A 121,896-nucleotide genomic window follows, 5' to 3' on the forward strand; every position below is an offset into this window, starting at 1 on the left:
GCCCCTCTCCTTGTTCTCCGCATCGCCCCCTATAACCGTCATTTGATCTTAAGCACTGTATGTTTATCTCCGAGTAAATTGTTACTATAAATGGATGCGAGAACACAAGTTGGACATCGTTCCAGAGGAAAAGTGAAATCATATGACTAGTATTAAACTTGACTCTATATTTAGTTCATGTGGCATGAATACCTGTACTTGAATAAAATATATTATTACAGTTAAATGGGTTTCAACTACTACAGTAATACTTCGTCAACTAACAAATCATTTGTGTTGTAATCAACTCTTAATTCCACTACCAACGCAAGCCAGGGTGAACGCGTTCGAACAAAAATATGGGTTTTATCTATGTAACGTCAACTCACGTCTACGTCATTGGTCCTGCGATGCTCGGGTTAAAAACGCTCCAAAGCCCCTTTACTTACCCGATATTTCTTAAATTATGCTTGCAGAGGTGTAATTAAGTTATTCCCTAATATAGTTCTTCGTGACGTAAGGGTTTTGTCAGTACATATACATATATTTTGGCTATTAGCGAGATGGCTCCTTAAGTCGGTCGTATTTTCCTAAACTGAACAAAGACAAGTAATGAGGAATAACATCTAAATAGTACCGTCAACATTAAAGGGACATGGACCAACTTCGGAAATAATTTTTTGGTCTAATTTAAAAATACTTGATATGATACACTCAAATATTCGAACCAGGCCTATATCCCTTTAACATGCTCGGGTTGTGATATTCATAGGCAATCGCTAAATGACTACATACTTACCGATTCCATTGACAGGACAGTCCGTTTTCACACCTACTTTACCATCAGCCACTGGACCAATTTCCAGACAGTAATCGTTGTTTGTGGAATCATGGTCATCATAAGAAGTGGATCCACTGATAATCTCAATACAGACATGGGTTACAGCGTTACAGATATCACTAGCCAGCGGTATGGTAATACTAACTTCAAACGGCGGGGACAGATGGATGTTTTGCCCCTCCGCGACGGTGTCAGTGTATTCATGATTTACCTCCCCTTGTTCTTCCTTAACACCTGCACTTGCCGATTCAAGTTCACCGCTGTCTGTTAAATACACCTTGGGCTTCAACGGAGTTGTTAAAGGTTTGCCGCCGTTGTTTTTGATGGTGACGTTAAATGTAACTGTTTGAGCAACGCCAACCTGATAGGTGATGTCACTAGATGCTGTAACCATGGCAGCGGACGTAGCTTCAATATCTAAAAGAATTCAAACAGAACGAAAGTAGGTTAAAGTCTAACTAACTAAACTGCATTCTTCAAGTTCAATTACGATTGAAAAACGAAGTTGTCACTTTTCTGTCATTACCAATTCCTAATCCAATCTAAACCAAATCATTTCCGAGATACAAAGGATTATGGGATTATTTGTAATTCCAGTCATGATAATATGGGTTGAATTGATCGCAAGGATCGCCCTTCCTGCAGTAGTCTGGGTAACCCAAACTAAACTATATGCAGTCAATACGACAAATTGTTTACAACAGTAAGTTTGTAATGCCTGTAGGCAGAGCCCAATATCAGGCGAATGCGAATGTGCAGGAGTCCCCGGGGGGGGGGGGGGGTCGTCTTTAGCTTTATTTGGTTTAGTCAAACTGAACGATACTCTTGAAGTTTTTATTTACAGCAGTGATGGCAAATGTAATCAAACCCATGCCAGAGTGGGCTCGAATACCGTCTGCAGTGGTAAAGTGCAAGTGGTTTAACTATTTTACCACCGATGGCCCCATGTTGATTCACGGATTCATCCTAATGATTGTATGGAATGATGCCAAAATTAATACACATTTAAGATCATTCAATGTCATAGGTTCTCACGTTCCTTATTAGTCTGTATATCTACTGCAATTAGTTTCATATATTCTAATGAAATAACTCACCTATGTGACATTTGTATATACCAATTCTCTCATCGTGCGTAATAGGTATTCCAAACTCCTTGCAGGCGAAGTTATTTAATGGATCAACGTCGGTGAAACCAGTAGTGTTATCGTGTAGAACTTCAACACAGAAGTACGCCAATTGTTTACACGTAGTGGAATCTATAGTGATGGCTGTGTTATCGAAAGTAAGAGCACGGAAGTGGCTCACGTTGACCGCCTGTTTAAGAAGATCAGACGACTGCGTCAAATCAACAAGGGATACAGTAGTTGCGGTGGTATTTGAAAAGCTGGCAATAGCGTCTGATAAGTAGGCACGCACGGCGAAGTTGTTGTCGGTGGTTCCCGCAGCAATGTCAGTTGGCCCATTATTTCTTATAACGATCACTGCTTCGAGTCCACTGTTAAAATCCAGGGGGATGATGTCATGGATAGAATTAACAGCTGAGTATACTATTTCAATATCTGTGAAAGTAAAGATGAAAAGTCTGATGAACTCTTAGACTAAATCTATGTTTTAGGCAAAATCGAACCTATGCTAAAAACAATGCATATGTACGCCACTGAGGGCGTTATCTTAAATTTTTGGAAGTAAAGTTGAAAGTAGTGTTGGTGATTGAATACTTGATAATATTCGAATAATTTCAAACATTTCTAAGACTTTGAAGTTTAAATGCATAAATTTATTTCTACGAATTAGTCGAATGCGATACAGGTAATACGCAGTATTAGCAATGTCTGAGAGTGCGAGGTTGGTAACTGACGGATGGGGGCGCGGTTTATTTATGTGACGTTCGCGCTAGAATTTCAAGATGGTTGTCGTCTGCAAGGCATACCTGACCGCGTAAATTTTTCGTGGTAAGCGATTTTTTTGGCCAAATAATTGTTACCTACCTCAGTCGAAAAAGTTGCTAAGATGACTGCGATGCAACAGGGTGTAATTCAGCGATAGCAAAGCTTGCAGACGTAGTTTATGAGTCGCTAATCTGACCCATTCTCGCAAACCAAAGCTGACACAGTGAAATAACTTTTGGATGGTGCCGTAAAAGAGGGTGTGGTTTACGATGATGATCTGACCATCTGTATACACTTTGTAGGTAAGCACTAATTCGAATTAAATCAATATCTAGAAGACCTTGTAATTTGGCATCCGAATTTCTCGCCAAACGTACATCTGCTACTTTTTTTGGTCCACTCTCAGAGTCGTCTGGTTCCACTAACGTTCTCAAATTTAGACTAATCGCATTTTCAGCCAACCTAAGAAAATCTGCCTTGGACGCACTTGTTTGGCCTTACTCTTTAGAGCAGCTCGTCTCCCGCGTAGCGACTTTTGAAACCACTGTCTGCGAAATTGTAGCCCTACTAACAGCGCCCCACTCGTCGGTTACCATGGGAAACGTTGTACTTCAAGACATTGCAAATATTGCATATTGAATCCCACGGTTATTGCGTCATAAAATAATTAATACAAACCCGTGTTCTGGCTTAAACACGGTTCTCCTACTTGTGATAACATAGCATCTAGTCTATCAAGTATTCTCAACTCATTTCAAAAGTCATGGTCAAAATTACCCCTTCTTGTCGAATTCTGAGAGTACACTTTTTTTCGCATTGGAAGACGAGTTATGACATTGTAAGTAATTACCTGCCGAGTCTGTGGCGTTAGATGGCGGAATAACGTAAAGTAGGACTATTGATAACACCAGGAGTGTCAGCCTTGAAGAGTATCTCGCCATTCTGTAAGGTAAATTGAACATTATCTATCTATCTCAGTGTCTGTCTATCTATCTATCTATCTATCTATCTATCTATCTATCTATCTATCTATCTATCTATCTATCTATCTATCTATCTATCTATCTATCTATCTATCTATCTATCTATCTGTCTGTCTGTCTGTCTGTCTGTCTGTCTGTCTGTCTGTCTGTCTGTCTGTCTGTCTGTCTGTCTGTCTGTCTGTCTGTCTGTCTGTCTGTCTGTCTGTCTGTCTGTCTGTCTGTCTGTCTGTCTGTCTGTCTGTGATCGATCGATCAATCCACCCATATATATATATATATATATTTATATATATATATATATATATATATATATATATATATATATATATATATATATATATATATATATATATATATATATATATATATATTTATATATATATACACACAGCACAATGCACACCATGGCACAATAAAATTCTTACGTTCATATACATGATGACGGATTATCCACATTCCTATGGTAGAAACAGGGCAGGGTATAAAGACAAAAGTAAGAAGATCATCTTTTATTGTACCGTTGATGGCGTCAGCAAGACCCTACGACGTACTCCTGGTAATTCCCGGGCCTTCATGTGATAGATATTAGATATAACATTAATTTAATTTTTAAATCGCATTATCGTATGTAACTCCGCTTATAGAATTTCAATAGAAGTGTTATGGCAGCACGACACCCATTTTTGAAGTTCGCCATCAAATAAACTATTCTCGACGTATTTTAACGTTTACAACTGCAACTGCCCGTACGCCATTTGGAATGTTTCCATCCTATATATTTACAGCCATCAAGTCCACATATATGATGTTGGTAGATAAAAAATGTACATCATTTTTAAATTCTATTGTCTTTTTTTCGTTATTCAAAGTTTTGCAATAATTATGATATTCATAAATGTTTTAAAATATCATAGCAATGCAAAGGACAAAACATCCCCCAACCAATCAGTGACGAGATATGTGCAAATTAGGGAGATGTTGTGTATTCCCTATGCTGAGAGGATGGACCCAATGTGTACATCCACATTAAAGGGAGAACAAATGGGAAGCAGATTTGGATGAGAAGTGGCAAACCGTACACATGGGCGAGGCATTGTGGGAAATAAACTGAGGCATTATGGGAAATCAAGAATGCTAGGAGCTTCAAACTTCTTGAAACAATGTTCAGACAATCGAGGTCAGCTGTGAGAACAAAAACAAACAAACAGGTCCTTATTGTTTGTTGCTCTTTAATATATATATACACGTATATATATATATATATATATATATATATATATATATATATATATATATATATATATATCGACTTTTCGTATTCTAAAGTTTGAAATACTAATATTTACAGAGTTTCCATTAACTTTAGGTTAGTTACAGTTGTGTGACCATAGGTCATGTGACAATTCTATGCAAATCATGCTGAGGTTAATCGTGCCTTCACTTGTGACGAAACCATGATGCATTCCAATCATAGCCTATGTTTGTGAGGACAGGGTCAAAGGTCACGCCAACATTGTATAGCCTCTCGAATGACTGATGTTGCCGTAACTACTTCTGAAGTGTGTCTTACGTATTCAGCATTGTAAAAGTATCGGCAACTTTGTATGACCCTATTCAGTAAATAGACCATTGAAATATCGGTTCTAGGGAACAATAGTTAGTCTGTGATTCTATAAAAAGCATCAAGCCGCATTCCCGGCAAGCATTGTTCTTGAGATACGACGCTGTTTCTTAGTTCCTGGTTTAATGTTTTCAAAATTTTGAAATAACACGTTTTGCGTATTTTTTTCCCGGTAGAATTACATTTTTTTGTAGGTTTCTGCATTTATAACTTAAAGACTGTAAAATGTATAATGACAGCCATATCACGTGAAACACAACTTCGTCTGACTTGACGAAAAGCTTACTAAATTTGCAAGTAACATTTCATCGCCTACGTCAACAAAAATCTTTACTCGATCATCATGAAAAGAGGCATTGTACCTACTGGCAAAGATTATTCCTAATATTTATAATTTTGCTACATTTCACTTTCAACTTAAATCTTACTAACATCGTAAAATTTAATAGTCTGGCTTGACAAACATTTTCCAAACTAAGCTACATTTCCTCGTCTGCGTCTCCAAAAATCTCACTAACATTGCCGAATTTCTTACAAAGATTGCTATATTTTGTCTGCCTAGCCGCGACAAAATCTCCTTCAGACATAACAATGATACTGTTATCCTATCAGACAATCTACAGTAACAAAATGTGAGCATTGCGAAGTGCCAGACGACAAAATTGCTAGCGATAAAATAGGGAGATTTTTCGCGCCAAGTGACTCTCTTTCAGATTACATGGTTTCCACTGTATCTGTCTGATGGTTTTATTTTAACCGCTGTAAGCAATCCGTCATCCGTAGTTGAAAGGATTCGTTTCAAATTGCACACACTGTACTGTTCCAAACACGAGAGATCATCATTGCGAGACAAATTTGTAAACTCTCTCGTTGACGTTTCAAGTTTGATGGCAGATTACGCTAAATTCGATTTTGCGAAAACCACCAAAAAATTATCAGTAACTTAGTAATAGCCATGAAAATATAATACTGGAGATAAAACGAGGTGTCACGGATGAATGGCTCGAACACACCCGGGATGCATACCTGGCCGATTTAACATTATCTTTTCAGACTAGCTTGTCAAAGTGCCCGGAGTTCAATACCTCTCACAAATTATCAGGTATCATAATCATTGTTACTATATGACGTAGTCGCCATTACTATAAATGCCCCAGACTTTTCTGTGCTTTCATCGCATATGCATCTACTTCATGTATTTACGAGGTCCACTCTTAACGTCGGCCCTAACCACACTAAGCAGTAAACACCACATCTAGGATAAGGAAATGTTAGGCCTTCCACTTCAAAATAAACATAATACTTTACATTACAATAACTGAATCTCTGAACACAACTTACTCTACGGATGAACATGAAGTCTTACAATAGACAGTGCATACAAAACTTACAATATATATTTCTACCAGGCCGAGAGGCCGTTAAAGAAAATCATACATATGATTTTCGATGAGAAAAGTTAATCCTGCAATTCTTGATGGAGTGATAGTATCACGAACTAATTGTCTTGAGGTCGATCGCTAAATTACTGTTTTATTCGCATACCCATCTTACTTCACTTGGTATTTTGGGAGTATATAGTGTGAGGCAAACATGGTGTAACTATACCTCTGGTCTAAAGTTTTTGGGATTCAGTGACCCCTATTATAAGTTTGAAAAGACGGGACATGAACAGGAACGATACATGATATGCGATATACACACGCGTTTCTCTGAGGTGTTTGCACTTCGTTCAACGATCTATGGACTAGGGAGAGGGAATTCTAGTAAGTCTGCAGACTTTCTTTCATAGTTGTTATCATATTTATAGGAATGGAAATCGTAACATACCTCGGGAATTCAAATAGCGCCTCTTAACACTCCATTATTGTACCTGAAATTCTTTATAAACACGTCGTTATTGATTCTTTTCCTGACCGCCCATCATTTCCTCATGAAGACTAGTCCTAGGCTAATAATTTGTCTTCACATTCCAAGTTGTACTTAGTTAGGATTTAAGACATGTATATAAGAAAAAATACTGACCTGGATAATACCTGATTCCCAACGTAGATTAGTCGGAGCTGTAACTGTTGTGTTTAATTTGTGAAGGCGTCGCCAACGATCTCAGGTCGTCTTCACCCTCGCAACTTGAAGGGGTGTTTATTATTCATATATTCAGATACATTGTACATTCGCCGTCACTGGAGGCGCTCCAAGAGTCTCCCTCGCCACAATTCGTGTGATTGTAGAAGCACATGTAATCTAACATCGATCAATGGTATCATTCTGAGAGTTGAGTGAGTCTCAGTTGCATTATCTCACGCGAAAGCCGTCCATTGAATTATAAACATTCAATTGTTTTACCTATCCCAACTTCAAAAGTACAACTGTTGATGAAAGAGTGGGATTTGAACCTGGGACTAAGTCAAGCTGAAAAATGGTTTTATGAAAACACAACACCAATCACATGATTCAATAATCAACACGTGGCTAGATCTCTTGCATTGATTGGTTGACTCAACAGTCAACAGGTGGTTAGATCTCTTGATTTGATTGGTTGACTCAACAATTAACAAAATATGGTCAGGACTGTTATAACTGATTGATTCAACAATCAATGGTTGGTTGGTTGACTATCTCGCACCCATCAAACACGTATTCAAATATCTTGGCTGATTGGTGCAATGCTGAACAGCTGATTAGATCTCGTTATTGATTGATTGATTGATTCATGGCAAGATGCCTTGATAGGTTGATTAAATGTCGACAGGTGGTCAACTCTTAAGGATCATGATTGGTCGATTCATGAATCAACAGGTGGTTAGGTTAGATCTATCTATATGCCTATCAAGTTCAACAATCAAATGGTGAATGACCTTTGTCGGAGAGGAGAAGAGTAACAACGCATTGCAGCAATTGGACAGCTGAGAGATTCCTAAGATCGTGTCAGAGGTATAAAGCTGAAGTGACTTGACTTTCAAATAAAACAATGTTATTATACTAAATAAATAAATATATAAATAAATAAATAAATAAATAAATAAATAAATAAATAAATAACGAATTCATTGTCATATGTGACATACAAGTACATTATTTAAAATTGCCATTCCATGTCTTGCTGAAGCCTAATAAAAAAAGGTTCCGTTCCGGTTACCCGACCCCATCTAGTTTTTCACACCGTCGGACCCTAAACGTGTTTTAACGTATTCGAGAAATACAATAATACAATCGCGGAAATTGTGAAGTCTCATAAGGAATAGTGGATAAAGTAACTGACATCAACTTAAAAAGACAGTATAGAACTGCTCTTCCAATCTGTAATGGCTGTACATCTGATGAGAAGAAACCAATAACACAGAGACCATATAAACGAAAAACATAACTACCTGAACTAGATCGACACTCACATATGAAAATACATATATAGATTTAAAAAAAAAAGATAACTACCCACTTACTCTAAACACATTTTTTAATGCCCGAGGCCATTATTTTTAAATATAAAATGAAAATATCCCCTGCAGCAAGATATGGAATTCTATTTGGCAAATAACACACATATATATGAAAGCAAAAAATAATTTCACACCACTTCTATTTTTCAAATCAGAATGAATATCTGTTGACAATTCTTTATTTTGTTACTCTAGATACAACTTCCGCATAATGCTGCTTCAATCTATAAAACACATGAGGGTAAATATGGTCTTTTCTCAATATATATATAGTTGTTGTGCGTTAAACGTGTAAATACAATTTCGATAATTGGATGATAACTGTTGAGAATGCAAACATTCTTTTACAATGTGCGTTATTTCGAAAAAGCTTTTGTACATAATTTTTATAATACAAATCAATGATTTAGCCTCATATAACAGTTGTTCTTGTTGTGAGGCATCGTCATAAAATCCGTTTGAAAAAAATGACACAAACTTGTCAAAAGAAGAGAAATTATGAATGAAATTCAACCAGTCTTTGAGGTGACAGCTTACACCCAGCAATCATAATACATACGCCTTTTCTCAAGTAGCTCTAGTGCTAGGACACCAATTTCAGCTACGTGAGTTGAGTTAGGTTAGGTTAGGTTAGGCCTGATCTATGGTTGGTTTTGATCAGTCATAGAACTTGGTGATCGTTGGTCTATCGTTTTGTTAGGTTAAGTGAAGTTGAGTTGGCTTTGGTTAGGTTAGATTCAGTAATTTTAGGTTATATTAGATTATGTTTGGTAAGTTTAGATTAGTTTCGATTGGGTGCTGTTGGGTAATGTTGAGTTGATTGGGTTTGGTTTGGTTAGATCACGTTAGGTTAGGTTAGGTAGGTAGGGTTGGGTTAAGCACTATAGGGCAGAGTAAAGGTTGAGTTGTGCTATGTGTTAGGTAGTAGTCTTTGGTTTGTTTGATTTGGTTAAAATTGAATAGGTTTGACTTGATTATGTATCATTAGGTTAGCAAGAATTTCTTGGGTCAGATTGGGTTAGGTTAGGTTAGGTTAGTTTAGGTTAAGTTAGGTCAGGTCAGGTCAGGTCAGGTTAGTTTAGTTTAGGTCAGGTCAGGTCAGGTTAGGTCAGATTAGGTTAGGTTAGGTTAGGTTAGGTTAGAGCTAGGAACACCTAAAGCTCCCGTTGCTGACGTAAAAGATATTTGACATGTCTACAGTCTTTGCTTGATGCACACTTTGTATGGTGTCGGGGAAAGAGATATTCCGATGTGTGGATCTTCAGTTGGTCGACGTTCTCCTGGTGGAATTTTGAAGTGAAACCGATGCATCAATGTACAAAAGAATATGAAGAGTTCTGACTTTGCTAGGTGTTCACCGAGACACGCCCTTGGACCTGGAAGAAAGCAGAAGGAAAGCAAATAAGGTTAAACTTTTTAAGTACAAATATGTGTCATGTACTATAATAAAGTAATGTGTCAGGCGGAGGCTAAGTTGATAATTTGAAATAAATATTTGGGGTACTCTAGATCAAATACTAACAATTCACAGTTCCTAGAATTAATTTAGCTACAGTTTAGGTATTGTGTCATATTGGCAGCCTCGTTTTGAAAGAAAACAAATTTAACAAAATTTAACAAAATCTGTATATCGACAATTGAACCCTGGAGCTCTCTTTCGACAACCCTTTCTATGAATAAACTTATGGGGGCTTACACGCAATGCTGAGAATACCCTAAATTCATACAGCAACTGTAATCACATGACTGATTAAGAGAGAAAGAGAAGGATTATCAGAGACCAAACGTTGATGAGTGAGATTTGTGAATGGTGACACAGTTTTTCTTGCTTGTCCCTAGTCGCGTAGTCTGTGAGGTACAGCGTGCTGGGGTGGTAGGTGTCAATCGAGCGATAGGGCGCCACGACATGGCATGCCCCATCGCCACCTTTTTTGTTATCCAAATTAGCGATGATCAAATGACATTCATACCGTCTTCGGGTTGTGGGTATCTACACCCCATAGAGCCAAGATTGCATTGCCTTTAATGAAATCGTACCTGTAGAAAATGGTAGAAAAGATTCAGGTCTAATGACGTCTCCATTTTCATCTATCATTCTGTTTGGATCAAATTTACTAGGTTCGGGCCAGAACTTCTCATCCATGTGAACAGACCATATATCGTTTATGACAACGGAGTCCTTTGGTACTATGTAGTCGCCGAGAGATGACGTCATCAAAGCACTGTGAGGCGAACCAATAGGTGCCACTGGTCTTATCCGTTGAATTTCAAGCAGCGTTGCTGACGTGTATGGTAACATTGCTCTATCGTTTAGCGATATAACTGCACTGGGATCTGTTGGTAGAATAAAACATGACAGAAAATTATAGTTATCTGAAATATTTAGAGATATGAATTAACAAAAGTTTATTGACCACTTTTCACGTAGTATGTGGAAGTGAGGGGTTCAAAGCAAAGTAAGCAAGTGCAACTTTAAAAAAGAGTCAAGAATTATTAGCTCTCCCAAGTCAGGGCTTGCTTCCATCGTCTAACCTTGGTCTATAAAACCTGATATCCGGGCCTCATATACACTATATCATAGTATGAATGGTGAAATATATTTGAAATAAATACTATGGTGAAATACATTTGAAATACATACTATACAAACTTTTGGTGATAATGTTGCGCGTGATATTTATTAGGGGATCTTCAGTAACTGCAAATTACAGGTGGGGAGGAGTTTTGGCATGGGGAGGGGTCACATTTTACAAATCCAGGTTCTCGGTGGAAGGGACACATTTTGGAAAACGGAATTAGGGGCGGGTAACATTCTGACTTATTTTGATATATAATTTCGCATAACTTTGTGATTGTTGGCATCCCACCACTGTCACATCCCACCCCTGTTTCACCCCCACCACTGCCACCGTTGTTACATAATATCAGAACATAACATTAAGTCAGATCGCTGCTTACAATCATGCAATTAATCAGTTGTGAGTTTTTTGTGTGAGGAGATGAGAGCGGTGGGTCTCACAGGAGTGAAGAGAAAACAGTGTGGTAAGATAAAGGGGTATGTGGTGAGGTGAGGATGTTGACCTTGGTCAAGACAATGTCAATAGTGTGCCGAGCTTGGGGGGTTTGGTTCTTCAATTCTGCCAAACAAGGGAATTAATTAATGCAGTGTTTCCGCACAATAACAGACTAATGTGTGGCATGCACAATTTACTATATGTTAGTACTAGTGTGAAGCAACAATGACTTTAAAATCATCACCATAGCGGCATGCAGCGGTGGGATCTAGTCCTTTTTGCCATTGATTCTGGGAGCCGTGTCTGACAGCATATGCTTAACCCATAATGGGGAGGGCCATGTCTTAGGCAACGGAATCGGTGGAGGGCCATATTTTATGCAACAAACCGGGGTTTTATATCCACCAGCAGCCCTCTCCCTTGTAATTTAAAATATAAGATAAATGCGTGTCCTAAGTATTTGAGTAAAGTGTTCTAGGCCATGATACAGAAAATTATTACAGGTGTAGGCACGGCAAAGCTCGTGATTTCTCCATAGAACATGTTTTTGGGTATATGATAACTTTAACGCTGACAAGTACCTTTTCCAAGACAGTCATCCAATTCTTGCTGCACTTTGTCTTGTACATGTGGATATAGCACCATATAAAGAACCGCCCAGTTTAGGGTCGTTGCCGTAGTTTCAGTTCCCGCCAAGAAGAAGTCGAGTAGAAGATATTTGAGCTGCTCATCGGTGAAGGACTCGTATGTTTCTTTGTTGTTCACGTAGATACCAGAATTCAGTTTCTCCTGTTTTTCCAAGAAAGCGTCGATGATATCAGTAAGTTGTTGCGGATCAAAATTGTTCTTATGTTCGTTAATTATTTTCTCCAAATAGGCAACTATCTTCTCGGTTGGATTTGCTAGATCTATAAACGACAGTCTCTTGCGTATTGGTCGGGGCAACACACTTGCAATTTGAAACAGAAACTTAAACGGATTTGTGTTGAATTGTTCGTTCAGTTGATCCAGGAGATATTTTAAAGTGATGTCATCATATTGGTAGCGTTTACCGAATGTTATTGAGAAGATGACATTAGCTGTACCCAGCTGAAGGTATCGACCAACGCTAATAGCCGTCCCCTCTGTGATTTTCATGAGTTCGTGTAAACCTACCGCTTCGTTTTGAATACGTCTTTCCAGGGAGTCTCCTTGTAAGCCAAAACATCGCACGCACCTTAAGGCAAACTTCTTCTGTTCTACTAACCCTTTGTCAAAATGCCTGGTAATTATTCCTAATTAAAATATAAAACAAACAAACATACACCCATGTTAAAGTTATTAGAGCACGACAACAGTTCGATTCACACATGTACACCACGCATGCGTACGATAATCGGTATCTGAACACCAAACACATATTTCTTTGCTTTGCTGTACCGCGAACGATACTTTCAGATGAGCAATCTACCCTGTCAGTCAGTCAGTCAGTCAGTCAGTCAACAAACAAGTTCTAGTCGTAAATCTGAAGTAAAGCCAGTTTCATTGGCTAATTATCTGTAATTCGTAATGTCGCCGGCGAATCCAAATACCTTACGATTCGTAAGGGATTACAGGACGCCACCACAGGGGAGATTTCGCGATCGGTCTTTCGTTTTCAAGAAGACAACTTGATGGCGCTTTATTCCATACGTTTATGGTTTGAAGTAATGACCAGAAAACGTTGAACCACAGAACACCAAGGAACCGTGTTAAACAAATAAAACAAAAACAAACAAAAAACAAGCAAAATAATTAAACAAATAAATAAATAAAAATAACAAAAAACAAACAACATATGTATTAGTACTGTTTCTATATACGAATCCATAAGGCCCGTTTATAATTGATTGTATTTATTTATTTATTTATTTATTTATTTATTTATTAGTTATGCATGACTGTGTTAAAATAGTATTTTCATTTATTCATGCATATTTGTACGTTTTATTTGTTTTAAAAAGATTCATGAGATCCCTGTTAGGAAACGGGCGCAAATTCTTGTTGGATAATCATCCGAAATGTACCCTGTGTATAAAGAGATGGCGTAATTAGCGTTCCCACACGATGTCATTAATAATGAATTGGTAAACTAGTAGACAGGACAAGCTAATCACTGAGACAACATTTTCTGATCAATGCAGTTTTTTTTTTTTTGCAAAACGATTTAGTAGAGCAGTATTTAATTTGGTTGAACCGTTCATACGTACGTACGTGAAAGAGTAATCTAAGTTTATATGTTTGAATGCTGAACCATTTGTTGTTTTTGCTAAGCGTGTGTGTTGAGAGAACTAAGTTCAAACTATCAACGAAGGTTCTAAACCATGATAACACAGACAGACAGACAGACAGACAGACAGACAAATACTGACAGACAAATGCACGCAACCGCACACAGACAGACAGACAGACAGACAGACAGACACAGACAGAGACACACGCAGACGCACGCACGCATGCACGCACACACAGAAACATATAATACACTCAACACCAAAACAATATCACCCTGATGCCTAATCACTTATAGTTAAATTTTAAAATGGAAGATACATCTAATTATGTATCACTTGAATTGATGCAGTATTTTTTTTTCAGATCGCCTCCACACAGACTTGGCAGACAGTCAAACAGATGAAGATATAACATCAAAAGAAATTCATGACAGGTAAACACTCCAAAAGGACATTGATAATCTCTGACACCTTTATCAGTCACGGTGCGGTAACTAGTCGGCACATGACGACATTTAATTTGGCAGAGTTTAGAGCGAAACAGTATCATGTAATTTATGCTCTCCCATCGCTATTGTCACTTAAAAATATCTTACCTTTCCCACCAGCCCCAAAAGATTTAATGAAGATCTCAGGACGACCGGCGAAATCGTTTCCTTTATTCACAAGAACCTCTCGATTTGCTTCTATTTTGTGACATACAACCATGTACTTTGGACCAATCTGTTATGATAGATAATGAGATTGATTGATAAATTTACTGATTACGATCGTGATCGGTAGTAATATGACTCAGCACTATTATAGGTAGTCTCGCTACCAGACTCGTGACTATCGTCCCTAAGCTCTGTAAGGCGCATGATGCCGTGAGAAGTGGGGAACTTTAGTCCCGAGTCAGGCTAGAAGCGTTTGGAAAGGAATGTGGTATCGTCATTATCTGGGTTGGCAAAAGTATGCAAATAACATGTCAATGCAGGTCACAGTCCTACGATCATAACAAATGCACGTGGTGGTAATATTTGTTTTCCTGAAGGCTATGGTATCTAAGGTTATGGTTAAAGTATATGGTGACCACAAAAATAATTATTGACCGACTATTATCCCCATAGCCTGGGACACTGTGCCCTCTGGTTGTCCTTTGTGTCACACTGCGCGCGCATGCCTTTCAGAGACTTTGAATCAGAAATTAATATCCTGACTGGTATGCGCAGAAATCAATACAATATTCATCAATAATGTTGATTATTATTCTTATTTGGAAAGGTTGAAAAGTGCCAAACAAGTTTAAGATAGATTAATGGTAAAAAGGAACCAATGGCCAGTGAGTGAAGCGTTGTGAAAATGACGTGTATGAGATGAGATGAGGTCGAGGTGGGGGTACAGTCGTATCTGTGTGACGTGCATATGAGATGAGGTGGGGTACAATCGTATCTGTGTTATTTATGTACTAAGTTAATCGCACAGAAACAGTTCTGTACACCCACTCTGAAACCTTTAACCTCGATTTGGTGCATGCATCAGCCCTTGCCTGGCAACATGGCAAAACTGAACTGTATCATGCTAAAGTCTGTATAATACCATTAGGCGCCATTTAATTAAATTCCTTGTTTGCCGTCCGCGTGCGGCAAGGTTTTTTGGTAGATTTAGAAAAAATACACACATTTCTTTTTGCTCAAAATATTCTCACATAGCAATATTTTGTACCATTGTAAATGGAAAGACCATTCAAATATCTTGTCAGAATACCCTCACATATTTCTAAATAGTTATTTAACTTTAAGACAATCAAACTTTGAACTTCGACATTTACATTTAACAAGTGTAGTAAATTTAGGTACAGACAGAAAATGGATTAACAGGAAAGTGAATTTTACATGACATTTTCTGTGATGTTTTTTTCTGTCTGCCTGGTAGTTTTTTTGGGGGAAATTCAAGGACGGTAAACAAATTATTTAATTGAGCGTGTGGCAATATACGGCCAGAATATTGTACGCAAAGTGGTAAACTCTATTGTTTATATCCGGTGGCTTAGTATTTTGTTTTTCAAATGCTATCCTGGACATTAAGTTGTGACCCTCATAAAAAAGAATCAGTTTTGGCCAGAGCATTTCCAAATGAATGCACGCACGGTACATTAACACATATCGCACATTGATAAACACTACGTTTACAACAAAATGTAGCATGCATTTCTACAATTTATTTCAACGATGAGATAGCACCAACAGGGGGCAAGGTTGTTTTTTAAAGGCCAGGGTGTCAGTCCCAGGTTCTCTATCATGTATCGCTATGTTATCTTACCAGTGGAACCAATATAATTATATGGATTATTCTTTTGTTCTGGACCAACTTTTTCTAATAAAGCTCTACCAAACCACATTTCAGCCAAGTTTGTCGCTTAACGTACCAGTAAATTCGATGCCATTCTGATTGAGGAGGGACGCTGATGACGCTGGGGATGGTGGTCGTGTTTTGGATGGGGTGGGGTGGGGTGGGGGGTGGGGGTGGATGGAGTGGATGATCGTTTCGTTTGAAAGTTGTTTTGGAGCAAACTAATTAGTGAATGAGTCGAGTACAACGCATGGGTATTGGGAATAAAAGTTTTGACAAAAATACGACTGACTTTTGACAATATTGCCGCCTTACCTTAATGCTAAAGACGTTGCCATACTGCGTCGCGTACTGCTTGAACGCTGAGATTGGATTCCTCAGGATGGGTATTAAGCAGCCAATGATAGGCAATCCGTCAGGTCCTGGGGGGAAATACTTTGGACGAGGTTTATAGATAAATTTATACCCAAGATAAAGACACAGCAAGACTATTAAAATTGTTGCCATGGTTTTTGGTTTCGCCAATGAGTTGTAAAGCTGCACTCACTGAGAGATCGGAACCTCTGGTCGAATATATTAGTGTGTCAGACTTTGACGTAAATTAGCGGAGACTGGGTAGTATCCGAGGGTTTATAAAGCGAAGCCATGTAATGAAGGTAGGGCACACCCACACGGATCACGTGGTATGGTATCCTTATATACATTGACCCACTTGAACATATGTAGGGCAAGTTATTATAAACTGGCTGGGGGGGGGGTATGAAGAATTTGACGGTAGTGGTCAGAGGTGTGGGTCCACATCTTGGCCCAGAGCACGTGGTTTTGGGTTATTCGTCATTTTGGTAATGTTAAATGAATCCCGAGTAATTGTAATTTGTGAACATGTCACAACGATGTACACATTATAAATATACGGTCAGCTCACAGAGAAAAGTAAAATCGTACCGATGCAAAAGTAAGTAATGTTTATAAAAAAAATAATTACATTTAGATGCTGATGCAGAAATGTACATCAGAATTAAACTGAATGTCTTCCGTAAGGGCAAACCATAGGTTTTGCTCCTACAAACATTGGTTGAATGCATTTTTATTAAGTTATAGCCTAGTTAGTTAGGAAATAATTAATTATGCACATTAATTATGCACATTAATTATTAGATTAAGTAATTAATCATTACAAATGAAAACTATGCCAACAAGCTTTACAGGATATGTGTACTTCGTTATGGTTGATGTGTGTGCCAAATTATATTAAATTTGAAATTTGCATCCTAATATATATAGCCTAATTACCAAATCCATTAATTATTCAAATTACCCATTAAAACTAAATACTATAACAAGAGACTTTATATGACATGCGTGCTTACTATGGTTGATGTATGTAACAAATTTTGCCGAATTTGACATATGCATTCTTTAGGTATAGCTGAAAATCATTACTTATGCAAATTTCTAATTTAAACTATAAGCTACATCAATAAGTATTATACACATATGCTTCGTTATATTTAATGGATATACTAAATTAAATTGAATTTGAAGTATGCATTCCTATGGTATAGCCTAATTACAAAAAATAGTTAATTATGCAAATTAATCATTAAAACTAAAAACTATACCAACATGCTTTAAAGGATATATGTGCTTTGTTATGGTTGATGCATGTGCCAACTTATATGGAATTTACAAATTGCATTTTTAAGATATAACCTAATTACCAAAGCTCATTAATTGAACAAATTATTCATGAAAACTATATAAGCTACATCAAAAAGCTTTACAGTAGACCTAATTACGAAATACCATTAATTATTTGTTTTAGATATTATTTCCATGGCCACAGACCGACAGACAGACAGACAGACAGACAGACAGACAGACAAACAGACAGACAAAAGCATAACATAACTCTCTTATGGAAGGTAAAAATGTACATTTTAAAGAGACGAGGAATACCCAGTAAAATTGATAGTGAATTACCTATGGAGGAATGGGGTGTCATTTTAGAATAAAACCGGTCGAGGTGGGTCGCTGTGGCTTGGCCATCAAACATTAGGGGCTAGGTCCTTTGAAAACAACCTCAAGACACTGACGCCCCCCCTCAAGTTAAAAATGACCGACCCTTCGCAGGCGTGAATAGCAATAGTTCACACTAACACAGTTCTAGAAGTATTAAACAAACCCTGTTGAAACGATAGGTTATCCGTCAAGCAGCTGTACCGCCCCCATGGTATGTTGTTTAACAAAGAATGAATGGGGAAAAAAAATGATATTCATCACAAAACGAGCTTGGACATTGAGAAACATTGTTCAACAATGCTGACAATATATACAGTGGTATCCATGGCAACGACATTCTATTTTAATACCACAACAAAGTACTAATGTGTAAGGAGTTAGCAACAGTTGACAATAGCAGGATTGGCGATAACACAAACATATGAAAGTACAGCGACCTTGTTACGCGAGGTTCACCGGTCACAGCTTGCTTGGTATGAAGACGAGGATGGTCGACAGCATCTGACATTTCATTGACGACTATCATATAGGACATTGTTTCCAAAGCAGCCAACAACCAAGCAATGTAAACTGAGATATTCGAAACAATTTAATTTAAAACTTAAAAACTTGGTAAATTTAAAAGAGATTTGTTGAAATGTGACCAAGGTGAAGGACGAGTTAGCCGAGCAATCCAGTGAGCGCATGCGCAGTATCAATTCAAACTTGCACAAGGTTGTTTTTCTCGATATTCACTGTCGTATAGCCAAGAAGTGTCAAATGTGCTGCCAGATAAAAATATTATGGCCGGGAACTATTTGATTTTAATGAAACTGCACAGTGTCTTGTAGTTTATCATTGAAATGTGAGAGTCTTTTGCTTGGCAGAGCTTCCAACCGATTCTAGTTCATTAATTTTTGTAAAAGCTTCGCATTTCATTTGTAATCATGTCAATGTCCACTAACATAGGCTGGTATATGGTAGTTATATATTATGCCCAACTATTTGTCTTTTAGGTCCAGCCGGAAAAAATATGAATGGCATTCACTTGCTGTTCATCAAAACTTATTCATCCACCAGTATTTTCTTGAAAAAATATCGTTTGGGAAAATAATTAAGTTGTAACTGTTCAAATCTTCGACTAGTTTCGCGCCTCAGTGGTCTTTTTTCAAGATTAAATTGAAAACGCTCCCGCAAATTTATGGCAATTTCCTCATTTCGCTCATCACATAACCAGTGACGAAGACGCGCGTTTTAGTGACGTAGAACGACCAGAAAACGACGACGATTTGGCTCACGTGTGTATGATTTGTAATATTGTTCTACATTTAGAAAAATTGGGATCAAGGAGTGCCCGAAAATTCGTCCTTCACCCATGCGCAGAGTTTTGAAGCGACCTTTTTACCTACAAGGTATGTAATCATGATCAGGTCACTAGAGTGTATTCACTGCAAAAAGTACGACTTAGTTCTTACCCTAGGCAGGTCAGTGCGATAACAGATACATGGTTGATTGCCCTTTTCTTTGCATTAATTGGTGCATTGCAAATATCTGACTCACATAACCGGTCGATGGCAATCACATGTTAAATTAGTAGGTCGGGTCACTTATTCTGTGCAAAATATCTTACATTGTCAGCTATTTGACCGAGCTAGACACTGTTGGTATAATAGGCGTTACTGGAAATGACACTCATTATAATCGACAGACAAACTGCAAAATAAAACAGAGAAAACTCCTCCAAACACTTTCGAACGCCATCTTTAAATCATTGACGTCCTGGCAACATCAGTTCACGGAATTTGAGAGGCCATATTTCTCTGCATTCTATACAAAAATAACACAAATGGCATTGCAGCACAACTGCGCACTTTTGGCAATGGGTCAGCTGTAGGTTGATGTGACGTCAAAAGTGATGAGTTGCTGACATCCTGGGAATATACTGCCTTGACTATTGCTATGAGTGTGGCCACAGTTGCAATGGACATTTATTTATTTTGACCATCTTAAAGTTGTTATCTTAACAAACAAAAGTCACGGGAATGTTGTTGTTGCTTTGGATATTGTCATACTTATGCTCTTTTTTTATCTGTGCAATGAAACCTGTCAGAGATTTTCAGCTCACCAATTAAGTCACCATATCATCCCAGTATCTGGTACGCGTTCACTGACTGACATATAATCTACATCGTGAAATTCTAGATGAGTTGATCCTATTTGGTCAGACTTTGCCCTCCTGTGTGACTTCAGCTGTTTATTTCGTTAACCAGGTTATTCCTTACTACTTAATGATTTGTTTCATGTAACAGAACTCAATGTACTAGTATCGGTTTGATCAATTTGTGTTACAGATTGTCATGGTCCACTGTACTGGCTTCAGAAACTACATGTATGTCGAATGTGTATGCATTTTGATAGGGGGCTATGTATATATGCAATATGCACTGAAAAATTCTAACAGAAAAAAAACATTGTTTTAATAAATAAATATGTTTATTTGTTAACTTGTAAAATTGTGTATATATAGGTGTGTTCTATACTTCAGTGTTTACAAAATATTTGATTAGCCCCCCCCTCCCCATTTTCACTCCCCAATTTTTGAGTACCCCCTCTAGCTTAGCATTTTTTGATTTCCGATTGAATTCCGATTCCTCCAACCCTTCAAGGTCGGTTCCCTAAAACAGCTACTGGATAATTGGAGACCCTACTATGTTGTTTTCAGTTGAATCTTTGACACTCCATACATCAACCTAGATTCATAAACATGTCAATTTAGCCCTTCTATTAGTGGATACGGTTACAAGAACAGGATATCACGACCCCGACCTATATATAACACCGACAGGTGCCTGTAAACACATTTGTCAAAGAACATATGAGTAATTACATTTTGTCTTTTACTATATACCTTGTTGTGCCAAGATCAATAAATTTCATTGGTTATGATTACAATTACATATTTTAGGACATCTAATGAGCAGAGGGGGGGGGGGGGTCAGGGGGTGAAGCAGGGGGAGGGGCTTGACAACTCTCATTGTCTGAAAGGGGGGGGAGGGGGCTAGGAATATTTTGCTCTTTATATATGTGGTTCTTTGAACCTCAGGAGAAGTCATCTACGTATACCCTGTACACTTGGAAAGTTCTGATTACACTCATGGCTTCACATACTAACTTACACCAACAAGCTATTTACATTGGTTGGTTACGCTGCCACCAGGCTTTAATAACACACGTGGTTGCTCCGTGGTGACAGCGCTTAGACTGAAATTGCCCAACTACTACGTACTAGTTATTCATCTACACTGCTCCCTACAAGAGCGCCCTCAACGTGCCACACGACCATTAATTTGTCTCTTTACGCTGTAACTCTAGAAATTAATATTTCTATTGGCTTTGTCGCAATAATGTACAGTTCGTTTACCTATGTTTACTTATGAGGCAGGTGAGAGTCATGAGGATGTCTATCTACCTACTTACCTACCCAGAAGGCACCACCCAGAGGGCTATTACATTGGGCTCCATCCATCCACGCATGTGTTCACTCTAGCTCATATCACTGGCATACTGACTTTAACCAAACCTGGCATGAAGGTAACATACTGCGAGAGGCATATGCATGTCACTTTGTTTTATCAAATATGGCCGATTGGCAGCCATGTTTGTTGAAATATTTGATAATTTGCATCATAACTTTGGAGGTGTACTATATAGCGAGACATTTCAAGTCCTAATTATTTTACTTTTCTCTCTGTATGCTGTAACCATTATATTTCTTTTGCTTGTTTTTTATAAATGTGTGATTTGGGCCAGTGGCCTTTAAGAGTGATATACACATATGTAATGAGTTTCTTTGAATACTTTGACATTTGACCTTGTAAGTCTTCTTCAAGGTCGAATAGCTAATTTGGTTTGTCTTTAATGTTACCGTTTTTAGTCAAACATCTCAAGATATTTCAGTAATGACTTGGATATTTCCTATAATATGACATGTGTATGTGCTGTCAATGGTAGAGATCCCATCCATGTTTATTATGAATGATGATCGTAACTGTTGTACGTCCAGGTAGTATATACTCTCTATACTATGCTGATTTCCCATGATATCTGAACATGAGTCTCAACAACAACAACAACAACAACAACAACAACAACAACAACAACAACAACAGGTTTCATTTACATGTACATTTTATTGCTCTATTGATACTCATGATTTAATCATTACTACAAAAAAATGTCACTGCACTGAAATGATTTCTGCATTGTCACAAAGTGCTCCATGATTCATTAAAGATGCACTGACTGCACACCCTGCACAGTATTAAATCCCCTGTGGGTAAACACACAAGTGTAGCAGTACACATAATATGCTGCAATATATCCAATCAAATTGAATTTTGAATCTGTACCCAAAATATAGCACCCTCCTATGGATAATGATTTCAACTTATTATACTACTTATAGACAAAAATAGACCTCTAATTGACATGTATAATGTGTAATTATTGGTATTTTGCCAAATTTTAGTGAATATATTGTTGGTTGTCTGATTCGAAAAAGTAATACCCCAGTTAGAGCTAGTGTAGATCTAACAATTAATTACGTTTTACATGTATAGTGTACGGATGAGCTCACAGTTATGGACAGCGTCAGTGAAAATTGATGTCAAAATTGTAATTGTAAATTTGAGTGCTTTACATAAATCAGTTTCCAGAGATGCCTTCACAGGCTTGATTGTGGTGAAAACTGAATTTAGTTGGTTTAAAAAAATTGCTCAAAATAACAATTGTGTTCAAAAAGTTTTGATTGGAACCTGCTTTCTGCTATTGAGGTTAGCGTTGGTATTGTCAACGGATCTATTATTTGCACAACACTCTACAGAATGATCTGAAAAATAATTCATCTAGTGTTGTGATTGAAGTTTCTGTAAATCAAATATGCACTTTTCATATCATTAGACAATATGCTTGTGAATTTGACCACATTTGCATGTAAATCTGCATTCATACATGTCTGCGTTATGTTCAAGAATGTTTCATTAATGCCATAACTCATATATTAACACATACAATATTAAAGTGGCCATATGGATGAGGACAGGGTATTTATTTTGGATTTTTAAATTATAAAACAATGGCTTCCTACTTGAAAATTCAGTGTGAAACAACATATGCCAAGTCCTTATTTGTAACTCAATAAATTGCAAACGACTGCTTAAATGTGTAAAATCTTTGTTATTGTACGTACAATAACAAACATTTTTACTCTTTTTTAGCATTTTGCCATTTATTGAGTTACAAAACACAGACTTGTCTATATTATATTACATTCATTTTTCAAGTAGGAAGCCATTATAAAATTGTTTTACAAATTAAAAATCCGAAATAAATACCCAATCTTCATCCATATGGCCACTTCACAGGGCAAAGTTACAGTTCCTGATTTGCTACATTCGCTGCTTGGGCGACCTTATTTGTTTCTCACGTTCTCATGGGTTGGTAAGTAGGCTAAAAAATGTTTTGCATTTTAGTAAAACTTGTAATAATCTCGACACCTTACAAATAGTGACTATAAGCAGAAGAAAGCCATTTCTCTAATCAAAGTCCTTGTTGTATTTCTGCAAAAAATGATATTTTTAACCCAAATACATACTTTTGGTATTGCTATCTTACTCTCAATGATTGTGAGATTTTTTCTAATTTGGCTATAGAGGGTGTTGATTTTTTTAAGTCTTTGTGCTGGACCAAAGAACCTTAGGCTCAGTTGGGTTCCAAGAATCCCAGAAATAAAACAGACTGCCCTTAAAGATGTAATTCAGGTGCTCTTTTACTGACATGTTACTGCAAACCTAACTTCAATGTTGTAAATTTTTTATATGACATTTTACAGAGACCTCCAATTGTAACTGGAGTCCCTGGATGATTTTAATATTCATGAGCTATTTAATATTCATTAAAGTACAATAGCAATTGTTAACATGATTGAAGGTAACTGCCTCTAAATATAGGCATCTTTTCTTACTTTATATAAACTTTTATTTTATATCAAGGGGGCACAAGCTGAGTTTACACCGTTTTGGGGTATAATTTTTGGTGTGTATGAAAAGCTACCTGCTGTATTTTGATAAGTGAAGCATCTTTGACCATCATTTGTTATTGGCAGCACTCAAACCGGGCATTTAGGAATAATACAAAAATTATTTGGATGACAAAGTCGAGGAAATAGCTATTATGTTATTGAGTGTCCTAACAATCAATGGCAGACTATGATTTCAATACCATTGAAAGCATACTCCAGTATTATCAATATACTAGTTAGTTTAATCCTCGTTCTACTGTAGTACACAAAAAACTACAGGTTGGGGAAAACAGGATTGATTCATCATTGTAAACCCCAGCCTCTTTTACGATGCCATCCATGATGCACCTTCAAGAGGTCTTAGTTGTAAACCACAGCCTCTTTTACAGCGCTATCCATGACGCACCTTCAAGAGGACATCGGTGTAAACCACAGCCTCTTTTACAGCGCTATCCAAGACGCACCGTCAAGAGGACATTGGTGTAAACCACAGCCTCTTTCACGGCATGATCCATGACGCACCTTCAAGAGGTCTTAGTTGTAAACCACAGCCTCTTTTACGACGCCATCCAAGACACACTGTCAAGAGGACATTGGTGTAAACCACAGCCTCTTTCACGGCATGATCCATGACGCACCTTCAAGAGGTCTTAGTTGTAAACCACAGCCTCTTTTACGACGCCAGCCAAGACGCACCGTCAAGAAGTCATCCTCTTAAACAACAGCCTTTTTTACAGCATCATCCATGATGTACCGTCAAGAGGTCATCAGTGATAAACCACAGCCTCTTTTACAGCACCATCTAAGATGCACTGTCAAGAAGGATATTGATATTTCACAATGTTGCAGAAGTAATATCACGTTGGTTTGCGAGAGTGGATTAATTATGCTTTTTCATTTGAGTCGAATACATTGTGTAGCTCATAAACTCAGTTTGTGCCATTTTAACCACTGTGTTACTGCATTTGAAGTTGGTGAACTTAACTATATTGCATATAAAATAAATATTTTCACAGAATATAATTGAAAATACTTAACTGGGTAGAATATAAGACATTTGTAAGATGTTGTTTGTAACAGGTGAACTGATAATATATATTACTACCTGGAATAGAACTTTAAGGCTTAGACCTATGAATAAATAGTCCAAGAGGTCGAATTACAGAACACATAATTTACAAAGTTGTAAGGGCCGTACCATAGAAAAAACATAATTTATCTCATTTGAAGGGGGATGGAGCACCATAGACCACATACTTGACTTGACCTAGTCCTAAAAGGTTATACAATAGACACATACTTGACCTTGTCCTTGGGGCCAACACAATAGAACACAGGCTTTATATAGTCCTATTAGATCTTAATATAGAAAATTCTAGGGGATCAAACTACATTTGTATTAAACACATATGCTACCCTTTCCTAGGAGATTATACCATACAATACATAATGTACATAGTCCTTGGGGGTTAAACCATGGACCAAATACTTCCTCTTGTCCTAGGTGGTCAAGCCACAGAACATATACTTTGGCTTATCCTATAGGGTTATACAACAGATCAATCACTTTACCTAGTACTAGGGCATCAAACCACTAGAACATGAGTGTGTTGCCAAAAACATAGCTCCATTCAAGCAGTATAATTTTCCTTGTTTATCATCTAGTTAGTAGTTATCATATAGTTCACCCTCTTAAACAAATGGTAAATTTAAATTTGGGCGCTTGATAAAGAAAAAAATAGATTAAAAGAGTTCTTTGTGAATTCTGTGAATTCAGAAATGCTGCTTATGCTATTATCGTACAAGTTGGGAGAAATCAAAATAATTGATTGATGAGCAAAGCAAGCCCTTCTTAGTCATTACTGATTCATTCCTAATTCTCCCTTGTTTGCTGTAATTGGTCTATGCTCTGTATTAAATTGGTAGGCCTACAATTTCAATGATTTTCTGACAATGTTTTCTGCTATTTTTCCAAACTGTTCTCTGTCTTCTCTCCACATCTTGGACGCATCAACATTGGCACCACTTTCATCATTTGGTTCTGCAGAGACACAAATAATGGCCATCAAAGTTTGAATAACACAATACCTCATCATGTCAGTGCAGTAAAGTTGTATCTGCTATGCAATTGTATAGCAGGTAACACCTTGGTGGACCGACGTAACGACTTATACACAAATCATATGTGTTGCTCAGATTACTGTAGTATCAACTAGTAACTACTAAATTAAATTTGAGCTGTGGACAGACAAAATACTGATATAGAATTTGTATGTACCACACTTTCTGTAGTTGTCACATTCATTTGTAACATTCAAGTGTAAAAGTATACTCTTTCAATCACTTTAATTATAACTTATAAGCCTACCAAGTAGTATTTGGCATTTCTAATTGAGTCATTTTGTAAACAGTGTTTTTTGCCAAGGACAGCAAACTGATTCCAGTGAATGATAGCCATCACAACCTTGATTCTATTGAGCTTTCAATGAGAGTTCATTGATGATTTACTTGCCAAAATTTTTACAGATTGATTACAATGAGTGAGACTGCATGCTAGGATAATGATTAAACTACTTGAAAAAGTATACATTTAATTTGATATAGATGCTATGAACAATTGTGACAAATCATGCCAAAATGTACAAAACTCTACATTGTTGACATTGGCAATAAAGCGAAATTTGAAATTGAAGTCATACACCATATTCTAGATTTGGAAAGACAAAGGATTTTGTGTTTTGGCCACTAGGGATGCTGTTCTAAGCATACTTTGGACTAGAAGTGACAGTTAGTTATGATAGTTGAATACTGTAGCTTTCTTTGAAAAAATTCATCATTTCCAAATGTTTTACTAAAGTTGGTTGCATTCTGATCCAGTCTCAATCATGCGGTGTTTCAAATCATGTAATTTGTACGTTTCAAATAATATAATTTTCAGGAACTCACCGAGTTTTTTTACCCACATTTTGTTGATTGCTTCATGCAATACCATGTGATTTTGACCCCCATTGTGACATTATTTTTTTGAAAATGACAGCAAGGTGAGTAGCCAGAATTGGTGTATTGAAAATCCTTAAGTTTCCTTATGAGAATAATAATGCCATAAGCAAATTACAAAGTACATTTGAGGTAATGATATTAACCTATTCTTGACAACAGGCCATTCAGGTATTCAAGTTTGTCACAGACCTCATACAAATATACAGGGATATACAGGGAGCGACCTGAATGACGCCACACAGCAGTCAAAAATAGGTAAATTAGTATACTAAATTAAGTGTCACATACCTGCCAGCATACTAACAACTGAAAGCAAAATTTTTTCAACACTTTGTACAGGGCTCCATCTCTCAGCACTTGTTTCGTATCCCATTGGATCGTCACCAGGTGCATGTAATATAGATATGCAAACCTGACCATCCTGGTAAACTATAACAGAAAGACAGACAGATTTATGCACGGATTAATGTTTAAACCTGTACTAGCTGTAACTGGGGTACATGTACATGTATTATCTTTTCCATCAGACAACCAACAATATATTTCCTGAAAATTCTTAAAATACCAGTTACTAGACACTGTATATATATATATATATATATATATATATATATATATATATATATATATATATATATATATATATATATATATATATATATATATATATATATATATATATATATATATATATATATATGTATACACATACACATCTCATGATGAACAATATTACGATTAAATCAAATATCTTACAAAGCAGTTTCAAAAATCATTCCAGTTATATATAATGTAGCTTTAAAGTTCAGTGTGGTATTACAATTAAAAACAGTTGTCTAGCAGAGTTGGTTCGGAACAAAAAAAAATGATTTTCTCTAATCCTTATGACTCCATTGATAACTACATGTAATTTGAGGACCTGAGATTTAAACACTGGCAGTGCTGACTGCGAGCAAAACAGGTAGTGACGTCCCTTGACCAGTCACTCAAAATATCTAATGGTACTGTACTCAGATCTATTTTTCCTGATATTGTTAATGCAGGGGTGAACAAATCATTTTGTGAACTGGTGGTCCCTGGACCAGTGCCTTAAAAAATCTAGTGGTCCTGCTGAAAGAATTGTGGTCCCAGGTCGTGCTAATGTGAAAAATTAAATCTTGCCTATGAATCTGTGTATTCAAAGGACTTTTTAACATAGTTATTAACAGTAAGGTACTGGTCCGATGGACCAGACAAGGTAAAATTTGTGTGGTCTGCCCAAAAAAATCGCTAGTCCTGGACCCAGGACCAGTGGATTTGTTCACCCCTGTAATGATATGGGTACAAAATGTAATTATTGAACATTTGTTTATACTTTGTAAAAGAATATAAATTTCTACTCACAGAGTCAAAAAATTTCTTGGAAGCAAATCCCAAATTTTTGTGGATGTCTCGTCAGTATCTTCAAGGGTGTACTACAATGTACTATGACCCTGATGGGATGCTACACTAATAATAGCAAGCTGGAATGAATAGCTTGTTGCGGCATTTGTTTATAGCATGCACAAGCCATTAAGACCAACAAATACGGAATATATACTCTTGTTATTCTACGTCACGATAACTTGCATCTACGTCACGAAAATGTATGTCTATGTCACTGGTTTTACTGTTTTTCAAATATGAGTCAAAATGTTCAAAACTGCCATACTTTCCCCGATATTTCTTCGATATTACTGGCGCTGGTATAATTATGTTATTCTCCAATATTTTTCTTCATTCAGCTGGAAAATACTCTTGACCTAAGGGGTTGTCACTACTCTTCTAATGATTCATAGTGACAAAGACCCCTTAGGTCACTTGTACTTTACTTGGCTGAACAAAGAAAAATATTGGGGAAGAATGTCTAATTAACTAAAGTGCCTTCAAATGCGGGTATCAAAACATTGGTACATGTACCCATGGGTCTGCATCTATTTGCAATTCATTTAAATGGTTTATTACATTTAGACAAAATGTTGCAAGAAATTGTGATCATTCTATCTTTAAAGTGTATTCTTGTAGTCTTCACTTCCAAAATTGGTCCACCAGGGACTATAACTGGAAGATTACTATACACCAGAATGAGCAGTGTCTTATTGGTTTTCTGCACAGTTGTATCAAACAAAGCTAGTGAATGCTAACTTGCAGTGGGTTGTACATGTACAATGCCTACTGCTAGCTACAAACACAAGTTTATTCACAAAAGATTCAATATACTAACAGTGGTTTCACTAAGGGCTGTAAGTAGGTAAAATCTACTGAGGCTCTTATGTCATTTTACATGGGTTCCATACAAAATTACCATAGACTCTATGGGGAAACACTGCCATTTTTACCCTATTCTCCCTTTCTGTTAACAGGGTTCCCTAACCTTAGAAAAACACTGACTAAGGCCCCTGATTTGTGCCATGGTTTTTTGCCTAAATATGGTCTCATCAATGGAGCCCTAAGGCTAGAATAAATCAAACATAATGACAATAATCTATGGATTACAACTTAAAAACATTTTACAATCATTAATATAATGCACTTACTGTTTGGGTGAAACATTTCACAAGTAAATTTCATTTTTGGAGGACTCAGAGGATAATCGGCAGGAAATGTAATTTTTGCTGGAAAAACACCATTTTCAAAGTAGGTACCTTCTGGACCCCTGTAAATGTACATAATAAAATATTACACAGCAATGGGTGGCAAGGACTGTGTTAGCATTGTGTATTGGGGAGAACACTTTAACAGTACATGTAAGTACAAGCATGTTAGAATAGACATCTTGGCATAATCATTTCACTGTCTACACATGCTCAGGAAACCAAATGCTGGTCTGAGATACACAGAAGTATGCAGTTTTTTTTGGAAATGACTTGGGAGGCCACACAAATTACACTTACAGCTTATGTACAAGTCAACACTGAGTCTCATACAGATAAAACAAATACTCACGTTATCAATGCTTCCCATTCAAAAAAGTTTTCTTCATTGGCTGGTCCAGCTACAATACCTTCTGGAGGATTCAGAGTCAATTCTGTAAAAAGATATTTAAATTTGTTAGTTACATGCACTTGTGGCCCAAAACAGCTACTCAAGTCACCTATTACAGTTCAATAGCCATTCAGAAATCATGCGTGTCAGTAATACTGTAAGTTACAAAGTTAATGTTAGATGTCAATGGTAAAGGCAATTGTTTCAAGAAGTGTGGCATTCCTAACTTTGTTTTATACGTCCATGATATATCATCCCAGTATACTATTACTATACTATACAGCTGGTCTCTTCACAGCCAGAGTTGGCTATTCATGATGCTATTTCACTTTCAGCGAGGTAACACACTGCAGACTTAACTCGAGTCAAACCTGCCCCCTCTCCCAGCTGCAATAATTGTAGCGTTCGTTGTGGTTTTGAAATGTTTCTTTTCCTTGTTTTTTTTAGTCTTTTTTTCGTTACGATGTTCGTTTCCCAGTTAAACATCGTAACGAAAAAAAGACTACGATTTACAAAACAGAAAACAACAACTCAAAACTACAACAAACGCTACTATTATCGCAGCTACGTCAGATGTACATCCAAAGAAAGTTAGAATATTTTAACAACTGTACATCATCATGTTCGAGTTGTGTATTACAATCGGCGTCTTCGTAAATTAACTTCACTTTGGTGGTGGTCTGGTTTAACATGACTTCCGTATCAAGTCATACAGAAAGCGAAACATGAAATCCTCGATAGCAAATAACCAAACTTACGTTTGTATTCGGCCATAAGCCTCTTCAGCGCCGACCCAGCCATTATTCCAACGTCAAATTATAAATAATTAGTGACTATATTTAAAACATGCTTCAAACTAAATGTGGAGTAGCGTTCATTTTGTTGACATATGTTTCACTGAGGGTCAGACGAACAATCAGGTGACCTGTACATGTAGACGCAACTCTGTTTATTAAACCGATTTTGATTGGTTCTCTGTGACCCCTTGTCTAAGTATTAGTCGTGATGTTGTCATTTTTTTCACGATCAGATTATATGTTTGGTTGTGTATGCTCTTTCTATGTAAAAGGGATACAGGATAAGTGGCTAGAAAGTGAAGAAGGAAATAAAGTGTGGAAATGTCCCTTATGTGCGTACACGACCAATAGACTGATGTGGACCAATCAAATTGAATGATTCATCAATGCAAAGTTCTTGTACGCATGCGTACTTCATTATTCCTGAAATACCAATGAATTATCGAATTATCAAGTAAACGTTTCACTTTCCAGTTTCTTTGTGATGGACGCACTGGGATATCAAGGCATGTTTTCAAACCAACCATATCGTGGCCATATGTCCAATAAACTAAATCACACACACAAGAAGCGTCTTTCCTCTCGTTTCGCATTGCTTTGTGCCATCTAACGTAATATTAAGTTAGTAATAAATTTGACCCAAATATCAATACAACTATTATAAATAACTTTATTCCAACACATAATCTTAGCAGTAGATTATTATTTTGAATAGTTTGTAGTAAGAAAAAAAGCAACTTAACACAGATCTGAATATTGCTTTGAATAAAAAAGCACGCATCTAGTTTAAAATGTTTCACAACAAATCACGTGACTGGACTACACGTGAATTAAGGTCTCAAAGAATCTAAAAAGGGGTTTAATGTATCTCGATGGGGGCTATGGGTTAGGCTCAGTGAGTAGGGTTGAAGCTTGGGTGGGCGTCGGGTGGGGTGGGTTACACGGTTTGGGTTGGAGTGATGCCAGGTTGGGCCCGGGGTGGGGTGGGGGGGGGGCACGACCGAGAACTTGAAAGCATCTACAGCAATCAAACATTTAGTGTATTGTACTATACTTGCCACTTTTTTTTTTTCTATTTTAGCGATCAGTAAAGATGGATTCAAGCTGCGGGATTGTCACAACACAGATTCTTGGTGACGTACACGGCCCAACATAATGACGTTTTATGATGATGACCCCATAACCTGAGTGTGTATAGCTCGTCATAGTGTTTATGTATCATAGTACTGACGTGCCAGGACGTGATTTAGAAGGTGAGAACACGTAGTATCCGTGTCGACGTACAACGATGCGAAATTTTGGCTATCGGATGCTATGATAGTTTTTTCAACGAACAAGACCCCCCCCCCCCAAGGCCCTCTGCTTACAAAATTTAAACAATTTCTCCCATTATGAAAACCTCCGACGTTTGGAAAACAAACCAAGGACTTTGGAGGTTATAAAACTAATTGAATATCAAAAGTATGATGTACGGCCGGTCGGCGACTGTGTAGAATGTCATAAGTTGTTCACCCTCAACGACCTTCTCGTCACAAGAGAGGGATTGGACGATGAGGGCGCCCCCGGTAAGGAACTTACGGTATACTTTCAGTTCATCGGGAAGATATGCAAGGACCATCCTATCGATTGAAATTTACTTCTGTTAATTAAAAATTTTGTCGAAACCATGACCTTAATGTTTAAAGTTACTTGTAGTTAATGACATTATATATTCATGAGTTGACCAAATGTGAAACTGCTCCCACATCCGAATCATGCAACAAGTTACGTAACTGCGAACCTAAGAAACAATTCATGTGGATGTACAAATCACTAGTGACATTAACGATGAAGAAACAACAACAACAACAACAACAACAACAACAACAACAACAACAACAACGTAACAACAACAACGACGACGACGACAGCAACAACAACAACAACTACAGCAGTAACAGCAGCAGCAGCAGCAGCAACAACAACAACAACAACAACAACAACAACAACAACAACAACAACAAATACTGCCAACAACCGGAACATATTTTACCAACGGTGAAACGGAAACATTGTTCAACAGAAAGTCTAAAGATAAGTACTACATCAGTTCTCTTAACAATATTTCTATTGCCCCTAATTTGTACAAGCAAAACTCAAACAATCAAAGCTAAAGCTGAAACTGGTAGGCCTAGAATTGCTTACAGGATTATGCAAATATATCTTGAGATTATGAGGGAAGGATGGGAGAGATTAGGAGTGGCACAGATTGAAAGATATATTAGTCAAGAGGATGGACCTAAAGGTCGTCATGGATACTCTTGGAAGACAGAGAAGACGATAATCAGAGGAGGAGAGAAGTTATTTACAACCAATAACACCAAAGTGAAGTTTTTTTGTATGTACCACAATTGTTTATAGCATCCATATCAAGTGTAAAAGTATGTTGCTTCATTTGATAATTGACCACATGGAAATACCAAATGCCAGGCTTGTAAATAAACCAATTGAAACAGTATATATACTTTTACACTTGATATGGATGCTGTAAACGATCCGAGTGTAGCACATATAGAGAAAGCGCTTTACTTCGATGTTCCTCGTTGTATTGTGTATGCAGAGGTTAAGGCAAAGGCCTACACGTGATGAGAGAGAAAAATGACAAGTGATCAAGTAGCAATACGATTCTATCTATGATATCACTTGTTCATGTGAGCGGCGATGGATACATGCCATGAAGTATGTCTGTAAGAGTGATATATTGTGTCAACGTGTTGGTCCGACATGAATGCTATCTCGATCTCCATAACGAGCGTAAATGTACTTTATGTGTGTTATATGCAGAACCTTCTCATCATCAATTCCAATGTTGGAAAATTGCACCAATGACGCAAAAATCAAAACATCCTAGTAATCGAATTCTAGATCTAACAACTACATTAACCTTCAAGGTGCATTAAAGCAAGGTTGTGGCCTTACTGTACATGTCTTTCCAATTGCCTCTGTCTGTCTGTCTGTCTGTCTGTCTGTCTGTCTGTCTGTCTGTCTGTCTGTCTGTCTGTCTGTCTGTCTGTCTGTCTGTCTGTCTGTCTGTCTGTCTGTCTGTCTGTCTGTCTGTCTGTCTGTCTGTCTGTCTGTCTGTCTGTCTGCCTGCCTGCCTGCCTGCCTGTCTGTCTGTGTCTGTCTGTCTGTCTGTCTGTCTGTCTGTCTGTCTGTCTGTCTGTCTGTCTGTCTGTCTGTCTGTCTGTCTGTCTGTCTGTCTGCCTGCCCGTCGGCCCGTCCGTCACGTCCATCAGCCCACCCACCTGCGCGTCCGTCCGTCCGTCCGTCCGTCTATCTGAGTTGTTTTTGTTTGCAGATTTTCGTTCACCCCCATTACATAATTGTGCCATCCACCATCTCTAAAGTTTCAAGTTTTCTTGACGGTGCGTTAAAACACGTTTTACGAGAAGCAAGCCCATCAGTGCAAATGGTTTAATACCAGAAACAGCTGAGATAGTACGTGACAATTAAACAAATTGCCTATATCGTCAATGAACCATGATGCTGGGCAAATGCAAATAGTTTCGCCCTTTAGATACAGACGTGGAGAATTAAACACGCAATGGTTGTACACTAGAATATTTTGTTCGATCAGACAACCATCAATTTATTCCCTCAAAACTGGTGAGTCAATAATTTTGGAGGCGTTTGATATTAGTAGTAAGTCAAAAGATCCAACAAAACCGTTCCAGTTGCATCTATTTATACACCTTTGTGTATCCATCGACATCAGAGCATTCCAGAAGACATCGACTCATCATGGCATTGGATACTATAAAGTGATGCAAATATACGTGCAGAGTATTACTCCATAATTTGATCTATTATCATCTGTTTGCTAGTTTGTACACTTGCTAGGTGTACACTTACGAGGCGAAGTCAGTACAAATTCGCTGGAGTAGCAAAACTTTTACCTGTGCTCTTTGTAAAAGAGGGAACAAGATATATATATATATATATATATAGCTTTGATAGTTCTGGAACTCTTTCTTGGTTGTAAGTCGGAGTTTCACGCATAGTGCGATCATCAGACAACTCTGTCGTTCGAAGATCGCATTCAAGCGTGAAACTCTGAGTAACGGCTCCGTACCATAACTTGTGTATTGTGTATATATATATATATATATATATATATATATATATATATATATATATATATATATATATATATATATATATATATATATATATATATATAATCAAATCACAAAAACCCACATCGCATCGCACTGCACCGCCTCACACTACACTACACTACACTATACTACACTACACTACACTACACCACACCACACCACACCACACCACACACTACATTAGACTACATCATATCATAGTAGTACATACAAGTGTATCGCATTACATCACATCACATCACATCACATCACATCATATCACATCACATCACACCACATCACATCAAGCAACTCACAGCACATTATATTACATTTAATACATCGTCATATTAAGTCTGATAACACCCAATCACGTGACATGACATCAAGTACCAACTTACACAGAACCTACACACAATAATACATTTGAAGCAATGGGTTGCCATTGTAGGTAGGCTACCGTACTTGTCATACCACGTATCAATGTGACCGAGACCTTTAGGCATCAATTCTAACAAAGATATCGGAAATGAGTCATTGGAAAGTTAACCCTGTCACATTCCTTCATTTTGTAACTACGTACATCACACAATAATGACGCGTTAGGGAGCTTATCATTAATACCGGGGTAGTGATTATTCTTTTCAACTTTTCCCCTGAGTATCCCCTGATTGTGACAGATTCATTCGAAAACGTTTAAACTTTGCCAGCTTGGAAATTAGTTGTACATGTGATTAATCTAATTAAATGGACACGAATGATGAAAAGGGCTGCACTAAATACATTTCACCGAGCTGTATTCTATCTGTGAAACATTTAATGGAATTTTATTTACAACGACGGCAATTCACGTATAAGCTAGCTAACACAAGACATAAATAAATCTATTATAAAATTGAAATATGTTGATATAAACTGTGAATGGATGGTGGTGTGAATACTAGTACACTAACACTTTCGTACAATCGAGAAAAATGTACGAGTAAGATTTGACAATTTTAACTATTTTGCCTACTACATTCACAATGGAAATGTTTGTCATTTGTAAAAAAAACATAAACAATGAAAACTGCAGAAAAATTAAGTAGTAACGATTTCGTGTCAAGAACATTTGTAAGAAAAGGGGGGGGGGTTAAGGATAGATGTGATATCTCTGTAGTAGAATGATTTTTTGAAAATTTGTTTGGTTTCGGTTACCCGACCCCGCCTAGTTTTTTTACTGCCGACCCTAAACTTTTTTGTTACGTATTCGAGAAAAAATAATAAAATCGCAAAAAATTGTGAAGTGATAGTGGATGCGGAAACTGACATCAACTTGAAAAGACAGTATAAAACAATCTGTAATAACTGTACATCTATCTGACATGAAGAAATAAATAACCAGCGACCCAATCGCGGAAATTGTGCAGTCTCGCCAGAAATAGTACTAGTAGTGGACGCGGAAACTGACATCAACGTAAAAAGACTGTTCTTCGAATTCCTGTCTGTAATGGCTGTACATCTGATGAGAAGAAACCAATAATACAGAGACCATTTGGAAACATATAACTACCTGACCTAGACACTCATACCGGAAACAAATAAAAAAAAATCTACCTACCCCACCTTTTCTAAAATTGAGCGTACATAATTTTTTTATTAGGCCTTATAATATCAACTTGATGTGTGATGTACACGTGTCAATTGCATTGTTTGGTTAGTTGACGTCAACAAATCACGTGACACAGTTAATACTTATTCGAGTCACTGTTATACGATCGTTTCACAAGTGAGTACCTCTCACAAGCTGTTAATCCCCCAAGGCTATAATTTGCTATTGGGAAAGTAAAGCGACATAGCAACAGGTGAATGTTTGTCACAAGTATTCATCATCAGAGAGGCTACTTGTAAATTATATTAAATCTCTGAGAGTCAGAAAATTCTGAAGGTTTTACAGCAGTGGATACTGGTAGTTGTAATGTTTCAGTGTGTGTGTGTGTGTGTGTGTGTGTGTGTGTGTGTGTGTGTGTGTGCGTCTGTGTGTGTGTGTGTGTGTGTGTGTGTAAGTTGAAAAAGGCGCAAAAATAGTTTTATAAGATGGATATACAGGTGGAAATGTAGATGTGGTACATCAGTGTATTATTTTTATTTTAGGTTGTTAATAAATAATACAACCTTATCATGTTTTTCTACTTGTAAACAGAATAGACCAACATAGACCCAGTCTATATCTGCAACTCAATAGCAAAACAAAACAAAACAAACACACACACACACACACACACACACACACACACACACACACACACACACACAAGAAAAACTTGGTTAAGGTACACCAAATTACAGGAAGTGAGTCATAGATAAAATAGGTAACTATAAGTAATTATTTTAGACCACAATTACCTGCAAGTAATAAAAATACTATTGATGCATGACGGCATTTCAATGTATGAACAGACACATGATGCTCGCGTTGTGACGTAGTGATTACTTGTATATGAGGTGGATGTGCTCTTGGGAGGTCAGTTTTGATAAAAGTCTGGAATATGGTAGGGCGTGCTCATAGTATTTGATGTATAATTTGGAGTATCGTACCTGTGTAGACGTTTGATACAATGAGCACAATTTTGACATCGAGAATCTGTAAACGCACTGAATTTTAGGGGAGCCAAATCTCATTTATCATTATCAGTGCTGATTGGAAAGTCATTAAAATATAATGTCTGCCCCCCCTCAATAACAAATAATATTGTACTAGTGCCTGCACGCAAGCATTTCTTGTGCAGAATATTGCCTGATTATTGAATAGTGAAGGAGTGTATACAACGCCATCTCGCGTCCTTCACTTTTGAAAAGAGTTGAAACTGTCTTGAATATTGCAAGAATATACAGTATCTATCTATCTATCTATCTATCTATCTATCTATCTATCTATCTATCTATCTATCTATCTATCTATCTATCTATCTATCTATCTATCTATCTATCTATCTATCTATCTATCTATCTAGTATCTATCTATCTATCATAATAAATGAGATACACAGTTTGGGGAAATTCTGACAAACAGTGATGGCATGTCATCTAATCAGTACATAGTAATCCTACTGTTATAGGCAAGCAACATCCATTACAATATTGTTGAAATTCGATGCATAATTTGATCGTTTAATTACATACAGCCTTCAGGGATTGGCTTAGATCGTATTACATGGTATGTAGTAGTGACCTAATGACTCCATTTGCATAGAGTGGGTATTCGTATTCTATTTTCCCTAGGGCACTATGATAATGTAGAACTGGAGTCCATCAGTGATTTGTTTTGACTTGGAAATTGATGTGTGCTTGAGAATATGACGTGTTATAAAACACTTATTGCCTGGCTTTGTTCGAGCAGTAGTAGACATCATGTTACCCCCTTTGCTGTTATGTAGTGGCAACTATTCCCTCGGATATCAACCTTGGGGAAATAGTTGCTGTCTAACAGCCCACACGGTATTAAACGTCTCAATCTAGGGCCCTCATAGCCAGGAGAAGTTAAAACAGTGTTTGTGTTTGTGTTTGTGTTTGTGTTTGTGTTTGTGTTTGTGTTTGTGTTTGTGTTTGTGTTTGTGTTTGTGTTTGTGTTTGTGTTTGTATGTATGTATGTATGTATGTATGTATGTATGTATGTATGTGTGTGTGTGTGTGTCTCTCTCTCCCTCTCTCTCTCTGTCTGTGTGTGCCCGTATTTGTGTCTGTCTGTGTCTGTGTCTGTGTCTGTGTCTGTGTCTGTGTCTGGGTGTGGGAACTGTAAATTTTTGTGTCACCTTACATAGCAATTTGGATGGATTTGTCGTATGGCAAGTTTACTAATTCAGCATATATCACTAACATGCGATCAACACTGCAATGTGATTTATCAAGGAAACCATTAATGCAGTGTAATGGAAAATATTTCAATCATGATAGCGGTGTCCTTTGAGACAGTTATTTGTCCCCTGGCAATAAGACTTGCCACAATAATCTTAAAACAAGGAGCTGAAGTGTCAGACATGTGAACCACCACGGGGAATACACAGTCATTAAGCTACGGTACTTGTAAATTACGTAAACATCACTTTATATTCAAAATCTACGTTCCCAAGAGGAGAATAAAAACAAAATTTGTAAGATTGAGAATGTAGAGTCAATGACCATACTGGTACAATACAAGTCTGAAGAGTCATGTCTTTTTAAACCACTTTTCTCCATCAAATATGTATGAAATGATGTGATCACTTTTCTCCACACTTATGAAGTTATGTTTTTATTACTTTTTTGTCCACGTTTGTTTACTCGTTTAGTGAATAATTCAATTAACTCTGTTTGAAAAGGGTCGTGAGATAAATGGAATAGCGAACATATTGAGAAATTAAATGTGATATGAAAAGGAAACTGAAAATTTTAAAATACATCACAGGTATTATTTGTATTCATTAGTCAGTAAAAATGACAAAATTAATGATATTGCAATAAGAATATATAACATTTTAGTCTCGCTTTACTAAGATGGAAACCAGTTCATTTGAAACAAAAGTTAGCATGTTTACATCGCGGATCTGTGATTTTGCTCTCAATAACCATGAGACAGAGAAGCAAAATCCAGAGATCACAATGTAATGAGGCTAAACAGGTCTTCTGGATCAACAAATATCTTTCAAATATTTGGATAAATTAACATTATTGTAAGATGTGGCCAAATTTTATACATTTTAACGCATACCCTTTTTAAGCATGAAGGTATTGTATATATTGAAATGTAGCAATTGTATTTCATTTTGGCCTGGCAGACGATCAGCTCTCACATGATTGTTAAAGATTTTTGCTGCGCCAAAAAATTTGCTTCAACTTATCTGGCCATGGCTTCTATTGTATACGAATAGCTATTGGATAAAATAGATTTAGACCCCATTAGTTTCGGTCTCACAGAAGATTTCTTCTCAGTCTGCAAATGTATCAATATCAGTGAGGCTGATCATAAGGGGCCATGTTGAGATCAATAGACACAATAAAGATATATATATTACATTTCATCTTTTGATAAGCACAGTTGTATGGTCTCTTTTATACGTGTATAACAGTTCATATTCACAAACAAATCTGAAGTATCCCCCCCCCCTTGGCATTTCATGCACACATACTAGAGGCCATAAACTATTCTTATCAAACAAACAAACAAACAAACAAACAAACAAACACACACAAATAAACAAGTAAACAAACAAATAAACCAATACATACATGAATAAACAACAAAAAACAAAAAACAAACAAACACTACCCTAGGGTCTCTCCATTGGTGACTATTTTGGGAGTAGTGTTTGTTTGTTTACTTGTTTATTTATTTATTTATTTATTTGTTTGTGTTTGTTTGTTTACTTGTTTATTTGTATCTGTAAACAAAACTAACTGAGCCTGCGCTCCCTGTGGCCAGATGGCCAACTTTGATCATATGCCATGTATCTCTTTTAACTGTATATTTTCTGTTGTGATCTTTTGTGAGTAGTATTACCGTACTCGACTGTATTAGAAAGATAAGATTACTCGATGACAGCCCGGTAGATCTTTGTGGAAATGACTGATTTTGTTAATAACATTCATCTGTTTTTATAAAAATCCTTATTGCAACTTTCTTTGCAACATGATTAAGATTACGCTCCAAATCCAAATTACTAGAAATTAAAGAAAAAACTAACTGGTTGAAAGACTCAAACACTCATAGCCTATCATTATATATATGACATGAATGACAACACCACATGTTACTGTGTCAGCATGTGTGTGTGGATATTTTTGACGTAATGGGGTATTCGTTTTCAAAACAAAATGCTGCCAGGTGTATATATATGTGCAAACTGTAGTAGAATCACAGCAGCTAAACTCGTTAGTTGGGGTTGTGGTAATGACGTATGTGTCTAGATAGGATCGACAAACAGAGATACATTCATACAATACATGTAAATATTTTTCCGACTTCATCACTGCTGTACTTTATGTTGAAACACAATATAAACACTTCATTTGACGAGTTGCTTAGATTTAGTCCATCTGGGACTTACTCTCTTGAATGTCAGTAAAACATTGTGGCAAAGTTCGAAACTAGACATTATCTTACGTACTATATGTAATGTTAATTGAAAAACAATACTGGCTTAAGAAAATTCCGAAGAATTGTAAGTAGAACAATTTCTCTCATCACACTCTTCAAATCAATTCAACGGTGTACCATTACGTCGATATACGACCTAAAGTGTCTCATCTGTCACCCGAAAGACCCAATTAAAATACTATCAGAAACGTCAAATCATCGGTTCTACAAATAACTCCTTTCATGTAGCTCTTTACAGATATTTATCCCATTTTAAAGATTATAAAACGCCTCTGACATGAGAGAGAGAGAGAGAGAGAGAGAGAGAGAGAGAGAGAGAGAGAGAGAGAGAGAGAGAGAGAGAGAGAGAGAGAGAGAGAGAGAGAGAGAGAGAGAGAGAGAGAGAGAGAGAGAGAGAGAGAGAAGGGGAGGGGGGGGGGGGACAGAGCAATACCCGCGTATCAGTGCAACTGTATTATATATGTGATCAGTTGAATTGATTACTTAACGAATTTAATTGACTTTTCTGTCAGGGGAATTTATACCCATCAGTAACTCAAGAAATGCATTGCGAATATTTACATAGCTAAGGGTGAGCATAGGAATATAAGACATTTCATTGGTTGAACAGCTTTACATGAATAATTTAAAATATTGTTCATTAGTGAATGTACGTATATAGAGAAGGACTGTGTACTCAACAAAGTCAATGTTTGACACACACACTCGAGGAAACAGACGTCAGCTGACATTGTTTTGATCTCGAAAACAGTAGTATGTTATTGTGTGAGAGGTTAGGCGTGGTATGTGGGCCTTGTCTCCAGTTTAATTTCGTTAACGACACTCTTTAGGTTGACCTACACAGAGAAGGTTATCGGATGTCAGTGTTCACTTTCAACTTTTTTTCCATTAATGCGGGATGGTATATTGTCGTATAATGCTTATCCGCGTAGTCGCGGCACAGTCAGGCAGCAACTTTGTATAGGCATTCTACGTTGCCTTCGAAAGCAGCGGTGGTGACAGTATCTATACAAGAAGCACCTAATACAGTAGTGCCACGGCCACAACAAGTGATAGAGGTCGAAGTTTCGACGGACTGTTTGTTCTTGTGACTTCAAGTTTCAAGGAAATGCGTAATGACAACGTGAGTGAAATCATTTGGAATTTTGTTCTCTGAAGACTGGAAGACGCATAATTTGAGTGGCGAACAATGACATATTTAACTGGCTGTTTTGTATGATCCCACAGACCGGATCTATGGAATATATCTAGAATCAACCGTATTTCCGGGAATAAGAACCAACATCCTGTTCTGTCAAGAACCGCTTTGAGTTTTACTGAAAGAAAAATTGCGATGCCACGATTCAGTGGAAAACGTGAACAAGCATATATATTCAAAATGTACACGTTCTGACATTTTAATGGCGTTTTATAGCGTGCTCATGATAGCGTGACTTCCAGTACTGCGATACTAAAACTGTAACCGCTGATAAATATTGTATGTTATGTATTGCCATGATTTTATGAGGCATAGAATTGTTCTAAAGCTCTCTTCTCACACGGGAATACTTGTATTATTCGTGGAGAACCGTATCTTTCAACCGGATAGTAATAGTATTGAAATAGAATAACATTGCTACTATGCACTGTTTTGTGTTGCTGTATTAAACAGTTTTACTTTTCGTTGATGTCAAGTCACAGCGGTTGTCCACAAAGAACTCTTTGGGGAAATTCATTAGACGTTCGGTCATCCTCAGTGCACTTCCCATGTGTGAAGATTACGTTCAGTGCCTTGCCACGGAGATGACGGATACATCGATCATGCAGAATTCAATTGAAGATGTTGCCATGGCAACATCTTCCATGGATGCAAGCATTACGTCTATAGCAGTTGAAGAGAAAGAACACTCTTTGCTGTTATTGCCTGGAATTATTACTTTAACAATGATAAGTATTTTCTTGGCCATTACCAACATTTTGATAACGCTTACTGTAATTGTGAACAAAAATTTGCGCACAACTTCAAATTTTTTCTACGCCAGTCTAACGACGTCAGCTATTTTTATGAGCGTTATCACGATACCGGCGATCACGTGGTCATTTTCTCCGTATGCCGTTGAGGGCAGTAATCTGCGGTGTCTAAGTATAGCCTGTCTTCAAACAACGGGACTCATCAGTTTTGTTCTCAATATGCTCGTCAGTTCGTTTGATATGTATTACAAACTGTTTTACCCGTTTAAATATAAAAAGTTCATGACGATTCGTAAAACTGTGTTCCTTTGCGCTTTGACGTGGACCGTGGCAGTTATATTTAGCTGGGGTCCACTCTTTGGATGGAACAATATCGCCGCTTCGCCGCACGCATCACTTTGTCGTATGAAGAATGTTGCACCGGTAGAGTACGTGTATATTACAATTTACATTGTATTATTACCATGCACAGTTACCATAGTTTTCTTGAACGCGCGTATCGTCCACATGGCAAAGAGAGAAGCAAGGAAAATTCGAACACAGAAAGCAGCGGTGAATAGAACTGAAACCGCTGATTTTCGGACAGGTCGAAAGAGCACCATCGCTTTGCTAATCATGCTGGTGGTTTTACTGGTCGGGTGGTTGCCGTTTCTCACTCTACTGCAAATAGCCGCTTTCTGTCCGCAATGCATCGACGATAAATTGACTATTTCATTGAGTTTACTCGCCTTAGCGAGCACGGCAACTGGACCACTAATTTATGGACTTAGACAAGACGAGTATCGAGAGACGTTAAAACAACTATGCATGCTCAAACCTCTAATCGGTCTCTGTAGGGAGCCCCCAACGGCGATTCGGAATCTACCAGAAAACGTTTAATAGGCTCTTGTTTCATGAAGATTAATTGGTTTCATGTTAGTTTTAGCTTCTTCAATCATAAAACACGCATGGATTGTAATGCTCAAACCAAATTGGTTTGGCCATCAACATAATCCAATTAGTATATATATATATATATATATATATATATATATATATATATATATATATATATATATATATATATATATATATATATATATATATATATATATATATATATATAATCATTCGATAAATACTTTATATTAGTGATCCTGAAAAGCCGGCTATCAGTTGTTTTAATTTACGTAATTTACAGTTTGAAGCGACGAGAGGCGGATTAACGAGTTTCTATGCGTCATTGAGACAGTGTAGGTTATCTAGTTACTGACCGTAATAAACAAATGTGATTACTACCTCGAAAGTCGTTATATATTATATTGCTCCCAAGTGACACCTGCACGGAATAACATCCACGGTTCAATTGCGACGTGGCTGAAGTCACTGATGTTGGGGTAATAGGGATCACAGATCATCCAACGTCGTAAACTACGTGCCTCTTTACGGCATCGTAAACTACAGGCCTCTTTACGGCATCGTAAACTACAGGCCTTTTTTTTACTGCAGAGTCCAGAACGGACCCGCAAAGCAAGTTAGTGTCAACTGCTGTCGTCGTTATTGTTGTAATGCCAACCTGGTTTAAACGTAGCCTAGATCCAAGCGATTGGGAATTTTGACTTTTGATTTCTCCATATGATGGGGAATTCAAAATCTTCAAATGGGAAAATAACGAATTCAAAATCCCCATTCGCATTGATTTCCGACTAATTGAAACACGTCTTTGTCGTAGCTTGATAGTCTATAAGCTATCCGGCTTCGATTTTCTCCAATTTTCTCTCATCAATCGATGACGTGAGTAGGATATCTGTGATGATTTTTCCCTAACATTTAATATATTTTATATCAAATTTACTTGAGTATATAAGAACTGTATAAATAATAATTTGTTAGACTAATTTTGAAAAAAATAAAGCAGCCCTGCCTTCTAAACAGCAGTTATAGGATGGTGTTCTTTTTTCTACTTGGAATGGACAGTGGCTATACTAATTAGTTTATTTCTATTTTCTGTCTTTCTGTCAAATGTTTATTTATGCTGTGATTCCATCGTTAGAGAAAATGAACATAACATAACATAACATAACATAACATAACATAACATAACATAACATGAAAAGATTCAACACAACATTCAATTTGAAACATGCCACCAAACCGACAACAGCACGGAAGAGAAGAGAAGAGAAGAGAAGAGAAGAGAAGAGAAGAGAAGAGAAGAGAAGAGAAGAGGATAGGACACGACACGACACGACACAACACAACACAACACAACACAACGCAACGCAACACAACACAACACAACACAACACAACACAACACAACGCAACACAACGCAACGCAACACAACACAACACAACACAACACAACACAACACAACGCAACGCAACGCAACGCAACGCAACGCAACACAACACAACACAACACAACACAACACAACACAACACAACGCAACGCAACGCAACACAACACAACGCAACACAACACAACACAACACAACACAACACAACGCAACACAACACAACACAACACAACACAACACAACAAAACATTGCACCGCACCACACTACAGCACAGCACAACACAACACAACACAACACAACACAACACAACACAACACAACACAACGCAACACATGACCCAACATCAACATTGCATAACGAAAGTACACCAGTAACCGGCCACTGTACTCGTACCATGACCGATTGAAATGTAATTCAAGAGAATAGATATGTATATCTGAAAGTTTGACTTGATAGTGTTCGTATTTGATCCCTCTATATATTATAATGCATGATTCTACGTCTCCCAATCCATCAATGTCAATGTCAAATGCATCCATCTCTACATTACCACCTTGACCTTCCATCTATTTAAATTGACCCCTGTACTATAAATAAGACTGGAGATATATTTTAACGAATAGGACGTACGTATAAATACTTAAAGAATCACTCAAAATCCCATTTCAGTTGTTACCAATAGCAACCAACACTCTGACAGCCACGTACACGTACTACACATCTACTTCTGTCAGTTCGCTGTTACACCACTGATCTGGTGTGTCTATTTCATTCAAATACTAAACAGTTCAGAGACTGATAATGTCACGTGGTTCCCAAAATGATCCGTAGAATTTGGTGTTATACTATACAAATATATTGTATATTAGATACCATCGCTGCTCACAACTCCTGAAATCATTTGTTCTTTACATTTGTTTCTTGAAACTCATGCTGCTGATGCTCAATGGTAAATTTAGTTACAGACAACTGACTCAGTTACAGCTGTAAGGGTTAGTATCAAGCAAGTTAGGGACTCTCAAATGGAATTAACCCACACCCACCCATGCATGGTTTGTTTTGCTCCAATGCATCCCCTTAACCTGTTACCAAAGGGCACAAGTTTGTAATTAATTTTCCCAGCTTTGTAATGCAAGTTCTCCTCTTCAGTTAGATGGAAACCCCGACAACAGTCTCTATAAAAACATTCTATAGGCCATGAGTCAAAGTTTTAGCATTTTGCATTCATGATGAGTGGGGGGACACCTGACTTTGACTGTTTCCCTGAATGCCTTGACCCAGCTTCCATCATGCCTCTTCTATGCCACATATACTGATTTCCCTAATTCTACTTCAGAGACATTGCATGAAGTAGGGTTGGTGAAAACGTCCTTTTCTGGGTCCCCTAAAGCATACAGAAATGCAACCAACATAGATCAACCTAACCTGTATATCTTGCCCTTTCAGTCAGGCATTGTTCATCGAAGTATATTTAAGACTTATGATTGGCAGGGCAAAATGCATCATACGATGATCGTGTCTGAACGTGTTTTTTGCTTGTGTAAAAGCTGCTCCATAGTAAGATGAATTTCTATTGTGCTGATTGGTTTAAGGAGCACACCTTTTGTTATCATACTGTCGTTAAAAAATAATAGACCTGTCTACTTAAAAGCACATGTATGTATGTATGTATGTATGTATGTATGTATGTATGTATGTATGTATGTATGTATGTATGTATGTATGTATGTATGTATGTATGTATAAAGAAATAATGCATATGGAACTTATAATTCAGTCCGTATAAATAGATGTAAAATCCGACGTTTCGAATAAATATTCTTCTTCAAAGGAAATATCGGCGAGATACAGAAATGTTAGATTAACACCTGAACATATCTGAATGTAATGGAACAGAACGACAACCGAGCGTGATAAACGTTATACGTGTGAAAAGTTACGTGTATGTATGTATGTATGTATGTATGTATGTATGTATGTATGTATGTATGTATGTATGTATGTATGTATGTATGTATGTATGTACCTGCCTACCCTGCTCTGCTCAGCCCTGCCCTTCCAGTCTGCCTGAATACATTCATACGTGTACATATGACTGTATACATATGTTTAAATATACGTACATACATACATACATACATACATATATACATACATACATACATACCTACATACATACATACATACATACACACGCACACATACATACATACATACATATATATATGCGGACATGAACCAATGATTACTTTATTGTGATAGGAACGAAAACATGTGAATAGGGTGAATATTAACTACACGGTGTATAATTTTGATTTATCTTAATTTGATTATTATTTGTTTTCCAAAGTTTATTTTTCATATCTAACATTAGCTAAGAAAAAATGGTATGCCATTTCATTAATTCGTCTATGATCATGTCCATCTGTTTCAGCGAGATGCATGAACTATATGTTGATGACAGGATAGGGAGCGGGGTGGGGGGTGGGGGTGGGTGTGGGTGACGAGTAATTTTTTCGGTCATATAATTTTCACAGGGCCCCAAGCGTAAGCATTGTTTGTGCTAACTACGTCAACTAAAACTTATCCATTTTTTCTTATAAAAGCAGTTTGTGATATATATTTTAAGATAATATTTTGTCTGCATGTTGAAACTTGAAACCCCAATACTATTGTTTATAAATTGAACTGTGATGTTTGTATTGGGTTGTATTTTTGAAACCTGTACCACTGTGTGATGTGTAAGCTACTGGCATTACTTCACCTACAGTGTATCTAATGGAAACATGACATAGAGATACCCTCAATATATCTCAATAACATAGTTTTATCATGGTGAAAAACGACTCGCCCAGAATTCGTTTTGGTTTTCAGATTCTTATATCCTTCTAAGTAATATTATAATGCTTGGAATAATATTTATGCGTGGAAGGGCATTTGGTATAAAATTGATACTAAATTAAAGAAATTAAAGAAGTGTTGTCATGACGTGAGATGTTTAATTTGCTTTGAATTTGTCCCTGTGAGTTATATCTTTGATGTGGCTCGGTAGTGAGTTCTAATGATGAGTAACTACATATTTATCCTGCGTTTACTTTTTGTCAGGTTAGGTTTAGGTACTGCCCGTTTCATTTTAGTGTTCACTGACTCTTTTTGATACAATCGCGCAGGAACCAATGAGGCATTGTGTATACTACACTTTTATAATAGCAAGATTGAATTGATACAGTTTCTCGCTACATTTTGTCTAAACGAAATGAACCAACATGCCACCATTGGCGCCCGCGTGTCTGCGTCTAGTTGATGTACTTTTCATTCAGACAAAAGTAGCACGAAATTGCAATTTTTTCTATCCTGATGTGTACAATGTGCAGTTTGTTATTGGTTTCTGCGTGGCTATATCAAACAGAGCCAGTGAACACTAACATGAAACGGGTGATAATTGAAAATTGCCATGAATAACAAAACGGATAGAATTGGAATGGAGAATACTTAACACTTATATCTTTTTCCTCCGAATTTAGTAGCTTCTCTGTTGGCATGCAACTCATCCCACTGAAAGTGCTTTTCCATCATTATGAATTTCAACTAATTTTCATCTGTGACCTCACTTCCAAGATCCTAGAAGTGATTGTTTCGGGTTCAGATTAAGGTTCCCAGCTTACCTACTGCCCCACAACTCTGTTCGTAGTTCTTAGAGAAAACTTCTCACAAATTCCATGACCTTACCAAACATTGCTTATATTACAGAATTTCGTTTATCATTTTACACATTATTTCCTTAATACATTGCCTCTTGGAAAACGTGTTAAATTTCAAAAGAATGATGAAATGTAATTGATTCTAACTGTTGTAGAGAAAAGTAATTCGTGTACCAACACGTTTATGTGTCGCTAGCTGATCATTTCGTCATTTAGCAATAAAGAAATTGCATTGAGAATGTTGGGAAATTACTAAAATAACTGTACTTTGAAAAGTATATAAGGGAGTGACCCTTAGCTCTCCGTTATCCACTACAACCTGAAGTCTACAGCTGCAGTAGGAAAGACAGAATTATTATCAGGTTAGTTCACACATTCTATCAACGTTTATTTAAATTCCCAGCAGCATATATATACTAAAGGTACTCCACTCGTGGTCCACTCACAACTGTTTATCAACCATAACGATACCTACACTCTAAAGTGATGTGTTCAGTTCCTGAACACTTAATTGTAACAGATTTTGAACGCAGTATATGTGTTCAATATAATTATAAATACTAGAACGCGTGTGTTCAGATTTAGAACACATTGTTTTTATTTTGAACGCATAACATATGTTCAAAATCTTATAAACCAGAACACTGTTGACGCATCAGAACACTGTAACAGTTTTTGAACACAAAGTAAGTGTTCAGAACAAGAATAGAACACATGCATTCTAGATCTGAACACTAGTGTTTTATGTTTTTGACACAAACGACGCTAAACTGAACACATGGGACGCGTCCGAAGCGTCAAAATCTTTAGAGTGATACCCTCACAATTGATTGACTAAAATCGTACTACTACTATGGCACACGTTAATGCCAAGCTGACCAGTGTGAATTTTGATAAACTCTGTTAGCGCTTTATCCATTACAAAACGACAGTATATGAAAGTACTACATTACTATTTAGGTACAGCCAATTAAATAGTTTGACTGATCATAATGAGGACCGTAGCATGTTACAAAATGATACTTGTACTCGACATGGTGCACTCCGTTAGAATTAAGAGCTTTTATATCGTCTGATGCATAATTTATGCAAATGTTTTCAAACAGTTGTCAAAAGCTTGGTAGTCGAACTATTTAGATAAATATTATGCTTTAGACAATTTTCATTAAAAAAGTGTACAAAAATCGATTTTTAAGAATGTGTTTACCTTTTATTTAGGGACAAAATGAATATCCATAGGGAAAGTATCGATGGTCATTTCATACAATGTTTGGAATTTTCTAATTAGAAAACCAAGTAGGGGCATTGTGATATTGAAAAAAATACTGCATTACATGTTTCATATTAAAGTGAAAACGCAGTCTTGCGTTGTTTAATTATGTTTGATTAGTGGACAGTATTTGACAAGATAATACCCTTGAAGTAGAACAACAACTCATTATTGCGTGTTTTAAGAATGATGATGACGATAACGACGACGATGATGATAATGATGACGCCATAGATGCACTTACACCTGTTCTACAAAAAATAAGCTGCAAGCTTGTAGCATAGAAGTAAGCTCTTCTAACAAATACCCCACATAGTATACTTTATAGCTGATATATTGTAAACTTAGGAACTAGTAATTATAAACCCAACACTGATCCAATATCGATCGGCTGGCTTTGTGATATCTCAAAAAAGAAAACAATTATTTCACAAAATATTCTAATTTCCGTTAAAGATATTTGGATCGTGCCATCTTTGACTGTTAAGATGCAGAAGACCCTGGTCCTGTTATTATGTGTTTCTGTACTGGTGGCATTGTTTATACAAGTCGATGGGTACGGCGGCAGACGACGACGTTATGCTTCGCTGAGACCACACGGATCGTCTGACCAAGATGTCACTCAAAATGAGTTGAAAACTGAAGCAGTAATGTAAGTATGACAAGTCATTGTAGAAGACACATCCCCTCAAATAATTTACTTCTATGTGATAATGGTGGCATGATTTAAAAAGAAATCGGTGGCAACAAAATGAATACTACAAACTCTCGGGCTTATGCATGAAATGGTTTATTTTGATAATCAAATTCAGAAGGTCAGGGTGAAGATCAAAGGTCAAGGTCTTGAAGGAAATCTTACTCCCGATAAAATGGGGGTAGACACCTGAATGGAGTCTCTATATAAAACAATGTTTTGACTTTCTGTAAACCATGATTGTTCACTACAAATATGGCAGCCATTTAGTATAAAATGATATGAGAACTAAAAGTAATGTATGTGTATATATTTCTTCTGTTTTGTGTTAATTTTAGTTATGATTAAAAGTAATTGGCCTCAAGTAAATGCAGCCAAGTGGTTTATTTTGTTATGTTTGTTCCTGCATGTTTTTACTTGTCTTTTTTAGTAGTGTATGTCTTTTAATTTTATTGTTAGTGCTGCTCCTAACAATCTTAGTGAGTCCCTGATACAAAAGGGATGCAATAAATAAATAAATACATAATTAATTAAATAAATAAATAAATAAATAAATAAAGTGTCTGTCATACGCAGGGAAATAGCTTGATTTTGATAGTTCACCCCGAAGGCGGAGGGTCAAAGAGCACCATCTGGCAAGATCTTCATTGTTTTATTAGATATAGTGTCTTCTTAGAAAACGTACTGTCTCCCTTTTGCACAGGATGGAAACAGTGGACGGTTAACTAACAAAAAAAGATTTGCATTAGTATATATATATGAAAGTCTTAATTCTGTCTACGTGCACAGTGTAGATACTATGGGCAATGGGATATCGGTGATTCAGAAACATATACGGTAACTTGTCATGCTAATGGAAGTATTTCATCTTAACTTTGTTACAGCGAGGCTATGGGAGAGATGGAAGGTCAGGGTGGTGAAGTAGAAATAGATGATGGATTTGACAATGACATTGAAGTCGAAGACGTGGAATAACAGCAACAACAACAAACAGACATCGCCTTGATTTAAGAGACCGAACGGATGGATTTCATCCAATACATCTATTAGATGATTGTCTACCTGATTAATACTCAGACTTAAGAAAGAATAATGTTAACAATACATAATTTAGGGTTCTTCAAATAGTACAATACCTTTGCATGTTAAATTATAATTAATGATTGTCAGTATTTATATTAGGAGTCAGTGGGGCAGAACACGGAATTGGTGCATACTATGAATAGGTGACAGCTTGAGATTCAACGATCTCAGAACAGAAAAGACAGTCTAATTTAGATGCTAACAGAATTGATGTGAATTAAGATTATTCGGTGTAGTAAATATGAGTTACCAGGTTCTACCCCTAATAATATCAAGGGAACACTCAGTATATCATTGAAATAATTGTATCCCTTCTCGCCTGTAATTCTGATGTGTTTTCAATTTCACATATATTTGCCTTCCTTCAATAAACTACTAACGCATGCTGCCTCAAGGACGAATTTTGTGATATATTACAACAGAGAGAGAGAGAGAGAGAGAGAGAGAGAGAGAGAGAGGGGGAGAGAGAGAGAGAGAGAGAGAGAGAGAGAGAGAGAGAGAGAGAGCGTGCGTGCGTGCGTGCGTGCGTGCGTGCGTGTGTGTGTGTGTGTGTGTGTGTGAGTTCTGTTGGTGTGTTGTGTTGTGGTGTGGTGTGTTTTGCACTATTAATATGCCAATGATAGAAACAACCGTATCAAACTATTCAAGAATGTCTGTCTGTCTGTCTGTCTGTCTGTCTGTCTTTCTGTCTGTCTTTCTCTCCATAAAAGAAAGGAAGAAAATATTATCATATGTGTCGACCGAGCTTAAACATTAGAGAAGTATTACAACATTGTCCTATCCATGAAATTAATGACAATTGTGAAATATTGAATAGCAAGTAACAACACGTGGCAAACAGAGCATAGTTTAATTCAAGTTGTATTCGGTTAATTAACGATAAAGCTAGGTGGCAATACCGACGATACTACAGTATAGCGCCAACAAGCGTCCTCCAGAGTGCATTTCGGACACGGACGTCGATATTACAAGTAGAACCTATTTGCTGAAAACGATCTTGCAATGAGATATTAATTCACTCGTCATGAAACTCCTCTTTACATATTCCCATTATTTCACTTTGGAATTGCCTTCGTTGCAATTTATCTTCTACGTCTCATCATCATTAATGATGAGATGTTGTGCCATCCTGTTCAATTATATGTACTTTGCACTACAAAAATAGTCACTGAATAGTCGTAAGGTCTAACAGTTGTGTTTCCACTGAACAGGTTTCTTTTTCTACTCATCACATTATCCAATCCCCTATTTGAAGGCGTAAAATGTCATTAAACAAAAATGTACGTCGAACACAATGATGGAAATTTGAATTATCCCTCATGGATGAATCTGATAGGGAAAAAGAGTGATATATACTGTATTTAGGATACGGACGATCATATCGAGGAACAATACGGCGGTAGCTTTATCTTCACACTGTTGAAACTGGGCAAACTGTGGTTGAATTCGTCTAATTTTAGTCACATAGAATTGCAACCGTATTACTGGGATAAGATCCGCATCAACCTTTGTAGCTCTTTAATTGATAACCTGTGGCTGTTATTATGTACAATACAAACTAATTAACCGTAAACACAACTTTGCGTGGCTTTAAAATAATCTTCCTATCATCGCTACATTTATCTACCAAGCTGAAGACCATATTTGGTCATTGCTACTTTGTTTTATCTGGCTTGACAAAAACTTATTACGTAAACTTACATTTGAATCTTTTTAAGGGTGTAAATAACCTAAATGGAACATTGCTGTTCAGATTTTTGTGAAGTCATCTGATGACGTTTCCTTAAGTTTCGTGTTAACTGGCAATTTGTTTTGTAGCAGGAGACAAGTTAGGAAATTGATATGACTTGCAATTGATGCAGCTATATATCTTGATAGTCTTCTACACGTGTCAGCGTAGTTACAATCAATCAGTTTATTTCAGAACAATAAGGCCACAGGCCCAAAGAGCAAACAATAATACAAACGTTTCAGTTCATAGCTGGAAATTGCCCTCTAGTTTTTAATGCAAAATAAGTAAATGAAGCTACATTATTTAGATAAGTTATATTATCTGAATTCAAAAGTGAAATGAACTTATCATAGTTGTAGCATTGTAAAGTTTTGCTTAGACGTGTATCTACCCCACCCCCTCCCCTCCCCTCCTGCACCCCGCCAGGTATTTTGCGTGTTTCTGACTTCAATGAAGTATAGGGAACCTCTTGCATTTAAATCATATACTTATTTCATACAATTCACTTCATATGGAGACAGTTTAATACTGAAAGAACCCTGCAGGAATAGCAAATATCCTCCTTAGTATCATTGGTGTGTAATTCATTATTTTGAAATAGACAGAAACATTACATAATTTATTCGTCTGACATTGTAGCTGTATCCGTCCATTGGTTTCGAGACGTGCTTCCGTCTTGTTGAGAACTGGGTATGGATGTTCCTAGCTGTTAATTGTGTTATTGCCTCAAAATGGTGGATTATACAACAGTTAATGCACCTATCCAGTTTTCGATACTTTTGGCGACCCCTCAACTACATTAACTATGTACTGTAGCTCCCCCTGGGATATACGTACAGTCGCACAGCCTTGTGATTGGAACCACTGACGTTTTTATAGGGAGAGGGTAGGCTGAACGGCTAATCTAAACAGGCGTAGTACTACTACATACGACTGTCTCCTGCTACTTTAGCGGTCTACGTCACCGTGTTACTGAGCTGACTGGACATAAACCATTGGAAGTGCGGTATAGACCAACCAGCAGATTGACTGTGATGACATCGGCTACTAACATGGGTGGATATTCTTATACATTCAACTATATATAGGTATAGTTAGGAGAGGGCAGAATGCACTTTTCTAACAATTTCTGTAATTAGGCTCATTTCACTTGTACAAAGCATAACGCTGACCCAAATCCTCGCGATTGCTTTGAGAACAGGTTTATTTATTGTGGTACACTAATTGAGATAACAATATTGGAGAAGGACAACGGTAGCATAATTTACTGTGAATGTGTATTCGAGCTGTGCGGAGTATTACCTTCAACTAGATCAAGAACAGTATGATTGATGTGTGGACATACCGTAGTGTTAGGATATGACCTTACCACAGCCAACAGCACCGTGTCTTGGCAACGGTAGCGGAATTATCTAAACAACTGTCACATCAATATGCCGAATCTGTTACAATTTATTGGCAATGAAAGTTGCAATGGGAGCATAGCAGACGACAATTCAACAGTGGACTCGCCAATAAGAATCGGTCTGGTCGGCACTGTTGTCATGACAACAGTCAGTATTTGCATCGTTCTCCTGAATACTGTCATTTTAGTGACGATTGGTGTGAACAGAAAGTCAAACCACGAGTCGTATTATTTTTACGCAAGTTCAACGGTAGCGGATATGCTTGTGGGTATAGTTATCCTGCCCTTAGTTATAACCTTGATTAATTCCCCTGAGAAATTTCGCAGCTATTGGATCTGTGTTGGTGTCACGTGTCTGCCAACATATGCCTTGGTCATATTTATGCTGAACATCCTTGTCACTTCATTTGACCTCTACTATAAGGTCACGAAACCATTTTCATATTCAAGAAAAATGACGAAGAGAAGGCGCATGCTCATTATAGCATTGGTTTGGTTGTTCGCGAGTTTACTAAGCTTTTCTCCAATGCTCGGATGGAACACGTATTGGCGGAAAGCAAGTGATACCAACTTTGTGTGTTCGCCGACAACTACGCATACATTTTCACACATTGTCGTTATTATATACGTTGTTCTGGTACCGTGTATTATTTCAATCGTTTTATTCAATGTAAGCGTGATTCGACTTGCCCGAAAGACAGTGAAACGTATAAAAAAGACTCGCCCAAAAATGGTGGAAGAAGTCACAGGAAATTTTAGGGGTAACAGGAAGAGTACCATAACTTTGTTGATGATTCTATCTTTTATAATACTATTTTGGTTGCCGTTTTTAGTCATTCTCCATATTCAATTAGTTTGTGACGGCTGTCAAAATAATGTGTATGTCGTCGGAGGCATGTTAGTGGCATTTGGTAGTGCATTTATGGGACCAATTACCACTGTCTTAAGACATCGTGAGTACAGACAAAGTGTTGTGAGTTTATGCACATTTAAAGTGTTTGCAACTTGTCAGAAGACTCGGAGAGGGTCAAGAAGTATGTCTACCAGCCAGAGCAAACAAACCGGTTCTACTGAACTGTTTGAATTCAGAAGCAACCCATCATCTCCATCAAAAACTGACCAATTGGATAATATTGGCCGATATGCAACATATCATGATATTGATGGGCAACCAGCATTTCATAATATTGACCGGCAAGTAACATTTCATAATATTGACCGGCAAGTAACATTTCATGATATTGACCGGCAAATAACATTTCATGATGTTGATAGTGATGACCATGCAAAATTTCATGATGATGACCCGGAAACAAAAGTTCTAGATATTGAACAACAACCAAACTTTTATAACACTGATCGGCCAGCTACTTTAGATCATCAAGCAACAGTCCATGATGTTAACCTACGACCAACATTTCGTCATGATTTTTACTAACAAACACAGAACACTGCATGATAAATAACCAACAAAAACATTTGAATGTTCACTTGCATACAGCACTTGAAGATTAGTGGAGATAGACAAAATTTTAAGGCAGTAGTTCAAAACCACATGATATTTTATAAAAATCGCCTGCCGTGTAAATTTGATGATAACGATTACAAATAAAATCACAAGACTTGAAACAAAATGGTGTCTTGATAGACAAAAAGCTCACCAACACTGCTACCTTTCACCGTTTGGTCCAACAAAATCTTACTAACAGTGCTACATTTTATTGCCTGGCGCCACAAAAATCTTTCCACAATTGCTACATTTTATCGTCAGGCTCAACAAAAATAGTACCAAAATTCCTTCATTTTTACCATCTGACTTAATAAATCTCTTACCAACAGATGTATTTGCCGAGCAAGGCGATAAAAGGTAGCAGTGTTAGCAAAACTGTTGTTGAACTAGAGGATAAAATGTACCAACGTTTACTTAGTAAGATTTTTGTCGAGCCAGACGACTTTTTTTTTCATGTCCCGTGATAACCATTGTAGGTTCAAATATTCGTTGATGAGTATCTTAATTTGAATATTCAAATAGAACTCTCAGAATCTTATCCTATGATACGTGTTTGAGTGTAAATATCCGATGAAAGGGATTTGAATATTCGATAAGCATCTGCTAAGAATATTTGATAATAAGGGTCTGGTTGGAACACCATTTGCCATAACTTTATAGTATCAGGCAGTCAAGAAGGCGAGCAGCATACATGAATTACACTGTTATGACCATACAATTTCTGGTTCTGAAAAGGAACGACAGACGTACGTTTTGATAAAGCACCGACTCTTGGTGAGTGACCTATGCGTACACATTTTGTAAAGGTGAATGAAATTACTGTACATTATCACACATTAACACGTTGTTTTGTATTCTCAAGGGAATGCTGAGTTTACCGCAGAGCTATAATTTCTGTGCTATATAAATAATAACAAATTTATCATGATTATTTTGTGATGTTTGTCACATCTGTGAATCTGGTAGAGGCTTTTGCAAATGTGAGTCAGTTTCCGGCAGCGTAAAAAGGGATCATATATTGTCAACATAAATTTTTGATACGTCCTTCCACATTTTTCTTGTACATACTCAAATGCACCTGTGTACACGACAATTGATTTCTTGAAATGTTTAATTTTTTCAATAAATTGCTGTCCTACCGTACCCATGTGCATCTTTCCAGTTTTTTCTTAAGGTTTACAATATGGCGGTTTGCTGTAAGTGCATATTCGAAATGAAAGGGGTCAATATTGCTCAATGGAAAAAATATAAACAAAATTAATATTATTTGTTAAGAGCTTATTGTCTCTCAGCAATGTATTTTACTATATAAACTGAGTTATACCTGACACCTGAACGTCGTCTGGTCCGACAAATATTATTAATTCATTTAACGTCTGTGTTGATAAACTACCGAGGGTTTAAGTCTCAGTAATATACTGTATCGCACTCCGATAGTTATTGTTCATGAAAAACGTGTAAGTCGCTCCATCGCGATCAGCATTTTTCACGCCGATTTGGTATCACCTTCGACAAAACGTGAACGAAATGTTATTACTGAGCAGTACTAAATATTTAGTACCAAGTGTAGACATTTATTGTTGTTGTACTTAATTGTGATCCTGATCTACTTAACTTTCGTCAGTTTGTATAAGCTCTCCAAGCATAACAATTAATATCATGTTGCTAGAAAATACAGATATGAGCCATAAAATAGATTTTATATTCAATTTGTACTTTGTCTTGCACTGGATGATGATGACCGTCGACTTAAAACATTACGTCATTTCTGCATCCCTGATTACGTCATTGAAAAAAAACCATGCCCTTGCTACCGAGAACGGAAGATGACAGAGCAGGTAATTGGAATGGAAAGGGTATTGTGTCGTTGTTCTGACCGACCGACCGACTGACTGACTGACTGACTGACTAACTGATTGATTGATTGATTGATTGATTGATTGACTGATTGTTCGTTTGTTGTTTGTTTGTTTGTTTGTTTGTTTAACTCAGGTAATGTGTCGTACTCGTGATTCTTGAGGCAAACTGCCTAGTGATAAAAAGATTCTTTATTTTCCGAATAGCCTGTACTTACTATGCTCACTAATTTGCATAATGTTACAAAGCACATTGAATCTATAATATTGTTTAATCTTAATAAGAAAATAGAATTGGAAATTACATTATTATACTTTTTTATGCCTCTCCCCTAAATAGTCTAAAAGCTAACCTTACAAAGGTTCTCATGAATGTTTCAAGTGGCATGTAGCCTCATTTACGAATCGTGTATTGCGCCCTCAGTTAGTTAAATCCGGTTTTACGAAGTTATATAGGCCTACCCTTCGTCATTTTTCCACCATCATCATAAGTGAGTCATACATGTTCTATGTTTGAATGTTTTGGCTGATTTATTATTAAACTTACTAATTAATGGTTTAGACATCACATATCAAATTATGAGCCTCTTAAACATGTTAATCATGTATGTCGGCTTAATTTGGAACAGAGAAGGTCATACAATATTGACACTATATACATCCTTACAACTTCACAAGCCGTAGCTTAATGTCACTAAACCTGTTTGCAGGGTGTGACGGGCAGGTTGTGTAACATCGTTCTCAACAAAATCACAACTAGACGGTTCTACTTTTACCAGTAGTGATTCGGCATTGGTAATTATACTTGTTGAATAAGTGATTGACAGGCGAAATGACCTTTGAACTATATCAAGAAGAAGAAGAACCGTGTTTAACATAATGTGAACCTTCACCTCTCACAGCAACTGGGAGACGAAATTTGACATGAGTCATCAGGTGACTGTTTGAATCAGGTGACTGGTAATAACAGAAGACCTCGATATGGCAATACATGTACTACATATGCATACATATCATATACATGATTGAATTATATCACAAAAAGTCTATACAGAAGCGTCCAGCAGTGATTCTGGTGAAAACGATGCTACTTAATCATACAAGATTTCGTGGTCAGTGGAGATTTCATGATCGGCATTTTTAATTGAGAACACCAGAATTAAAAAATAAATAAATACGTTACAAATAAAAATCACGACTTTGCCAGTCTAGCAACTTCCCCTTGTGTTAGCATTGCTTCTGGAAAGGTTTCAATTAAAAGCCAATATTGAGGTATCTAAAGTCGTGTGGGAAGTCTGGAATCATTGCATGGCAACGGCACCTGACCGAAACATGAATACAGATGACACGAGGTCATCTTCCAAGATATTCACTATGTCATAATCGGTTATATCTATGAACTCATGTACTAGATAGACTGTAAATATAATGGTAAGGTGTACCACAATGCTGAATTGTTGTTCTTCGATCGGAACCGTAGGACAGGAATGTGCTCTATTGTCATCAACATTGCATGTCTTGAACTATTAACCTTTAAGTGAGCTTACTGCATATCATGTAAGCCTTACTGACTACTGTGCTGCGAAACTTCAGCAAACCACAGTCTGAAGAATTCAAGTTTCGTATGGCATACGCCTTCAAATTGTTTGGAATGTACCCAGTACGAATAAGGATATCTTCTAGATCGGCCTAGCCAGGCAAACCCAGAAGAGTTTATTTCTGTAAGGCCCAAGATCACGGTAAGGCCCACACGAATTTAGCTGCAATAATTACAGCGTTTGTTGTGATTTTGAGGGCTTTTTCGTCCGTTTTTGTGCCTATTTCCATTCCGATGTTTAAACCCGAATCAAAAGCTACAATTCCTGTAACGCAAACGCAAATAAACGAGACCACACGTTGAAGACGTGAGAAAGATGTCAGCGTACTGACCGTTTCAAAATGCTGCATGCATTGCTACATTTGCCGATTTTGACGGATTTGGGGTACCTCTGAACACTTCTTGTGTCTTGAAGACTCCGTAATTAATGTTGGTGTCAGATTTGTCAGGTATGACGTAATTTAGCAGACAAATTCACTCAACTTTGCGATTCCGTTCTGAATCGCTTCCGTCTATTTGCTTTTCTGTTAAAGGAATTGTAGCGCTTGCTTCAGGTTAAACATCGAAACGGAAAAAACCCCACAAAAACAGCATAACAAAACCTCAAAATCAAAGCAAACGCTACAATCATTGCAGCTAACGTGGACTCTGCTACAAATCACCAGCGTTGCTGTTTTCATGTGAGGCAATGTCAGACATTGACCTGTCTAAAGAACTGTCACCAACACCAGAGACGTCGAACTATTTCCTCCTTTGTCAACTTCTTATTAAAGGAGGAACTAAAGCATTGACAACAGTCTTCGATCAAATTAATCCTCCACAGAACTTGGTGCACACTCTAAGACAAACAAGTATCCACCAACGATTCTTAGTCTTAAAGACGAGGAAAGTTATCAATCAGTCACAGTGCAATTTATTATTTCCAATTCAAAATACTAAAGTATCCTCAGTGAACTTTGACATATCTTTACTGTTTGTATTGTTGAGAAATATACGTAGACTACCGACACCAAAGCGTGGGTAAACACGTTATGTACCCATATGTCTAGTGTGTAGAGTAGCAAAACACAAAGAGTCACAGAATTTCTGGTTTGAAGGATTCTGCCGACAACTTTCCAAGTGTTTTGAAAAATGATATTCAAGTTTTTCAACGCTTGGAAGATAAGGGGGATCAAGTTCGCCAAAGTACATTGTCTGTATCTTCAACCCTGACAGATTTATCGTTTATTTATTAGAAGTTGAGAAGGGTAGAGAGAAAAGACAAAGTTTACGGCGTGATTAATACACGCATTTATTACACCATTTCAGGATTTGATGGTAGATGTTGGACAAATACAGGTGAGGAGATTGAAACAGGACCAACAGTCTCGCATCAAAAACAGAAGTCAAATATATGACGTATCGTTAAAACATTTTGTATGGCGTACTTAGATTTGACAGTTTTAGCAACTATATAAAACAAATTATTGTGTTACTAAACCTGTACATTGGCTTGGTGTAAATCGCTAACAACACACTGTCGGTGGGTGAAACGAAGTAGACGACATTCTTTAACTTGTGACTTGTGTACAATTTCTGATCTGAAGTTTTGACAACAATGTGAACATGGCTACAATTATGCACTTGACGTATACGGGACAAAACGGCGAGTTGATTATTTTTGAACTTCTTCACTGCCCTATGTCAGGCCTAAAAACAAAACAAGAAATAGCTATAGTATTCCGTTCAACACAAAATAAGCTTAAACGCGACCTCTGACATACGGCGTTTGTATAAAGTAACATATCTGAGCCCCTACTACAATTTGTGAAAATCAAAGGTAACCACTATACCTATGATATAATATCACTTGATAATTAAATGTACGTGTTTGGACATATAAGGTAGGCATTTTTTTAAATTTAGAATGATTTTGTTTGTTTGTTTGTTTGTTTGTTTGTTTGTTTGTTTGTTTGTTTGTTTGTTTGTTTGTTTTTTTTTTTGGCATAATTAACTGTTACAATAGTTTTCAAACATTTGACCATTCTGACTCATCAATAATGCTTTATCACATAGACCTGAAGCCAAAGTGTGTAGCAACCTTTGTTTCGAATGGTTTGGGCGGCATTGACCTTGCACGTCTATAAGCAAAAAGCACACCTGTTAAACCATTTAACAATGTATTGGGTAAACATCTCAAACTACAGGAGCTTTCACATTATTATCCCATTCATCTTATTTTCTTTGGTACATGTACATCTATTCATTTTGCTGTAGAATAACCGTCTAAATATGTATATATTTGTTTGTGTTTAATACTTCTTGTATCGTTAGTGTTTGTTTCACCATCTTGTGTCCACGACTTCTCGTTTATAAGTTGTTACGGAATGACGTACTCGCCACACTGTTTTATGTCAACTAATCGCAAAGATGTACATGTGTTTTTATAAGTCACCTGTCATCAATCTTGCATTCTGATTGGGCGAGAGCCTTAAGCTTGTAGATATGCAGGCGTATTTTTCAGCGACATCTGTCACTGGGAAAACCCTTCCACTGGATGGCGCTATTCCCTTCAGCAACAGCACAGGAGCATATTGATATGGTATCTCTGCCAAAATAGTAAACACTCTTCTGACAATTTGAGTGGACACTTAGTCTAATAAACTAGTTTAAAATACATTTGGGTATGTCTTTGACGAAGACTTGTTTCACATAACAAACCAAATATTTAATATATGACATTTTATTACTGAATAATTTTTATTAACTAAGGTAATCCGAGAATTGCGGGATAAGGAAAGGCAATGTCTTCATTCCCGAATCTATCAAAAGTTGCTTTTGCCATCGTTGAAGGCATTCAGATTTCATATGGTTAGAAAATGGAATCGCAGAGGGACACATATCACACGACATTTTCCAATAGACTTCTGACGGCCCACCCAATAGTAATTACTGAAGGCTGTCTAATTGAATCGATGCCAAAACAACAACACATTGCATTGTTTTTTTTAATCTATGAACAATACGCCTGAAATGTGTGATTTCCATTGTTCGCTGACCCATTTCGTACCATGGCGTGATTGGAGGGACAGTCTGGGATTTTCCAATTCGTTGCTGTTGCTATAATTAACTTTATCATAATGACAAACAGAATGTTACCATGAAACGTTGCAACATTTGGCTTACCATGATTGCGAGATTAATGGTCAAGTAATATGGTAGCTTTTCAGTGTTCTTTAAAGGACCACTTTATGAAATTTCTCCAGGAATAAATTACATCTTTCAAGCATTTAATTCATTTGATTTGAAATTCTCAGCCTTGATTCAAGGCCATTCCAAAAATCCTGTTATCTTAACTATCATCTGTAATAAACAGAGTGAGAAAATTTGGTTTGACCAAATGTTGACTTTGGCTACCTAGAGGGATGCCCGCCTATCAACAATGTAAGTGAGAGCAATGCCCCTAGCAACCACATCAATTATGGTATATGTCATGTGGTACAGAATGCTATTATGCGTCGTATATGCACATGGTACTGTTGTCACATCAACATCGTCAACATATCCATTTTTCACTGCATGTCAACCTGTATTCTCAGGGGCTTTTATATTGATCATGCAGAAATGATATAATTAGTTGATTTAGGACTGAAGGAAAACTATCTCCAGTGTGATCATACGATTCAGACCTAGAAAAGACCTATCCTATCAAGTAAATATATAGCTACACGACATTCCTGGCCCTGTTTCAGAAATTACGCAATGTGAGGTAGACCATTATAGGTTGCACAGTTTATGGGGTAATAATTGTTTAGCACTTTAAGCACCACTTCTTTTCATGTGCTCCACAAATAATATGCGGTTTTGTTCATGTATATCAGCAAGCACAAACAGACGGAGTCTGGTCTGATTTATTTCTTCCGATGTCATCAAAACAGCAAACAATACATACAACATATACCTGGGCCCAGAACATATACACGAATAGAACAATTATTAAAAAACATTCCTATAGGAACATATAACAATATTCATGAAATTAAGGTTATAGACCACGCAAGAGCTAGAAAAAATTGTGGAAGAATCAGAAGTCATAAATAACATCTAAGTATCACTATGTGTGTTTGTTTATTATGTGTTAGTGTTTTTGTTCTTCTCTCCCCTTCAATGGTGATGGAAAAGATATCAAATTGTGATTAATAGCACACATTTCGTCGAAGATTGCATTGTAGCTTTTCTCGTGACTGTTTATCATATTAATTCACTTAGATTGTGTAAAGTTTTGTGTGATTGTTTTATCCAGTACACGAGGATTTATGTTGCAATACAGAAAGAGCTATTCATCAGTATACGTTCCATTATGTTTGCTATCAATTCCAGACTTGTCTATAACATCTAAATTCATTTTCTTTAGTATTGAGTGATGATTTCGAAACCATTGTTTTCAATTTCCATGATGCTTTCGGATATACTTGTGAAATTTGCTAAATAAGCACTAAAATTTTATTTATAATCTCCTGGTATTCCGAATGAGTGATATGTCTTCGAGAACGACTGATTCCTCTCATGTCGACCGTATCCCCCCCCCCCCCCCGGCCGTATATGTTGAGATCGGTAAAATTACACCACAGACTTTCAGGTAGGGAACATTTTGCAAACGACGGGATGTTTGTCAAGAGAAGTTATTAATTCTTTGACAACATATAGACACTGTCATCGGGAAAAATGAGACATATCGAGAGACTGGCTAATTACGAATGGGTGCCTACACCGGTTATGCATAGAACTCGGCTCAGAGTCATACGCTAAAAACATCAACACTGGCAAGTTATAATGTCGAAAACATTGTGAAATTTTCAAAAACACATTGTCAAAAGTTCTATCAATAGTTGAATTTAACGGACAACGATTTCACTGCGTTGTGCAACTATCACAACTGGAAGTTTTTATGATGTTGATGTTAGCATGTCTACGTACGTTAGTGGCTATACGAAAGGCGATAGATGTGTCCAAACGAGGTGCATTTGTTCACTGATTACACTGATGATGATGATGGTCGATATTCGGTAATCCATGAATAGCAAGGAAACTATATTTCCAAACTACATCGTAACTGTACAGGTTGATGATGTTTACAAATAATTCAAAGTAGTTCCGACCATATCACTATAGTGTGACGTCAAAGCATAGTAATAAGAAATGTATGCCTTTCATATTACTATACTTCCACGTCACACCCTGGGAATATGAGGGTCTATGTATATAATAAATGATAGTAATATCATGCATCTAGATGTGTATAAGTATGGGTAACGTCATTTAACAAAGCATTTTCAACAATATCGAAAATGGAAAATCACACATTTTACTTCCCTATTAGTTCAAACACGTCATAGTACAAAGGGCACAGAGATATTGGGATTTACATAACATTTTTTTCTGGCATTGGTTCACGCTGTATTCCACATATACCTGGTTAATAAGTGATTACGTTGTACAAAGTAAATCCTTGGTAGTTTTATATTTGATCTCTCAAACATGAAGTCGAAAGTGTAACTCAATTCTAGTTATCAGCAATTTGCACGGATAAGAAGGTAGGAGAAAATATGTAGATGCAAACATTCCTTTATTAGGTAATTGCACTGACGCATATGGCGGAACGCCTCCAGATGGCTACTTAACCTATAGTATGAACCTGTGGACATAAACATGTCTTGAACACAAACGCGTCGTCATGACATCTAGGTGTTTAGAATTTAACTTTTGCGAATAAAAGACACAAATGTCATTTATCGAGCATGGGTGGTCATCACGGATCCCAAGCAGCTGTTTCTAACAGCGCTTGTAGAAGATTTTGTCCAAATAATCGTTGAAATCTTGCAATATGCAGACGCGGCGGCAGGGCTCAGTAAATACTGGGTAATACACTGTGACAACTCAAGTTAAAGAAACAACTCATATGCCATAAGGCATAACTTTCATCCCTAGAAAAGGTGAGTTTCTATGTATGTTCCGTAGTACTCCAAAATGTCACCATTGGAATTATATTCCTGTTAAAATCTGATGATGAACGCTGGGAAAAATAATATTTGTCGGACATGACCGATTCTTAGGCTGTCACATGACTAAATGGATAGTGATACTTTTTATAATCGTAAAATTTGAAATTACAACAAATCCCACTTTCATGTCGTTTGAATCACTTTACATTCAAAGTCGCAAATATTTTCGGTATTCTTCATTTATCCAAGCTCGAAGGTGTTATGATCTTCTCCGTCGATGGGAAATTTTTGTCCGACGGAAATGTTTTCTACTGTTTGTCCAGGATGTGTTGGCGATAGGTGCAATGGTGGTTATTTAATGGCAGCTAATCTATACGGAACGAAATATTCCCCCTTAGGAGGTATTCAATGGCGGTAGGCTAGTGTAGACGCAAACGCGTCCTGACCTGTCCTAAAACCGTCCTGACTTAGGACAACGTAGAGAGGTTTCCAGAACCGCCCTGATCATCCTATGTGCTCTGTGGACGCATTCTAACTGTCCTTGAAAATTCTACTGAAAAATAGTAGTAGGTTACTGCCCCATTCTATAGTTTCAGTCAATTGTGGTTTTCAGGAGCGGTCCAGGACGGATTCAGGAGGGATGGATCACGCGACATCCACGTCGTAGCCTATCTTTGCTCAGGTCAAACGTCCTACATTTACTGCAGAATATAAATATTCCGAACAATTTCCGGTTCTTTTGCAAGTAGAATTTGAAGATGAACCTAAACGTCAAATGTCATTTCTGACAGATTTAAATTTAGGTATTTTGTATGAAACATAGTGCAGACATGTAAAAGAAGTCTATAGGTACACAAGTTCCATTTTTATTAGCTATTTGTGAATGTTGCTGTTTGATCTTGAAGACAAATGTCATGGTAAAAGATTTAATTTATTACTTATTAAACTCGAATGCTTACTATCGAATATGTAGATGCAGTATAATGTGTATTAATTATGCTTTAGTTAGAAATTTGTTATTTGACCTTGGAGGTGGATGTCATTATGCAAGTTTGAAGTCTTATAAGAAAGCTCACCCCTTATCATGCGAAGGCCGCAAATTTCAAAGACTATCACACACACAATAGAGAAACGTTTCTTTGTCTGTGGTATTATTGTTCATTGTTCAATTGGTATTTGTACACCACAGACTATCTACATTCTTATTTTCAGAATAGTGGTTCCTTTATTACTGTTCGTTGTTAGAAAACTGCAGTCAATATATATGGTCATAACATAGCGGTGTGACTAGTATCAAGATTTTAACTGCTGACGTCATCAAAACAGTGAACATGATATATGAAATATACCTCCTTTAGATCGTAGAAACGTGGCCATTGATGACAGGGAACATATATTTGTGAAGGAAATAATAACATCTGTGGTATTAGAAGACAGCTCATATAGATATTATATTTAATGTGTATGTCTCCATGCTGTTATGCTGTTAGTGAGATGGAAATATACAAGGTATCGTCAACAATGCATATTTAACGGTCTACTGCATTGTTGAATATGTTCTCAATAACACAGCAAAGAATTGAAGAAAAAAAAAACATTGTAAGGCTCGTCCCTTCCTGGTTCAAAGGTCATGAAGGACTACATTAACCATGCTCTCCGAGCGTGATAATCGTCACGTAAACACATAGTGGCCTTGAAAAACTGGCTGAGTCAATTTGATGACGTATAGAGAGTTGTCACTACTTTAAAACATGATGTCATTGTACACTTATATGATATACTCGACTATACACGACTATGTGACCGAAACCATTCACTTTAACAGCAAGGACCTCATTCCATCGCTATCGCCATATAAATAAGTTTGTTGTTTTTCTATTATTTTTATGACAGTCGTTAAATAAATGAAAATAATGTTCCAGCAAAGTATGAAATAATCCTTGTGTTTTAGGTATGAAAAGCAGAGTTTAAGACCTCAAATAAAAAAGTTTGCGCTGTTCCAAGTTTCCCAATTGTTTCAGGTGTGGCCTAGCAATGCTGGCAACTCCACACGCCAATTTAGACATAATGTGACCAAAACTCAATGTTTCAATTTTAGACCACCACACGTTACATCGATATCTAAAGACAAGTATTTCAAGGGCATGCCGAATATCTAACAACCGTTGATAAAATCTCAGCCAGAGAATTAAAATTAGCTTAGTCTTTATGAGGTGAGTTTCACGTCTCCTTCAAGGACCTCAGTTTGACTAATTTACCAAAATTGCAAAAAGTTTGGAGTGGCTCCCATTTTCAGGTAGAAAAACAACCCCGTCAACAGTTTAGACGAAATGTCTACTAGAACACATATCCAAAAGGGTGGCACATATACGAACAGCCCTGGTGGGGCGTGGGATGTGGTGAAATAAATTACATCATATTTAATATTTATTACATAATAGCTTATAGGTACGTTCTGGAGTTAGCTTCCCTGTAATAAAAATATCATGACGGACTTACACAGGGCATAACGCACAATCAGTTTAAAGTATTTCGCATTGAGTTTTCGATCTGTCTTGGTCGACAAGCAACATCAGAATGACACTTCCCATAGTTTAATACAGCAGACTACAACGTTGTCATGTGACTAGCCGATTGTAGATGTAAAGGTGCTTCGATGCCCCCTGTCCATGTTGATTTCGGGACTGTAGCGTCTGATGTTGAAAGCTCCCCTGACCTTCTCAAGAAATCATGGGGTGGGGAAGCATTATTAATATGTTTGCTGAGGGCGGGCGGAGGGTCTAGTAAACCGAGACTACTTCTTTCTAGCTTATTAATCAAGTTCTTTTTTATCACCTTGGGAAAAGTGACGTCACAGTGCATAACATGTCTCTGTAGATTAATACAATACTCTTTATTATCGCATCGTATATAGAGGGCGGTATGCCATCAATCTGTTTCTCGATATAAAAACGATAGAAAATAGCATTGCATTTTAACGTATTTAAGTAGCTATATGTTTCACTCTGACGTTTAGTGATGAGACCAATGAGCTATTATACTTCAATGGTGAGACTCACTGAAAATGTGTGCAATTATTCAAACATGAATTAAGGTTGTTTTATAGGTACGAATAGAATATTTCACATTGGGACACAGAATGATGTGGCTTTGTTTGGTGGCGACATTTTGAATAACGTCCAAGACATTTTGTTTGTTGTCTGGGATAACACCAACTGTTTTTGGTATTGGATATGTTGTGTCTGGTAAACTTGATTTATTATCACTTTTGTGAAACACTGTTGCTATTACTCTCGTGCAATTACTACAGAGTCATGAACAGGAACCCATCCTTTCATTGAGTGGCGTTTCCAACCGGAAATAAGTAGGCTGTTGGATCACTTTTAGTGATGTTGAGTAGACTGTACTTTCCACACAACTATGATGGTTGCAAGGAAGACATTCTCTAACACTAACATTTGTTTATATTTGTTATTTTAGATTTATAGCATCACATTACTCATGGTTAAGCACCAACAGCAGCAATATCCTAAACACAAAAGTAAGCACTTTGGAAAGAAGATGGGTATGTGCGTTTCGAAGTCAAAAGCTCCCGGTAAGTGAACTGTTCAGTTAGATTTAAAATTAATTTTAATACAAACGTACTCAATATAAATTAAATATTGACATGAACAAACAAATAAAAGCAACATAAAAATACAAGCAAACAAACAAACAAATAGACAAAAAAACACCCCCAAAACAACGTATATCTTCCTGCATACCAAGGCGTACACAATATAAGGCTATGTTGAATGAAGACATATGCATTCTTAACGAAATATATAATGTCTTTCTTGTTACCTTCATCGTAGCTTCTTAGTATTATTGGAATAGAAATCAAGTTACAAAAAAAAATAAAAAAAAATAAAAAAAAAATAAATAAAGATAAAAATAAAAGATAGAAATCAAGTTCGGATACGAACAAAATGGTTTTGTACATATAATTGTGCACCAAACATATTCTAAACCTTGCCTTCAAAATTTCCTTACTATTCTTGACTGCATAAACATTTTTGTGTCACATTCTCGTAAAATGGAATGTTAATGTGTTTTCTGGTGCATACATCAAACTGAGAATTGTGTATCTCCATCTTGAATATTTATTCGTGTGCCAATTATTATCCCTATGTATGTTATATCATACAATGCGTTGTTCAAAGTATATAGATAGAAAACCTACAAATTTTGTAGAACATATTTCTTCCAACAACAACAACAACAACAACAACAACAACAACAACAACAACAACAACAACAACAACCTACTACTTATCTAATGTACATCGTATTTCAAAATACGGTTCAGAGGCTCTGTTTGATACAGTCGCGCAGAAAAGTAATTGGAAACTACACAGGTAAGACAATAAAAAGATTGAATGCATGCAGTATCTTGCAACATTTTGTCTAAAGGAAGTAAACTGACGTGTAACCATGCAAACATAAGGTAAAACAGCAAAAGGTTGGCGTCTGTGTATCTGTGTCTTGTTAGAATACGTTGGTTTAAATGCAATGGTTAATTTCATTCTGACTAAATGTAGCAATAGGCGATTTTACCATGAATTTGTAGCACGTACAGTTTCTTATTGATTTCTGTGCGGTCGTATCAAGCACATCCACTGAACGATAGTTTGAAATCCTCTGTATTTGAGTGCAATAGCTGAGTTTTCGTACCATTCGTGGTTGGCATGAATTTTGATCGAAATGGTGGGATGATGAGGAAATAGCATAGTTTCAAATGCATCCATTACTGAACTTTACAAAACTTATACGCAGAGTAAATATGTGCCATGCATTCTTAATTTTCAGAAAGTGGTGGAGATAAAGGTCCAATATCTAATTGGTCACGTGACATTGAAGGTAGGCCTACTTTCAGTTTTATGAGGTATTTATATCGCATACATTTTTCACACGATTTCTTTGGGTACTACTTTGAAATTACTGTAGATTTTGTATTTTGGTCTTTTTTGTGTTGAATTTAGTGAAACTGATGAAGTATAAATCTTGTGCATTGTGTTGTTTACTACAGACTTTAACAATAGTATGATAAAGAAACTTTCATGCTGAACATCTGGCGCCCAATATCGACCACATTTGAAACTTCACTCCTCTCTTTTACAATTAGGAAATGTAAAAGCGTATGAAAACCCAATTGACGTTTCAGAAGAGAGTGAGTAACTATTACACACTATCATAAACTTAGCATTTTCACATTACTTACATGTTAGATTCCGGAGTTTAAGAATAATTTATTCATCTAGCTGCGTTTTGATTTCCAGTTTTGACTACGATACTATTTGTTTCAACTTGTTTGTTCCAAATTGGAGATACAAAACTTAACTGAGAGTTGCATGCATCACATTTAAACCATTACCTTAATTTCTAATTCCATTCAAATTGGTGAGATAATGTGGTACAACTTATTTTGTCTAGGACAGCTTTAGTATCAAGTATGTTTTCAATGTCATTCCATGTCATGTGAAGTAGTGTAACGTATCAGTTAAAAGCTTATGGACACATTTACTATTAAAACACTTTCGACGTAAGGTCTATTGATACAATTAATAAGTAATTATTAATATACACGCGTTTTTCTCTTCCATCTTTATAACTTCCTTGTCGTTTTCGAATTATAACTGCATGTTCAGAATCATTCAATCCAAGTGATTTCACGGAATAACGATAAACATGGTACTGCGTGTTTTGCAAATTCTTCTATGACTGTATTGCTACTGAACGTAGCGTTTTCTGAGAAGCCAAAAATATTCTAGTGCTTTGGCCTCAAACCACTATTAAAATATTTGAGCGTTGAGGTATGAACATGCCTTCAAAGTTACGTTTTGTGTATTAATTATTCATTGTGTATAGAGTTTGCTTATCGATATAGAAATGCAATGTTCTTGCACATGGGCCGCTGGCCTTGAAATGCAAATAAAACAATCATGTTAATAGCTAATGGACTTACGTAAAAAATACACGTCTTACATGCTTAAATTTTAGAAACCGCTGTAAATGGCAAATCGACTGATTCGTCAAAAATCCAAATCTGGGTCAATGAAGGTAGGTCTACATCAAATTCAGTGGGAGTAACGATAACTCTGATAAATCTATAAAATTGCTGGGGGAGTAAAACTTTACAATTATGTACATGTTTGTCTTTTGTTGGGCTTTCGTGAAGTAAATTAATGTCGTGAATTAAATTAATGTCGTGGATTGTCGGTGTCAGAGTGGTTACCCATTTGCCTCTTATAGTCTGGGTTCAAACCCACCAAGTATCGGCTAGTTTTCAAGTTGATTATTCTTACTGAACTTACGTAAATAATATATCACAAGTATTGTCATTCTCAGAAACCAATTATGAAATGATGCGTTATTCGCCATATACTACTAAAGGTAAGACTACCTTGTAGATTTACTACAACATTACGGGGTGGGGTGTATTAGTTACAAATTCTGTCTGTCTGTCTGTCTGTCTGTCTGACTCTGTGTGTGTGTGTGTCTGTCTGTCTGTCTGTCTGTCTGTCTGTCTGTCTGTCTGTCTGTCTGTCTGTCTGTCTGTCTGTCGTTGATTATCGTGAATTATAAACCTGTTCATGTTGTAGTCGATGGCCCAATGGTTAGCTTAGTGTTTTCCTACCTGGGTTCATACCCACTTTGTGCCACCTTGGTTTGATTAAACACCCACTGAGATGTGTGTGTAAGACGGTAGATAGTTAGTTTTACCGCACCAAATACAACTAAGCAAAGAACGTCGGATTATCCCACGTATCGTTTCGTCTGAACTTGCCGTCACGCTAAAGGGTGTGCCACAGTGACGACGATTTGTAATCTTGCATTTTGGATCGCAGCTTGGTTAAGAGGTTGATCAACACATGTCGTACTATATCTCCATTTGTAATATATGCGATGACGGGGCGCCCTCAAACATTGGTCAATCCCATTCAGAGCAAGCCGGTGAGGGCGATACGACATACCTTACAGTGAAGTCTTACTGTTGTACTATCTATGATTGAAACACATACACACTTTCTCTCCCTCTGTTTACATTTAGACAGTGATTTAAAGTATGATTACGCTGATCATAAACCCCGTCATGTTTTACTAAAGGGTGAGTGAATATTACAATATCATAACGTTATCATTTTTGTATTATGACTTTTAATATGGTGCATTTTATCGTGTTTACATTTCCTGTCTTGGAAACGTTTGTTTCAGTTAAATTTTGTTTCCAAATGTAAATAAATGCTTTTAACCTTCCCACCAACACTGCAAATGCTTCTCCTATGAAATCAGATTCATTTATTGCAATAATTGTTGTACAGTAGATTGTTTCATAATTCTGTCATATGCATGGGTTATGTTGTCATACAAGGACATTTATTGCATGTACACGACTTATTGTAATGCAATTCTTGTTATCACAAAGAAGTCGGACCAATATGATGTCAAATGAATGATACGACGAGCCACATGCGCTCCCAATTTGCTGTATATTTTAATAGTTATCTCTTACCAAGCTGAACTTGACTTTACCATCGCAATGACGATTGCTCACAAACTGTTATTTTTGTTGTCCAATAATATCACCTCACTCACTAACTCTCACACACACACACACACACACACACACACACACACACACACACACTCACTCGCTCGCTCGCTCGCTCCACTCACTCACTCACTCACTCACTCACTCACTCACTCACTCACTCACTCTTCATCCATCCATCCATCCACCCACCCACCCCATCCACACACCCGGGCGAGGAAGGAAACAAGAATGATGAAGGAGAGGTTATACATCGAGTAAAACATAATTAAGCTATCTTTTTTTCTGCAACGTTGACTTGTGCTCCTATTAATAATTTATAGATGAAATGGATGAACAAGGATTTCCGAGCGACGGAGAATATGAAAGTAAGTTTGGTATGCCTTTAAAATCTGTATGGTACACTGATGACCGCCAACTTCATCTTTAGTTACATTCTCGCACAACGTACATCAAAGGTTATAGCTTTGCTTTTTTGAATAGAACTCTGGGAATCACTACATTGTTACAGTTGTTTGTAAATATCACATTCTTAAGAAACGGGACCAGGTTGAATTTTGATTGAAAACAGTCGGATGGAAATGGATCAAGACAATCATTGACATTGGAATAAATTGCAAAATAAAAAACATAGAACTGGGTATTCATACAATGTGTCAAGAAGGAGGTGGTTATGTATAGGCAGCCACAATTCAAAGGCGTGTATTAATAATTCACAACAAATAAGTAAAAACAAAGGTATAAAATAAACACACACCGAGGGCGCGAAATTACAGCTATATTAGGGAATAATGCAATCACACCTCCTCAAGTGCAATTTTGGAAAAATGGTATAAATAATGTTGATTTGAAACGTTTTCGCTCATATTTCCAAGCTCCTGGAAACCAGTAACGTAGACAAGGGTTATCGTCACATAGACAAACCGGGTTATAAACTCCCCATTTTCTGTTCAAAAACATCAACTTGGCTTGTGAATTGAATTGTATGTTGAATTATTTTCCCAGTGTGTGTTTATGAGTTTTAACGTCCTAATAAGTATACATTAACTAACATTCGAATCTTACTGTTACAGGCATCGAAAAAATGACGAATACAGTTTCACCAATTACCAATGAACTGAATGAGAAATTTCAAAAGAATAAAAGGCATAACCACGTAAAAGGTTAGTAACGTAACCTAGAGTGACATGCGAAGACAATGACATAAATGATAAAGACATGACCCAAGAGCCGGGCGTCTTTCATGAATTAACGGATAAACCATTTAATGTTGAACCGGTGAACAGAGGCATATTAGAACTTGTGGATTGAATTTAATATAATTCGAGTGGCCCCTCTGTATGTGTTGCAATGTTTAATAAAACAAATGTTCATGCATAAAATCACATTGTATTCGTAAAATGCATGTTTTTCATTGCTTAATTTACACATTTTTTTTTCATAAAATCGTTATTTTCATATTCTGTATTTCTTTATTAGTAAATGTCATTTTACTATTCGTCAATGTCTATTCATGTACTTACATGTACTTTCATGTTCGTCAAAAGTATGGTATATTCGTTAATCTTATATTTGTATTCGTGATTTTCAATATCGTTATTAATGAATGTTTGTTGCATTCGTAAATATTTTCAGGATTCATCAAATTCTTTTCATATTGGACAAATGTTACATAAGCAGGACTACCGTAGGCCTTGTAACCAAACCAATGCAGAACATACTTTTTAATCAGAGGTGATGGGTTGATGGATGGATGGATAGATAGATGGATAGTTAGATGGATACATATATGGATGGATGGATGGATGGATGGATGCAAAGGTGATGGATGGATGAATTGATGGATGGTTGGGTGAGTGGATGGATAGCAGGATTGATGGATGGATGAAAAGATAGATAAAATATAACAGGCATAGCATATTTAGATTTATTACTTATATAACAGGTGGTCACAACTATGCAATGTCCTCTGCGTCCTTAGAGCGCATTTAAGTTAGTTAAACATACAAACGAAATTTCATCTTTATTATTCATTAAAGATATCAAGAAGAAGAATTCTGGAGACAAGCAACTAGCCAAAGTTGTGTACACTAAGGAAGAAAATGCCTCTGTAGTTGGTATGTATGTATGTATGTATGTATGTATGTATGTATGTATGTATGTATGTATGTATGTATGTATGTATGTATGTATGTATGTATGTATGTGTGTGTGTGTGTGTATGTATGTATGTATGTATACGTACTATGTATGTATGTATGTATGTATGTATGTATGTATGTATGTATGTATGTATGTATGTATGTATGTGTGTGTGTGTTTGTGTGTGTGTTTATTTATACGTGTATTTGTAAATAGAACACTATTTGCTGGTGAGTGAAATGACATGGCTACTCTACTTCTGTTGTCAGACAATTACAAATACGATACGAATGTTTGTCCTTTCTTATTCATAAGTAGGTGCCGACCGAGTCACGAATTCCGAACTGAAGCCGCAATGCAAGGAGGACGAAGAAAGTCCTTATGTAAATTGTAAGTTTATAGACACACATATGCAGGGGCATGACATTTTCACGACATTATTTGTAGAATGAGTTATATACCATGTACATACTCTTACGATCGTGGTTAGAAAAATGAGATAAATCTCAAATAATATTATATCATATGGACTTGTTCTGTAGGTGAACCGCTAAAAAATAAAGCTCGAAATCCAATTCCTCAAAAAAGTGACATTGAAGGTAAGTGCATTATACGTAATGAAATTATATAGCACTTCTTTGATTTGTATATGACACATGTTGTGTTTTCTTTCTTTGGGCAAATGTTTTGCTGCTATATTCTGAAACTACCCAAAAAGTTCAACACGTACGTATACTACTACCTTTATCTTAATGAGAGGACAATTTCTCTCATCACGCTCTTTAAATCAATTCAACGGTGTACCATTATGTCGATATACGACCTAACGTGTCTCATCTGTCACCCGAAAGATCCAATTAAAATACTATCAGAGACTTCAAATTATCAGTTCTCCAAATAACTCCTTTAATGTAGCTCTTTACAGATATTTATCTCATTTTAAAGATTATAAAACGCATGTGTCATGAGAGAGAAATAATTTGTTTAAACGACATTTCTATCACTTAAATCTAACATTTCTTGCTGTGAAGTTGGTTTCGGTTCATCTAATATGTACTGTTCTTGGATAAATTACTGCCGATTGAAAATGGGGGGGTGGGGGTGATACTGATACTAAAGCGGAATCTTCTGTGACAGAGATAATTCTTAGGATTTTGTATGGAGGTAACGAGTCATGACCAAGGCAGCTATTCTGCCTAGTATGTTGGTTTAGAGAAAAACTACAACATATAACAGTCTCCCTATTCAGTAAAATATATATGACATTTTTGTTTACTCTTTAGAACCTATTGACGAGATTCAAGACAATGAACTTAATCTACCGAAAGCGGGCATAGTAGTTATTGCTAAAGTTGATCAACGTGGGAACCATATAGTGGTGCCCGATACTCAAATCGAACTTACAATACCAGAAGGAGCAATCAAAGATGAAATGACAATATTCGTTGGTTTAAGTAAACAGTGGACTACAACTTGGCCTTTTGGCCTGACTGTAACCTGTGGTCCACATGGTACTAAATTTCTGAAGCCGCTCATTCTTTCCTTCCCGCATTTCTTCAACTTTGATCGTAAGGGAAACCGCTCGGCTATCCTGACAAGTGATACGGCTGAAGGCGAAACAGATAATTGGCAACCCTTGGCCATGTACCAGTCGGTCGTATTTGGTGACCGCTGCTTTGTTTTCACAAACCATTTCTCAAAATTTACTTGCTGCTGTGAAAAAAATCCAAAACCACACGAAGCAATGAGTCTAATTGTTTTAGCTTACATTGACGAGCTGGTCTCCGGTAAGGACGTCACCTTAAGAGTGCACGTTGGAGAAAAGACACAAGAAGTCAGAGGGGTGAGAACTATTATAGTAACCCTGTCAAACAGTACTTGTACTCTTGAGTCCATATCGAAAGATAGTACTTTCAAGCTTAGACACAGACAAGGAAGTGTTTGTGTCTTAGACCACTATAGAAAACAAACATGACTGGTATGCAATGCAGGTATCATTGTCGTACCATCTTAACTTCAAACAGGAATTCGCAAATCATCGAAATATTCAACCAACATACAATAACAATGCATCCGAGAAGTTTGAGTTCATATTTTTTAAAGTTGAATTATTAGTTAGAAATTGCTCGTTATATATTCACTAAATTGCTTATAACTTATAATAAATAAAACAAGAAATTACAGTGATGTTATATCTGAACGCGTTCCTTGAAACATCAACTATCTAATGGCATCTGTCTCGAATACACCCAAAGGAAACCAGGAGCGCAAACCAGCAATTGCGAAAATGCACGAAAAGCGCGCAATCGGCAAACTTCGGCAATACAAAGACTTAGTAGGACACTACACAGACAAGTAACACGTATCGGTGGACACTATGCGCGTTGCTAGCAAGGCAATATGCATATCTTTCTATAGTGGTCTGAATTTTACCAGTGTCATACTCACTTCTACTCCAATAATGTCATGCATGTGAACGAACAATAGTCATGGGGAACGTTCATTTTAATACGAGTATATAATATGCCTAATCAAAGAAATGAGACATGCAATAATATAATTAATATGAAAAAGTTAAGTCTAATCCTCCCGAATTCGTGTATACAGCAACATGTGCATATATACAACCACGCATTAACCAACAAGAAACTGAACATGCTACACTTTATGGTAGAAAATGTGAATGAGTACAGTTTCTTGCTACATTTATCCAGGCAATAGATATAGTTTCAGAGCCGTCGTTTCCCTTGCAGAAGGAGCCGGTTTTTTTCTTCGATGCTTAAACCATTGGTTTGAAATCAATATAATCAATATCACAATAAACTAAATATTCGTGAACTATGTTCTTATTCTTGGAATTTGTTTTTAGTATATTTTGATATATTTAGTCGGACTTTTCTTTCTTTTTAACAGCTCATCAAAAATCAAGAAAGTGAACTCGGTGGGACATTGGCAGATGCAGAAAAGACTGCTATAATTCACAACAACAATAAGGACGTGTGTTTAGAAGTTTCTAATACTGAAGATTGGGAGTGCACTGATAAGGAGGATACAGTGAGTATCACAGGACTTTGCCCTTGTTTATATCGCTTTAACTAGATTTTCACACACACTTACATATACCCCATATATTTTAGACAGAAGGGTCATATATAAGATATATTTTTCAGCTCCCTTTGCAAATGTGTCCGGAAAGTTTCAAAAGGCCATACTAAAAAGACATGAACTTAACACTTAAATCTCCTTATTTCCACTACAGAGATAATCTAGAGAATGTAGAATTGTCTACTTATACTGAACTTTACAACCCAACATTAAACCAAAGTTAAACTGAATGCCTCCGGTAAGGGCAAAACCATAGACTTTTGGGCTTATACACATTGTTGGAATGCACAATTCAAAACTATAGCTATTATACATGATGTACCATGATGTACCATTAAATTGGAAAATTAATTATATGAAACTAAATAAATGAAATTTGAAGTTTGCACAGTTAACATATTGTCTAATTATTAAAAGCAAGCTTTAAATGACACATGCACTTCTTTACTATCGACCATTAATACAAATACAAAATTATCTGAAATTTGAAGTGTGCATTCTAAAGAAATAGCCTAATTACCGAAAATCATTAATTATGCAAATTAGCCATAAGTTAAAATCTATATCAGATGGGCATTGTCATGGTTGATGTATGAGCCAAATTTTAAGGAATTTGAAACGTGCATTCCAAAGATATAGCTTAATTACTGAAATTATTCATTGAAGGAAAAGGCTATGTCAAAAAACTTGTTGCGCATTGTTATGGTTGGTATATGCACCAAATTCTATGAAATTCTTAAGATAAAGCAGAATTACCAAACGTCATTAATTGTGCAAATTAATAATTAAACTAATCCACATCATAAAACTTCATAGGACATATGCGCTTAGTTATGGTAAACTTATGTACTAAACTATATTGAAATTGAAGTATGCATTCTTAAGATATAGTCTAATTACTGAAATTCATTAATTATGCAAATTATACATAGAAGCTTTAAGTTATATCAAGAAACCTGATAGGACATATGCGCTTTGTTATGGTTAATATGTGTTCCAAAGATATAGCCTAATTACTAAAAATTTTAATTATGCATATAGCTAATTAATGTTCATTGGATGTTTACCAAAATCTTATCAGTTCTTGATTAGCACATGGAAGATGTGTAGCAAATTATAATTGAGCCAGTCGTTTTTAAGAAAATAGTGACACAGACAGACACATACACAGACAGATGGATGGGCAGGCAGACAGCCCGCCAGGCAGGCAGGCAGGCAGACAGATATCGTCATTGCAATACCCCCTTCACGGGAGGTAAAAAATAGCGAGATTGCTTTTAAGAATTTTAATCATTAGAGTAAGATGAAAGATGAACAGAACAGTAAGCCCGGACATTATAAATTGCCAATTACTATAATTTGACAAACATTTAAGCTTATGATAAGTCCTCTTAATATGTTATTTGTTTATACTTCAACAGACTGTGAACTTTAGTTGCCTCTGGAATTCAAGTGAAAACAGCTTCAGCAAAACCTTTGTTTTAAAGCCGAAAAGCTCGATAGTAACTGCATTCCGTACTAAAGTCACCGTTAATCAGCAGGGAACCTCTTGTGATGGCAGCAGTGCTGTAATCAACATAAACAAACCTATAATAACCTCCAACGCATCGAAAGATGTAGGTGAACAGCTTACTAAATACTATATGAAAGAAATCAACCCCGAATATGAAGTAACCGTTAAAGTTGCTGAAGACCTCCATGCTCTACTTACTGGGAATCATCCTACTGGAAACAATTGGAGAATGGTTGCCGACAAACTTGGATTTTCATTTCCAGACACTGATATGATCGAAAAGCTAGACCCAGGTAAACCAGTACATTCAATTCTGCGGTTCATGCATCACATGAAAATACCTCTTGAGACATTGAGTGATATTTTAAAGAGTATGGGCAGAGACGACGCGGCGAAAGTAGTTGACGAGCATCTGGATCCAAGTAAGCAAAAAGGTGGCTATGTGGATTTGTATAAACGAGCCGTTCCATCTGAGTCACGTGACTAAATTGAACGTAACAAATGCTCAGTCAACCTTAGAAGTCTAACCGACATCATGTTTACCAACACAGTAAATGTTGTTCTTACTCTGTTGATTTGAACAAACCATCGAACAGAGCAACTATTCATTCAAGGGAGACACGACCCACAAAGCTATTTAACGTTGCTTCCTGTTTAAAGAGTCGAGCCCTCTAGTCGCTTGTAAATACGACAATAAGGATGGAACTGGCTTGATTCAGCTAGTCCATGAAAGTATCCCTTTACCATGTGTAGCCCCCAGCTGTAAATGACTATACCAGAAGACTGTTTCAAAAAGCAAAACCGTTATTGAGCGTACGAGATGCAAAACATTCTACTTCCTGAATGGAGAAGAAAACGACGATCACTTACCAACGGATGAACAATTCGGATCCGAAAGTAGGATACGTCCACCCCATATTAAAGAAATGAAACCTCTTGAAGACGTGAATATGCTCAGGATGATAGACACATGACATTCAGAGGTGTGAATGACAGTTTCCAGAAGTAATGCTCCCCTCCAGCCTTCATCACTAGTACTCTGAAAGACCACAGACAGAATTTCAGCAATAATCCGATATGCCATTATAATAGTAACTTGTAGTTGACATGTAGTGTTTCCATTATAAATTATGTTAACAAGAAAAACGCAAGATTGTAGCCATTTGTAACAAGATACAGTGATCAAATTATCTTTTTGAGCTAGATATATTTTGAGAGGGAAGGCTTTATACACTCTACTTAAAAGCACAGTTCGAAAGGTGTAAAATACAGTTGTCTAGTAGAGTTACAGGCTGAAAAAAGTTTGCTCTAAACAATGCTAAAGCACAGTTCTATGTATAATATATATTACTCTACTGATGTGATGACTCTAAATCGAGAACCTGTGATTAAAACCCTATTCTATTCCATAAGAAAAGAAACGAAACAAGAATTTTCCTTCACATAGACAGAAAAGGATTATTATTTCATTATATTTTTTGTATAGAAAAACAAAGACTTCTTCATTTAGTATGCGTTGTCATATTCCTGCGATGTTGCTTCTACCCATGTGTTATCTTTGTTTTCGGGTATTTTTCGGCTCTTGCTCACATTTCCATATTCGGTTAAACTTGTCTCGAGGTAACCCTGCCAGAAAAATATAAATATTGTTACATTACAGAAATGGTATTGGAATAATGTGTAAATGCATGTAAAACACACGCACGCACACGTATAAATGGTTGCAACAAGTTAAGATAATAACCAGTATTCACCAGTAGGCCGAACTTAGTATTCATACCATTCCACGGTGAGGGTACTATTTTATACGACAATAGCTACTGAATTCAGTATTTACAGTGTGAAAGAAAATAAAGATTTTTTTTTAAAATTCACGCTAACAAATTATATGTTTTTTTTTTAAATAAACAACCTATACCCCGGCATATACTGAAACCTGGGCTTGGCCGCTGGGCTGAGCTCTTCAAAAATGAAATTGAAGTACTGTAAAATGAATCTGATACTCCTGCAGGTGTCATTTTCTGCCTGTCTTTTCTTATACTGACATAGCTCTATGGTAAAAACTGTTTTCTTACTGTCTACTATTCCTCAACGCACAGATACATAAATATATAAGGGAGTGATCAATTTTATGGAAGAGGGTTGAGAACGCTGACATTGCATTATGGCCAGGATTGTTCTTCTTTCTTTCTGCCTATCTCTCTTCCCTCACAAAACAATGTACTAGAGTAAAAGTACAGGTCAAGAATGGAAAGACAATAAATAATTACCTTGATTGCAGTACCAAAGTTACTGAGATCTAAGAGGAAAGAGTCATGTCCATATATGGAATTAATCTCAAACAGTGTCACAGCATCATTACCTGCAACATGATAAGAAATGATTATATATATATATATATATATATATATATATATATATATATATATATATATATGTGTGTGTGTGTGTGTGTGTGTGTGTGTGTGTGTGTCTTTGTGTGTGTGTTTACTATGTTTGTTGCTTCTATTTTATGTTTTACCAGCATTTGATTTCTACCATTTAAACGATTTGAAATCAGTCAATCACTAAAATTGGTGTAAACTCATTTCAAGTGTTCTTACAGAGGCACCGTCGGGAAGGAATATAGTATACTTTACTCCAATATCTATATACATAAATGGAATCGAATTAAAGCAATTGTCTAACCTGATTTTTGTAGCAATTCTACCAGCTTTCTTTGCTGCTCAACGGGATACATATTGTCCGTATTTACACCAAGAACCATAACAGGACATTTTATTCTAGAAAGACCATCAAACAACGACGGGAAACTTTCTCCTATATCAAACATATCCATTGCCTGTTCATATCAGAAAGCGAAAGATGTTATTTCACCAGTTTTGTCTTTGACAAGAGGAAGAAATAAGGAAATAGAAGTACGAACTTGGTCTATGTTATTCCAAATTGTCTGTTTAGATCTAGTAGAAACATATAGTAAAGTTGTTTTATTAATGAAAAATCCTGATTAAATGCTCATTTCCAATCCGTATTATCCCTTCAGTATTCCTAATCTGTTATCGTCCTTGTATTGTGTTTGGGAAAAGTGCTCATCCATTTTGAGCCTTTGAATTTTATTTAATAATTTTCGGATTTTCAGGAGGAACTGGATATAACTGAGGAGAGAATTCTGGGAATTGCTCAATGTTTTATACACAGTCACAGCCATACAATTGTATATAATTCTATTAAAATTTGGGACGAAAGTGAGAGGGCCATGTTGCAGGTTCCTTATATCACATTGATGAACTGTCAAAGCTTTAAGGAGCTAGTCCACAATCTGTCCTGGGGTCACTCAGTTACGGCAACGTCCCGAGTTTGGGCTAGCTCTGAACTAACTTAAACTACATGTGACAGAAAGATGACTGACAAAATGAAATATTATTCCCAAATTAGTCAGTCATCAGAATGATTTTGATTATTGATATAGAATAACAGAAGAAGAAGAATTTTGAAGAATAATATAATTTGAAACTTCTAGATAAAGATGTGTTGAAATAGTAGTAAACTTTACTAAGTCTTACTTTAGAAATGTACAACAAGGAGTTTGGATCGTACTTCATAGCAAAACTGTGTCCTTGGTGGTCTAAATAACTCTCTATCTGATAGTACGGTTGAAAACTAGGATTTTCACTGTCGTTAATCTTTTCTCTCCCAAATCTGCGTTCCCATTCGTGAGAACTCCTATAATTTACGGTGGCAATTCCACTGAAATATAATTATTCATGTATATACTAAATTATTCATATAAACATTCTGATACAGACAGTAACATTCTAACGTGTTTCCGAGAATGTTACAGTGATGTTGGATTGGTGTTTCAATCATGGGACATTGCGTTTTTGACAAGCGTAAACATATTTCTAGACTGGCAATAACAGACTGACACAACACACACAGCAGGATCTTTTGGCTAATCACACTGAAAAGTGATGAATGATCAAGCATTGCCATTCATTCATAATGCAGTAGGAATAGTCTTTTACTGAAAACATTACAGCTGTACTTGATGATTTTAATGGCTTCAATCGGTTACTTTCAAACTGACAGTGTTAATCAACATGTTAATTTGACCACTTCTACATCCTCAGTGTATAATTGTTTATATTGCTTTTGAAAGTGTTTGAGTGATGAACAAAATGTCGTGTTACATGTCGTGAAACACCATGACAACGTTATTTGTACTGTACATGAAAATTGAGATTTAATGACATATAGAAGTGATTTTGTTTAGTGAAAATGATTTCACTAGTATTATCTTTAAACATAATTCACTCAGTCCGTCCATAATTTGTTCAGTCGAAGACTACCATTTGGCTGATGTATGCTTTATACCTAGGTTTTCAAACTCACTTGTATTGTTAAATTTCAAAATTCCGTCAAATTGAGAAAAAACAGACAAATCCACACATGAAAGCAACAACTGCTGAAAACACTGCAGTAAGGATGGTTTCACGTGTCAAGAAATATGACCAAATCACATCAAATCTCATGAATTGCACTGGTTTCCGGTTCACTACAGAATACAGTATAATCATAATCTTATTCATCTATAATGAACTTAATCAATAATCACACTGTACCTGGATACATATCAGATGGTTTTGATTGAACAAACAAACAAACAAACAAACAAACAAACAAACAAGCGAACAAAACAACCAAACCAAGAAGACAACATACATACATACATACATACATACATACAGACAGACAGACAGACAGACAGACAGACAGAAAGAGACAGACAGACTTTGCACCTACAATCAAAACTTCAAAATGGCGATATATCCCCAAAATTCGTTTGTTAATCACCTACCGTGCAAGTTTCATTCCCATCTGTGGATACATTTTCCCATAATAATTCCCACTATTCCAGTTGGGATCTGACATTACACACTGCCGTTGTAGATATCCCTGAGCAATGGCAGAAGGGTGGGAATACGCACATGCAGATATTGATATCACTCTGTAAAAAAATACACGTTATTATGAATGATATATTAGCTACAATTCCTCCTTAAAGCCTAAGATGTTCAGTTGTGCTAACAAAGGTGCGAGTTCTGCTCGCAGTAAGAGATGGCTAAATATACTTCAGTGTGTAATACAACACCTTGTCAAGTGTATCTATGCAGCAAATATCGTTTTACTAGTAGAAATATCTAAATATTGCCGATTTTGAATACATGTTAGTAAATGCATGTGCAAATATATTTGTGAACAGACAGCTTACCTTCTGATTCTATTTGGAAAAATTACAGCAGATAAAAGAGCTGACATACCACCTAAGGATGCCCCCATTGTTGTATACAACTGTATGGGGAAAAAACCCAGTCTGAATGGTAAAATTATAAATCACCAAAACGATAATAATTCTTTTCTTTTAATGTCATCATTTTAAAGAAATATGATAAGTAATAGAACAACATATTCTCACAAACTGTTTTCTGATCCTGTATAATTTGTGAGTTTTATGCAAAAAAACCCACAACGTTTTATTTGGTATCATTCCCTTTGATATTCCATACTTACTGGGGAACACCACTTCAGGAGATAAATATATTTTCATAAACTTTAGGTTCTGGAGAATCATTTCATGATTTCTCATAAATTTCGCTCGATTCGCACCAAATTGAGATATTTCCCACTTCCATTGTTCTTTCAAAGGTACACAGTTGCCTCGACGGTCCACAGCAGACATAAGTATGGATTGGATTAAGTAGTCACGAGTCATAAGTTCTTATTCCTTTCTTAAAATCAAATTCAATTTTCCAAAGGCAGTATACACAGTTATTGAGAGGACTGAAAAGAAAATGTGACGTGGAAAAATGTCTGTGGGTCTGAATACTAGTATATCAATAGTGGAATCATTATCGGTTAGTTATCTGGAGTTTATTCTTACCTTGTCAATACCCAAATGATCAATTAAAAGAAATTGCACTCTAACTATATCCTCCACACTGATCATAGGAAAGGTTGTTCCATACTCCTTGCCAGTAGATGGGTTAATTGAAGACGGTCCCCTTGTAGAAAATACACAATGAACAATTAATATGCGCTGTATACTCATTATCTCTGGTACAGACATATTATAATGGACCAACGGCCCTATGTCACTTCTTCAAATCATATTGCAGCAGGCTCTGTAAGCACATACGAGTAAACCCATTCACATTGCATACTGTATCTTGCCAAAATTCTTGCATATGGCTATAAGCTGTCGAGTCACAAATAGGGACATATCGAGGTGCTTAAGAAATTCATATACTTGTGTACCTACGTAGTGCCATAGCAACTGCCTAGATTGTTTGTACAAATCAAAAAGAACTTGTCAGAATTAACTGCACAGCCAGGACCAATAAATTTCTCCCACCAACCTGGACTAGTGTTCTCCTTTTAGAAAAAAAATATAACCACGATTAAATATTTGAGACTGGCTGAAATGATATCACATTATCTGATTAAACCTATTTTCAGTATTATATCAGGTTTGTGATCTAATGCAATGCAATACTTTGGTACCATGTGTTGTTAAAACTGTATGAAATAATTTGCTCCGTTTTTGGTGTCATTCATCATCTTTCATCTTCTCGAGTGTTTTGTATGTAAGCTTGGTTTTGTTACCGTCCGCTTGGAAGTATGCCATTGGTTATGGCTCTTAAATACAGTTGGTCTAAACCTTACAGTTGTATCATTTTAATTCTAATGTGCTGATCATGTCAGGAAGAAGGTGCCTTGGCGACAAATTTCTTTACAAATTAAATTTCAGAAATTCCCAACTCCAAACTTTACCATATGAAAGCTTGTTCGTGGTCATTCTGAAATAAAAGAAACTTGCATGTTCACTGTCTTATTTTCAAGGTTACTTTTCTTTTATATTATTTTCCCATAGATAGACACAGTCGTTGACGGCCATATTGGATCGCAAAATGGTCACATTTTGGTCAAATTTGCATATGTCGCAAAAGAAAGGGTCACATGTCTCATATGATATATCATATTGTTTGATTGAAATTTGATATTGAATGACAGAGAAATAACGAACGCATGGAGCCCATTGCAACCCTCCCCTCCCCCACATTTCATACATATACCCTAAACCTTGTTTTTCAATTATCAAGCTTTATCTTACTTGGTGACTCTTCGCATGCGAACTCAGAGATATTCCTCCAAAAAGCAAAATGGCGTTGTCCCTCTCTTCATTCAAGTCTCCCCACGTTTCGTACGCAATGTTCAACTCTTGAAGTATTCCATTGTTGTATTTTAAGTGAAAAGGTTTCTTGTGATGATATATTTTGAGCCCAGTAACTAGTGAATTTTGTCCGGTGAAATTACTGAAATATAATTAATTAAAATCCCTTTGAAATATATTAATAATTTACAAATTACATGTTTTTGTTCACAAAAAACGACGCTGCATTATTGCTTAGATAGTTGTTTTCATAAGGAAAACGTCATATGAATCCTGCTACTGCAAATGTAACAATATACGATAAGTGTTCTTTAAAGGAACGGGAAATATATTCAAGTCAAAACGATGTCATATTTAGCCTATAATTATAAACAAGGAAAGCACTAACAATCTAAGAAATATACGCGTTCCTACGTTAGAGCCGCACGTATAGGTCAATCGTTCAAGTAAAAAATCCCAGGAAGTTATGCACTGAGTTGATTTTTCATTCACACTAAAACTCGCTTTATAATGGGGTCGATAACATGGGGAACGTTTTTATGCCTTAGGATTACATTCACAGCAACATAATGAAGGTAACTGACCGGACGATTGTGGCTAGAAATCTCTAACAATCGGTCTGCTGTTTGGATGATATGCATGGGCAGATCTTTTGAACATAGTCTGTAAATTTAACTCTTGTCTGAACAGAATTTGGGATGGAATTCGTGTCAGGAGCTGCGAATAGGAAAGTTATTTTAATTACTTCAGTAAAAGAACTGGGATTGACTAAAATGTACACATACCTTATCATTCCTGTCTTAACTTGACGCTGCTCTTGGCCTATACAACGACAATGATGAAATAAATGGCGTGCTCAATATGCAAAACACTAGCAAAGAATTTGTGACCTTTAACTGAAACGAAATGTGATACAATTACAATATGAATCTAAATCGCAGTAAAATAGAGGTCACTATACTTGGCAATGTCGTTGTGAAATGGAAATGGTCATCTACGGACGACCCAGCTGTCGACCTTACAGAATAAAAAGAACGGTGTCATCAGCTAAACCATTGGTGCACGGCCATTGTCAGTACTCGGTACTACATGTTTTTTCAACTTACTTTCGTTCATTCTGAGAATACTAAAAGGAAAGGTTGACAACATTCACCTCTCTGTCGACCTGTATCCCGGGACCTGTAGATGCTTATTGACTACATCTGTTGGTATAAGGTCACGAACGGTTTGATTTGTTAGAGGGCGGTTGCATAGAATATGCTACTATTAATGGCAACCCAAGGTCAAAAACAAATCGAAAAGACGTTGACGATAAACATTGAATGGCATTGTCATTTGATGCCCTCGGTAATTGCCTATTTTCTCGAGTTTATTTTTTTCAGCGTTTGAGCATATTCAATAGCACTTTGTGCTCTACTGCTCAGCAAAACACAATTTGGTTCAATGCCTTGTATATTGAGTATACATAATAATTCAATAGCACTGTATTTTCACTGTTTTTAGACTGTGATATATATTGTGCTTCTTTACAACTTATAAATCAACTTTTAAAACAGGGATTTATTTCTACCAGTATAGTGCATGCCAAAGTGTATACGTACATATTGATAATTTACTGTCTACCACGTTTACTTTGCATGGTATCAGGCGCCCCTCCCTTTACGGTTAATTGTAAATCATTCTGGCTAGTCGAGTTAACTATATGGATATAATATACGATTTGTTTTAAAAACACATACACTATACCTTTAGAAATTACTCCACAGAATTATAAAGATATATCGCCACAAGAGTTTGTTTTTCATATTCTGAATTACAACTGACAATATCTGGTTAATTGTTGACGCATTATTAGCAGACCAAGGAGATATATTAATAGACTGCCAACCGTAGTACAACGCAAAACGTGCTTCTTGCGGGGTTTCCCCACTAATAACGACAAAACACCTGAAACCAAACTATAGTCAGTAACACACATGCTTCAGTTGAGGGCAATATGTAACGTTGTTGGAGAAGTACTAGTGAGAAAATAGCCTCAACCAATCAAACTTTCCGCACTATTTAACTTCAGCCAGAACTAGCAGCAAAAGGTTTACAACCGCTTCTGTAATTAATTGGCATTGTGAAATCTGCACTGCACAACAACACAACATGTGTACAGTGGTTGGGGGTAAATGTTAACTTTATTGGTAGTTGACAATAAACAATTATGCTGTACATTAAAAAAGAAGAAGGAAAAATTGATGCCCAATGGATATTGCAATAGTAATAAAGCTACCCGAGATAGCATGAGATAGCAGCCTCTGTCGAGGGACATAATATCGTATCATATTCAAAATGACAGTCTCGCACACGGATTGAAACTGCACTAACGCTTGTGATGTTTCGGAACACTGTGAATATATTGAAAACAGCAATAAGTCTCCAAATCGAATTATAAATAGGCCAGTAGTTGTTACGAACTGTATACTAGTATCTAGTGTCTATAAATGCAATCATTAACACCATGGTACGTCCATACACCTGCATTTGAATAGGAATGCAGGTGTATATGTGAAAATAAGAGATGTATATGGAGTCATAGCATCAAGTCATGAACTTAAAGGGAACCGTGGTATGCCAACGTACCTCGTTGTGTATATATTGACTATGTGTTGCATTACTTTTATCCTGACCCAAAAGAACTGTGGTGCTATATTTTGGGCGATATTAGGCGGACTGGACGAGTAAAAGGCAATATTAGAACAATTAAATACAATGCTCTGAGTTGGCTGAAGTCTAAGGGGTAAGATCAATAACTCAAAATGGAGGATAAAAACAACTACTTTCGTTTACTATGGGGGTGTGGTGGTGGTTTGTTTAGCCATTTTAGTTCCCATCCTACAAAATCAATTTTACATTTAATGGAATCTGTTTTGTACCTCAAAATACAACTTTTCTTACTCAATGTCATCAAATTGAGAAATAGAAGATGTTTCACGACTTATAGTAAATGCATAACACTATAGCTAAAATACAGTGAAGTGCCAATATAAGAGCTATTTTCCTCACCACATACATGTTTTGTATACACAACACTACTACTACTACTACTGCTACATAGATTTGAAATTGATTTGCTGTCTGAAACAATTTTCAATTTGGCCAATTTGGTTAGAAGGGGGATGAGGTTATCTGAGGCCTAAGTATAAGATTTTTTTTTTTAAATCCAACATTGAACTATTGATCTCGCCGGTCTCTAACGTGCCTATGCTGTTTGACCACTAAATCACGTAGGACATGACATATTAAACGGTAACCGCTTCAGTGATAAGCCGATATGACATGAAGATGGATGGATGGATCGATAGATAGATAGATACAAAGGTTGATTGAAATATATAAATACATGACGACGGCGCATACACGCATGCATCGACGACTACTGATGCCACTAAAGTGATATATTCATATACAGATTGCCACCCGATCATATTTCTTCTGTCGGCCATACTTTGATGTTGTTTGTATTCTGAAGACAGGCCGTCCTGACGTAGAAGACCGGAGAACAAAACGTAAACTTAGAAAGGTAAGGTCAGGCTTGATGAACGGGTGTATGTTGTATGTTAATACATGAACAGGTAAACTAAGTGCTGATTCGATAACTTTGCTTGTATTCGTACTATTGTTCAAATATTTGTCTAATATGAAAGAACGTAATGTTCACTCGTCGATTACAATTATGTTTATTGTATATAAAACACGCCTTTATAAATATTGAATAACTACATCATGAATTTGAAAATTAACTAGTGGTCGATTGTGTCTGTGGGTATGAGTTTATTTGTGAAATGCAACAGTTAGCGTTTTGGAGTAAAGTGTGACACGCTCAACAGACGCCACCATCAACACTATCATGTGCACTTTTACCATGTTCTGAACCAAATGTCCGAACATGCCCATGATACCTTGGTGCACACAAAACGGTATGAAATTGTGGTGTAAATAACTTCTTTGTTTCGCGCTTGTGTCTGAGTATTTATCAAAACAATAAATCTCCATTACCGACTATACACCAGTATATCTAGGTGTGTTTTTTCATGGACTAGTCTATGCACATACCAGTATTCCTATGCAACACATACATGTTTTCGTGGCTTTTCTATTTACACAGACGAGATAAAAGCCATGAACCTCGTGTTATATTAGTCTTCATCAGAATACACCTAGGGCTGACTTCGACCCTTACAGTACACTTAGTACATAATACTATAGACTCTGACATACACTTCCACGCCACGGTGATATTTCAAACGTTTTGCATCTGGTAAATCATCTATTAGATTTACATCCGGGGCTCTGATAAAATAAAGTCAAATCAAATCAAATAATACATTATCTGTTTGTTTAATACACGGTGCAGTGCCAAACAAAACAATAGACCTGGAGCAAAGGTCATTTTATTTCTAAAGTGCATTTTCTGTGACGCAAATTCAGATGGTACTCCCACCTCCCCTCCTTCACACACATCAGTAACGTTTACCATTCTACTTATATCTCCCTTCTCTTCACAGTTGCTGCTTGCCTTGTAATACCTAATATAGGGCAATTTATTTAGTTTCTAAACAATACTTTTAGGAAACTCACCGAAAAAGAAAAAACAAACTACATTAAATAGATCTTTAAAAATTAAGAACAAAAACTGACATTACAGAGGTCAAGTATTGCACATTAATGTACACATGCAGCTATGGCTAAGTCACAGCGTCTCATTGGTGATGTTAACGCACGAACAGTAGATCTCAGCAACAAACGTCTAACTGAACTACCTCGTGAAGTCTGTGGACTTCATAATCTTACAATGCTAGACCTAGCTAATAATAAACTAGTTAGTCTTCCTGAGTCATTGTCCAGGCTTCGGTTCCTCGACACCCTAGATTTAAATCATAATGAATTCGATGCTATCCCAAGAGCAATTTACAACTTGGAAAAGTTAAAGCATATAAATATTGGGCACAATTCACTGTTAAGCGTTCCAGAAGAAATAGCAAACCTCACTTTCTTAGAAACATTGGTGTTGAATAATAACTGGATTTCCAACATTCCTGAGGCGGCCAAAGGTCTGATTAAGCTACATAAGTTAGACATCAGTGGTAACGACATTGTTAGAATAGATGATACCATAACCAGTTTAGGAAGCCTGTGTGAATTATACTTGAATAACAACAACATAGAGAAGATACCTACACGGTTAGCAAACCTTAAACATCTCAGAATTCTAAACGTTAGTGAGAATAAGATCAGCAGTATTCCCAAATTCCTAAAGCAGATGAAGTCACTCTCAGAGATCTGTTTAAATGGTAATAAACTGACCGTGCTTCCACAAGATATTGTACAAATGAAAAACCTCAAAGTACTAAAAGTGACCAACAACGAACTAAAGCGTCTCCCCGAAAACATTGGTGAGCTGGCATCGTTGACAGAATTGCATGTCGGTGGCAACAACATAAAAGATGTCCCCGAGAGCTTGTCAATGCTGACTAATTTACAGGTATTTACAGCGAGTGACAACAGAATAAAGGACTTACCGCCCGAGTTTGGAAACTTGGGTAACGTAAAGAAGTTGGAGTTATCAAATAATCGACTTCAGAGCTTACCAGAATCGTTCGGAAGTTTGGCCAACTGTAATGAGCTAAACCTAAACGAGAACAAGTTCAAAGAATTCCCCAAAGAGTTAACCCTCATCACTGAATTAAGAGTCCTTAACTTAGATAACAATAAACTGAAGGTGGTCCCTGCTGAAATAGTTAAGCTAGATAATCTGAGGGAATTAAGCATAAGAAATAACAAGTTAGGGAATAAGTCATTAGTAAGGATAATAGCGATGACGAACCTCCGTAAACTATACCTGTCCAGTAATAGACTATCCCAGATACCAAGTTCAATGGATGTGGAACTACCAAGGCTGAAGGAATTTGACGTTGATGACAATCCTCTACCGGAGCCTTTGCTGGCTGCTTGTAAAGCAGGTCTGCCGTTCCTACGGCTCTACTTTCTTCAAAATGTCGGTAAGAAGTCAAATAAAATCATAGCTTTTTTAAGGTTTGATGGAAATGCACCTACAATGTTTATATAATATACGTTTCCTAGATGTGAAATATTTTTTTCAAAATGCTTTTGAAAGTGGAAGTAGGTTTCATCAACAAGCAATGAGGCAATTGGTAACTAGTAAAGGGTTAAAAGTTGAGTTTGGCAGACTAGTATAGGGTTAATTGTATAAATTTTCTATTATATAGAATCAGGAACCCCTCTTTCATAAAGCCACGGAAAAGATGTCTTATATTTTCAATCAACGTATTGCATCCTTTCTAGGCTTAGGCCTCTATCATCTTCTATGTAACACACAGTAGGATGAGAATACACTGCAGCTTATTGCTATCACTCATATCATTATGTGATTGGGGAAGGTCATTGAAAACAAGAAGCTATTTTTTCAAATACTGGACAAATCTGTTTGTTTGTTTTTCTAATATCAAAATATAAGGTGAGCTAACATTTGATCTTCATATACCTTCACCTACAGACATGTCAGACAGTGAGGACGACTTTGATGATATACTTGAAGATTCCTGTGACATCACTCTTACTCCAAGTAATGAGGTAAACCCGAATTACATCAAACTACACCGTTTTCTGTTATTTTTACAGAGATTTTTCTCCTGAAATATCAACCTGGGTATTTCTGATAGCAAATTCGATAATACAGTCGGTGTTGCCAGTGGCCGAGTGGTTACTTCGTATGCCTTTAAGCTCTGTAGTCTTAATTCCAACCTGCCCAACGTTAACGCTGACTAGGTTTAATTACAAATTAACCAGTATACAAAACGGGCGATGCTGAGTGAGACCTAGTCCAGCTGCTAGACCTCGGGTGTTCTTCCAATATAATACAACACACGACCATAATATCCAAGGCTGTTATCTACAACAAATTATGATCACCAAATATTTTTTTTTAAATATTATACTTCTGAAATAATGTTGCTATTAATTATCTTTAGCAGATAATACATATTTTACTACGTTTTTTCCTCATTTTGAGACGTGCGTTTATTTGAACATATCACTTTAGGAAATTAAATCTTACAACCTGCCTTCCGGGTTCACCCTAAATGTGCCAGTGGGAGCCTTGAAGAAGCAAAAGAAGTTATCCGTGACCAGTGGAGATGAGGCGATTTCAAGACCTACATTACAAAACTTTGAGTTTTATCAATCTGAAGTCGTCAAGTTTTCTTCTCGACGATCGTTGTCATTCGGCAAACCAATCACTCTGGTTAGGAAGTCTCTCTTAGGTGACACTGAGAGGACCATGGTTATTATGAAGTGTGATGATGGAGTGACGTGGGAGGAGTTGACAACTGTTCAAGTAGGTTCAATTCTTTTGTTATAACTTCATATCATACTTTATAGAACAATTGCTTCATTAGAAAAGTTGACGTGCTCGATAAAGATCTTCCCAGTTTATCGTCTGGTTTGACAGAATTCTTAAGTTTTTAATTAAACACCCCTACGCTTTATTTTCAGGCACAACAACATTCTTACTAACATATTGCATTGGTACACTTTGATAATCCACATCCCGAAAAGATTAAAATGTTACAATTGTACTTAATAGTTTATCGCACCTGATGACTAGAAAATGTAACAATGGTAGTAAGATTTTTGAACCATAACATAAATGTAGCAATGTTAGTATTAAGTTTTTTCTCGAGGCAGACGACATCCTAGGTTCAGGGTATCCATTGTAGGCCAAACGTTTGTAGTGTTAGAACTCGTGGTTCGGGCGTGATTCAAAACGGTCGTTTCTCTGAAAGTTATTGCCGTTTTGCCTCAAACATGAACTATATTGGCACAGTTCTGGTGAAACCATCTAGTTGCCATTTCTGTTAGTATTTATACGAAGGGAAGGCTGTTCAAATTACTAGTGTGTTCAGGAAAGCCTAACATGGTCGCATCATACATCATATACACACATTCCTACATCACAACAACAGCGAAGAAAATGAATGACTGTAAACATTGAGCAACATAGTTTTTCTAAAAGGTAAACCTTCTTTAAATTCTTTTCTTCAGAAAGGAGACGACATAATGACACAAGTACGAACATTATCTACGTTCATAGCCATTTCAAGACCGAATAGAGATAGCTTCTCCATTACTCAAGATGGCGGTACATACTTCTCACAAACCGAATCAAACGTCGCCATTGACGTCCCCCCTGGAGTAATTGGTGACGACACAACTCTTTCTTTGGAGGTATAAAGCTTATCTGAAAGTAATATTGTTTATTAAACTGTGTCAAAACCTTGTTCTAATGTTATAAGTATAAATACACCCTGGAAACGTCTCTTGTATGTCAAAATAAGTACTTGTATGTATCTACAACCAAAGGAAAGTGCTAGGTAATTATATATATATATATATAATTAACGATAGATAGACATGTTGACCTCTTTGATTGTAAGTGATTTTATAGAACGAAGTCTAAATGCCATCAATGACAAAGATGTATATATTCTACAGGTAAACCCAGCGGTCGGTCACCTGCTGAGTAGCGCGTGCAAAAGCCACGTGCACAAAATATATGGCGTTGTACATTGAGAAGCAATGTGCATCTTGGAACCGGCAACATGTTTTCTCTTAATTTCATTTCCAGGTTCATTCCACGAATCCCGATTTTCTGGAAGACGTATTCGAAAACAAAGCAGAGCTGGACACGGTGTCTTTTTCTCCCATTGTGTATGTCAACAGAGGGAGCAAAACTCATCCAACATTTGATGAACCAATTGCCATTGATATAACATTGCCACCAAATTTGTCAAAGTCCGTAGATGATACAGAATTACGAGTAGTTAGAGATGGGAGTGATGATGGTGGGTGGCAAGATGTAACTGATGAAGTTTCATTCACTGTAGAAAAAGATGCTGTAAGACTGTTGCGGAATACCTTCTCCGGGTAGGTGTTATAATGACTTTGATTTGATTAAGGTTATCATTTCATATATGTATGATATCACGAAAAAGCCAGTGAGCACGTTCAAAATAAATATGGGATTTATACCTTAGTTACTCTACGTCACGACATTGCGCGTCTATGCCAATTGATCCGCTGAACTCGTAAATATGTGGCAAACCGTTAAAAATTACCACTTTTCTTATAGAGTTTTCATACCATATGCTTGCATAGGTGTAATAATATAATTTCCCTAAAGCTTTTCTTCATCATTCAGCCGGGAGAGATTTATGACCCAAGGGTTTTGTCCCAACTCGCTTCCGACTTGTAGTGACAAGACCCCATAGGTGACTCGTGTTGTCCATGTAGGGTGAACACAGAAACATATGTAATGATATCTATATCATACCCATGTTAACCAATAGCAATCTCAAGCATTTGAACCATTTCGGGTTCCTTGCAACAAAAATGCTCAAGGTCCCACTTGCGCACAAGTCAGAATGGAATCAGCAATAAAACATTGTATAACTCACAGGGGAATATCAACTCGTACTCCTGAAAGGTCCCTATATAGCAACTGGACTACGTTACTTAGTATAGACACAGACAAGTGTAATCACAATGTGCAATCCCCCAAAGTCTCTACCAATAACGAGATATTGTATTATGTAAGCTATGAATATATTAAAGAAGTGCAAATTCCTGAAAACAGGCAAGAACACTTTCAGAAATGATTTGCTTTTCAGTTCTTGTTTCAGCGATGACAATCAAATATACAGCAGGCTAGCACCTACTTAGTTGGTCACTGTATTTAAAGTGTGTGTTTTTTCCATAGATATTCGGTGGTTCGAATAAAAAGTGCAAATAAAAAGAAGGCGAGTGGTTACTGCAAAGCTATTACAAGCTACAAGGCGAAGGGACTCTGTAAAGTGAAAATACTTCTACTTCAACACAAGGATGACAAGAAGAAGCTACTTCTTGACCTTGTAGAGTTGAAAGGTCAGAGGTTAGATTATCTTCACAAAAGGATGAACACTCTCAGAAAGAAAGGATACCGCAGTTATTATGAGTCCGATTTGCCGTACAGTGAAGATATACAATTGAAGAGTGGTGACGTCATCTGCAACATGGTGACTGGTGACTTTGTTTTGAAGACAAGAAAAAACAAAAAGACATACCACCAGAATCAAGAAAACCATTGGTTTGCATACGTTGACGTAGATGATGAATGCGCATTAACTAGGAGCAAGACAATGGTTGGATTTATGCTATTCTACAGGGAGGATGGTACCCAGGCTACGAAATCACCAATAGACACAGACGAGGAGCCGCTTGCTGAGCTGCAGTTCGTAGTACCGAGGGTAACTATATATATATATAGCAATAACGCTTCGTGAGATGCGTTTCATATAGTTAATGCATTTGTGTCTTCATCTAATTGACTTTTTTTAATCAAACGCATCTTTTGTATTCAAAATATCAATTATTATTATATATAGTAAAAAACACATTCATTTCATCATAATGTAGCACTTAGCATTACAAGCTATTAACAGTGGTCTCTTATTTTTCAGCCAAAACAAAAGCATAGACCTAAGACACCACCACCACCGCCACCAATCGTTGATAGAGGTACATTTCTTTATTCCTTTATTAACAGAAATATATTATAATCTTTATACATTTTTTATATTCCAGTGACTCCTAGCATTAACTGGTATCATTTTATGCAACAGTATACTTGATAAGGCACAGTGCTGTCCAGTGCAGTGCACTACGGTACACCATGATCACTGCACAACACAGCACAGCACAGCGCAGTACAATACAATACGGTACAGTATAGTACAGTGTAATACAGAACTGTCACAGTACAGTACAGTACAGTGCGGTACTGTACTATACTATACTGTACTGTACTGTACTGTACTGTAAATGACATTGTCAGGGAGTTCCTAGTCGGTACAGTACAGTTAGATCTAGAACATGACGAAAAACACACTTCTTGCATAACATTCATACTATTCACAAACTGTCTGGCGAGGTTACTAGTAGTCATTTATTCTTCCCACAGCTGTTATATGTTATGCAGCCACTTTTTCCCAAAGCAGAAAGGTTATGGAAATGCATACAGTTGCTATACAACAGCACAAGGGGAATTATGACATCTACTCTCTGCTATTTACTAGTGTCCGAATAAGGCCTGGCAATAAATGATTTATAACACATCACATTCTCAGGCACATGTTGTTTTTTCATAGTCGAAACAAACAGGATTTCAGTATTACATGAATAGTGCCCTAGGGAAAAATAGAATGCGAATGGTGACATTCTGTACAATACTGTAAAAATATTCTCATTTACCATTCTGATGAAAAATCTTTCTTTTCGTCTCAATGTTTCCTTGCAGAACGGCGGAAATCTTTCCAGTTTTTGGCCAGCAAGATTATGTCGCATGAATGGAAAACAGTCGCAAGAAGTCTCGGACTGGACGAAAACGAGATTGATACAATAGAGTTCGCTTACCCACGTGACAAACATGAACAAATCTATAAGATGTTATGTCGTTGGGAAATGAAAGACACCAAGGATGCCTCTGTACAGAAACTAGTAACAGAACTCGAGAAGGTCGATATGCCATGGTTGGCTGCAGATTTAAAGACTCGATATCCTGAATATGTTAAAGGTATGTTATAAAAGACCTGGGGGAGATGGCCGGCCATCATTAATCATTGATATTAGCTCCGGTAGAGGACTGCTAATCCTGTACATGTCAAATACCGAGTCAACATTTTGACAGCTAAATGGTATAAGGTATGTTTAAAAGAGACCTGGGGGAAATGGCCGGCCACCATTAGTCATTGATATTAGCTCCGGTAGAGGACTGCTAATCCTGTACATGTCAAACACCGAGTCAACATTTTGACAGCTAAAGGGTATAAGGTATGTTAAAAGAGACCTGGTGGAAATGGCCGGCCATCATTAGTCATTGTAATTCTTTTCAAAGATTCAAGTTTTAACCACCAAACACACGGTGCCAAATTCCTTTTTTGTTCCAAAATCATAACTAGCAAACCCCTTTTAAACATTTCTTGTTAGAGCATGACACATTTCAAGAAGCGACAAATGATAGAAATATGTCGATTTATTAATTCGTTTGTTTGGTGTGCCTCCAATCATAGACGGTTCTCCACTGTCTGTCCTCTAATAGACTCTTACCTAGAGCGATTGTTTTTCACTACAACACTAATCAAACTGATGTGGGTCCGTGTGTAGTTGTAATAACAATTTCTATGTATTAACTACATGCTGTTTCCACCTTTATCCACCTCAGGTGAAGACACTTCGTCTAAGAAGAAAGTACGTAAATGAAAACCGAACTATTTGAAAAGAAACCTGCCGTGTCGAATTGCTCTGGCGTTGCCTTTACACATTAAACCACCTCTGAATAGACGTGAATGACAACAACTTCATGCCCAGATGACACGTTTACTGTTATTTTTTAATTTTTCAAGAGTTCGTTCGTCATCTATATTTAACCTCATACCACTGTAACTTTTACCGGTCTGAGATATAACAGTAAAGCCCAACCATGTACCAAATTCATATGTGTAGTACAACAGTGATTTAAAACAGAACTTTACAAATTCCTAATGCAATGTTGTTTTGGCGCCGTATATTTTAAATGAAGCATATGATTTACAATGTAAGTTGTTATCGGGAATGAAATATACACTGAGCTTGAGTCAAATTTAGGATCCTGACTACAATCTCCATAACCAATCAAGTTATGTCAAATTAGATCATCTCAAGTTCAAACAATCTTTACTACCAATCCTTTCTCTTCATAATTGACCAATCATATGATGGTCAATACCAAATTCGCGCCAATATGTATGGAATGTAGTAAAACCTATATAACCCTTATTTCTGTGTGATCTGTAGGAGTTTTGTTAGATGTCAATAAAGTACGAGTAGCTGTTCTTATAGTACTTGGTTGTGTGTGGACATCATTCCTTTCCAGAACCTGTTTCTAAACAATCGACTTTTCCCACAGTTGTAGTACATGTGTAGGAATGTTCACGACTGTATTCACTAGCCAGCTTTTTAGAAGGCGAAATGTTTCTTATTAATATTATGCATATTAGGGGTCATGGGTTATCGAATACATTAACATCATGTATGCATTCATTAAAGAACCCAGTATGTAAACTGAATGGAACATTTGGCCAGGGTCGGATTTTTGATAGACTCTCGGGCAAGCCATCGACTACGTCACTGGATATATGTGACCTGTGGTCGCTTTTAAAGTGAAAAGAATTGCCCGATGGTTAGAAGACTACGGAAATGTTAATAACAAATCTGTCAAGATTACGAACGAATGTGTAATAAACTAAAACCTGTTTTTATGTGAATCGTTGTCGTATTGTGTTGTTATATTTATTGATGTGCGAGTAAGATTAGCACAAAATGACATCTTAATTATAACCAAATTTACCCGTGATAATTTTTAGGAAAAGAAGAAATGTCTACGAATATTATGGGATGAGAAAGTATGTCACTTCAATTTTAAAATATCACTTTCCAGATAGTGGCGTTAGTTTATGACAGGTCAATGTAGACGAGGTTTTGAGGCCCCTCCCCACAAACATCATTCATTTAATTGTTAACATAATAGTTGTGAGTGTGACGTATTTACGGATTCCGAATTACAATTTCGGGTTTGTATTGTCCATATAGCCAGATATTTTTGTCCGCAAAAAGTGTTACATTGTACTCGAGAAAGATATATTGATGAGTTGTGTATTTGTGATAACACATTCTGTATATAATGTTTCGATGAAGTACCACGAAAAGACCCACAACATTGATTATGGCCCCATTTGGCGCGTCATGGAAAGTCTTATAGAATCTAAACCTGCAATACCTCGCCTCACTGATGAATATGAACTACGACACCAAGCATACTCGGCATTTCCATGAGTAGCCTAGACACACATACAAATATTTTCCGCACAAAAATACGCCGTAATCCATAATCACTGCAAGAATGGTTGAAACGATCAAGACACTTTTTCACTACAAAGACGAATATTTCCAATGTTTCCGTACAATGAAGAAATATGGCTATGACCATCTTGGTGATCAATGTAAACGAGACTTGATTGAGACGTTTGGAAACATCGATGTAGGTCATGTTGGTGAACTACGTGTTCTAGCTATTGGATCGTGGGATGGTACGTACAGATTTTTTCTTTCAGTCAAATCATGACGTTATGTACATATAGGAGCAGGATTACTAGATCCAGATAAACATATGTTGATACATTCAGTTAATATGTATTGTAACAGTGGTGAGCTTCAATAATCGATTATATTTTACTGCGCCAACTGATACAACTTACAGCTGCACTGCAACTGAAACGTTCTTTCAGAAACATAGACAGACACACATAGTCAAGCGATAACATTAGCTAAGTCTAAGTGGATATTTGTTTGCAGGATTTATGGTTGATTGATTAGTTGATTGGTTGGTTGGTTGGTTGGTTGGTTGATTGATTGATTGATTGATTTGTTAGATGGATAGTTGTTTGGTTGGTGGAGTGAGTGAGTGGTTGCGTTGTTGGTCAGTCATTCGGTCGGTTAGTCGGCTGGTTAATTGGTCGATTGGTTAATTAGTTGGTTAGTTAGCTATTGGTTGGTTGATTGATCTGTTCGGTGGTTGGTTGGTTGGTTGGTTGGTTGGTTTTAAATAGACCTTAAGGTTTCTTCTTCTCTTCACAGGAAATGTTGATGAGCCAATAATTGACATCCTGTCAAAAAGATTTCAGAACATAAGATATGTTGTCGTTGAACCTGATAAAGATGGTGTTGAGAAATTCAAAAGTCTCGTCGAATCAAAGTCTGGTGTTTCCCAATGGATGAATGTCAACTTTGAGTTCAATATTGCCAAGATTGAAAACTATCTGACAAATGTGAAGACCATGGATGGTATATCAAGCAACGCATTTGATGTCATACATTGTATACATAGTGTTTACTATTTTCACGATCCACAAAATACATTAATGAGTTTATACAGGATGCTAGAGAGAGGTGGGATACTTTTTATCATGATAGATACCGGTGAGTGTGACCTTTTTCTGTAAAATGTATAATTATTATCAGTTTTGGAAGGTTTGATGTTTGAAATGCAACATCATTGAAGGTTGAAAATGTGTCACATAAGTTAATGTTACGATCATGTTAGTTAAGGCCAAATGTTGTGTGTTTCCTATTATAACCCAACCGATCCCATTTAGTTAAACCGCCGACCCTAAAACCTTTCTACATCCACGATGTCATGAGAATTACTTCTATTTATGTGCATGTTTTTGTTTGACATAGGATTCTTGGTCAGTGATTCTTTTTAAAAATTCCATTCCGCAGATACCGAGTGCAAGTTGAATTGTCTGCATATTATAGTATTCGTCTATTTCAGTACATTCTCCTGGCCTAAGCAATTTCTCCCAAAAAAGTTGTGGGATAAGTCGATTGTTTAGAAACAGGTTCTGGAAAGGAATGATGTCCACACACAACCAAGTACTATAAGAACAGCTACTCGTACTTTATTGACATCTAACAAAACTCCTACAGATCACACAGAAAAGGGGTTTATATAGGTTTTACTACATTCCATACATATTGGCGCGAATTTGGTATTGACCTTCATATGATTGGTCAATTATGAAGAGATAGGATTGGTAGTAAAGATTGTTTGAACTTGGGATTATCTAATTTGACATAACTTGATTGGTTATGGAGATTGTAGTCAGGATCCTAAATTTGACTCAAGCTCAGTGTATATTTCATTCCCGATAAAAGTTTAATTTGTTGTCAACACATTGAGACTCTGGCCGTTGATGAAACTCTATACTGCTAAAGCGATACTGCAATCGGCATTTTCAAAACTAAAATTTGTAATGAGAAATACAGTTTTACATTTTTCATTGTTCATTGTAAGATAAAGTTTCAGATGTTTTTTTTCATTGACATGAAAGAGTACTCAAATTTTGAATACATTGAGGTTAGTAACATTGAGTGTGTGTTTCGTTTTGCTCTGTGTAAGTATACGCCTCTGTGTGCCTGTCTATCTTAACCTGTGTCTTACGTATGTGCAAACTTGTCAAATTGTGATTTGAAATATCCTTGTGTATTTACAGGTTGTCTAGCAGATATGATGCATAAAATTGGACAATATTACTTCGATCCCGCCTTTCCATCGGGGTTCGTTGGCGCCACTGGCATCAGAGAAGTGCTTCAGCAACAAATTCCGAATTTAAAGATGAGAAGTGTTTATAGAGAAACGAGTTTGAAGGCGAATGAAATGTTTAAGGAAGAATCGAAAGATGGAAATGAACTTCTTGATTTTCTTACTCATATTCGTAATTTTAGAAAATGTCTTCCAGTGGCCATACAAAATGAAATCTTTACGTTCGTGAGGGAGAAATGCTGTTTTGAACAGGATGGAGATGTATTCTATAAAGCTGATGAGGAAGACATCATCATCATGAAAACTTAATTCAATAAATTTGTTTATGAGTTTAGATAATACCAGATTTAAACTGAATGCCTCCCGTAAGGGAATCACTAATTATGCAAATAACTCATTAAACTAAAAAAAAACTATGGTAACAGGCTTTGTTTTTTGGACAAGCGTGCTTTCTTAGGTCAATGTATGTAAGAGTGTATGATACTGCTTAATGCAGTCTTAAGATATAGCCTAATTACCAAGAATCATTAATTATGCAACTTATTCATTAACACTGACAGGTACACCAACAAGCTTTACAGGACATATGCGATTGTTATAATAACGTGTGTACTGAATTATATCGGAATTGAAGTATCTATTCTTAAGATATAGCCTAATTACCGAAAATCATTAATTATGCAAGTTATTCATTAACACTATGGTGCATCAACAAACTTGATAGGACATATGTGTTTTCTTATGGTTAACGTATGTACTAAATTATGTTGAATTTGAAGTATGTATTCTTAAGATATAGCCTAATTACCAAAAATAATTAATTATGCAAATTATTCAGTAACACTGTAAGATACATCAACGAATTTTATAGGACAAACGTACGTTGTTATGTTTAACGAATACTCTGAATTGAAGTATGCAGTCTTAAGATATTGCGTAATTAGTTGATTTCATTAATATGCAAATTTCTCTAATTAAACAACAGATCTGGCTCAAACCCTAATCAGGTCTAGCTATTACCCTAAAGATTATATATCCCAAATTTCATTACAATTGAGCCAGCCGATTTTTAGAAAATGATGACACAGACACACAGACAGACAGACATTCCCCTTTTAATACCTCCCTACCCTTACGGGAGGTAAAAATAAAATAAAATGAAATGTACCTGAAAATGAGGGTAAAGATAATTGAATTAACTGCCTCTGTCTTTTTAGTTCCTAAGATACTGTTCAAATTTCATAGCAGCATAAAATATGCCCTTTATTTATGATGTTTGTATAACATTGAAAGAAATTTAAATTTATCACAGGGAAATACCACCTTGGATGTACTAATAATACAATATACCAGGAGTGGCTTCATTTTTAACACTGAACCTGAGGGTCATAGAATATGAACTGTTTGTGGTATGCCAGAAATGGCTTGGTGTTGAAAATTGACCCTGACGGTCAAGGCCAAAGGACTAGGTCTTACAAGCAAGCAATAGGCACTTCAACGATGTCTATGTAGTAGGAATTGTTGGTTATGCAGTAAATAATGATTTTGTAATGTCAAATATGGCACCATTCAGTCAAAATTCTTGATGTCATACAACAGAATGATGTGCTTCTGTCCCATAGTGTAATGTACTTTTAGGTAATAAGAAATTGGACGTTGAATGTCAGAGAATTGACGTATTATGGATCCGGTAGACACACGGACGGATGTGCGATGCTCGGTCTGACAGATCTGAGTACATTGGAGATGGGGCAAATTATACCTTACCATCTGCTGGTAAACAATGTCAAAACATGCTCAGTAGCCGAGGTATTCTGTGACAGACACTGACCTTTAAAAATAACCCCAGTAGCTTGAGTCACACACAATATCCATGCATTCCCAGCACACCCAGTACCTGTCCTATTCAGCGACTCATAACTCTTCACGAGCGTTGCCGGCGGCAATCTAATGGTTGGAGGAAATAAACAACAATAGTGCGGTTTGTTATCTGCGCTTGCGCACTTCGTACGACGCCATTGTGTTGCTTGTTTTGAAAACGTGATCGCCAAGTAGTTTTAGTCGTCCAAACTGAGTTTTGCAGACCGGATCTTCCTAAAACTAGTGCAAAAGGCCATAGGAATAAAAGAATGACATAGGCTATTACATGCTATGTCAGTCACTCACTATCATGACAACACGCAACGCCGTCACGCAACACAATGGCATCGTAGGAAGAGTACAAACACGGATAATGAACCGCACTATTGTTGTTTATTCATTCCTCCAACTATTAGATTGCCACCAGCAACGTTCGTGATGTTACATGGCATGTCAGTTACTCACTATGAGGTTATTGTTGGATGTTATTAAAGAAATATGTATAGGAATGAAACAATAAAAAATGTTTAATTGATCCAAGGTCTTGGTTATTGCTATCATGATCAATGTGATGTCATGTTATAGTGTGGTGTGGTGCAATGTTATTGTTGTGTTTTGTCATTGTTGTTTTTTTATTTTTTTGTTCAATCTATTTTTGTTTAGAAAAAAATTGACAATGAATGTTGTTTTTAAACTTTTCGACTCATTGAACTTTGACATCACCACTTATGACCAGACAAACAAACAAACAATCAAACAAACAAAAGGAAAATTAAATAATTATAACAAAAAATACTGTCATGCTGTTTCAGAGCCTAGAATTTAGAAATCACTAACTGTGACCAAAGGTACATTAAAATATAACACACTTAAACCATAGACAATCTCTCTCTACTGTACAGCATGTATAGCCGGCCAAACAATAGGCACTCACGACACACCCACAACTACAGTACCTTTTTTGCATTAGAAAGCTAACAAAACTTTCACAGTCAAGGTTTTTAGTTATAGCTGTCACATATAACCTACACAAATACGCAAGAAAACCTTTGTATATTGAACGATTTTTTAATCCTCGAAAAAAAATTCTTCTGACCGTGAAACAGAAGGCATCCTCGCCGTGTGCTGAATGGCACGGGGCGATCCTACAGCTCGTGAACCAGCATGTCGAGGTGTATTCTGGTGAAAAAAACACTGTAAATTAGATAACACCACCACAACAAGCTTTTAAAATCAAGAAACGTTGTAAAAATCTGGTAATTTGAATGTCTCCTGAGAGTCAAGGACCCATAGTTAATATGAACAAACAATGTATGTATTTATTTCAGCTCGATCGGATCGAGTGTTCGCTAACACGGAAGTGACTTACGATTTTCATGTACCAACAAATCAACATCAAAAGTGGGAATATGACGAAATTTGTATGTATATTGAAGGATTTAGCACTTTTTCCATGTAAAATATCATTGCGGCCGTTTTTGAGTCCGATAAAATTTGAATATTTAATGAACAAGTGGTAAAATGCGGAAATTATACTTTAACGGTCGAAAACAGGCTAATCCCCCAAAACACCGCTAACGTACATCCTTTTGAAATTAGATGTGCCATCGATGGCTAGATTTAAGGTTTGGGATGATCACTGCGAATTTAAGAGCATGTTTTGGTGACTGCATCACACCGTTCGGTTTGCTATCAGTTAAGTTGGGCTATCTCGTACGCAGCTATGCAACTTTGACAATGGGGCCAGAATGTGAGATTTCAAGTTCACGGGGATATTTCGACTAGTATTGCGATTGTGCAGTTTATCGATATTGTATAGTCCCGTTTTGGATTGGTGTCGGATTGGTGAAGATATACAATTGAAGAGTGGGGACGTCATCTGCAACATGGTGACTGGTGACTTTGTTTTAAAGACAACGAAAAACATCAAACTTACCACCAGAATCAATTGCTATGTTACTATACCTGTGGTCGCTTTTAAAGTGAACAGAATTGGCCGTGGGTGAAACACTGAGACTACGGAAATTTGTCAATGTGTAATTACATAAACCTGTTTATATGTGAATCGTTGTTGTAGTATGTTCAACTTGTTATATTTTATTGATGTGCGAGTAAGGTTAGCACAAAATGACGTCTTAATTAACCAAAGTCACACTTGACAATGTCAGCGAGTATTGTGGATGTACAACCCACACAAGTATGCACAACACAGCATTACAATAAAGATCCTAAAGATTTCAGAGAGTCTTTCGATTAAACACTTATAGATACTATGTAGTTAATACTAAAGATGCGAAATAAAGACGAATGATTCTACTTCATTTTTAAAATATCACTCCCCAGATAGTGGAGGTAGTTTATGATAGTTCAATATTTAGAGGTTCTTCTCCACAAACATCATTCATGTAATTGTTAACGTAATAGTTGTGAGTGTGACGTATTTACGGATTCCGAATTACAATTTCGGGTTTGTATTGTCCATATAGCCAGATATTTTGTCCACAAAAAGTGTTACATTGTACTCGAGAAAGATATATGGATGAGTTGTGTATTTGTGATAACACATTCTGTATATAATGTTTTGATGAAACACCTCGAAAAGACCCACAACATTGACTGGGGCCCCATTTGGCGCGTCATAGAAAGTCTTATAGAATCTAGACCTTGAATACATCTGACAGATGAATGTGAAACATAACACCGCGCATACTCGGCATTTCCATGAGTAGCCTTGACACACATACAAATATTTTCCGCACAAAAATACGCCGTAATCCATAATCACTGCAAGAATGGTTGAAACGATCAAGACACTTTTTCACTACAAAGACGAATATTTCCAATGTTTCCGTACAATGAAGAAATATGGCTATGACCATCTTGGTGATCAATGTAAACGAGACTTGATTGAGACGTTTGGAAACATCGATGTAGGTCACATTGGTGAACTACGTGTTCTAGCTATTGGATCGTGGGACGGTATGTACAATGTTTTCCTTCATGCATTTGACAGTTTAGAAATATGCCGTGTAAGGCTGCTTTCACAAAAACTTGTTGGGGGGGGGGGGGGGGGCGGGGGGGGGGTCGGGAGATTTTTTGTAAAACCCTATTTTTTTTTCAAGTACCCTCCCTGCCATATTCCAAAATTTTTCAAGTACCCCCCTTCCAAAGCCCCAATTATTTCAAGTACCCCCCCCTACCCGAATAAATTTTCAAGTACCCTCCACCCGAATAAATTTGTTTTAGAATACTCTTCCTGTGCGTTAACATTCCATACCAAGTACAAAACTGTACATAATACACTAATACCAACTTTGTCCATTATATATATAATCAATTTGTATATTGTGTGTATATATATACACAAACACCAGTTAAAACAAAATGTTATGTTAACCAGTGCATTGCCTTTCCAAAAAACAACATATACTTGTAAATGAATTACTGTAAATGTGTTATCTTTATTGTGTCTACAGAGCAGACACTGTATTATAGGGATGTTTGTGTGTTATCTTTATGGTGTCTATCTCAACATGAAACCTTGCAGGCTCACTGATCTTGATAGTTCATTTTATAGCCTTGGCTCGCTTCCGGGGGGGTGGGTGGAGTTATGAACAAATAAATTGACCGCAACTAGTTGACCTAAACAAAGAAAGTGTCCACATCTTTTTTATTTTGAACAATGGAGAACATATCAGACTAGTAAATAAGAAACAATCTGACAGGTGTACACAACCAATGAAAGCAAAGAAGCTCGAAATCAGATGAAATCATTTGATTAAAATACAAAATACAGATTTCGAAATGTAATTTGAATCTTCGTGTTATCTTTGACTACATGTATTGTAACTGGTGACGACTTAACAATCTTCGAATCTTCGATGCAGTGTTACATTCAACAGTCTCACAGGGAATCACTTTCAGAAAGACGTAGGGTAGGATCCTACCTGTATTTCTTTCGGCATCGGTGGTTGTAACACATCAGACACGGCTTTCATGTGTTCATCACTCGTACGTTTATAACTGTTCTTTCTGTTATGAATTGTTCATCAAATTTCTTCCGGAACAAGGTGGATGCTTGTGTCACCTGTTTGAATAGAAATTGTGGGTTATAAATAAAGTATTTGAATTTTTCATGCCAGCATCAGCAATACACCAATTGTAGAAACACAAAATCTAGAAACCGAATTTGTGGCACTGTAACAGTTGAAATAATCAAAAGTATATGTACGTACCTTTCCTGATAGTCTCGCTGCCAGACTCGTGACTATCGTCCCTAATCTGTTTATGTATGCCGAGCGGCGCAGCCGCGAGAAGAGATCGAATTTAGTTGCACTTGCAATTGTTTCCATACAGTAACACACCCCTGTGTCGCTTTGCGAGTGGCTGCTGGAACGCATGCTTTATGATATTCCGCTAGCTACTTTGGTGTTGCCAACTGGAGGGAGAAACCAAAATTCTTTTTGTACATCGGTCAACTTAAAATCTTCAGCGTCATCTATGTCTACCTAGGATAAGAAATAGTCCACTTCTCAATTGACTACAGACTTCTGGCGCGACATAATTCGAGATGACGAGGACGAGCACTTTATTGACGGTTCTACTATAATGTCTGACCATGAGGCACGATGCTACACCACACCCAAATGTACACTGTGTGTAATTATCAATGCCACCACCTGTTAAACGAGTTCAATCTGTTGATACTACTCGTAGACCAACCCCTCATATTGAAATATCCAACTTCTATAATTATTGGTACTTTAGCAATGAAGGTAAACGCATTGTTGGATGAATGATTGAATAATGAATAATAGTCCGGTGTAATTTTGTTTTTTAAGAACTCTTCCCATAACTTGATAGTAGAAGTTGACCCCATCAGAAAACGGAGATTAAAGGAGCAGTTTTCGAAGTTAATTTGCTTTACAAGCACAACAGCTGTTCTGTTGAAAAAGAATTTGGTCTGACCTGAATAGAATTTATCAATGGTGTTCTATTAGTAAAATGTCTGACATGTCTATTTCACTATTTTATGCACTGCATCTCTTTTATATCAATGACCTACTTTGCATAATTTTACGTAATACAAATCTAAACATTTGAAGAACATATACACTATACGAAAAGTAATATTTGACCACGTCTTTCCACCCGGGTAAAGCCTGAGCAGAGGATGTGTAAATGTGGTGAGTGTATGAGACGAAGTTCCACCTTTGACATAATTTACCCCCCCCCCCCGGTGATCTCTCCCCTGGGGTCTGTAGACAGTCAAAAGTGGTACTGCGTCTCGTTCTACTCCTAGACAGAGATGGTGTTTTAAATAGACCTAAGGTTTTCTTCTTCTCTTCACAGGAAATATTGATGAGATAATAATTGACGTCCTGTCAAAAAGATTTCAGAAGATAAGATATGTTGTCGTTGAACCTGATAAAGATGGTGTTGACAAATTCAAAAGTCTCGTCGAATCAAAGTCTGGTGTTTCACAATGGATGAATGTCAACTTTGAGTTCAATATTGCCAAGATTGAAAACTATCTGGCAAATGTGAAGACCATGGATGGTATATCAAGCAACGCATTTGATGTCATACATTGTATACATAGTGTTTACTATTTTCACGATCCACAAAATACATTAATGAGTTTATATGGGATGCTAGAGAGAGGCGGGATACTTTTTATCATGATAGATACTGGTAAGGGTGAATTGTTCTTTAAAATCTATATTTATTATCACCTTTGGAAGGCTTGATGTTTGATTGCAACGTAGTTGAAGGTTGAAAACGTGTCACAGAAGTGAGAATTACTTTTATATCTGTGCAAATTGTCCTCACACTCTGGCCGTTGATGGAACTCTTTACTGTTAAAGCAATTAATTTATAATACTACAATTTTCGACAGTTTCAAAACTAACACTTTTGATTAGAAAGACAGCTTTACAGTTTTCATTGTTCACTGTAAGATGGAGAGTCAGGTGTTTTCATTATTGACATCACAAGAAGACTTTTGAGTACACGGTGATTTTTACACAGCTGTTGGAACTTTGTAGTACATAGAATTCAACCATTTATTTATCAATATCTCTCCATCTCTCCATTCCACACCCACAAATACGCACAGAGAGGCAGAGACAGAACACACACACACACACACACACACACACACACATATATATATATATATATATATATACGCACGCGCGCACATACAAATATATATATATATATTTATATATATATGTATATATATATTTGTATGCATGCATGCATGCGTGCGTGCGTGTGTGTATGTATGTATGTGTGTGTATGTGTGTGTGTGTGTGTGTGTTTCGTCTTGTTCTGTGAGCAAGTATATGCCTCCGTGTGCCGTTATCTGTGTCCTGCATATGTGTTTGTCAAATTGTCCTATGAATTGTCCTTGTATTTACAGGTTGCCTAGAGGATCTGATGCATAAAATTGGTCAATATTACTTCGATCCAGACTTTCCATTGGTGTTTGCTGCCTCAACTGGCGTCAAAGAAATGCTTCATCAACAAATTCCAAATTTGAAGATGAGAAGTGTTTACAGAGAAACGAGTTTTAAGGCTAATGAATGCTTTCAGGAAGAATCGAAAGATGGAAATGAACTTCTTCATTTTCATACTCATATTCTTAAGTTTAGAAAACTTGTTCCAGTGGCCATACAAAATGAAATTTTTACATTTATGAGAGAGAAATGCTGTTTTGAACAGAATGGAGACATACTCTGTAAAGCTGATGAGGAAGATATTATCATCATGAAAACTTAATTCAATAAATATATTTATGTTGAAAAAATAAAATAAAATGTAAGACACCTGAAAATGTAGGCAAAGGTACGTGTATTAATCACCTGTGTCTCTTTTGTTCCTTAGCTACTGTTCAAATTTTATAGCAGCATAAAACATGCCCTTTATTCTATTTGACATTTGTATAACATTTATCACAATGAAATACAACCATAGATGAACTAATAATACAATATGCCATGGGTCATAGAATATGAACTATTTGTGGTATGCCAGAAATGGCTTGGTGTTGAAAATTGACCCTGAAGGTCAAGGCAAAATGTCAAGGCCTTACAAATAAGCTAGCAACTGATGGATAGAGACTTCAATGATGTACATGTATTACAATGTTTTAGTTATGCAATAAATAGTTGTCTTTTATGTCAAATATGGCCACCATTCAGTCAAATGTCTTGATGTCATGCAACAAAATGATGTTTATATGTCCAATAGAATAATGTACATCTGTGTCATAGGAAACTGGACGTTAAATGTCAGAGAATTGACGTATTATGGATCCGATAGACACACAGACGGATGCGCGATGCTCGGTCGGGCAAGAGTGCTTTGGATGTGGTGATGATGGGGCCAATTAAACATTTACCACCTGCTGATGTTAGGTAGCCGAGGTATTCTGTGGCAGACACTGACCTTTAAAAACAACCCTATCTAGTAGCGTGCGTCACCTACTGATAAACATATTCTACGCATGCACAGTAGCTGTCCTACTCAGCGACTTTGACCTGGAACCAACTCATAACACGTTGACTCTGTCATATATTGTATGCACACACGTATACTCACTGTGGTACACTTGCTGCAACAATGGTCGAAATGATAAAGACTCTTCCGCACTACAGCGAATTATACTTCCAGCGTTACCATACAATAAGAAAATATGTTTCTGACTATTTTGGGGATCAATGTAAACGAGTCTTGACGGAGACCTTTGGGAAAATAGATGTAGGTCATGTTGGTGAACTTCGTGATCTAGCTATTGGATCGTGGGATGGTATGTGATGAACTTGAGAAGAAACAGGCCTTGTTTATGATATGATTAGTACAGGTGTGAATAATACGAGATAAACGTAGATAGAAAAGTAGCAAAAGTAGTATAGTTGTACTGTAGTTTAACAATAAGCTAGAGGGTCCGAAGTTTAAGGTAAAAGTCATATCTGCCTGCTTCTAGTGTCTGCCTGCGTCAACTAAGTCAGTATACATATTAAGGTCACTTCAATATTTGATCTTCGACCTTTGAAATTCGGCGATTCTCCATCCCCCTCCCTCTCTCCCCCTCTCTCCCTGTCTATCTGTCTGTCTGTCTGTCTGTCTGTCTGTCTGTCTGTCTGTCTGTCTCTCTCTCTCTCTCTCTCTCTCTCTCTCTCTCTCTCTCTCTCTCTCTCTCTCTCTCTCTCTCTCTCTCTCTCTCTCTCTGTCTCTCATGATATGGCACGCATGTTTATGCCCCACTAGTATTGCTTTCGATGTTGAAGCTACACAATGTATCGTAATACCAATGTGAATAAGATCACGATTGTTTTCCTTAGGAGTAAGTTGGAAATACAATAGCTAGGGACTTTGAATTAAAGTTGAATTGTGTTGATAATTGTAACCACTGGTTTGAAATTAAGGCATGAAAATCAACTTTAGCCCACAGGAAACACTGATGAGACAATAATTGACGTACTCTCAAAAAGATTTCAGAAGATAAGATATGTTGTGGTTGAACCTGATAAAGATGGTATTGAGAAATTCAAAAGTCTTGTCGAATCAAAGTCTAGTGATTCCAAATGGATGAATGTCAACTTTGAGTTTAATATTACCAAGATTGAGAACTATCTGGCAAAAGTGAAGACCATTGGTGGTGTACCAAGTCACCAATTTGATATCATACATTCGATACACAGTGTTTATTATTTTCATGATCCGCAAAGTACATTACTGGATTTATACTGGATGCTTGAAAGTTGTGGGATGTTTTTTTTCATGATAGATGCTGGTAATTGTGGTTTTTTCTAAAGTCATTCATCAACTTTGTGAGTTTTTGTTTGTTTGCTTGCAGTGTGTACGTGAAGGGTAAATGTGTGGTGTAATTCTGATTAAGTGTTTACTTCCATGTGGATATATCTACATTGGATAATGTCTATACTAGGACCGATTACTGTTTGTGCGAGATCTGTGCAAGGAAATCAGCTAGATTTTGGTCAGTTTATCTTAGTGCTAGAATCCCCCCTTTCAAAATGGAGGTGGGGACCAGGGGTTATGTATGTCAGGAATCCTTCTTTATTTTAGGATTTTTTTTAAAGCATGGGCAAACTATGATATATGCACTAATTAAACATGGTCGAACAACAAATATCGAACAACGATACTTGATACCATTGTAGCCAAGTTTAGGTCTTAAATGAACTTTAAAGAAAAACATACACATTTTTTGGGCATATATCATTAGGTAGATCATCAACTGTACACATGCCCTCGTTCCTACTAAAAATATTGATGACTGAGGGTGGCTTTAAATGCTCAGTTGTAATTGGACCCATTATTTTTTTTATGGATGGTATGATAATATGATTATGGTGTGCTCCTTAAACGAACCAGGACAATAACAATTCAGGTTATATGTATTAAAGCGGCCTTTACATGCACTAGCAGAAAACACGTTCTAAAATGAATATCATATGATGCATTTTGCCTTGCCAATTATAAGTCTTTAATAAACATACTTCAATGAACAATACCTGACTGAAGATAGGTGAGGTTGATTTATATTGGGTGCATTTCAGTATGCTTAGAGGACCCACACAAATCGGTTAATCCGACCCTACATCGTGTAAATTCTATGAAATACAATTGCTAGGAACATTTGATAATTATGTCTGTTCTGTGTTTCGTTAATGACAACAACAATAAGTACAAATGTAACAAAATACAGAGTAGACACTGTGTAAGGATGTCTCTGTGTTGTCTTTATTCTGTATATCTCAACAAAGAACCCTTGTGATCCCAAGTGCGAGGTAGGCTGACGCACAAACTTACAATTATACCCACACAGAGCTCGAGACAGACAGACAGACAGACAGACAGACAGACAGACAGACAGACAGACAGACAAACAAACAGACAGACAGACACACAGACAATTACAATTATTTACAGTTTTTTATCCAGACAAGCATACATACGTACACACAGATACAGACACACACAGACTGCAGACACACATGTCTAGATCTGTTTCATGTAAATGTTGCATGTAAATGTGTGCCTGTGTGCATATCATGTCCATGGCACATGCGTGTTTGCCAAATTCTCATACAAAATATTCTTATATTAACAGGTCCCCTAGAGAATATCATTCTTAAACTTGGACAACATTTCTTTGATCCAGACTTTCCATTGGTTTTTGTTGCCTCAACCGCCGTCAAGGAAACGCTCCATCGATGTATCCCAAATGTGAAGATGAGAAACGTTTATAGAAAAATGAGCTTCAAGGCGAATGAATGCTTTCAAGAGGAATCGAAAGATGGAAATGAACTTTGTGATTTCCTTACACAAATTCTTCATTTAGAAAGCGTGTTCCAAAGGCTATTCAAGATAAAATATTTACGTTTATGAGAGAGGAATGTTGTTTTGAAAAGAATGAAGACGTGTTTTGTAAAGTTGACGAGGAAGACATCATCATCACTAAAATTTAAATCAGTAATGATGAAAGGAGAATACATTGAAATAAAATATTAAAATTACCCAGTAGGAATACAGCGACAGTAATAGAGAATCATAGACGGAGCTGAGTGAGGGAATGCAATATAACTAATTCATTTCCAGTTGTCAATATTAAATACATGGTATTGTTTTAAAAGTTGAAATTACAGAAATGAAATTTGTTTAGTTCCTCTATTTGGCACATTAAACTTATATACCACGTCACTTTGAGTAGTATCGGTTCTGTTAGTTCCAATATCAGTCTTTTTATCTTTCCCTTCTCTAAGCTTGAAACTAGCCAGTAGTGGATAGGGTAAGGTAAGCACATATTTAGGAGTCGAGGTTGGACTCGGTTTGTTTAGTCTATTTAAAATCATGGCGCATAGACGTTGGTGGAGGGTCTATATGATGCGTGAACACGGGACATTGCATTATGTGTGTCCACGTACAAATGTATACCTGTTATCTCTGTGTCTGTGTGTACTTTATCGCTGCCTAGTCTGGCAAGGGGTGAGATGTGCCAACCCTGACATGCTATGAAATCGACGGGCATAAGAACAGTAGACACCTTGGAAAGACTAACAACTCGGCCACGCCTCATTGTTTATCTTTCCAGTGGTGTATATTATATGCTGGTAGAAACCAAGTACATAACCCAAAGGTTTATCAGACATGCGTGTTGGGGCGCTCTTTTCAATGTCTGAAAGCTCTGAGGGATACAAGGATTACGTTATTCAGTGGTTTACTAACTCATTGGTCTATCAGATCACAAATCAGCGCAATGAACGCTGAGTGGGTGGGTGGTAGAGTAGTGTTCGGTGCCTATGCTACTTAACTTAATGCATGGAACTTCAATGTTGAGTAATTATGCCATAAGGTCGAAGGTTATTGCCGTGTCTAAGGCTATTTGGAAAGGTACACTCTGCGAAATTAGTTTAAAAAAGATCAGAAACATAGTACTTTTTGTGATCGTATTTTTGTACTATCCATAAACTTGCTATAACTATTCATTGTACCGCATTCAGAGTTAATTGAAAATGTTAATAGAAAGGTCAAAGGGTACCAGAAACTTTGACCCAAACCGTAGTACAATACCTATATGCTGCGAGTCTGATTTGGTTATGGGTGGAGCGTAAAATGTCTATTGTTGTCTAACCTATGAACCTCGAGTAAGTTGTCACGCAATTGATATGAATACCGAACCCTAAACGTAAGTACAAAGCTAGCTGCTAGCTGCAGCTTACCTTATTTTTCTGCTTTTTGTTATAATATGATGGTTTTTACGGTGTCAAAATACTGTCACGTGTTGGGTAGCTTTACCCAACAACTTTATGATAGACACTTAGATCTTATTTCCTCATTTTAAGACGGCTGGTGTTACCAAAGTTAAGGAAAGGGTGTGTAACTGTAAGGTTATTGTGACCTCCATTGTACCTTTGCATGCATCTTAAACGTTGGCCTAATATAATATATGCGTCAATTGCGCTATCAACATCCAAATAACAACTTCAAATTACACGTATTTCTGAATGTTGATTGGTTAAAAACGTATTCATGGTTTGAAATGACGTCAAAAAACTAATCATATCATCTCTGGATAGATTAGGAGTTCACTCAGACGTCGTTAGTCACGCACCAAGTCATTTTAACTATATTTGCATGTATATGTAAATATGTTGACAGCCTGCAAAGAGTATAGTGTATACGTCTTGAATCAAGATCAAAATACTATTTTGTACCAGATAGTACCCCTGGGCAGTAAAGGTCAGGAAATGCATAACTCACGTTATTAAGAATACATCTTTAAGCTTTTATAAGACACATGGTCTTGTTAATGTCATATGAATTAATATATGCAATAGTACTACATCAGCAAAAGTTGTGGTTGTTATCATCAATGTATATATCATATTATTAGAAAGTCGTAGCATGCATTCTCAAGATATTAGTAAATGTATTAGCAAGGACGCCATCATTGACGTATATGACCTATGTAGATAAGGGACGTCAACAATAGCTTCTTTTTTCATCAGAACTCATATCTTCTTATATGAGACTGGGTTTAGTGTTTAACTTCCGGGCATAATTTAGATACGGCTTCTTAATACGATTTAGAATTCTGACGCTTGCTTAGATAATCACTAACTAGCATGAAGTCTACCCAAATTACGCCATTACTCCTAATTATCAAAGCGATGCACTTGCTACCAGTACAACAGCGAGAGAAAAAACATAAAATGCTCCAAGCGTATTTCACTCCTTTGGCCCATGCTATCTTGGTGAGTTGTTAATTTAGCCAAACATAAGTCGTACATTTTTGTGAGCATACTCTGACATGACCATTATACTATGCACGAGCCAGTTTACCGTCACAACAACGTGTGTCTACGTCACTGGTTCTGCTGTTTTCGAAATATGAGTCAAAACAGTCGAAATTGCCATTACTTTCTCCAATCTGTTTTCATATTAATGGCGATGTTATAATTATATTATTGCCCAATACTTTTCTTCAGTCAGACGGAAAATACTCGTGATATAAGGATTGTTACTCGTCTGGCGACTTGTAGTGACAAGGGCCCCTTAGGTGACTTGTATATATGTCCTGGCTGAAGGAAGAAAAAATTAGGAAAGAACATAGAATTGTCTATTTGTAATATCATAATTTCTGTTGCATTAGAATTGAAGACAAACGAAATGGCTGTGGAAATAAAGACTCTGATCCACTATCCTGATATTTACTTCGAGAAATACAATGCAGTGATAAAAAATGGATTTTTTATTGTAGACGAAGAGCGAATCCAACACATTGTGCAAACTTTTGAGGAGTTTGACATAGGCAAACCGTCTGAATTACGTGTACTAGCAATTGGTACTGCAAGTGGTAAGTGAGTCAATCTAATTTTTGGATGTATGTTTATCCAATAATACCAAATTTATTATTTACTCTCAATACCTATGACTTTATTCAATCAAAACTTTAATGCTACTAATGTTCCAAACAAATGACATAACCCCAAGATGTCACAATGGATGGTGGGCGTACAGAAGATATTTGCACTGTTATTACGTGATTCATTAATATCTCGCCGCTGTATTTCGTGAGTGGTACCAGCGAATACAGCGATACAGCAAATCAATACCGGAAATAAATTCTATCATTATCTGGTGATCCTTTGTAAATTGGTTATGTAAATATGCACTTTACTAGTCAAATTGTACATTATTTAAAATTAGGTTTGGTGGATGAGATAATCATTGACGTATTATCAAGGAGGTTCCCCAAAATCACATATGTCGTTGTCGAACCAGACAAAGATGAACTCCAGAAATTCAAAGACCGGGAAACATCAAAGTCAACCCAGGGTCAATGGAAGAACGTGAATATGGAGTTTAATCTCACAACGATTGAAGAATACATGGAAGAAAGAAACCACACCAAAAGCGAAGAGGCATTCCACATCGCTCATATTATTCACAGCGCTTATTATTTCGTTGATCCATATGAAACAGTGTTTCAACTGTATGGAACTTTGGAGAAATGTGGAATGTTGTTCATCTGCTTAGTTAAAGGTGAATTAAAAGTAGTATTTATTCTTTAAACATAGTACCTCAGACATACAGCTAACTAAGGAAACAGAGCAAAAGTGTAAACCTTGCCATGAAATTTAAATCAAAAAGATAAAATTATAATAATCTATTTGTGTCCGCCAAATCAAAAATAGTTCAAAAACAACTAATCCAGTATAACCTCACTGAAATAAGCGAAATGGACATCATAAACAAATGTAAAACCATCAAAACTTGCAAATAATAATGACTATGATGAAAAACAAAGCGCTGTGCACATTGTGCACAAAAATATATACCGGATAGTACTGCTCTTTGTAAATATCTGAAATACGACTGCGAGGGTTTAAAGAAGGGGTCACAATGTGCATTTTGTGATCATGCGAATACTGAATGGTGGGAAAATACTTTGACATAAGACTGACGAGTAGTACCCAACATTTCTAGACCATACATCAAATGGGGAAGAACGTATTTATGTACACCATCATAAGATGTCGCTATACCAACCGTCATCATTAACTGTGAAAATAATGATTTTATTGTACATAAAAACAAATAAATTATTTATGCATGGTGATGTATGAAGGAATTCGAAATGCCAGTTTATTTGAAAATCACTTTAATACACATTATCTTCAGTTCTTTGCAGTAATCAACTTCCAAACACGGACTTAGTTGTTGTTGTTTTTCAACTGTTTTACCATGTGAAGCATCACATAGTAAAGGTGCTTTAAAATTGCAAGTCCAAAAAAGATCTAAAGACCGACAGGATACTTTCTTATATTACTATTGTGTGTGTGTGTATATATATACAGACACGCACACACGTACACACACGGACACAGACAGACACGCTACCGTCCCTTATATCCAACCTTCAATTTTGTGAATGGTAGAACATAGTAAATGTGTTTTTTAAAATTACAAATCCACAATAATTACCGAGTTTTCCCTATATGGATGCTGTCAAATTGTGTAACTATTGGGCAACTGTTTTCTTTATCAGGTCCATGGGAGCAAACTGTTGCAAAAGTGGCGGAGTATTTCTTTGATCCAAGGCTACACTTTATTGGTACAACTATCGTACGAGAAAAGCTTGAAGAGCGAGTCAAAGATTTGAAGATTACTACCAAGTACCGGAAAAAGCCGATCAAAGTCACCGAGTGTTTCAAAGAGGATTCTGAAGAAGGAAACGACATTCTTGATTTTATCGTACAGATTCCTGATTTTCGAACAACTGTTCCAAAGCACGTGGTTGATGATGTGATTACTTTCATCAAAAAACAGTGTTGTCAGCAATCTGGTGATGATATGTTTTTTGGTGGTGATGAGGAAGATTTGATCATCATAAAAGAGTAATCGTGATAAGTACATGACAATCTTTAGTTACTATCACTACTTATGTATGAGTCAAATTTACTGTCTTGTCATGGTAGAATACATTTCAAAGTGAACAAGCCCAATATTATCAAGAGATGTTTAACTGGTTGACTTTACACAGATTGATAACTTGTAAAATTCGTAGCGTAATACTACCTACATTGTATGTATCAATGTGTTCACTCTTAGTAAGTAGTATCTGGGCTCAAAAATCCG

The 121,896-nt window shown here is 36.6% G+C and overlaps 9 protein-coding genes, 1 long non-coding RNA gene and 1 pseudogene across 16 annotated transcripts in view; 7 read left to right on the forward strand and 4 right to left on the reverse strand.

The window, feature by feature from the left end:
- LOC144450808 (uncharacterized) overlaps nt 1–7,430 on the reverse strand; it is a 16,562-nt gene extending 9,132 nt beyond the window's left edge. The window contains exons 1-5 of one of the 2 annotated variants that reach the window (XM_078141543.1): nt 7,342–7,430; nt 4,121–4,264; nt 3,563–3,654; nt 1,918–2,382; nt 779–1,237 (exon numbers count right to left, since the gene is read on the reverse strand). In XM_078141543.1, coding sequence (XP_077997669.1) covers nt 779–1,237; nt 1,918–2,382; nt 3,563–3,653 — 1,015 coding nt within the window. In that variant the 5' untranslated portion in view covers nt 3,654; nt 4,121–4,264; nt 7,342–7,430. The remainder of the gene's footprint in view (nt 1–778; nt 1,238–1,917; nt 2,383–3,562; nt 3,655–4,120; nt 4,265–7,341) is intronic. The other variant, XM_078141542.1, reaches the window with a different exon arrangement.
- Nucleotides 7,431–9,950: 2,520 nt separating this feature from the next.
- LOC144451055 (cytochrome P450 2D28-like) lies at nt 9,951–16,860 on the reverse strand. Its single transcript, XM_078141815.1, has 5 exons — nt 16,669–16,860; nt 14,619–14,745; nt 12,352–13,044; nt 10,794–11,090; nt 9,951–10,132 (listed from the first exon to the last, which is right to left on the reverse strand). The coding sequence occupies exons 1-5, from the start codon at nt 16,858–16,860 to the stop codon at nt 9,951–9,953; spliced, it is 1,491 nt and encodes a 496-aa protein (XP_077997941.1).
- An 8,263-nt stretch (nt 16,861–25,123) lies between these two features.
- On the reverse strand, nt 25,124–31,333 carry LOC144450427 (ubiquitin-conjugating enzyme E2 G2). Its single transcript, XM_078141027.1, has 5 exons — nt 31,195–31,333; nt 30,398–30,479; nt 29,989–30,107; nt 27,722–27,862; nt 25,124–26,474 (listed from the first exon to the last, which is right to left on the reverse strand). Exons 1-5 carry the CDS (start codon nt 31,235–31,237, stop codon nt 26,362–26,364), a joined length of 498 nt encoding a protein of 165 aa, XP_077997153.1. The 5' UTR covers nt 31,238–31,333; the 3' UTR covers nt 25,124–26,361.
- A 10,851-nt stretch (nt 31,334–42,184) lies between these two features.
- On the forward strand, nt 42,185–44,392 carry LOC144450832 (adenosine receptor A1-like). The gene has a single exon (XM_078141570.1). It carries the CDS (start codon nt 43,228–43,230, stop codon nt 44,308–44,310), a length of 1,083 nt encoding a protein of 360 aa, XP_077997696.1. The 5' UTR covers nt 42,185–43,227; the 3' UTR covers nt 44,311–44,392.
- A 5,293-nt stretch (nt 44,393–49,685) lies between these two features.
- LOC144450916 (uncharacterized) lies at nt 49,686–52,811 on the forward strand. The gene is made up of 3 exons (XR_013482269.1): nt 49,686–49,773; nt 51,138–51,333; nt 52,260–52,811. It is a non-coding gene; the product is annotated as an uncharacterized LOC144450916 (long non-coding RNA).
- A 7,709-nt stretch (nt 52,812–60,520) lies between these two features.
- On the forward strand, nt 60,521–82,756 carry LOC144450726 (UNC5C-like protein). 6 transcript variants are annotated; one of them, XM_078141413.1, is made up of 15 exons: nt 60,521–60,700; nt 70,020–70,134; nt 71,388–71,438; nt 71,704–71,748; nt 72,579–72,638; nt 72,927–72,971; nt 73,630–73,686; nt 74,454–74,498; nt 75,204–75,293; nt 76,170–76,247; nt 76,588–76,662; nt 76,815–76,871; nt 77,556–78,115; nt 79,186–79,326; nt 80,799–82,756. In XM_078141413.1, exons 2-15 carry the CDS (start codon nt 70,041–70,043, stop codon nt 81,375–81,377), a joined length of 1,977 nt encoding a protein of 658 aa, XP_077997539.1. In that variant the 5' UTR covers nt 60,521–60,700; nt 70,020–70,040; the 3' UTR covers nt 81,378–82,756. The 6 variants fall into 6 exon arrangements, with proteins under 6 accessions (XP_077997539.1, XP_077997538.1, XP_077997541.1 ...); XM_078141412.1 differs by lacking the exon at nt 60,521–60,700 and adding an exon at nt 66,339–66,530; XM_078141415.1 differs by lacking the exon at nt 60,521–60,700 and adding an exon at nt 66,339–66,530 and having other exon boundaries at nt 76,591–76,662.
- LOC144451056 (uncharacterized) lies at nt 82,397–89,237 on the reverse strand. The gene is made up of 11 exons (XM_078141816.1): nt 89,228–89,237; nt 88,907–88,943; nt 88,062–88,263; nt 87,210–87,322; nt 86,832–86,952; nt 86,163–86,242; nt 85,749–85,898; nt 84,454–84,637; nt 83,579–83,732; nt 83,161–83,252; nt 82,397–82,516 (listed from the first exon to the last, which is right to left on the reverse strand). The coding sequence occupies exons 1-11, from the start codon at nt 89,235–89,237 to the stop codon at nt 82,397–82,399; spliced, it is 1,263 nt and encodes a 420-aa protein (XP_077997942.1).
- A 12,922-nt stretch (nt 89,238–102,159) lies between these two features.
- Nucleotides 102,160–104,670, forward strand: LOC144450527 (histamine N-methyltransferase-like). Its single transcript, XM_078141172.1, has 3 exons — nt 102,160–102,346; nt 102,894–103,100; nt 104,312–104,670. Exons 1-3 carry the CDS (start codon nt 102,160–102,162, stop codon nt 104,668–104,670), a joined length of 753 nt encoding a protein of 250 aa, XP_077997298.1.
- Nucleotides 104,671–109,013: 4,343 nt separating this feature from the next.
- Nucleotides 109,014–113,007, forward strand: LOC144450528 (uncharacterized). Its single transcript, XM_078141173.1, has 3 exons — nt 109,014–109,200; nt 111,574–111,780; nt 112,649–113,007. Exons 1-3 carry the CDS (start codon nt 109,014–109,016, stop codon nt 113,005–113,007), a joined length of 753 nt encoding a protein of 250 aa, XP_077997299.1.
- Nucleotides 113,008–113,859: 852 nt separating this feature from the next.
- On the forward strand, nt 113,860–116,723 carry LOC144450529 (histamine N-methyltransferase-like; annotated as a pseudogene).
- Nucleotides 116,724–119,419: 2,696 nt separating this feature from the next.
- On the forward strand, nt 119,420–121,659 carry LOC144450530 (histamine N-methyltransferase-like). Its single transcript, XM_078141174.1, has 3 exons — nt 119,420–119,611; nt 119,965–120,300; nt 121,307–121,659. The coding sequence occupies exons 1-3, from the start codon at nt 119,425–119,427 to the stop codon at nt 121,657–121,659; spliced, it is 876 nt and encodes a 291-aa protein (XP_077997300.1). The 5' UTR covers nt 119,420–119,424.
- The last annotated feature ends 237 nt before the right edge of the window (nt 121,660–121,896 follow it).

Source organism: Glandiceps talaboti, chromosome 20 (genome assembly GCF_964340395.1).
Source record: "Glandiceps talaboti chromosome 20, keGlaTala1.1, whole genome shotgun sequence".
Lineage (NCBI taxonomy): Eukaryota > Metazoa > Hemichordata > Enteropneusta > Spengelidae > Glandiceps > Glandiceps talaboti.

Excerpts from the sequence above, each read along its gene's own strand:
- LOC144450527 (XM_078141172.1), top strand. The coding sequence starts at position 102,160 with ATGGTTGAAACGATCAAGACACTTTTTCACTACAAAGACGAATATTTC. Across the intron at positions 102,347-102,893 it reads AGCTATTGGATCGTGGGATG|GAAATGTTGATGAGCCAATA; the intron begins GTACGTACAGAT and ends TTCTCTTCACAG. Across the intron at positions 103,101-104,311 it reads AAATGTGAAGACCATGGATG|GTTGTCTAGCAGATATGATG; the intron begins GTATATCAAGCA and ends GTGTATTTACAG.
- LOC144450528 (XM_078141173.1), top strand. The coding sequence starts at position 109,014 with ATGGTTGAAACGATCAAGACACTTTTTCACTACAAAGACGAATATTTC. Across the intron at positions 109,201-111,573 it reads AGCTATTGGATCGTGGGACG|GAAATATTGATGAGATAATA; the intron begins GTATGTACAATG and ends TTCTCTTCACAG. Across the intron at positions 111,781-112,648 it reads AAATGTGAAGACCATGGATG|GTTGCCTAGAGGATCTGATG; the intron begins GTATATCAAGCA and ends TTGTATTTACAG.
- LOC144450427 (XM_078141027.1), bottom strand. The coding sequence starts at position 31,237 with ATGGCTGGGTCGGCGCTGAAGAGGCTTATGGCCGAATACAAAC. Across the intron at positions 30,480-31,194 it reads GCTTATGGCCGAATACAAAC|AATTGACTCTGAATCCTCCA; the intron begins GTAAGTTTGGTT and ends ATCTTTTTACAG. Across the intron at positions 27,863-29,988 it reads TGAAATGTTTCACCCAAACA|TTTACCAGGATGGTCAGGTT; the intron begins GTAAGTGCATTA and ends TTTCTGTTATAG.
- LOC144450726 (XM_078141413.1), top strand. The coding sequence starts at position 70,041 with ATGGTTAAGCACCAACAGCAGCAATATCCTAAACACAAAAGTAAGCAC. Across the intron at positions 76,663-76,814 it reads AGAAAGTCCTTATGTAAATT|GTGAACCGCTAAAAAATAAA; the intron begins GTAAGTTTATAG and ends CTTGTTCTGTAG. Across the intron at positions 79,327-80,798 it reads GCACTGATAAGGAGGATACA|ACTGTGAACTTTAGTTGCCT; the intron begins GTGAGTATCACA and ends ATACTTCAACAG.
- LOC144450832 (XM_078141570.1), top strand. The coding sequence starts at position 43,228 with ATGTGTGAAGATTACGTTCAGTGCCTTGCCACGGAGATGACGGATACA.
- LOC144451056 (XM_078141816.1), bottom strand. Across the intron at positions 87,323-88,061 it reads CGCATGCGAAGAGTCACCAA|GAGAACACTAGTCCAGGTTG; the intron begins GTAAGATAAAGC and ends TTTTTCTAAAAG. Across the intron at positions 86,953-87,209 it reads GGCAGTTGCTATGGCACTAC|GGGACCGTCTTCAATTAACC; the intron begins GTAGGTACACAA and ends ATTTTCTACAAG.
- LOC144451055 (XM_078141815.1), bottom strand. The coding sequence starts at position 16,860 with ATGGCAACAATTTTAATAGTCTTGCTGTGTCTTTATCTTGGGTATAAA. Across the intron at positions 11,091-12,351 it reads GGATGACTGTCTTGGAAAAG|ATCCCAGTGCAGTTATATCG; the intron begins GTACTTGTCAGC and ends TTCTACCAACAG. Across the intron at positions 10,133-10,793 it reads TTTTCTACCATTTTCTACAG|GTCCAAGGGCGTGTCTCGGT; the intron begins GTACGATTTCAT and ends GCTTTCTTCCAG.
- LOC144450530 (XM_078141174.1), top strand. The coding sequence starts at position 119,425 with ATGGCTGTGGAAATAAAGACTCTGATCCACTATCCTGATATTTACTTC. Across the intron at positions 119,612-119,964 it reads AGCAATTGGTACTGCAAGTG|GTTTGGTGGATGAGATAATC; the intron begins GTAAGTGAGTCA and ends ATTTAAAATTAG. Across the intron at positions 120,301-121,306 it reads GTTCATCTGCTTAGTTAAAG|GTCCATGGGAGCAAACTGTT; the intron begins GTGAATTAAAAG and ends TTTCTTTATCAG.